Here is a 144,179-nt window from a genome sequence, read left to right on the forward strand (position 1 = left end):
CAAGTAACTCAAGACACATCTTCTGCTTTTCAAAATGCGAATATTGCCGGTTCAAATGCACTGCCGAATAGCACTGAGGAACATGTTTCAGACACCAGTGCATTGCTATTACAGTTAATGCAACAAATGAGACAAAGGCTACAAAAGTTAGAGACAACGCTTGAACAAAATCAGAAACAAATGGGACAAAATCTTGAAAAGTTAGACACAATGGAACAAAATCTTCAAAAGTTAAACAACAATGCAAACCAGCCACAGACTGCACACAGCACAGCCAGTGATTTTCATACAGAGCGCTACGTGGCGTTACCAACATAAAAACCTAAACAGCCTACTTACGCAGTAGTTTCGATCTTTCGCGGTCTTCTGTGGAGGGAAGGGTGCGCGTGATCGCTGTCCACCTCCATCATCGATACCTGAAGTGACCACTATTTTGCAAGAAGAACGGTATAAGATTTCCTTGAAAACCAAACAGGACCCGTATTTATCAATTCCCAGACGACTTGAAGCTGTTTCGATGTCTACACTGCATTAGGCATGGTAATGTGTTGTGTTGTTGCTGTTTCCGTATTTTGGTCCATCCCCTGTACATCAGAATAAAAAGATGATTGACAACAATGAGGGAATCAGTTGGTCTCACCTTCTGCTCTGTTCAATGTTGTCTCATTGCTCTGATACCTCAAATGGTACTTAGTTACAGACGACGCTTTAAGCCAAATACGCAAAATGTGTTTCGTTTTCATCGTTTGTATTGTTTCTATAAACCCCGTGTTTATTTTATTCAACAGGATATCTGAAAATAGTTACATTGATAAAGATATTGCGAAGGCTGTTACCATCCCCGAGCCCAGTACTGCACGTTGGTAGGAAGCGTGTGGAAGTATCCAGAAATGAATCGCACAGCTGTTCTCGCCGTAGCCATATTGTGTGCGCTGGTGAAGACAAAATGCCAATGTCGCACCCTGTTGTGCTCGGCAGTCAGTCACTTTGTTATTTCAATCGAGATATAAGGAATTGATTGTTAGGTATACAGATTTCGAATACATCGAAGTTGGAGATAAGAGTCTAAGGGGATGGTACAAAAGTGTGAAATTCGTCAATTAAACGATTTGTCTTGGTCTGGCGATAAATGGTTGTGATGGTGGTGGAGTAGGCGTTATAATGAAGCTGACACTGTTAGATTAGATTAGATTAGATTAGTACTTGTTCCATAGATCATGGTCTATACAAGATATTACATTAGACAAAATATTACATGACACTCGATATTTTTAATTTTTTTTGTGGGATTGGGAAATTACCCACTTACTATATCCAAAAATTCATCTAATGAATAGAAGGAGTTGCCACCAAGAAATTTTTTAAATTTCCTTTTAAATGCTATATGACTATCTGTCAGACTTTTGATGCTATTCGGTAAGTGACCAAAGACTTTTGTGGCAGCATAATTTACCCCCTTCTGAGCCAAAGTTAGATTTAACCTTGAATGGTGAAGATCATCCTTTCTCCTAGTGTTGTAGCCATGTACACAGCTATTACTTTTGAATTCCTTCGGATTGTTAATAACAAATTTCATAAGTATGTATATATTGTGAGGCTACAGTGAATATTTCTAGCTCTTTAAATAAGTGTCTACAGGATGATCTTGGATGAGCTCCAGCAATTATTCTCATTACACGCCTTTGTGCAATTAGCACTATTTTACTCAATGATGAGTTACCCCAGAATATGATGCCATACGAAAGCGGAGAATGAAAATAGGAGTGGTAAGCTAATTTACTCAGATGTATATCGCCAAAAATTGCAATGACCCTAATAGCATAAGTAATTGAACGCAAACGTTTCAGCAGATCCTCATTGTGTTTTTTCCAGTTCAACCCCTCATCAAAGCATACACCTAGAAATTTTGAATATTCTATTTTAGCTACCGATTTCTGATCGAAGTCTATATTTATTAATGGGGGTCATTCCATTTACTGTGTGGAACTTTATATACTGTGTTCTGTCAAAGTGTAATGAGAGCCCATTTGCAGAGAACCACTTAATGATTTTTTGAAAAACATCATTTACAATTTCACCAATTAATTCTTGTCTGTCAGTTGTGATAGCTATACTTGTATCATCGGAAAAAAGTACCAGCTTTCCATCTTCGTGAATATAGAATGGCAAGTCATTAATATATATTAAGAACAGCAGAGGACCCAAGACCGAACCTTGCGGCACCCCATTCTTGATTGTTCCCCAGTCTGAGAAATCACCAGTTTTTGCATATTATGTGAACTGTTTGTTTCAACTTTCTGCACTCTTCCAGTTAGGTATGATTTAAACCATTTGAGCGCTGTCCCATTCATACCACAGTACTTGAGCTTATCTAGAAGTATTCCATGATTTACACAATAAAAAGCCTTGGATAGATTACAAAAACTCCCAATGGGTGACTTCCAGTTACTCAGAACATTTAATATTTCATTTGTGAAAGTACATATAGCGTTGATGTTGGAGCTGTTTTGATTTCACTTGATTTCGTCTTTGGTGCTCGATGGTCATCCAGGCAAAAAGTTAGTTGGAATGGGATTTTGATACGGACGAAAATGCGGAATGCGGTGGGATATAGCTGTGGCCACGATGTGTCAGTGAGCGCATGAGCTGCATCATTCGCCAAATAAGGTAAGACTCAACCAGATCTAGGATAAGATCAGAGTGAGTTAAGTGGGAAGAAATATATAAACAGACTCTATTGTCTCATATAGCATTCCGCAAATAACATATGTGTTGACTGGGCACCAACAACGTTATCACACTTTGGCGAGGTGTGTGTACAAGGAAATTAATAAGGTGGTTTATAATTCAGTGATTGCTGTTTTTGGCTCTGTGTTGGTTGTACAGGAAAGTTTTGATCCTTATTTATAGAAAATATTAATTAACTGCCTCTGATACATTTTATTTGACAAGATACATTTTATTTGACAACTTTAATCAGTAACATTTCATTTCTCACAGTCACAAAAATATGGTGTTGTAAAAAGCAAAGTACAAATTAACAGATAAAAAGTTAATAACTTTTCTTGAGAAAAACATAAATCTTGTACCGCATAAATATTTTATAGTGGGAGATTGTATGTCATACGTACTAGGTGAGAAACTAGTCTACTAGATTAGAAGAAAATATTATCACATGTATATGAGGACAAGTGACATGCATTTTCTCTAGCTACTAACAGAGGTTGAACATATTATACACGTCCCTACTTTACATAATTAATTTTTGCTAAATATTGAATTTTTATGTTCATTTCTTTATGATTCTCTTCTTATTCAATTATGTATCAGTAGCACGCTTTGGAATCAGTCGAAGCTTATCTGGCACACTATTAGTAATAAGTTTATGCTGCCCGGTATTCAAATAGTATTCACCCCTGTCCATGTTAAGCTGTGAACCATTTCTAATTACCTCCTCGAATTACTGGGACTTCGAACAAAACAAGTTTTCTCTTATTGTTCAAGTGCAGACTGATGAGCTGTAGATGTCACTGTACTACATAGCATCGGTGTTGGGGTTGGCACTATGGTGACTGGCAGTGTCGGAGTTCAGTCTACATATTGTTCAAGAGCATTGCTTTTCGCGACAATACGATCGCATGATTGGGTCATTCAAACACACATACAACAGTGTAGCTCTACTTAGTGTGTATTGTAGCATAAATTGGTTATTTGATATGCAAAATGTGATTATGTCAGATAACTCAAAATAAACGAAACCTATAGTATCATTAAGTAATTGATCAAACACCTCTAAAGGAGCATGTAAATGCTATTAACTTTACGAATTAAATAGATGAATAAAAGCATTTCACGACTTGTAATTAAGAATTTTAATTGCTATACAATAAGTTGCTACACCATTATCTGGAAATCCTTTACGAAAGTAGACGTAATCATGGTTTTATAGATCTGCTTAACTCTTTGACGAAATGAACTCGTCTTCTACATTCATCAAATACCACATCTTGCATACGAATCTTCTTCCAAGTATGCAGATGCTACGTAATTTCCGTTTTTGTTTGTTTTTCTTTTTCTTTTGCCTGTGGAGAAACTATTTTCCTAAGATCTAAACAGCAGTTTCCTATACTGAAAAATCTGTGAATCCTAAAAGTCATTCCGACAAACTCGAAGTAACATTACGAAGGCTGTGGTGCCGTTGAGCCATGGCTGGCTCGTGTTATATTTTGCATTAAACATTGGTTGCTATTCTGTGATTTGTCTCCCACGCTTATAGCGGTTATGCTGTTATCCTCTCTCTCCGCAAGTGGTAGCAGCAGTGTGTATCGATATTCGCACCCTTTTGCTATCTTCGGCCTCGCGCTTATAGTTTCCGGCTGTGCCGTGTGCGGGCAGTGGGTCGGCTGGCGTGGAGCAGCGGTTAAGTCTCCGTGGCGCGTGTCTGGTCGGCGGCGCTGGCGGTGTCCACACGGGGTCGGAGTGTGAGGGGCTGTTCCCATTGCTACGAGGTGCGTGGCTCACCGATTCCGGACACGATAGTTGAGTTTTTACTTAATCTACTAGCCGGCCCCAACTGTTCACTTTATGTCGTTTGAATTTTGTCGTGGGCTGTTGGGACATTCCCGCGAACAACAACGTGTGTTTTCAAGTTGGTGAAATTCTAGCCGCCCTCCTGTGGAGTTTAACTTAATTTCATTATTTTGAACTGAAGTGAACCAGCGGAATCTTCTGCCTTGTGACCGTTAACGTTCCGGTTATCTGTCCTGGGCGTTGACGTGAATTCAGGCAGTGTATTTTCCTCATTGTGTTGTGGCTGTCCAGCACGGCGTGTAGTTTGACAGTTGAATGTGTAATTCGTTGTGGGCGCCGATACCTTCTGCGTTGTTCCATTGAACTCCCTGTTGTGTGCTGGTCGGGTGGAGCGGAAGTTATCCTATCGCTTGGGCCGTTGACTGTCAGTCGGTTGGGTTTCTGTCGGATTCAGAATTGTTGGACCGACTGCCTGTCTCACCTAAGCGAGCGTTAATGTTTGCATTCCAGGTCGACACTTGGAAACTTCTGACCGCCGTTTGATGTGCTGCCTTTTCTTATTTGTCCTTGTTTGTTTATGTATGGCATCTAGCCGATTTTAATTTAAAGTTGTTTTGCCCTTAAGGCGTGAGTTTGTTTGGGCCTACAGCCTGATTTAAAGAAATTTTAGGTTAAGGTCTTCTGCCTATTAAAATTCAAATTTCTGTTTTGAGCCTTAAGTTATCGGCCCTCAGCCGATTTTAAATTAAAGTTGTTTTGCCCTTAGGGCGTGAGATTGTTTGGGCCTTCAGCCTAATTTAGAGAAATATTTTAAGATGAGGCCTTCTGCCTTTTAAAAAATTCAAATTCTTGTTTTCGAGTCTTAAGTGATTGGCCTTCAGTCGGTTTTAAATTAAAGTTGTTTTGCCCTTGAGGCGTGAGATTGAATGGCGTATTTAGCCGGGAATTCAGTTCTAAAATTAATGTTTGGCTTGCTCTGTTTTTAATGTTTTCTTTACTCTTGTAATGCTGGTCAAATGAATAAAGTTGTATGTTCGAGTGCAACTGACAGCTACTCATTTTGGCCCATTTCCACAAATTGAACTATCTGTCCCGTCCTGCAGGTATAGCAGGGGATCTCAGCCGTTTCTTACCGCAAACTTGTATTTTGTGTTTCATGAACGTAGAAAATTATCTTGGCCTGATATTTCTGAAGATTTACTTTAATACAGTACTGCTGATTACAAGTTCGTTACTCATTTACGTTTCTTGTACATGTGCTGAAGAATAGCAATAATGGATGGTTACTAAAATTCTGTATGAAATCTATGAACAGGTGCAAGAGTAGTCCATATTTAAAAGCGAATCCTCCGTGTCATTATCTGCCAAAAGTGCTTGACTGATAAAAGTTCTAATATTAGCACTAGGCTAGCAAGTGAGAGACAAAATGCTAGAACGTAGAGAACGGTTTTGAGATCATTGATGTTGAATGATCTTGCTGTTGTGTCTTGAAATAGTGGCTTCCGGAGGTGGTTGATCGCGGATGGGTTATGCTCAAGAATGGTCTTAAAGTATATCTTTGGATCTGGAAGTATGCCAAATTGCGTCAAGCGCAAAGTGGCTATGTTGATGGCGTCAACAAAAGGAGATCGCCGTGGAACCACAAATGACGTGTAGATCGTGCGCAGAGGCTCTTCAATGACCTGAAATGAAGAAACTGATTGAGTCAACGAACAACAAAAAATTCAGCAAGTATGCAGCTGCACAAATTAGAGCTATCAGATGTAAAAGAAGAGTGAATAAAGAAGAATCCATGGCAGTTGTATAAACGTTTCAAATAGCCAGTTTTCCTATGTAGTGGTCATTTCTTTGTAGCCTTGTATCATACATACTGGGAGAACAAGCTAAGCTGTTGATCTCGATAGTTCTCACTGAATGACATATAGTCTCTTTTCGTAGTCGTATTAATTACAGGAATATGGGTATCTCTGGTATCCTGGCAGGCAAACTTCGAAAACCTGCCAGAGCACGTCTAACTTGACCTCTGGCGCTAGCGACAACCTACTACATCCTCCACATACCACTGCACCCGCCATGAAGTTCCATGGCGGAGCTACACCTGTCTTACTGGTGTACGTATTCGCTTCGCGATCGCCTCCTTCGTCTCCGGTTTTCTTTCTTCGGATTACTCGTTGGACTTATCTATAGTTGCGCCTCCAGTCGTCTCTTTCGTCATTGTTTGTCTTTCTATTCGCATTCGATGAGCCGTTGACGGTTATAGACTGTTCACTCCAGCATGGTCGGTTCTTTGTGTCGTTTCCGATATTCTACGAACTCTCGGTCACATAGTATCAATTTCGCTTCTTTTCAAATGGAACCATAGAAAATTCTAAAACTCACTAATTCCGTGGTGTTCCATTCTTGAAAACCCGATTGTTAGTTTCGGAGTCATTATAATACACACATCAAAAAAAGTTTTGCATCACCCCGGTTCCCATAACTCCTGAAGATAGACGTTGACTGTGGATATTGTATCACAGACACAGTCCCTTTGACTGTTCAGAGATGTCACTAAACCCGCCCAAAGATGTAAACAACCATGCATAAGTAGCGCCTCTTAGACGGACGGGGTCCGACAGCCGATCATTTCGAGTCATTCCACCAGGAAGGAGGTTCAAAATGGTTCAAATGGCCCTGAGCACTATCGGACTTAACTTCTGAGGTCATCAGTCCCCTAGAACTTAGAGCTACTTAAACCTAACTAACATAAGGACATCACACACATCCATGCCCGAGGAAGGATTCGAACCTGCGACTGTAGCGGTCGGGCACCTCCAGACTGTAGCGTTTAGAATCGCTCGGCCGCTCCAGCCGGCAGGAAGGAGGTACACAGCTAGTGTTCTCTGTAGTTCAACCATGCTTAGACGGTCAATACCGCGGTTCGACCGCGTCCGCATTGTTACTTTGTGCCAGGAAGGGCTCTCAAAAAGGGAACTGTCCAGTGTCGGTATCAACCAAAGCGATGTTGACTGAACATGGAGGAGATACAGAGAGACGCGAACTGTCGATGATATGCCTCGCTCAGGCCGCCCAAACGCTAGTACTGCAATGGATGACCGCTACCTACGGATTGTGGCTCGGAGGAACCCTGACAGCAACGCCACCATGTTGAATAATGCTTTTCGTGCAGCCACGGGACGTCGTGTTATGACTCAAACTGTGAGTAACAGGCTGCATTTTTTTTTTTTTTTTTTGTGGTTTTAGGGCGCACAACTTCAATGGTCATTAGCGCCCTGACTACTCTAAGAATGCACCGCGAGGCACAAGTTGACAACAACAACTAAAAGGGAAAACACGATAAAAGACAGACTGACAGGCATAGGATTAAAAAACAACATCATCAAATGTCCTTAGCGAGGTTTGTCAAATTGATAAAACGAAGAACACGAGCAGCTGCTCGTGGGTCATCCGCTAAAATGGCATCGAAAGTATTTGGCAGGTTAAGATCGAGGCGCAGTGTGTTAAGATCTGGACAGGACATTAAAATGTGTCTAACCGTCAGCAAGTGCCCACATGGGCAGAACGGCGCCGGCGCAGCCGTCAGCAGATGGCGATGGCTGAACCGGCAGTGTCCAATTCTTAACCGGGCTAAAACGACCTCCTCCCGCCGAGAAGGGCGTGAGGAGGACGTCCAAGCCACGGGAAGAGGTTTTAAGGCCCGAAGCTTGTTGTCGGTAAGTGCAGCCCAATCGGCATGCCACAGCGATAAGATGCGCCGACAAATGACCCTGCTAAAATCGGACGAAGGGACACAACAAGAAGCTGTCCGAGGCTGGAGGACCGCAGCCTTGGCCGCGGCATCTGCAGCTTCGTTCCCAGGGATACCGACATGGCCAGGAACCCACATAAAGCTAACTGGAGAACCGACGTCCACCAGCTGCTGAAGAGAGCGTTGGATCCGGTGTACGAAAGGGTGAACCGGGTACGGATCACTGAGGCTCTGGATGGCGCTCAGGGAATCTGAGCAGATGACATAAGCAGAATGTCGGTGGCGGCAGATGTAAAGAACAGCCTGGTAGAGGGCAAAGAGCTCAGCTGTGAAGACCGAACAATGGCCATGGAGCCGGTATTTGAAACTTTGTGCCCCGACAATAAAGGAACACCCGACCCCGTCATTGGTCTTAGAGCCATCTGTATAAATGAAAGTCATGTTGATGAACTTCGAACGAAGTTCCAAAAAACGGGAGTGGTAGACCGAACCGGGGGTGACCTCTTTTGGGAGCGAGCTGAGGTCAAGGTGAACGCGGACCTGAGCCTGGAGCCAAGGTGGGGTGCGGCTCTCGCCCACTCGAAAGGTTGCAGGGAGTGAAAAATTAAGGTGTTGAAGGAGTCGACGAAAGCGAACTCCAGGGGGTAGCAGGACAGAGACATACAACCCGTATTGACGGTCAAGAGAGTCGTCAAAAAAGGAACGATAAGACGGATGGTCGGGCATTGACAGTAGCCGACAGGCATACCGACAAAGCAGTATATCGCGCCGGTAGGTGAGTGGCAATTCGCCAGCGTCAGCATGAAGACTCTCTACGGGACTAGTATAAAATGCTCCGATCGCAAGTCGTAAACCCCGATGTTGTATGGAGTTGAGGCGGCGTAAGATGGATGGCCGTGCAGAGGAGTATACGAAGCTCCCATAATCCAGCTTGGAGCGGACGATCGACCGATATAGACGAAGTAGGACGGTTCGATCCGCTCCCCACGACATACCACTGAGAACACGGAGGACATTTAAAGAACGGGTACAACGGGCGGCCAAATATGACACATGTGGAGACCAGCTAAGTTTCCTGTCAAAGGTAAGGCCTAAAAATTTGGTTGTATCCACGATTGGGAGAGCAACGGGACCGAGTCGTAAGGACGGTGGGAGAAACTCTTTGTAGCGCCAGAAGCTAATACAGACCGTCTTCTCGGCAGAAAAACGGAAGCCATTGGCGACACTCCAGGAGTAAAGACGGTCAAGAGAACGCTGAAGACAGCGCTCCAGGACACGTGTACACTGCGCGCTGCAATAGATGGTAAAATCGTCCACGAAAAGGGAGCCTGATACATCAGCTGGGAGGCAATCCATTATTGGATTGATCGCGATGGCGAAGAGAGCGACGCTCAAAACTGAGCCCTGTGGCACCCCATTCTCCTGGCGAAAGGTGTCGGACAGGACAGAACCCACACGTACCCTGAACTGTCGATCCATTAAAAAGGAACGAATAAAAAGAGGGAGGCGACCGCGAAGGCCCCATGTATGCATGGTGCGGAGAATGCCCGCCCTCCAACAGGTGTCGTAAGCCTTCTCCAAATCAAAGAACACAGCCGCGGTCGGGCGCTTCCGCAAGAAGTTATTCATAATGAAGGTCGACAAGGTAACCAGATGGTCAACAGCAGAGCGGCGCCTACGAAATCCACATTGTACATTGGTAAGTAGGCGTCGAGACTCGAGCAGCCAAACCAATCGAGAGTTAACCATTCGCTCCATCACTTTACAGACACAGCTGGTAAGCGAGATAGGTCGATAACTGGAAGGCAAGTGCTTGTCCTTCCCCGGCTTAGGAATCGGGACAACAATAGACTCGCGCCAGCATGCGGGAACATGTCCCTCAATCCAGATGCGATTGTATGTACGAAGAAGAAAACCTTTACCCGCAGGAGAAAGGTTCTTCAGCATCTGAATATGAATAGAATCAGGCCCTGGAGCGGAGGACCGTGATCGGCCAAGTGCGTTTTCGAGTTCCCGCATGGTGAATGGGGCATTATAACTTTCACAATTCGAGGAGCGGAAGTTAGGTGGCCTAGCCTCCTCTGCCTGTTTGCGGGGGAGGAAGGCAGGGTGGTAATGAGCGGAGCTCGAAACCTCCGCGAAAAAGCGGCCGAAGGCATTGGAGACAGCCTCAGGGGCCACAAGGACGTCATTCGCGACCTTCAAGCCAGAAACTGGTGAGTGGACCTTAGTGCCAGATAGCCGGCGCAGGCTACCCCAGACAACAGAAGAAGGAGTAAAACTGTTGAAGGTGCTTGTGAAAGCAGCCCAGCTGGCTTTCTTGCTGTCTTTGATAATACGACGACACTGAGCACGTAATCGTTGATAATTGATACAATTCGCCACTGTAGGGTGGCGTTTAAATGTGCGTAAAGCACGTCGACGAGCACGTAAAGCGTCTCTACATGCTGCGGTCCACCAGGGGACCGGTACGCGACGTGGAGAAGAAGGAGGGTGAGGGATGGAATATTCAGCAGCAGCGAGAATGACTTCCGTGAGGTGTGCAACCTGACGATCGCAGCTTGTGAAGGTTTGATCCTGAAAGGTCGCCCTGGAAGAGAAGAGTCCCCAGTCTGCCTTGGAGATGGTCCAATTAGAGAAGCACGGAGAGGGGGTATGCTGCAGGAGATGGATAACACACGGGAAGTGGTCGCTCGAATATGTATCAGAAAGTGCATACCACTCAAACCGGCGTGCAAGTTGGGGAGTACATATGGAGAGGTCTAAATGGGAATAGGTGTGAGATGTGTCCGAAAGAAAAGTAGGGGCGCCAGTATTGAGGCAGACAAGATCGAGCTGGTTGAAAAGGTCTGCTAACAAGGAGCCCCTCGGGCAGGATGCTGGAGAGCCCCAAAGGGGATGGTGGGCATTGAAGTCTCCAGTTAACAAAAATGGTGCAGGTAGCTGAGCAATAAGTTGCATCACGTCTGCCCTGGTAACGGCAGATGACGATGGAGTGTAAACGGTACAAAAGGAAAACGTAAAAGTGGGGAGAGTAATGCGGATGGCAACTGCCTGCAGGCCGGTGTGCAACGTGATGGGATCGTAGTAAATATCATCCCGGACCAGCAACATAACCCCTCCATGAGCTGGGATACCTACCACAGGGGGTAGTCAAAACGCACAGAGGTGTAGTGTGCCAAGGCAATTTGATCGCATGGGCGTAGCTTCGTTTCCTGGAGGGCTACGACGAGCGGACGGTGCAAGCGGAGCAGCAACTTCAAGTCCTCTCGGTTGGAGCGAATGCTGCGAATATTCCAGTGAAGGCCGCTTAGGGCCTGGCTTCGAGCGAGCACTGCCGCCGCTATCAGTAGGCGGACAGTCATCGTCCATTGGGTCTATAGGGTCATCGGCCATCTCGGGAGGATGGCCGGGAGGGGGAGCTTCCTCCGCCGGTGAACGGCCAGATGTACGGCTACCAGCGGTGCGGCCAGGCGAAACGGATGACGGCCTGGGGCGGCAACCGCTGGGTGGCGCAGGAGAAGAAATGCGCCGTGGCGGAGAAGGAGAACTGTGCTTCCTATGCGCCTTTTTGGAAGGACGTTTGGTGGAAGTACCGGTCGAAGGCTGGGAGGTCGAGGTACGGAGGAAGTCTGCACGGGATGGTTCCTTCTTGAAGGCCAGTGCATCTGACTTCGGGGTCTTCGTCTTAGCAGAGGCTGAGGAAGGGGCTGGTGTCTGTGGGGTGATGGGAGGAAGAGGAGACGTCGACCGCGCGATCTTAGCACTGGCCGAACGGACGACCGTGGTGCTGAAGGTCAGATCGCATGTCTGGGTTGCTACCTCCCGGGTAGTCCGAGGAGAGGCGAGGACAGTACTGCATTTCCCCGCTGGGAGCAGCGTGGGCTTCCTACTAGCCAATAGCTTGCGAGCAGCCGAGGTGGACACTTTCTCTTTCACCCGAATTTCTTGGATACAGCGTTCTTCCTTATAGACAGGACAGTCGCGGGAGGATGCGGCATGGTCACCCTGACAGTTCACACAACGAGGAGACGGAGGTGGACAGTCACCCTCATGGGCATCCCTGCCACAAGTGACACATTTAGCCGCATTGGAACAAGACTGTCGAGTGTGATTGAAACGCTGACACTGGTAGCAGCGCGTAGGTGTCGGGACATAGGGGCGAACAGAAATAACCTCGTAGCCCGCCTTGATGCGCGATGGCAGCTTAACACTATCGAAGGTCAAGAAAAGTGTCCGGGTCGGTACAAGGTCATTGTTGACCTTTTTCATGACCCTATGGACAGCCGTCACGCCCTGCTCAGCGAGGAAAGATTGAAGCTCCTCGTCAGTCAATCCGTCGAGGGAGCTAGTATAGACTACACCACGAGACGAATTCAAAGTTCGGTGGGCCTCCACCCGGACAGGGAACGTGTACAGGAGGGTGGCCCGAAGCAGTTTTTGTGCCTGAAAGGCACTCTCAGTTTCTAGTAATAAGGTGCCGTTACGCAACCTGGTACAAGATTTGACAGATCCGGCTATGGCATCTACGCCCTTCTGAATAACGAAAGGGTTGACAGAGGAAAAATCCTTTCCGTCCTCAGATCGAGAAACTACGAGGAACTGTGGGGCAGGTGGTAGTACTTTTGTCACTGTTGGCTGGTCACGTTTCCGTTTTTGGGTCGAAGTCGAGAGAGATGGAGTAGAATCCATTGCGGAGGAATCCCCCATGATTGCCAGCGTCTCCGATGGCGCGCTCCTTCCTTGTGGGGACCCTCTCAGAGGGCACTCCCGCCTTAGGTGAATGTTTACACCTCAGGTCACACCTCCCGAGAAACAGACGGAGGGACCAATCGGCATGGTCAGAAGGTATCAGCTCAGGAAATCACCCCTCCCCGGGCCTGGCCTTTACCAGGGGGTACGCGCGTGCCTTACATGTCTACCCAGGGCGGGGACTTACGCGTTACCCCGTCACCGGCTACGCGTGCGAACGCGTGGGTCGGCCTTCAGGCACGCACAGGGAGGAAGGAAGAAGAGGAAAAAGAAGAGAGAGAGGGAGAAAGAGGACAGACTGTCTCAAACGCCGAGGCGGAGACCAGAGAAGGCAAGGAGAAGAAGGCAATGAGAAAGCAAGGAGAAGAAGGCAATGAGAAGGCAAGGAGAAGAAGGCAATGAGAAGGCAAGGAGAAGAAGGCAAGGAGAAGGCAAGGAGAAAAAGGCAATGAGAAGGCAAGGAGAAAAAGGCAATGAGAAGGCAAGGAGAAAAAGGCAATGAGAAGGCAAGGAGAAGTCAAGGGAAAGAGTAAGGAAGACAGTGAGGTGGAGAAGAGCAAAGAAAGGAACCAACAAAAGGAAGGAAGAAACGAGAAGTGAAAAACCAAAAAGACCACGATTATAGGTCGTGGAACCGTCCGTCTCCGGACGCAGGCGCTAACTACCCCCGTGAGGGGGATGGACTCCTTTTAGTCGCCTCTTACGACAGGCAGGAATACCTCGGGCCTATTCTAATCCCCGGACCCGCAGGGGGGACAGGCTGCATGATGCGCAACTTCACTCCCAACGTCCATGGTGAGGTCCATCTTTGCAACCACGACACCATGCAGCGCGGAACACATGCACCCAACAACATGCCGAGAGGCCGCTCAGGACTGGCATCACGTTCTCTTCAACGATGACTGTCGCATATGCCTTCAACCACACAATCGTCGGAGACGTGTTTGGAGGCAATCCGGTCAGGCCGTACGCCTGAGACACATTGTCCAGCGAGTACAGCAAGGTGGAGGTTCCCAGCTGGTGGTCATGGAAGGGGTCGTAACGGCTGTACGATACGTGAATGCCATCATCCGACCGATAGTGCAACCATATCGGCAGCATATTGGCGAGGCATTCGTCTTCATGGACGACAATTCGCGCCCCCACTGTGCACATCTTGTGAATGACTTCCTTCAGGAGAACGACATCTCCCGACTAGAGCGGCCAGCATGTTCTCCAGACATGAACTCTATCGAACACGCCTGGGATAGATTGAAAAGTGCTGTTTATGGAAGATGTCACCCACCAACCCCCCTGAGGGAGCTACGCCCAATCGTCGTTGAGGAGTGAGACAATCTGGACCAAGAGTGTCTTGATGAACTTGCGGATAGTATGCCACGACGAATACAGGCATACATCAATGCAAGAGGAGGTGCTATTGGGTATTAGAGGTACCGATGTGTGCAGAAATTTGGACTACCAACTCTCTAGGTCTCGCTGTATGGTGATACAACATGCAATGAGTGGTTTTCATGAGCAATAAAAAGGGCGGAAATGATGTTTATGTTGATCTGTTTTCCAATTTTCTGTACAGGTTCCGAAACTCTTGGAACCGAGGCGATGCAAAACTTTTTTTATGTGTGTATTTAGGACTCGGGTTTCATTGTACTGAATATTGAACCGATTAGTGTCTTTAAGCCGAAGTTAAGTCTGCATTAGGCAGTCACAGACGAGCTGTCACTCGGTCACATAAGTGTAGTTTACTTGCTGCTGTAGTGCAGTTGTCAGGTGTGTTCGTTTCGTGACCGTTTTCCGTTCTGGTTCGTTGGTGTTTACCTGTATCGTCACTATTTCTACAGTTTAAAGGAAATATGGAAACACATGCAAGATAGAATACCGTCAAACTGGAATTTTTAAAGGATAACGACAGGCCAAAAGCCTTAGAAATCCAGAATTCTGTAACCACCAGGCTCAAAGGAGAGACCAAGTAGACGATAACAAATCAATTCTAACGAATCTATGGTTTATTTTAAAATTTGTTCTAACGTCGTTTACGGATGTGTCGTTCGGTAGCGTTCGTGATGATGATAATGATGTTTTGCTTTGTGGGGCGCTCAACTGCGCGGTTGTCAGCGCCCGTACAAATTCCCAACCTTTGCTCAGTTCAATCCCGCCACGTTCATGAAGGATGATGAAATAAACGTGAGCGTTCAGGAAACTCTGGAATGACACTAATTTCTTATCAGTGCAGTAGAAGGCAATTTGACTAATGAGAGAGTCTATAATATAGGACTGTAAATTCCGAACGAAGTCATAAAACAAAAGTTCCAACCTTACGATAATATTTTTGATATTCGATACGAGGTACGGGTTCACTGTTGCCCGTTTCTTGTTCCAAATGGCGTAAGAGTAAAAACGGAAAGTAACGGGCCAGTTCCACCAGTGACAAACATATGGGGCTGTGTTCGCCTGCTTAGCTGGATGGTAACGTGCTCGGCTTCCATGCAAGCAGGCCCGGGTTCGATTCCCGGGCCCGTTGGAGATATTCTCCACTCGGGGAGTGGGTGTTGTGTTCTTCTCATCATCATTTCATCGTCGTCTCCGGCGCACGAGTCACCCAGTGTGGCGTACAATGAAATAAGACTTGCACTTGGCGGTTAAACTTCCCCAGATTGGGCCTCCCGGCCAACGATGCCATACGCTCATTTCATTTTATAGGGGGCTGTCAGGGCTATGCATCGTACATGGGGCAATTCCAAGCGTGTTTCGTGCGCAACCATACCTATCATATTAAGCAGGACTACCCGTAACGAATATGTCGTATGGAAATAAATGCTACCAAACGTCGATCTCTATTTTCAAATTTGGTTGCGGGCCGGAAGAGAGATTTTGCTGTATATAATAGCATCCCAACTGGACATTGATCCCGCTGATGCAATCAGCAATTTAGAACGCCAGAAAGAAGGAATTAATGTTTTAATCAAATACCCACCGTTGCCAGGAACATTTATTGTACAGAAACGATCCGACATTGACAAAACAGCTCCAGTAGTTAGTGCTCAAAATCAGTCTAGCAACGTAATTGAGGTCACCAGTGCAGTTAATATTACCCGTCTTGAAACACGAAATATTTAGCCACATGACATTCCACATATCTGTGCGAAGTTGTAGTGGACTGACAAGACAGCCAGTCCACAGTGACGGGTAACCGAAAGGCACGCGTTTACACACGCCGGCTGGCGTTAGGTCTGAAACAGGATACGTAATGGATGCTACAAAGAAAAGTACGTAGCTGCTGGAATACTTAACTTTAATCCATCATTTGTATACAGCATTCTTGATGATACAAGTGAGATTCTCTCTAGAAATGGTTAATGGCGCCTTGCTATGTCGTAGCCATGGACTTAGCTGAAGGCTATTCTAACTGTCTCTCGGCAAATGAGAGAAAGGCTTCGTCAGTGTAGTCGCTAGCAAGTCGTCCGTACAACTGGGCCGAGTGCTAGTACGTCTCTCTAGACCTGCCGTGTGGTGGCGCTCGATCTGCAATTACTGACAGTGGCGACACGCGGGTCCGACATGTACTAATGGACCGCGGCCGATTTAAAGCTACCACCTAGCAAGTGTGGTGTCTGGCGGTGACACCACAGAAGTAGATACAGTTACGGTACAAGTTCGTTTATCAGAGTATCTACAAATGGAAACATCATAAATTAACGATGAAGGACCGCATTTTGACACACAGAACAAACAAGCTGAAAGAAAAGTATCCAGTAGCAACACTGAAAATGCATAGAAACTTACAGTATAACGTACGAGATGCGTTCAGTACATAATGCAACACTTTTTTTCTGAAAGTAATTTGGTGCTATTCAGGATTCCAGTACACCGTATTATTCCCCACTCTTTTGGCAACAAAACTTTATTTTTCAACATTATCTCCGTTCAATGCGACGGCCTTACGCCACCTTACTAAGAGAGCCGGTACGCCCACAGAGTACCACTCCACTGGTCAACGTCGGAGCCAACTTCTTGATGCATCAGTAACGTCCTCATCACTCACATACTGCTTCTTCATTAGACTAAACAGATGGATGTCGGAAGGTACGAGATCCGAGCTGTAGGGCAGGTGAGGAAAAACCAGTGCAACGAAGTTTTGTGAGTTCCTCTCGGGTCCGCACACTTGCGTGAGGCCTTGTTGCAATGATAACAGCCGCCTGGCCCAAAGACATACCGTGCTTTTGTTCGTTGCCAGGTCCCTGTAAACATTCTGCAAGTTCCTATGAACGCGATTGGTTTTTCGGAAAAATAAATTCAATGGTAGCTCTCTGCCAATGAATTTCTTTTGCCGGAAAACCTGAGCATCGCTCTCTGTTTCACTTCCTCTATAGGCGCCATTTTGGAGGCTACGTAAAGCGCCGTCACCTATCGGAACTTCATGTAACTATCTGGGCTGAAGCAGAAACTAACCACGGTGTCGCACAACAAATTCCGCACTTTTTTCAGCAGAAATTGTCAAAAAAAAAGTGTTGCGTTACTTAATGAATGCCTCTCAACAAGATCAAGAGCTGATGACGATGACAGTGAAGTGGGGGACACAGTGCCGTCACTGAGTGTGAGGTCGTCCACTCCGAGGCAACACTCCAATGGAGAACTGCGGAAGGAAACACCGAAGGAGGAAATTGTTGTGGTTACTAAGAAAAAAAAATATCAAATGGCTCTAAGCACTATGGGACTTAACATCTGAGGTCATCAACCCCCTAGACTTAGAACTAGTTAAACCTAACTAACCTAAGGACATCACACAACATCCATGCCCGAAGCAGGATTCGAACCTGCGACCGTAGCAGCAGCGCGGTTCCGGACTGTAGCGCTTAGAACCGCTCCGCCACACGGCCAGCGGCTACTAAGAGTAAGAGTAAGTACAAAACAAGAGACGCTAATCCAATGCTCATATAACACCTAAACTGAAAAGAAAGGCCAGAAGCAGTTACCAAGATATCATATCGACGTAACAAGATAATGACAATGGCGGTGCAAACCTATAAAATCTGAACTGGCCTCTAGGGGCATGAGCTATTCTAAACTACACTGAAGAGCCAAAGAAACTGGTACACCTGCCTAATATCGTGTAGTGTCCCCGCGAGCACGCAGAAGTGCCACAACATGACGTGGCATGGACTCGGCTAATGTCTGAAGTAGTGCTGGAGGGAACTGACGTCATGAATCCTCCAGGGTTGTCCATAAATCCGAAAGAGTACTAGAGGATCTCTTCTGAACAGCACGTTGCAACGCATCTCAGATATTCTCAGTAACATTCATGTCCTGGGGAGTTTTGTGGCCAGCAGAAATGTTTAAACTCAGAAGAGTGTTTCTGGAGCCACTCTGTAGTAATTCTGGACGTGTCACCTGTCAGACTTGTCACCTCTCACAAGGGAACCTCCCCATCGCACCCCCCTCAGATTTAGTTATAAGTTGGCACAGGGATAGGCCTTAAAAAACTGAACACAGATCAATCGAGAAAACAGGAAGAAGTTGAGTGGAACTATGAAAAAAATAAACAAAATATACAAACTGAGTAGTCCACGTGCAAGATAGGCAACATATAGGACGATGATAGCTGATGAGCGCCGTGGTCTCGTGGTTAGAGTGAACAACTGCGGAACGAAAGGTCCTTGGTTCAAATGTTCTCAAGGGTGAAGATTTTAATTTTTTATTTTCAGATAATTATCAATGTTCAGCCACTGACACATAATCAACTTCGCTCTCCAAAATTCCCGGACATGTTCAGATTTGCTTGGACATACACAGAATTTGACGGTCTTGCACGGAAACATTTGAAAACGTAAAAAACATATCTTTTGACAGAGCACAGGGAAAACTGTGCGACTCTGAAACTGTTGCATTAATTTGATGCAGTTTATGTGACAAACTCTTATGCTTTCATCACTTTTTTGGAGTGATTATCACATCCACAAGAAAACCTAAATCGGGCAAGGTAGAAGAATCTTTTTACCCATTCGCCAAGTGTGCAAGTTAGGTGGGTCGACAACATATTCCTGTCATGTGACGCACATGCCGTCACCAGTGTCGTAAAGAATATATCAGACGTGTTTTCCTGTGGAGGAATCGGTTGACCTATTACTTGCGATCAAATGTTTTCGGTTCCTATTGGAGAGGCACGTCCTTTCGTCTACTAATCGCACGGTTTTGCGGTGCGGTCGCAAAAGACAGACACTAAACTTATTACAGTGAACAGAGACGTCAATGAATGAACGGACAGATCGTAACTTTGCGAAAATAAAGAAAGTAAAATTTTCACTCGAGGGAGGACTCGAACCAAGAACCTTTCGTTCCGCAGTTGCTCACTCTAACCACGAGACCACGGCGCTCATGAGCTATCAAGTTCCTATATGTTGGCTATCTTGGACATGGACTACTCAGTTTGTATATTTTGCTTATTTTTTCATAGTTCCACACAACTTCTTCCTGTTTTCTCGATTGATCTGTGTTCAGTTTTTCAAGGCCTATCCCTCTGCCAACTTATAACTAAATCTGAAGGGGGTGCGATGGGGAGGTTCCCTTGTCAGAGTCGTATCTACACGTATCAGGGGTCCCATATCATTCCAACTGCACATGCCCCACACCATTACAGAGCCTCCGCCAAACTGAACAGTCCCCTGCTGACACGCAGGGTCCATGGATTCATGAGGCTGTCTCCGTACACGCACACGTCCCTCCGCTCGATACAATTTGAAACGAGACTCGTCCGACCACGCAAAATGATTCCAGTCATCAGCATCCAGTGTCGGTGTTGATGGGCCCAGGCGAGGCGTAGATCTTTGTGTCGTGCAGTCATCAAGGGTACACGAGTGGGCCTTCGGCTCCAAAATGTAATATTAGTAATTTTCGCCTCACAAACATTAATATACGCTCAATAGTAAAAGCCTGATGGCCTAAAGTTATCGACCAATTGTAAAGTAAAAGAAATGAACCATCGCATAGCAGCGACAGAATCTATTGTTATTTATCTTTGCCGTTCTTGCGCGGTGCCTGTAAACCTCTATGTACATGTATCGATTGTATATTTTATGTGAAAATATTCAGTAAATATGCTAATTATTATTTTTCCAATCAGAAAACGTGTAGTTTCTTGTAACTGATTACGAACAGACAGCGTCAAGAGGACATTTTGACTGTATGTATAAAGTATATAACCACAATGGTCATCTACTGTAATTTAATATGAAAAGGTACGTAGCATTAAAAAAACGTGTGTTAAAGATAAGTGTGCTTATTTTAATAAATTAACCTCGATGGTTTCCATCTCCTAATTTACTTGAATGTTAATAATTTTGTGTCAGTTCATCACCAGAAATTACGATCACGCTGATGGGCCGAACGCAGCATGAGGCAGAAGGAACATTATCGTTTTCCTATTATTTCTGAATAATTTTTTTAAATTGTGTAGTGTTGCATTTCTTTTTAAAGTCCACAAATCTTCTGGTCCCTTAGTGTTGTTCCGGGTATGACTACATCGCGACTATAAAAATGTACAGAAATGATAATGTTTCTTCCGAACCATCTCAAATAAATCAGTCTGCTACTCTTATTCAGGTATTTAATGCTCAACGTATGTTATTAAAATAGTATAATGAATCCCTGATTCTGATGCCAAGAGGCCAACCAAAATATTCACTTTTTCGACATTTTTCAAAAAAATATAAAATAACAATTCTTTTTCTTTTCGCTCCCCCAAGAGCAACGTTACAAAAAGCCCATATCGATGATGTTTCGTTGAATGGTTCGCTCGTGACATTTGTTGATGGCCCTGCACTGACATCTGCAGCAATTTGCGGAAGGGTTTCACTCCTACCACCCTGAACGATTCACTTCAGTCGTCGTTGGTCCCGATCTTGCAGGATCTTTTTCCTGCAGCAGCGGCGCCGGAGATTTGATGTTTTACCGGATTTCTGATATTCTCGGTACACTCGTGAAATGATCGTACGGCAAAATCCCCACTTCATCGCAACCTCGGAGATGCTGTGCCCCATTGCTAGTGCTCCGACTATAACACCATGATCAAAATCACTTTAAACTTGACAACCTGCCACTGTAGCAGCAGTTACCGATCTGACAACTGCGCCAGACACATGTCGTTTGATATAGTCGTTTGCTGACCGCAGCACTGTATTCTGCCTGTTTGCATATCTCTGTATTTGAATACGCATGCCTATACCAGATCGTTTGGCGCTTCCGTGTAAGTACCAAGGTACTCAGCGACAAAAGAGTTACAAGAGCTGGTGTTCGGAAGACGGAAAGCTTCCATCAGAAATATTATAAAGTACCCCAACAGCCTGCAATGTTGGGTAGAACATGCGAAACAGGAACTGAAGACGTTGCTCAGACAATACAGTTACAACAGCGTGAGCGGAGAAGCCTACTGAAGAACTTCCTTTCCGTTGCCTCCGAGCACTTTACAAATTTAAAGAAGAAATAAATAATAATACACTCCTAAAAATTGAAATAAGAACACCGTGAATTCATTGTCCCAGGAAGGGGAAACTTTATTGACACATTCCTGGGGTCAGATACATCACATGATCACACTGACAGAACCACAGGCACATAGACACAGGCAACAGAGCATGCACAATGTCGGCACTAGTACAGTGTATATCCACCTTTCGCAGCAATGCAGGCTACTATTCTCCCATGGAGACGATCGTAGAGATGCTGGATGTAGTCCTGTGGAACGGCTTGCCATGCCATTTCCACCTGGCGCCTCAGTTGGACCAGCGTTCGTGCTGGACGTGCAGACCGCTTGAGACGACGCTTCATCCAGTCCCAAACATGCTCAATGGGGGACAGATCCGGAGATCTTGCTGGCCAGGGTAGTTGACTTACACCTTCTAGAGCACGTTGGGTGGCACGGGATACATGCGGACGGGCATTGTCCTGTTGGAACAGCAAGTTCCCTTGCCGGTCTAGGAATGGTAGAACGATGGGTTCGATGACGGTTTGGATGTACCGTGCACTATTCAGTGTCCCCTCGACGATCACCAGTGGTGTACGGCCAGTGTAGGAGATCGCTCCCCACACCATGATGCCGGGTGTTGGCCCTGTGTGCCTCGGTCGTATGCAGTCCTGATTGTGGCGCTCACCTGCACGCCGCCAAACACGCATACGACCATCATTGGCACCAAGGCAGAAGCGACTCTCATCGCTGAAGACGACTCGTCTCCATTCGTCCCTCCATTCACGCCTGTCGCGACACCACTGGAGGCGGGCTGCACGATGTTGGGGCGTGAGCGGAAGACGGCCTAACGGTGTGCGGGACCGTAGCCCAGCTTCATGGAGACGGTTGCGAATGGTCCTCGCCGATACCCCAGGAGCAACAGTGTCCCTAATTTGCTGGGAAGTGGCGGTGCGGTCCCCTACGGCACTGCGTAGGATCCTACGGTCTTGGCGTGCATCCGTCCGTCGCTGCGGTCCGGTCCCAGGTCGACGGGTACGTGGACCTTCCGCCGACCACTGGCGACAACATCAGTGTACTGTGGAGACCTCACGCCCCACGTGTTGAGCAATTCGGCGGTACGTCCACCCGGCCTCCCGCATGCCCACTATACGCCCTCGCTCAAAGTCCGTCAACTGCACATACGGTTCACGTCCACGCTGTCGCGGCATGCTACCAGTGTTAAAGACTGCGATGGAGCTCCGTATGCCACGGCAAACTGGCTGACACTGACGGCGGCGGTGCACAAATGCTGCGCAGCTAGCGCCATTCGACGGCCAACACCGCGGTTCCTGGTGTGTCCGCTGTGCCGTGCGTGTGATCATTGCTTGTACAGCCCTCTCGCAGTGTCCGGAGCAAGTATGGTGGGTCTGACACACCGGCGTCAATGTGTTCTTTTTTCCATTTCCAGGAGTGTAGTTTACGAATAAAACAAACTTAATCAAAAATCACATCCTTGGAGAGGGAGGAGTTAGAAGTTTGTAATGCGTGATCAAGACATAACAACGTCGTACAAGACGAAAATGCCTCCCTGATCACCAAGTTCGAACAACAAAAAGAGAAAAATACAAAAAAAAAATAGTTGAGGAATTTAAAATATGAGACGAGACAGTAGTCCAACAGGACCACAGTACCTAATAAAACAAGGAATACGCAAAATTTCCGTGAATTATATGTGGAAGCGGAAGCCGACAACTGCGAACCTTTGCTTCTGCAAGATGTCGGTGCTGGCGTAAGTGAAGCAGCAGACAGTGCTCTCACTGTCGCATCCTAAAAGGCTAACTTGCCTCATTCAGGAGCGCTTGGAGCATCTGACAACTCCATGTAAGCTTCCAGGAGCTCTAACAGTTTTGAGACCAAAGAAATATTCGCCAATAAACAAACTTTGGCGAATGCTAATTTCAAAGTTTTTCCCTGGCTATTCACTTCTGACCAAAGCAAGTAATGAAAAACTCTAGAGGTGAGCACAAGAAGTTTTCAGTACCTGCACGCAATTATCATTGATACGCTAAGTTATTTCCGCAACATAATAGCAATAACGGACATCTGTAAATTAGAAGCCTCCACATTTTCTATTGGCGTTTCAAGCTAAAAACAATGGTGACGTTTGGAATTGGGTAAAAATTCAGATAGGTCATACAACTCTCGTTGTACGGAGCAAAATCAAAATAATGATTGTAAACACATAAAACTGCAACTAGTCACTTTTTTAAAATAGTTATTTATTCATTCGATGAACCGGTTTTCGAACCTTTTCAGGCTCATTTTCAGATGGTTTTCCAGAAGTTTCGTAGCATTATGCTTGAAATAGCTACGTTTATTCTGGAAAGGCATCTGAAGATGAGCCCGCAAAGGCTCGAAAATCGGAATGGAATGAATAAATAACTACTTCAAGAAAGTTACTGGTTGCAGTTTTATGTACAGATTTGCAATTATTGAACTGCATGACATAAACTATCATAAATTCTGAACGATTTGCGTTAGGACGTTCAAACTGCATGGTTGGCCACGGGGTATGAAGGGAATTTGTATGGTCTGGTTTAGCGGCGAACCCCACTTTCATTACTTTCATTTGGATGGGTTCATCAACAAGCAAAATTGGTGCTTTTCGGGGATTGAGAATCCACATTTCGCTATCGAGAAGTGTCTTCATCCTCAACGGGTGACTGTGTGGTGTGCAGTGTGCAGTCACGGAATAATCGGTGCGATATTCCTTGATGGGGTTACGGTGACTACCGAATGGTACGTGAAGGCTTCGGCAGATGATTTCATCCCCATTATCCAAAGTGACACTTATTTCGACAAGATGTGGTTCATGCAAGACAGAGTTCGTCCCCATCGAAGCAGGAGAGTGTTTGAAGTTCTAGAGGAGCACTTTGGGGACCGCATTCTGGCTCTGCGGTACCCAGAGGCCGCTGGCATGGGCCTCGATTGGCCGCCGTGGTCTCCGGATCTATATTAAAGACAAGGTGTACATCAATAGTTCCAAAACCATTGCTGAGCCGAAAACAGCCATTCAGCATGTCACCCACAACATCGATTTTCCGACAATTCAGCGGGTCATGCAGATTTTCGCTATTTGTCTGCACCACGTCATCGCCAATGATGGCAGGCACATTGAACATATCGTAACCTACATCCGAACATCCATAGTGACGTTTACATGTTGAATAAAATGTATGTAAGCCGTAGTTTGTGACTAATTTGCGTTTTTCTCATATAGTTCAATTATTGTGACCCTGTATGTGTACCAAGTTTGGTTGAAATCGGTACAGCGGTTTAGGAGGAGATGTGGATCATACACACATACATACATTTTTATACTGAGTACCGATTCCTGTTTGACAAATCCATTCCATCTGGCATGCGACTCTCTTTCGACGCTCTGGTAGAAACAACAGCACAACTGTTACTGTAGTTAATCATCCTTTAAATTCGATGTCCATTCCCTTCGAGTTCATTTCTGGGTCCAACCACATGGAGCCACGTTTAATAGGTATAAGTTTTAAATCAAAGTTTACCCCATTTTACTGCTTTTCTAAAGAGACACTCTACCTGGAGCAATCAGTTACCTTGACGCGACCGTTCCGTGCAAGGATATGCACTTCCTCAAAACACAGCAATCAGTATCATGTTAAAAACTGATGAATACAAAGCTTTAAAAATGCCCGCCCGGTTGGCCCTGCGGCCTAACGCCCGGCTTTCCGGGCGGGAAGGAGCGCCTGGTCCCCGGCACGAGTCCGCCCGGCGGATTTGTGTCGAGGTCCGGTGAACCGGCCAGTCTGTCGATGGTTTTTAGGCGGTTTTCCATCTGCCTCGGCGAATGCGGGCTGGTTACCCTTATTCCCGCCTCAGTTAACAGTATGTCGGCGATTGCTGCGCAAACAAGTTCTCCACGTACGCGTACTCTACCACGCAAACATAGGGGTTACACTTGTCTGGTGTGAGACGTTCCCTGGGGTGTCCATTAGGAACCGAACCGCACAATAACCCTGTGTTCGGTGTGCGGTGGCGGAGGGGTGAAGTGGACTGCGGTAGTCGTCGTGGGGTTGAGGACCACTGCGGCTGCGGCGGGGACGGAGCCTCTGCGTCGTTTCTAGGTCCCCGGTTAACATACAATACAATACAAAGCTTTAAGTATTGTAGTCATTCGTAAACTATTAATGGGGCTTTGAACAGTGACACTCTGTTGAACTGGCGATTAAAACACCTATCTGCGGAATTTCTGGATTCTCGCGACGGTCGTGGGTCCCTGCGTGGAAGATTCGAGAGGGAATTCCTGTCCTCATCATTCTCATTTGTCAGTTGTCTACCTCCTCCCTCTGTCCCCAGTATAGTTTATGGTTAATAAGCCATGCTACAGTTGTGTCAAACTCCATGAGATACATAAAAGCGTACCAGTTTTGCCTCTGAACGAAGTCTCAGCAGTTACCATTACGGCTGGTTTCTTTGAGATTTTTGATTATGTATGAAATTGAATAAGAGGACTACACTGCAGTTTGGCTAAAATGGCTCTGAGAACTATGGGACTTAACATCTGTGGTCATCAGTCCCCTAGAACTTAGAACTACTTAAACCTAACTAACCTAAGGACAGCAGACACATCCATGCCCGAGGCAGGATTCGAACCTGCGACCGTAGCAGTCGCGCGGTTCCGGACTCAGCGCCTAGAACCGCTAGACCACCGCGGCCAGCCTACACTGCAGTTTGTTTGTACTCAGAATCAGAAAGTGAAACCGATGCTCTAGTGCTAGTGATAACTTCTAAAATATTCGTCTGTCTCTCAATCAACAGATGAAGTGAGGGCATTAGTGCAAGCGTCACGGTAACTGCAGGTTTGATACACATCTACCCAGACATTTTATTTTTCATAGTACATCAGTCATGGTAAAGAAACGGAAACAGGAAGTACCATAACATAAGTACACGCACGCACGTACGACGTACGCACGATGCACACACGCGACACGAGTGTTGTTCGAGATGTCGTTGAGAGAGATGTCTTTCCATGCGAAGGGCGTGACGGATCGCCGTCCGGCCTGGCCACTTCAGGCGACTGGGCTGACCCCGACGGCGCGGCGGCCCCATCCGGCCCCCCACCTGTGACGAACCGCCCATCCACTCTTGACTTTGACAAGAATGACTCTACCACAGTTGACTCGCGCTCTCGTCACCGAGTGTTCATTATTGTGAACAAGCTCGCGCACGGGGGCGCATATCCCGGTCGTGATGACGACGAGGCCTTCTGCAACATCCGGAAGGCTGCTGCGCTGCCAAGCACGGGGCAGGTAGAGTTGGTTGTGCCACCGAGAGCCTCGCCGGTCGCACTGCGAGAGTTCGAAGTCCCGGCGATGGCGGCCTCGGAGGGAGTCGCGCCGCAGGGCTCGACCCCCACCACCGGTTGCCCCACAGGCGCCCATGACACAAGAAGAGCCCGTGGCCACGCTAGCGATGCCCCGTCCTGCGCTGGGGGAAATTTAGCAGCTGACAGCTGAAGAGGCCATCGACCTGCCGGACGCCAATCTTGCTGAGGCTATTGCCGAAGCAGAGCGCCGCGACGCCGACTCCGACGATGCCCGAGCGCTCAGGAAGCGCCGGGTAACGACAAATGATGATTCAGACACTCACTTACAGCCATCTGACTCTGCGAGACCAAAAGAAGGCACCTAGGGCCTCCCACGCCGCCGCCACAGCGGCTGGGAAGACCGCAGCGGGCTTTTCCCACAGTACCGCCACGGCGAGACCTTCGAAGAAGCCACAGCGGCCCGCTCCTTCGACTGCTGCCGCCCAGCATCCTGACGAGGACGGCTTTGTTGCCCCAGAAAGGCGGCACACTGCCAGGACAAACGTGGCCGCTGCCGACCGGTAACACGTTTGCGGGTGCAAACGCAGACGAGACTGAGGGCGGCGAGGCATCCCTGGCGCTGCCCCAGAAGAAACCACCGCCCCCGCCAGCCTATCGTCGTCGAATGGGACGGCGTCTACAAAGAGTTTCAGCAGAAGCTCGATAGGGCGGCCACGTCCGCTACTGTCAAGACTGCCAGTCGTGACCTCTACAAGGTCACGGTAACGAATGACGAAGACTACCGCGCGGTGACGGACGCCATCTGCAAAGATGGCCTCTCGTGCTACACACACACAGATCTGAGCCGCTCAAAGTTTTCAAGGTGGTATTTTGCCAACTTCCACTCTAGTTTGGCGCGGACTACCTCCGAGAGGAACTTCAGGACATGGGTGAGCCGTAGTGACGCCGGCTTATGCGTTGCTTTAAAACTTGGCTGTTACTCTGTGTTTGCTTTCCCGAGGTTATTGCGATTATGCTGCTGTTCTTCCTCTTTCTACGTATGGCAGCAGCAGTGTGTATCGATATTTGCACCGTACATCATCTTTGGTCTGATGCTTATACGAGGGCAGTTCAATAAGTACTGCAACACATTTTTTTTCTGACACAGGGGTTGTTTTATTCAGGATTGAAATACACCAGGTTATTCCCCAATCTTTTAGCTACACAACACTATTTTTCAACGTAATCTCCATTCAATGCTACGGCCTTACGCCACCTTGAAATGAGGGCCTGTATGCCTGCACGGTATCATTCCACTGGTCGATGTCGGAGCCAACGTCGTACTGCATCAATAACTTCTTCATCATCCGCGTAGTGCCTCCCACGGATTGCGTCCTTCATTGGGCCAAACATATGGAAATCCGACGGTGCGAGATCGGGGCTGTAGGGTGCATGAGGAAGAACAGTCCACTGAAGTTTTGTGAGCTCCTCTCGGGTGCAAAGACTTGTGTGAGGTCTTGCGTTGTCATGAAGAAGGAGAAGTTCGTTCAGATTTTTGTGCCTACGAACACGCTGAAGTCGTTTCTTCAATTTCTGAAGAGTAGCACAATACACTTCAGAGTTGATCGTTTGACCATGGGGAAGGACATCGAACACAATAACCCCTTCAGCGTCCCAGAAGACTGTAACCATGACTTTACCGGCTGAGGGTATGGCTTTAAACTTTTTCTTGATAGGGGAGTGGGTGTGGCGCCACTCCATTGATTGCCGTTTTGTTTCAGGTTCGAAGTGATGAACCCATGTTTCATCGCCTGTAACAATCTTTGACAAGAAATTGTCACCCTCAGCCACATGACGAGCAAGCAATTCCGCACAGATGGTTCTCCTTTGCTCTTTATGGTGTTCGGTTAGACAGCGAGGGACCCAGCGGGAACAAACCTTTGAATATCCCAAATGGTGAACAATTGTGACAGCACTACCAACAGAGATGTCAAGTTGAGCACTGAGTTGTTTGATGGTGATCCGTCGATCATCTCGAACGAGTGTGTTCGCACGCTCCGCCATTGCAGGAGTCACAGCTGTGCACGGCCGGCCCGCACGCGGTAGATCAGACAGTCTTGCTTGACCTTGCGGCGATGATGACACACGCTTTGCCCAACGACTCACCGTGCTTTTGTCCACTGCCAGATCACCGTATACATTCTGCAAGCGCCTATGAATATCTGAGATGCCCTGGTTTTCCGCCAAAAGAAACTCGATCACTGCCCGTTGTTTGCAACGCACATCCGTTACAGACGCCATTTTAACAGCTCCGTACAGCGCTGCCACCTGTCGGAAGTCAATGAAACTATACGAGACGAAGCGGGAATGTTTGAAAATATTCCGCAAGAAATTTCCGGTTTTTTCAACCAAAATTGGCCGAGAAAAAAAATGTGTTGCATTACTTATTGAACTGCCCTCGTAGTTCCGGCTTGGCGGTGAGCAGCCAGTCGGACGGTTGGGGCGGATCAGCGAGCAAGCCTCCGCGCAGGGCAGTGGGCCGGGCCCGCTGGCGGCCTCTACGCAGTGTCGGAGCCACGTGGGGGCTGCTCCGAGTGCTACGAGGTTCGTGGCTCACCGACGCAGGACATGGAAGTCGAGTGGTGATTTTATTACTGAAGCCACGTCTGTTCACGCTGTCCCCTTGGTTGGTGGTTCGCTGTTGGCGGTATTCCTGGGAGCAACAGCGAGTGGTCGAGTTGGTGAAGATTTAGCCGCCGTGTGGTGGAGTTAACTGCATTTGTCGGTTTGAAATTCAAGTGCACCAGCGGAATTTTTTGCCTTGTGGCCGTTAGTGTTCCGGTTACCTGCCGTGGTCGCTGACGTAAATTCAGGCAGTGTCCTTCTGTCACCTGTTGTCGCCGTCCAACATGGTGTGTAGTTTTGGACAGCTTAATGTATTTTTAGTTGTGCGCGGCTATGTCTGAAACGTTTTGGCTTTGGTATTCTCGTATACTGGTCGGCGGTTAGCTAGTCGTCCTGTCGGTGCGTCTCTGACTGTCTCTTGGTTGTGTCGTCGGCGGATCGAGTGTAGTTGGGCTGGCTTCTTGTCTTACTTAAGCGAACGTTCAACGGCAGACCGAGCCCCTTGGAAACTTCTGAGCGCCGTTGCCTACACTGCCTTCTTATTAATTCTGTATTTTTAATGGCTCATAGCTGGTGGTTGGAATTTGTATGCTTCTAATTGTGTTTTTAAAAACAAAGGTCTTCAGCTGTTTTAAAAGTAAGTTTTTCTAAATTGGGCAAGTCTTACGTTGTCTGAAGATGAAGCTTGGGCCTTCTGCCTGTTGAAAATTTATTCTATTGTTTTTAAAAGCATCGGCCTTCAGCCACTTTAAGTTTCAAAGATATTACTTATCAAGTATTACCTTTTGGAAGATGAAGCTGTGGGCTTTCTGCCTGCTTAAATTTATTGTAGTGTACTATTTTTAAAAGCATCGGCATTCAGCCGCTTTTAATTTTAAAGATCCTACTTATTTAGCAGGTATTACATTCTTTCAGGATACAGCTGTGGACCTTCTGCCTGTTGAAAATTTATTGTAGTTGTGTTGTTCTTAAAATGGTGGGCCTTCAGCTGCTTTAAAATTTTGGATTCTTACTTATCAAGTCTTACATCACTTGGGCTTAAATACTATTTAAAGTTAAAAGCTTTGGGCCTTCTGCCTTGGAAAATTGGTTGCAGTTTTTTTTAACAAAGGCCTTAAGCCGTTTGAAGTAAGGTTTCTTATTAGTCATAAAGTTCTGCCTATTGAAAGGTTATAGTAGTTACGTTCTTTTAAATTTATGGGCCTTCAGCCGCTTATAAAAACTTAATGTATCTCACTAGTCAACTCTTACATCGCTTGGCCTGAAATACTATTTAAGGAGCCTAGAACCTTCTGTCTCACAGAAGAAAATATTTATAGCAGTTGTATTTAATTCTTGGGCCTTCAGCCGTTTTATAATTAAAGACATTTTCTGTCGATAGTCAAGCTTATAAGTTGCGCTGCAATGTTTGAACAACTTAATAAAGTGTTATGTTTGAAGTTTAGCTGACAGCCGCCCATTCTGACCCCCTTCCATAATTCCTACTACTTGTCCTGTCCTGCGGGTTTGGCAGGGCGTCTCAGTGGGCTCTGGCGTCAGGTCCAGCGGCCTGATGGTGTCCCCTCGGACGCACCGTGACGTGCCGCTGAACCAGGTTGTCCTCGTCGACAATCTGGAAAATCGGAAGATTTTCCAGGTACAGCGTGTCGGCCGTGTCAAGGTCGAAGTGGAGCCTCTTCCGGCCAAAGGCAAGAGGGCCCAGTGTTTCTCCTGCCAGCGGCTCGGTCATGTATCGCGCTACTGTTCCGCGCCGCCCCTTGGCGTCAAGAGCGCGGTGCAGCGCGAGAGCAAGTCGTACTGACTTGCCCGCGAAGAGAAGACGACGCGATGCAACTGCGGCGGGCCACACGTTGCTGGTTAGGCCGGTATTACACTATCACATTTCTTTGTCAAATATCTTTGTCAAAGATATTTGATGGTGTAATAGGGGACTTTGTCAAATGTCGTTCAATATTTGATCAAATCTAGGGCCTCGCTCTAGATTTGATCAAAGAAGTCGCTTGTCTTCTGTTAACTGAAATGTGACGTGTTACCACATGGAGCGCTAGCATCGCTGCAGCATTCTGTCGTCTGTAGTGTATCTATAAACATTGCGGGTAAATACAATTGGTGTGCTCCGACAACTACAAAATTAATAGAGATGTATGAAGCTGATGAGGTGCTTTACAATGTGAGGCACACTGAATACAAAAATAGATTAAGAAGATTGGAGACCTGACCTGACCTAACCTAACCTAACCATCTCCTGTTGCAAGGAATCGGAGTGTTACAGTGAACCTGTCTTCTGCAGATGTAGTAGTTCTTAAGTGCATATTGTGCTTTGCGATATGAGGATACACTTCATCAAGCACATACAGAAACGTATGCTCATCCATTCTAAAGTAACTGATGTACGACTTGACGTCCTCCACTGTAAACTCACGTAACAAGTTTTGTTGAATGATTTTATCGTGTCGTCGTAAAACCCACGGCTTCACTCAGGTATGTTTCCTTTCCCCCTCCCCCCCCCCCCCCGCTTCTCTTCCGCATGTGCACACAGTGCAATTGTGGTACACGCAACTGGCAACTGCTGCAGTTAATAAGTTGTCGTTGTCAGCCATCTTGAACTTTGACGAAAAATATGATGACAGTGTAATACCCCTTCTAGCGCTACGTCAAAGATGTTTGTCAAATATATATGACGGAATATTTGATCACAACTTTGATCAAATCTGTGACAAAGAAATTTGATAGTGTAATACCGGCCTTACAGAGGCTGTCTGGCCTTCAAGAGGGGCCGAAACCAGCAACGGAGCAAGGCTGCTCCTTCCCGTAAAGTGCACCCTTCCATCAGTTTTGCTGCCACCACCAAGGGCAGGAGGCCTGACCCCTCCACCCAGCGCTGTGAAAAGGACATAGAGAGGGGCAGCAGCCGACTGCGCCGTCCAAGGCTTTCCCCGCACCCATGACTGGCGCGCGGGATGCCCCCCCCCCCCCCCCGGCGACGCCTTCACGCGGAGAACGGGCCAGCCCCGCCGCGTGCAGGCGGCAACTCGTGCTGCGCCGCAGCTGCGATGCTCCACGACGGTCTCCTACAGAGCGGCTGCAACCAGCCGCCCCAGCGGCCCCCGCCGCCCCCACGGCTCCTCACGCAGCGGAGCTAAGATCGCTTCAGCGGTCGCTGAGCCAGCTGCTACAGCAAGTCCTGGTGCACGTCACCGCGGTCACGACAGCCCTCCGGAAAGGTGTTGGTACCCCACCCCGCCATGAACGATGAATAGCCGGCCGGTGTGGCCGAGCGGTTCTAAGCGCTTCAGTCTCGAACCGCGCGACCGCTACGGCCACAGATTCGAATCCTGCCTCGGTCATGAATGTGTGTGATGTCCTTAGGTTAGTTAGGTATAAGTAGTTCTAAGTTCTAGGGGACTGATGACCTCAGATGTTTAGTCCCATTGTGGTTCAAATGGCTCTGAGCACTGCAGTGGAAGTTCGAAAACATAGCAAAATAAATTTTTTTTACGTGCGAAATTTAATCATTTTTACACTTATTAATGGCTGCATTTGTTGCTATAGGCACACTTTTCTTCATACGTTAGAGAGATTATTCGAAGAATTGTGCACAGTATACATACCACACTCACAGGTGTATGAAACTCCAGAATTTATTTAATTTATAAAAAAAAACGAATAACTGTTATATTTTAAATTTCATTTAAAAAAAACACAAATTTTATAGTTAGTTACCTCAATTTTTACCACAGTTTGTAATAGATTTGGAAAATTCTAGAGTTTCATACACCTTTTAGTATGGTTTGTATGCTGTGTAAAATTCATCGAAGAATCTCTTTTACTTATGAAGAAATGTATACCTCTAGCAACAAATGCTGCCATTAGAAGTGAAAAAAATGATGAAATTTCACACGTAAAAAAAAATTACTTCGTTATGTTTTAGGACTTCCACTGCTATGAGTGTAAATTCTGAATCCTTCCTGGTCATGCTGACAAAGTTTTATGAATTTATATGTAAAAGTGTAGACAGTGGAAATTGAAATGTCCTGTGGTGCCTCTCCTGCTCCAAGTCGGTCCGTGTGACGTCGTATCCCCCTTAAACCTAACTAACCTAAGGACATCACACACATCCATGCCTGAGGCAAGATTCAAATCTGCTGCCGTAGCGGTCGCGCGGTTCCACACTGAAGCACCAAGAACCGCTCGGCCACACCGGCCGGCTAAGTCCCATAGTGCCATAGTGCTCAGAGCCATTTGAACCATTTTTGACAACGAATACATCCATGGCCTCACCGTTTGCGCGTTCATTGCAAACAGTCTGGTCACCCAGCAAGGGGAATTCAGGGAGTTCTTGCGCGACGAGGCAATTGATATTTGCCTTGTGAGCGAGACCTTCCTGAAGGCAGGCATACACGTCAGGGTGGCCAACTACTGGCGCTACCGCACCGACAGTTTGACCAGCGGCGGAGGGACGGCCGTTTACGTGAAGGCGTCTCTCAAGCACCGTGAAGTTTAGCTGCGGTGGAGGCCACTGGGGAGGCTGTCACCACTACGGCGGGGGTTGTCACACTCTCACATTCGTTGTGGCCTACTGGCCGCCGAGTGGGCTGATCCAGGAGGCTGCCTTCGACGCCCTGTCGGTGTTGCGCGGGAAGCTTTTCACTGCGGGCGATTTGAATGTCAAAAGCACGCAGTGGAACTCCCGCATCACCAACGCCAGCGGTCGCCACCTCCTTCACGCCACACAGCAGCGTGGAGCGTTAGTACTGGGGCCCTATCATCTTACGGTCTCCCCATAGCGGCTTAATTCCGCCGTTCTAAAAGGTGTCGGGCACTTCAAGTCAGCCACAGACAGATGCGCCCAGTCGTCCGACCACCTACCGGTGGTCTTCGAAATGGACGTCATAGGCGCTTCTATGCCGGAACTTCCGTCGCGTCGACGAGGCACGCTTCCGTGCTGAGATACTAGACCGTTTAGAGGGCGCGCCCGGTCCTGACGTGGAAGGGGCCGACGAGGCGCTGGCTTTTCTCACGCGGCACACACTCGACGCAGCAGAGGTGGCCACTACCAGCCGGCATGCGAAGGCCGCGAGAGACGTCGCGCCAACTTCCGCCGCACATCCTAGAGGGGATCACAAACAAGAATCGCCTCTTTCGTGAGTGGGAACTCACGTGGCTGGCCGAGACGAAGCGCCGCCCTTTCAGGGCGCGGCTCGAGATTCGGGCCGCCATAGAAGACCACAGAAACCGTGACTGGGCGGACCTTGTGGCCACCCTAACGACGACGGATGGCAGTGCCTGGCGGACTGCCAAGCGCTGCCTTCCTCGTCACCAACGAGTGCCGCCCCTCCAAGTTGGTGCTGACGTTGTCTGCGAGCCTGATGCTAAAGGCAGCATCCTCGGAGACACGTTCGCTGACAACTTCCAACCTGCTGCGTGCGTGGTCGATGTCGACCGTGTCCTCTTGGTGGGGGACTGCCTGCCAGTCTTCCTCGCTGCACGTAACGAGGAGGATGTGATCGAGCAGATAACGCCTAAGGTAGTAGACCTGCAGGTCCGTCGCCTAGATCCAAAGAAGGCGGCTGGCAGAGATGGTGTCACCAACTGCCTATTAAGGATGCTGCCGCCAGAGGTACACCAGTCTCTGGCGGACATCTTCAACACAATACTCCGCTCTGAGACCATCCCTTCCACGTGGAGATACCCATCCCTAAGAGCGGAAAGGGCCCCTGTTAGGCAACGAAGTACCGGCCAATCAGTTTGATCCAGTAGCTACGCCACGTGACGGACCAGCAGCTCATCCCCGCCCGCATCTCGTGGTCGTGCGGTAGCGTTCTCGCTTCCCACGCCCGAGTTCCCGGGTTCGATTCCCGGCGGGGTCAGGGATTTTCTCTGCCTCGTGATGGCTGGGTGTTGTGTGCTGTCCTTAGGTTAGATAGGTTTAAGCAGTTCTATGTTCTAGGGGACTGATGACCATAGATGTTAAGTCCCATAGTGCTCAGAGCCTGTCTTTGCTGTCCTGTCAGCTCATCCCCGAGGAGCAGTTCAGTTTCCGGAGCGGCCATTAGACCACCCTTTAACTGTTGCGCCTAGTGGAGCGGGCGATGCGACCGATGGATACGCTGGGGTACCTGGGGGTGGTGCTTCTCGACGTCTCCAATCCCTTCGACTGCGTGTGGCACGACGGCCTCATGCACAAACTCTTTGTACACTGGGTACCTACGTCACACGTGGTCCTGCTGCGCTCATATCTCTCGGGACGCACATTCCACGTCCGAGCAGATTAGGAGGCACTTCCACCAGCCGGCAGCTCCGTACGGGAGCGCCCCAGGGGTCGGTTCTCGGCCCACTGCTTTACTCCCTTTACGCAGCCGACGCCCCGCGGGTGGCGCGCGAGGAGTTAACATTTTACGCTGACGATACAGCTTTGCTCACCCGCTGAATGGTTGCGGCCGAGATGCACCGCCGCCTCCAACTCGGATGTGATGTCCTGGGCGCCTGGTCCACCAAATGCTGCCTCAAATTCAACACTGCGAAGAGCCAGGCCGTCGTCCTCAGCACGGTGCATCCGGACCTGCCGCCACTCACGATCATGGGGGAGGGGGGGGGGGCATCCCATGGTTGCGGACCGGCACATACCTCGGGGTGACGCTAGACAGGCACATGACCTGCCTGCCTTACGTCTGTGACGTCAGGGGTCGAGCACTCGGGCGTCTTCGTGCGCTGTACCCGCTGCTCACTTCTTCGTCCACCCTTCCACCACGCCACGGCCTCACCATGCACCTGGCACTGGTTCTGCCGGTGCTCGAAAATGCGGCGGTGGTGCGCGGTAATGCAGCCGCGACGCACAAAGCGCGTCCAAAACAGGGCGCTGCGACTTGCCCTGCACAAGCCGCCTCGCTGTCCAACGAGGCCACTCGACGAGAAAACAGGTATCCCGCTATTGCGGGACCGCTTCCGCCAAATCTCCAGAGTGTTCTACCACAGTGCAGAACACTCTGTCAGCCGCTTAATTCGTGGGCTGGGCCGTTAGGTCCACCACAGGCCGACGACATGTCGGCCCGACCTACTGATGGAGTAGTTTCCCCCGCAGTACCAATGACGTCACACAGAGCGTCTTTAAAGCCAGAGACGCTCACTGAGGCCAACTCGAACCGCTAGGCCCCACAGTCAACCAATTAGGTCCACGCAGGAACAACAGCTAAGCTGCTTACACTGCCTATACACCTGGCTAATGTAGCCAGTGTTATTCAGCGAGCGAGCGAGCCATAACGTAAGCAATATCCACGATCCCAAACACTCTTGTGTAAATAATGATACATGAAATTAATAATCCCACTTTGTTTCAGTTGTGTAAGACACTGAATGGCAATATAAGTCGGGACCTTCACTACATAACTATTATTAAACTTAGCCATCACGGCATACGGCAGTGCGGAGTGACCGCGTGGTTAGAGGCTCCACGTCACGAATCGCGCGGCCGCTTCCCCGGAGGTTCGAGTCCTCAATCGGGCATGCGTATGTATGTTGTCCTTAATGTAAGTTATTTCAAGTAGTGTGTAAGTCTAGGGACCGATGACCTCAGCAGCTTGGTCCCTTAGGAAATCACACACACGGCATACTAAGGAGTGCTTTATTGCTTGTTTCTTTGCTTATCTGTTGTACGTTCTGCAGAAATATGACGTAATATCGCATACGCGAGAGACAATGCAGGGTAGTGGCAGGTTCTAGAAAACTCTTGCGGAGGGATAATTCAGCTGAAACGGATTAGCTGAGCGGTCTGAGGCGCTGCAGTCATGGACTGTGCGGCTGGTCCCGGCGGAGGTTCGAGTCCTCCCTCGGGTATGGATGTGTGTGTTCGTCCTTAGGATAACTTAGGTTAAGTAGTGTGTAAGCTTAGGGACTGATGACCTTAGCAGTTAAGTCTCATAAGATTTCACACACATTTTTTGAAGTCACTGTTTTAGAAAATGCGATGGAAGAACTCGATTCGAAAACCGAATCAGTCAAATGCTATAGCACTAAAATAGTACGTCTTTTAAAATTTTATTGGAAAGTATAGTTCCGAACGAAACGTTGGTACAAGTAATTCTGTTAATAACTGTAATACTACGCCGGCTCCATGACAATACCTTAAATGCATGTAAATGAATCTACAGCGTTTCGAGGTCAACGAACAATGTGTCGAAATACACTCAAGCGCCAAAGAAACGTATAGGCAAGCGTATTCAAATACAGAGATATGTAAACAGGAAAAATACGGCGCTGTGGTCGGCAAAGCCTATATATGACAACAAGTGTCTGCTGCAATGATAGTTTATCAATATTTAACTGAGTTTGAACGTGATGTTACAGTCGGAGCAGGAGCGATGGAACACGGCATCTCGGAGGTAGCGATGAAGTGGGGATTTTCCCGTGCGACCATTTCACGAGTGTACCGTGAATATCAGGAATCAGGTAAAACATCAAATCTCCAACGCCGCTGCAGCCGGAAAAAGATCCTGCAATAACGGGACTAACGACATTTGAAGAGAATCGTTCAACGTCACAGAAGTGCAATCCTTCCGAAAACGACTGCAGATTTCAATACGGGGCCAGGTGGGTCAGCGTGCGAACCGTTGAACAAAACATCATCGATACAGGCTTTCGGAGCCGTAGGTCCATTCCTGTACCCTTGATGACTGTACGACACAAAGATTTACGCCTCGCCTGGGCCCGTCAAAACCGTCATTGGACTGTTGATGACTGGGAACATGTTGCCTGATCGGACGAGTCTCATTTTAAACTGTGTCGAGCGGATGAACTTGCAGAGGTTTGCAGACAACCTCATGAATCCATGGGCACTGCATGTCAGCAGGGAACAGTTCAAGCTATTGGAGGCTCCATAATGGTGTGGAGCGTGTGCAGTTGGAGTTATATGGGCCCCTGATACGTCTAGATACAACTAACAGGCGACACGTACGTAAGCATCCTGTCTGATCACCTGCATCCATTCACGTCCATTGTGCATTCCGACGGACTTGAGCAATTCCAGCAGGACAGTGCGACACCCCATATGTCCAGAACTGCTACAGAGTGGCTCCAGGAACACTCTTCTGAGGGCAAACACTTACGCTGGCCACCAAATTCCCCAGACATGAACGTTATTGAGCATATCTGGGATGCCTTGCAACGACCTCTTCAGAAGATATCACCACCCCCTCGTACCCTTACGGGTTTTGGACGGCCCTGCAGGATTCTTGGTGTCAGTTCCTTCCAGCACTACTTCAGGCATTAGTCGAGTCCGTGCCATGGTGTGTTGCGGCACTTCTGCGAGCTCGCGGGGCCCTACACCATATTAGGCAGCTGTACCACTTCCTTTGGCTCTTCAGCGGACTTCATAACAGTAAATAAGGGAGATTAAGCTAGTGAATACTATAAGGAAACTAGAAACTCTACTTCAACAGCTGAAAGATGAGAAAGATTCCACACAACAGGAAATTCGTGACTTATTAGAACACCTGGATATCAATAACACGCCACACGTTGCAAAGCTCGGATGTACAGTGCGATTCTTATTAATGTTTAAGAAACCCCGAAGCTACGGAGATGTCACTGAGAGAAATAATTTGAGACACGTGAGGTCGCAGATGTCTGGAAACACCCGAAAAGTGGATGTCAAATGTTGAACATGTGACGTCAAAGGATGACTTACCTTTGCGCACGTGTATCGGCCGAGCGTATCGGCCGGTCGCACCTTGTCATTCCAAACCAAGTCACGCACTGACATCACTGTGGCTTTGAGCGTAACTGCATGACATGGGCGCGTGGGGCTCAAGGTTCTAGTCTTGCGTCGCAGGCAGTACTTCTTCGCATTGTGTTAGATAACCGTGTTTTATTGTGGTAATATTCATTACTTTATTTACCAATCTCGGGGTCTCCGGTAGTTAATTTAAAAGCACAGTGTAACAAAAACGTACTACAGGGTGATTCAAAAAGAATACCACAACTTTAGGAATTTAAAACTCTGCAACGACAAAAGGCAGAGCTAAGCACTATCTGTCGGCGAATTAAGGGAGCTATAAAGTTTCATTTAGTTCTACATTTGTTCGCTTGAGGCGCTGTTGACTAGGCGTCAGCGTCAGTTGATGCTAAGATGGCGACCGCTCAACAGAAAGCTTTTTGTGTTATTGAGTACGGCAGAAGTGAATCGACGAGAATCCGCGGGAAACAACTCAGTATGAACGTGACTCGCCTAAGGTGAACGTTTTCTGTGCCATTTCAGCCAATAAAGTTTTTGGTCCCTTTTTCTTCGAAGGTGCTGCTGTAACTGGACTACAGTATCTGGAGATGTTAGAGAATTGGCTGTTCCCTCAGCTCGAACAAGAAGCACAACAATTCATATTTCAGCAGGATGGAGCGCCACCACATTGGCACTTATTTGTCCGTAACTACCTGAACGTCAACTACCCGAGGCGATGGATCGGCCGCCAGGCAGCCCGTGACAGAGCACTTCATCACTGGCCTCCAAGAAGCCCTGATCTTACCCCCTGCGATTTTTTCTGATGAGGGTATGTTAAGGATATGGTGTTTCGGCCACCTCTCCCAGCCACAATTGATGATTTGAAACGAGAAATAACAGCAGCTATCCAAACTGTTACGCCTGATATGCTACAGAGAGTGTGGAACGAGTTGGAGTATCGGGTTGATATTGCTCGAGTGTCTGGAGGGGGCCATATTGAACATCTCTGAACTTGTTTTTGAGTGAAAAAAAAACCTTTTTAAATACTCTTTGTAATGATGTATAACAGAAGGTTATATTGTGTTTCTTTCATTAAATACACATTTTTAAAGTTGTGGTATTCTTTTTGAATCACCCTGTATATTACGTCACAAGTAAATAAGTTTATCATTCCGAATTGCATTTCCACCAGTAAATGAAGTACGCGTCCTTTACTAAATAAACGTACTCCAACAAAATGTAAGGGATAAAAGGAAAGAAATACGAAATAAAGACAACTTCTGTCCGTTACAGTGGGGGCAATAGTAGACAACCGACCACATTTACAAAAGAGGTTCGAAAGCAGAGCAGCCTAATGGAGCGATGTCTGGTGCTGCCCCCTACGGGCGAGGGCACGATCGACAAGCCCAATCGCTGCGCGTGCGGCGAGATACGTCATCCGGTGACGCCACATGTTCAACATTTGTCATCCACTTTTCGCGTACTTCCCGATATTTACGATCCCATGTGTCTTGTATCAAATTACTTGTGTCTCAACGTTCTCTGCGTCACTTCGAGGTTCTTTTAAACGTTAAAAAAAAATCACCCCGTATGTCATAAGCACGAGTGCAGCCATTTTGCGAGCGGATCTAGGCGCTTCAGGCTGGAACCGCGCGACCGCTACGGTCGCAGGTTTGAATGCTGCCTCGGGCATGGATGTGTATGATGTCATTAGGTTAGTTAGGTTTAAGTAGTTCTAAGTTCTGGGGACTGATGACTTCAGATGTTAAGTCTCATAGTGCTCAGAGCCATTTGAACCATATGAGCAGGCATTTTGCCTGCCGCGGAACAGTGACCATAGGAATTTAAAACTGTATATCAGCCACAAGTCACACGTAATTTTTTTCGTTTTTTTTTACATATTTCAGTTGACTGACGCGAGCATCTTCACAAGTGTGGAAATACAGTGTGTTACATCACATTACAATAACAAAAATTCACAATTAGAAGTTACAACGCGATAACGTATATTACGTAGCTGAGAGCCCCAAGTTACAAATGACGGGCTCTGTATATCAACGCCGTCGTACATAAAATCGAGTAAGTTGGTTGCGTACAGTTAAACTCTCTGGTCAGGTACATTCTACGATTAAACAGCAAGACATGTCATTTCTTGTTGAGGGGGAGAGCACTATCGACATGCACTTTGGTTGAAACTATGCCATGAAACCTAACGTCAAACAATGTAAAACAAATTAACATTAATAACACTAAACTACGACAAACATTCGCCTGTTTTTCGGCTGTTCACACATACAAGTCTAAAAAACACACTTGGTTATTAAAATAATTTTTTAAAAACGTTGTGAAATTACAAATTAAAATTATAATTACCATTTTAACGGGCGTTAATACTCATACATCACGTATGAAACGCCCCGCTTAAGTCCTCAGGACAGAACAAGGTAGTAGGAATTGTGGAAAGGGACCAAAAGGGGGCTGTCAGCTACACTCAAACACATATAACTTTATTTAGTTGTCCAAACAATACAGCAAAAATTTTTGAACTTATCGGCTGAATATTCCTCACTATCTTATGCCTTAAGGGCACAACCACTTAAATTTAAAAACGGCTGAAAGCCATGGACTTAAAATTCAGACTCATAACAGTTTACAAGGCAGAATGCCTCACGTAAATAAGTTCTATAACTTGGCTGCAGGCCAAACAAACGTAACACTTGAAAAGCAAACAAGTTTAATTTAAAGACGGTTGAAAAAAATAGCTCTGAGCACTATGGGACTCAACTTCTGAGGTCATCAGTCCCCTAGAACTTAGAACTAGTTAAACCTAACTAACCTAAGGACATCACACACATCCATGCCCGAGGCAGGATTCAAACCTGCGACCGTAGCGGTCTCGCGGTTCCAGACTGCAGCGCCTAGAACCGCACGGCCACTTCGGCCAGTTAAAGACGGTTGAAGGCCCATGATTCAAGACTGCAGGTAAAACTAATTAACTCAAGGAAGAAGGCCGTAACTTCAATTAGGCTCAAGGCCCCACACAGTCTGATTCTTGAAAGACAAGAACTTTAATTTAAAAACGGCTGAAGGGCGATTACTTAAAACAACTAAAATAATTAGGCAGAAGGCCCAAAGCTATATCTTTAAACAATATTTTACACAGGCTGAAGCCAAAACAATCTAAGATTTAACAAACAAGAAATTTAAATTTTAAAGCGGCTGAAGGGTAATTATTGAAATCCCGACTAAAAACATACAATCCAAACCATCGGCTGTAAGCCATGAAAATAAACAATCAAACACCAATAAGAAAAGGCAGTACAGCCAGCGGCGTTCAGAAGTTTACGGGGGGCGGTCTGCACTTGAAATATTAACGTTCGCTTAGGGGTGACAGGTAGTCGGTCTAACTATATCCGATCCGCCGCCAACCAAACCAAGAGACAATCAACAGATCCACCAAGAAGACGACTTGCTTTCCACCCGACCAGTGCACAAGGAACTCCAAAGCCAAAATGTAAAAGGCGTAGCCGCCCACAACCAAGTAGGCATAAGCTGTCAAAACTACACACACGTGTTGGACAGCGACAACATGGTGAGGAGAGGACACTGCCTGAATTTTACGTCAGCGGGCAGGGCAGGTAACCGGAACGCTAACGGCCACAAGGCAGAAAATTCCTCTGGTGCACTTTGACTTCAAATAACCAACATACAGCTAAACTCCACCGGATGGTGACCAAACTTTCGCCAACTCGAACACTCGCTGTTGCTCACGGGAACACCCCCAACAGCCAACCATGAAAACCAACGGCACAATGTGAACAGACTGGCTCCGGTAATTAAATCACCACTCAACTTTGATGTCCTGGGTTGGTGAGCCACTAACCTCATAGTAATCGGAACAGCTCCCACACACTCCGAAACTGCGTAGAGACCGCCAGCGGGCCCGGCCCACTGCGCCGCGCGGACATTTCCTGGCTGATCCACACCAACCGACCGACTGCCTCACATGAGCACGGAGACAGCACTAAAGTAACTGAGCACTCGACATCACAAGCTACACACAGGTTCACAAAGACTTGCACGAAGGACTAGACAATAGTAACGTCAGAGACTGTGCAATAACAAGGACGAATCGCGAGTCGGCACACGCAGGCAACCCATAAGCGATCGCCGACCAACATACACGTCGTCCGACAAGGCGACCGACCGACGACCAATCAAAGTGGTCCGCACTCAAGTGATATGTATCGGCAACCGTCGGGCGAGTCATGGCTGTCCGGACCTCACTGCAGCCGCGCCCCGACTGAACTTCTGCCGCGTCCTAAGTCAAACACTGCCAGGTCCGAACTGCACTGCTAGCGCCTCCCAACTCACTGGCAGATCCGAACTAACTCCGAACACACGACAACCGGGGAGTAATAGCAGTCAGCAAAGATAACACGCCAGGGCCTAAATGGACAAGCGCCGCTGCTGCCGCTCACGGGCAGGCAAGGCGGCAACTCAGTGACACCAGTAATTGAAATTAACATAACGAGGTGGTAGTACAGTAAAAACAGGATGTCAAGTGAGATATGGCACGAACACGAGCCACGCACGGCTCGTTGTATATAACAGGTTATTAATGAAATCAAAACTAATCTGTATTAATGTAGATTAAACATACAATTCACACATGGTGACATCATTCCTCTTACGTCTACAACTATTAGACTACAATATATGGAAGGGTACATATTTGCAACATAGATATTTTTATACAATGTATGTATTTAGTAATATACGTACTTGCGTGTACTCTGAAGGCAGCAAATTTCGAACTGCATAGAAATTCCGTATTTAAACCAAATGGCAAATAGGGAGACCATTCATGTTGGATCTCCTAAAGTCTTTCTGTTAATTTATCTGATTGTATGGTGGTGTTACACCTTGTGTTTCAGCAGCGGAGTATGTGCTTGCGTTGGTTGAGTGAAACAAGTAAAAATAAAGAAAAAGTTCCTTGCTCCTTTTGGCGGCTCTACAGATTTAATATACAGGCTGGTTATAACTAAAATTAAACTTGCAAACCACTGTAGAAATAACACCACTGCTCACAATGACTTCAAATTGCGACGGAATATTGTCGGAGAATGGGGAAAACGTAAAATGAAACAATCATAAATATTCGGCACGCAGTTAGTAAACTGCAAATAATAAGCTATAATGGACTATTTACATAAAACCATTAACAGTAGAAGTTTGTGTTTCATTTCATGTGGTTTTCTCATCATATCTGCCTTACAGGCGATGTACATACTAGCTTTAGATTGTACCTTACAAAATTTAATACTGTAGTATTAATTTTTAACTTGAGAATTATCAAATTATTGGTTAATCAGCTACTTCTGTACAGTAGATTTTTGATAAAAAGTACCAAAAGTTTTTATGCGATTTTTTGTTTTCGTGTTTCAAAGTAGGATGACTAGGGGACACCTTTTCCCCTTTTCCTATTGGTCCAAAATTACACACAGCTGATTTCTTCGTACAATTGAACCAAACTACAGGGTAGTAAAAAGTAAAAATCAAAACTGAAAAACAAGAACCCACCTAGTATACACGTACTAGAACCAGCTAGCTTTCTTTCATGAGAATGTTTTGTTGCTGAATCCTCCTCCGGATTATCCAACAAAATTCTACTTACAATGTTTCTCCCTGCGAAAAATAGAATCCAGACATATTTTTCGTCCGCTTAGTATCGACCCTTAGGGACCGCGGAGACAATATAGTGGGAGGATTACAGCGCGCACCCGAGGCATTGAAACAGTCCGTTTTTTCGCACTCTATGCGCAGTTCTAACAGAAGAGACCAAATAATGATATACGATGCAAAGTAATCCTGTGCCATGCGTTTCACAGTGGTTTGTGGAGTACACGTTTGGATGTAAATGTGGAAGTACGAAGGGCATTCAAGAAGTTATGCAATACATTTTTTCCTCGGCCTGTTTCGGTTGGGAAAATGCGAAATTTGTTTTGGGACATTGGGATATTCCCACTTCAGCCCCGGTAGTTTCATGAAGTTCCGATAGGTGGCAGTGCTATACGTAGACTTAAAAATGGCGTCTGTAACGGAGGTGCGCCGGCCGCTGTGGCCGAGCGGTTCTAGGCACCTACATCTAAATCTACATACATACTCCGCAATCCACCATACGGTGCGTGGCGGAGGATATCTCGTACCACAACTAGCATCTTCTCTCCCTGTTCCACTCCCAAACAGAACGAGGGGAAAACGCCTACATGCCTCTGAACGAGCCCTAATCTCTCTTATCTTTGTGGTCTTTCCGCGAAATATATGTTGGCGGCAGTAAAATTGTACTGCAGTCAGCCTCAAATGCTGGTTCTCTAAATGTCCTCAGTAGCGATTCACGAAAAGACGCTTCCTTTCCTCTAGAGACTCCCACCCGAGTTCCTGAAGCATTTCCGTAACACTCGCGTGATGATCAAACCTATCAGTAACAAATCTAGCATCCCGCCTCTGAATTGCTTCTATGTCCTCCCTCAATCCGACCTGATAGGGATCCCAAACGCTCGAGCAGTACTCAAGAATAGGTCGTATTAGTGTTTTATAAGCGACCTTTACAGATGAACCACATCTTCCCAAAACTCTACCAATGAACCGAAGACGACTATCCGCCTTCCCCACAACTGCCATTACATGCTTGTCCCACTTCATATCGCTCTGCAATGTTACGCCCAAATATTTAATCGACGTAACTGTGTCAAGCGCTACACTACTAATGAAGTATTCAAACATTATGGGATTTTTTTCCTATTCATCTGCATTAATTTACATTTATCTATATTTAGAGTTAACTGCCATTCTTTACACCAATCACAAATCCTGTCCAAGTCATCTTGTATCCTCCTACAGTCACTCAACGACGAGACCTTCCTGTACACCACAGCATTATCAGCAAACAGCCGCACATTACTATCCACCCTATTCAAAAGATCATTTATGTAGATAGAAAACAACAACGGACCTACCACACTTCCCTGGGGCACTCCAGATGATACCCTCACCTCCGATGAACACTCACCATCGAGGACAACGTACTGGGTTCTATTACTTAAGAAGTCTTTGTGCCACTCACATATTTGGGAACCAATACCATATGCTCGTACCTTAGTTCGGAGTCTGCAGTTGGGCACCGAGTCAAACGCTTTCCGGAAGTCCAGGAATATGGCATTCGTCTGTCGCTCGGGACTTTACGGTGGGCAAGAGATTCGCGATAAATGCAACCTAAGTAAGGACCCAATGCAGTAGCGTACTCTCTGTAAAACCGAATTGGAATCCCATCAGGACCTGGCGATTTATTTATTTTCAACCCATTCAGCTGCTTCACAACCCCAGGGATGTCTACCACTATGTCCTCCACACGGGAATCTACATCTACATCTACATCTACATGATTACTCTGCAATTCACATTTAAGTGCTTGGCAGATGGTTCATCGAACCACAATCATACTATCTCCCTACCATTCCACTCCCGAACAGCGCGTGGGAAAAACGAACACCTAGATCTTTTTGTTCGAGCTCTGATTTCTCTTATTTTATTTTGATGATCATTCCTACCTATGTAGGTTGGGCTCAACAAAATATTTTCGCATTCGGAAGAGAAAGTTGGTGACTGAAATTTCGTAAATAGATTTCGCCGCGACGAAAAACGTCTTTGCATTAATGACTTCCATCCCTACTCGCGTATCATATCTGCCACACTCTCTCCGCTACTACGCGATAATACAAAACGAGCTGCCCTTTTTTGCACCTTTTCGATATCCTCGGTCAATCCCACCTGGTAAGGATCCCACACCGCGCAGCAATATTCTAACAGAGGACGAACGAGTGTAGTGTAAGCCGTCTCTTTAGTGGACTTGTTGCATCTTCTAAGTGTCCTGCCAATGAAACGCAACCTTTGGCTCGCCTTCCCCACAATATTATCTATGTGGTCTTTCCAACTGAAGTTGTTCGTCATGTCAACACCCAGGTACTTTGTTGAATTGACAGCCTTGAGAATTGTACTATTTATCGAGTAATCGAATTCCAACGGATTTCTTTTGGAACTCATGTGGATCACCTCACACTTTTCGTTATTTAGCGTCAACTGCCACCTGCCACACTATACAGCAATCTTTTCTAAATCGCTTTGCAACTGATACTGGTCTTCGGATGACCTTACTAGACGGTAAATTACAGCATCATCTGCGAACAACCCAAGAAAACTGCTCAGATTGTCACCCAGGTCATTTATATAGATCAGGAACAGCAGAGGTCCCAGGACGCTTCCCTGGGGAACACCTGATATCACTTCAGTTTTACTCGATGATTTGCCGTCTATTACTACGAACTGCGACCTTCCTGACAGGAAATCACAAATCCAGTTGCACAACTGAGACGATACCCCATAGGCCCGCAGCTTGATCAGAAGTCGCTTGTGAGGAACGGTGTCAAAAGCTTTCCGGAAATCTAGAAATACGGAATCAACTTGAGATCCCCTGTCGATAGCGACCATTACTTCGTCCGAATAAAGAGCTAGCTGCGTTGCACAAGAACGATGTTTTCTGAAACCATGCTGATTACGTATCAATAGATCGTTCCCTTCGAGGTGATTCATAATGTTTGAATACAGTATATGCTCCAAAACCCTACTGCAAACCGACGTCAATGATATAGGTCTGTAGTGAGATGGATTACTCCTACTCCCCTTCTTAAGCACTGGTGCGACCTGCGCAATGTTCCAATCTGTAGATACAGAACTATCGGGGAGCGAGCGGTTGTATATGATTGCTAAGTAAGCTGCTATTGTATCAGCGTAATCTGAAAGGAACTTGTACGAGACTCGAACGGCGGTATGTTTGTACGATCCTCCAGCGTGAAAGATTTCTCAAATGCTAAATTTAAAATTTCAGCTTTCGTTTTGCTGCCTTCCGTTGCCAGGCGCTTCAGTGCGGAACCGCGTCTGCTACAGTCGCAAGTTCGGATCCTGCCTCGGGCATGGATGTGAGTAATGTCCTTCGGTTAGTTAGGTTTAAGTAGTTCTAAGATCTAGGGGACTGATGACCTCAGATGTTAAGTCCAATAGTGCTCAGAGCCATTTGAACCAATCTGAAACCACGACCTCTATACAGACAGGTCTCTTTCAAGGACGTTAAGGGATTGGTATATGGTTCCTGGTTCACGCTAGATGAAAACCCGGCGAGAATCACTGTTCACACTATACATGGACTCGTCTGTGAACATAACCTGAGACCACTGTTCCAATGACCCTGTACTGTGTTCTTGAGACCAGGCTTTACGGGCTCTCCTCTGACCAGGGGTCAGTGGAATGCACCTTGCAAGTCTCTGGGCGAATAAACCATGTCTGTCCAGTCGTATGTAGACTGTGTGTCTGGAGACAACTGATCCAGTGGCTGCGGTAAAGTCCCGAGCAAGGCTCCCTGCAGTACTCCATGGCTGTCTGCGGGCACTGATGGTGAGATATCAGTCTTCTTGTGGTGCTGTACACTGTGGACGTCCCGTACTGTAGCGCCTGGACACGTTTCCTGTCTGCTGGAATCGTTGCCATAATCTTGAGATCACACTTTGTGGCACACAGAGGGTCTGTGCGACGACCTGCTGTGTTTCACCAGCCTCGAATTGCCGTACTGTTCTACCACTCATAACGTCATCAATATGTGTTCTTTGGCCATTTTCAACACAAGTCACGATTAGCACCTCTGAAAACGTCTGCACACTTACTCGCTGCACCGTACTCTGATATGCACCAACACACCCCTGCTGCCAGCGCCATAGAGCGACGACCACATGTCAAATGCACCACATGGTCATACCCCGAGATGATTTAAATCCGCAAACCGTCCACCAGAGCGTTGTTCCACCATGTATCAGCATTATCCTTAATTTATGAGGATGAGTGTACATAGTGCAGCAAGTTAGTTCTGCATTAATGAATGCATTTTGTTCTAAATGGCCCAGCATAATGTCAGATGTTAAAGGTAACAAAAGTGAGCCCATAGTAACCAGATCACATTGTCAATATAATACCATTTTATATTTAAAGTAACTTGATGGCAATGTAGAAGATGGGATATGACTTCTACAGTGGTGGATGAATTGGACTTCTGGCGAGTCAGGATGGGGTGCCATTTCCACCATCTGGATGTGGATGCACTGGTAGTGGTGATATGGAGCTGGCCAGTGCACTGTCACTAAAACATTCCTGCTTAAGATAGCCCTTTTTTCGTGACAGTTACAGAGATGGAATCGTATCTACAGAGGAGGTAGTTGCCATCTGTGGCACAGTGGGCCACAGGCGCTACAGCGTGCTGGTGTCAGCAGTGGTCCACCAGGCACGTGGTGTGCGCTAGTGGTGAGGGTGTGCTGGTGGCAGCGCAGCTGCAGGGAGCTGATCTGAGGCCTAGCGCCATCGACAGCATGTGACAGTGAACAACCCTTCCCACTGGGCTGCTCGCACAGTGGTAGCATGCAACAAACACCAGGTAAGGTGACGCTAATCTGAGGCTTCTGGCATGACTGAAGACAATGCTGTGCATCTACTCTAGGCATTGGACAGGAACAACATGTGCCCACAACGGGTAGTGGTGTAGCTGGGCAGTTGGGTGGCCCAGGCTCAAGCTGACAGCTCACCAGGGAGTTGGTCATCATTAGATGGTAGGCACCCAGTGGATAACTTGATAGTGGGATGACGAGGAGTTGACCAGAGGTAGAGGCCTTAGTTCACACAGAGGCCTGCAATTAATGGAAATGAAGTGTTGCGATGGTGGTGGGCTGCTTTATCTTGAACTGCAAGTGGTCTTCTTTTCATAGTTATCGGCTGGCACTGACTGTGTCACTGTATATACTCTACACACCTGGACACTACAGACCAGGGTCTAATTTGGGTAGAGTATATGGCACTTGGTACGCTAGTGTTTCTCCACTCCCCAAACCGTAAAGGTTGGAGCAGCTGAGGGTTGCTACTGGACAACGATGGTCTTATTTGCTTCGGAAGCCCTCCCAGACTTGTACAAAGTCACAACTTTGGCTTTTAGAGCTGCTGGCTGGATTATTCCACATTGTCATCATCCTGAAAGAGTGTTCTTGCGTCCTGAACACACTCTCTTGCACCATAGTGCCTGGTCATCAGGCTGCCGAGCGCTTCTCTCCCTTTGACATAGTTCTACTGAACGACGCAGAAACAGTTCATCACTCCCAGCGAAGCTGTGCTGCAGGACTGGTCTCACCTTCGAAAAATCCGGTCTCCAGATTGTGACCTGTTGACATTCCTGGGCAGAAGAATCTTAACACATGTTTCAAGGGTTGACATAAAAAATACAATGTTATCTACTTCTCCTCATTCTAATTCTAATACAGTGGACGCCAGATGGTTCACTGGCTGCTCTCTGACTCACTTACTTGAGAACAGCATTCTTTAACTTACTTTGGCACTACAAATTATTAAGACTATCAATTTTCACAGGATATTAGAGTTAATAACACCATATTACTCTCATTAACGTCGACAACGTTACTATCTTGTGCATTAATTAAACTCAAACTACTGTTCTTTCTCTTTGTTTTCTGCTTCTGCACAAGTACTAATCTTTTCTAATCTCTTAAGACTTTACAAAAACCTAGTATAGCTTACGGGCAGATGACCAAACTGGTTCCTCTTTCTATCCCACCAGTCGTCAAATGCTTCCTGCCTCTTCTATGCACACTCTGGAGAAAATAAACCAAGCGAAGCTAAGTACTTTTCCTTTTCAACCCCAATTTGCTCTGCTATATCTGCCTGGTCTTCCTAAAACTGAGCTACTTCAAATGACAAAATTCTCATTGTTTCATCCAGGATGGTCTCCTGCGGTATGGACCACAACATGGTTGACTGCTTATCATTTACGCAAAATACAACCAACAACAAAGGAAAAAAACAGAACAACAAGAGGAGCCTTAAAAATACCACCGATGTAAAACCTCATATTGTAACGTAATATTTTCGCCTGAATGGCTGCTCATGCTTTCTACTTCACATATTACATTGTGCCTTGCACACAACAAAATATTTTCTCCACTCCAAACGGCACTTGTCATAACACTGTCTGAGTCTACTTTCTCCACATACAAGTACAATTAAACTTTCCAGTGAAATGCGCCTGTCGACGTAGAGTATGGAACAGCCACTTCTGATTCGGAAATGTAGACGCATGTGTCTACCATTTTTAATTCGAAGCCGCATTTATATAAGTCTGTGGAATGGCAGTTATGCTAGGCATCGACGTAAGTGGGTCATGGCGGTAGCGTCCCACGTCGGCAGCTCTGGGCGTTGGACAGCACCAATGTTTGGGCGCGAACGGGGCAGCAGACAGCGATGCAGTACCTGAGGAGCTACGTGGCCCAAATCCGTGGCCTTGCAGAGAGGTGGCCATCAGCAGTGGGTGACTCGACGGTGTTATGGCACCAAGTTGAGTGCATACATTCTTTAGCTCAGCCAGAGGTCTGCAGTTAATGGCAGTTAAGTCTGGCGACGGCAGTTCGCTTCTCGTTCTCGAACTGCGAGCGGTCTTCTTCTTGTACGAGGGCAGTTCAATAACTAATGCAACACATTTTTTTTCTGAAACAGGGGTTGTTTTATTCAGGATTGAAATACACCAGGTTATTCCCCAATCTTTTAGCTACACAACACTATTTTTCAACGTAATCTCCATTCAATGCTACGGCCTTACGCCACCTTGAAATGAGGGCCTGTATGCCTGCACGGTACCATTCCACTGGTCGATGTCGGAGCCAACGTCGTACTGCATCAATAACTTCTTCATCATCCGCGTAGTGCCTCCCACGGATTGCGTCCTTCATTGGGCCAAACATATGGAAATCCGACGGTGCGAGATCGGGGCTGTAGGGTGCATGAGGAAGAACAGTCTACTGAAGTTTTGTGAGCTCCTCTCGGGTGCGAAGACTTGTGTGAGGTCTTGCGTTGTCATGAAGAAGGAGAAGTTCGTTCAGATTTTTGTGCCTACGAACACGCTGAAGTCGTTTCTTCAATTTCTGAAGAGTAGCACAATACACTTCAGAGTTGATCGTTTGACCATGGGGAAGGACATCGAACAGAATAACCCCTTCAGCGTCCCAGAAGACTGTAACCATGACTTTACCGGCTGAGGGTATGGCTTTAAACTTTTTCTTGGTAGGGGAGTGGGTGTGGCGCCACTCCATTGATTGCCGTTTTGTTTCAGGTTCGAAGTGATGAACCCATGTTTCATCGCCTGTAACAATCTTTGACAAGAAATTGTCACCCTCAGCCACATGACGAGCAAGCAATTCCGCACAGATGGTTCTCCTTTGCTCTTTATGGTGTTCGGTTAGACAACGAGGGACCCAGCGGGAACAAACCTTTGAATATCCCAACTGGTGAACAATTGTGACAGCACTACCAACAGAGATGTCAAGTTGAGCACTGAGTTGTTTGATGGTGATCCGTCGATCATCTCGAACGAGTGTGTTCGCACGCTCCGCCATTGCAGGAGTCACAGCTGTGCACGGCCGGCCCGCACGCGGGAGATCAGACACTCTTGCTTGACCTTGCGGCGATGATGACACACGCTTTGCCCAACGACTCACCGTGCTTTTGTCCACTGCCAGATCACCGTAGACATTCTGCAAGCGCCTATGAATATCTGAGATGCCCTGGTTTTCCGCCGAAAGAAACTCGATCACTGCCCGTTGTTTGCAACGCACATCCGTTACAGACGCCATTTTAACAGCTCCGTACAGCGCTGCCACCTGTCGGAAGTCAATGAAACTATACGAGACGAAGCGGGAATGTTTGAAAATATTCCGCAAGAAATTTCCGGTTTTTTCAACCAAAATTGGCCGAGAAAAAAAATGTGTTGCATTACTTATTGAACTGCCCTCGTAGTTAGTCTGGCGTTGACCGCGCCACTGCGCTTACTGAACTCGCCTGGGTACTGAAGAGCTCAACCTGAGAATGAGCGTTTGATGTTGGTGGTATACGCGTGAGCCACCTGACTGCCGTTTCCCCTGCAGCGTCGCTCCGACCTCACAAAGCTGCCGCTGGACAACAACGGCTTCATTTTGCCCAGGTTTCCGCATCTAGTCATCTGCGACAGAAGCCCTGCCAGAGGTGTAGCACGCCATCGCTTCGGCTCTCAGGGGCGACGGCCGGTGCCTCCCACGCTGACAGCGTCCAAGTTCCTCATGGCCAGCCCGACGAGCCGCTCTCCCCCTATTGGACCATTGAGCTGATCGTCACTGCAACTCTTCATCAGCCCTGGTGAAGCCACGGTAAAACGGCCAGCATAATTCGACAAATCCACATGCAGATGGAGAAATTTTACCCCCAATGATTTCCATAGTATCTGTTACTGCAGTGTCAGAAAACAGAGTTGAGATCGAAGTTCAGCAGTACGTCAGTTACTCATAACTTTACCGTGCACGACATTTAAAAAAAAAATTGAATCCTTCACGAAAGAGTTTCTGACGAGACCCTTCATTCACCCAATACATGACTAGCTAAAAATTAAGCTGATGAATTAATCACACTGCGGGAGTACCTGAATCGACTCGAGATTGCGATTTTGTTTATATCGATGACACGTGATGGACAGCAAAAGAACGCGTTAAAGAACATGGCGGCCACCCACGTTTAATACAAAAGGTAAAATCAGCGATAACGCAGTAGAGTTTTGGAGCATATATTCTGTTCGAACATTATGAATTACCTCGAAGAAAACCGTTTATTGACATACAGTCAAAACGGATTTAGGAAACATCGTTCTTTTGAAACACAACTAGCTCTTTACGCACATGAACGGAGAAGGGATTTTAAATTCATTCCATATCTCTTGATTTCCAGAAGGCTTTTGACATTGTACCGCACAAACGCTTGTAGTGAAATTACTTGCTTACGGAACATCGTGACTGGATTCGTGATTTCCTGTCAGAGAGGTCACACTTCGTAGTAACTGACGGAAAGTCATCGAGCAGAACAGAAGTGATTTCTGGCGTTCCCCAAGATAGGCCCTTTGCTGTTCCTTATTTATGTAAACGACTTAGGAGACAATCTGAGCAGCCACCTTACGTTGTTTGCAGATGATGCTGTCGTTTATCGACTAGTAAAGCCATCATAAGATCAAAACAAAATTGCAAAACGATTTAGAAAATATATCTGTAAGGTTCAATAATTTGCAACTGATCCCAAATAAAGGAAAAGTGTGAGATCATCCACATGAGAGCTGAAAGGAATTCGTTAAACTTCGGTTACGCGATAAATACGTCAAATCTAAAGGCCGTAAATTCAACTAAATACTTAGAAATTACAATTACGAACAACTTGAATTGAAAGGAACACATAGAAAATGTTGTGGGGAAGGCTAACCAAAGATTGCCTTTTATTGGCAGGACATTTAGAAAATGTAACAGATCTACAAAAGACACTGCCTACACTACTCTTGTCCGTCCTCTTTTGGAACACTGCTGTGCGGTTTGGGATCCTTACCAGATAGGACTGACGGAGTACATCGAGAAAGTTCAAAGAATAGCAGTACGTTGTGTATTATCGCAAAATAGGGGAGAGAGTGTCACTGAAACGATACAGAATTTGGGGTGGTCTTCGTTCCGGCCGAATCTTCTCATGAAATTTCAATCACCAACTTTCTCCCCCGAATGCCAAAATATTTGGTTGACGCCGACCTATATTGGGAGAATCAATCACCATAATAAAATAAGCGAAATTAGAGCTGGCTCGGAAAGATATAGGTGTTCGTTTTTTCCGCGCGCTGTACGGTATTGGACTAATAGAGAATTATCGTGAAGGTGGTTCGATCAACCCTCTGACAGGCACTTAAATGTGATGTGCTGAGTATCCATGTAGGTATACACTATGTGATCAAAAGTATCCGGACACCCCCAAAAACATACGTTTTCCATATTAGGCGCATTGTGCTGCCACCTACTGAATCTTCTCATGAAATTTCAATCACCAACTTTCTCCTCCGAATGCCAAAATATTTGGTTGACGCCGACCTATATTGGGAGAATCAATCACCATAATAAAATAAGCGAAATTAGAGCTGGCTCGGAAAGATATAGGTGTTCGTTTTTTCCACGCGCTGTACGGTATTGGACTAATAGAGAATTATCGTGAAGGTGGTTCGATCAACCCTCTGACAGGCACTTAAATGTGATGTGCTGAGTATCCATGTAGGTATACACTATGTGATCAAAAGTATCCGGACACCCCCAAAAACATACGTTTTCCATATTAGGTGCATTGTGCTGCCACCTACTGCCAGGTACTCCATATCAGCGACCTCAGTAGTCATTAGACATTGTGAGAGAGCAGAATGGGGCGTTCCGCCGAACTCACGGACTTCGAACGTGGTCAGGTGATTGGGTGTCACTTGTGTCATTCGTCTGTACACGAAATTTCCATACTCCTAAACATATCTAGTTCCACTGTTTCCGATGTGACAGCGAAGTGGAAACGTGAAGGACACGAACAGCACAAAAGCGTACAGACCGACCTCGTCTGTTGACTGTCAAAGACCGCCGACAGTTGATGAGGGTCGTAATGTTCAACAGGCACACATCTATCCAGACCATCACACAGGAATTCCAGACTGCATCAGCATTCACTGCAAGTACTGTGACAGTTAGGCGGGAGGTGAGAAAACTTGGATTTCGCGGTCGAGCGGCTGCTCATAAGCCAGCCATCACGCCGGGAAATGCCAAACGACGTTTCGCTTGGTGTAAGGAGCGTAAACATTGGACGATTGAATAATGTGAAAACGTTGTGTAGAGTGACGGATCACGGTACACAATGTGGCGATCTGATGGCGGGGTGTGGGTATGGCGAATCCCCTATGAACGTCATCTGCCTGTTGTGCAGTGCCAACAGTAAAATTCGGAGGCGGTGGTGTTATGGTGTGGTCGTGTTTCTCATGGAGGGGGCTTGCACCTCTTGTTGTTTCGCGTGACACCATCACAGCACAGGTCTACATTGATGTTTTAAGCACCTTCTTGCTTCACACTGTTGAAGAGCAATTCCGGGATGGCGATTGCATCTTTCAACACGATCGAGCACCTGTTCATAATGCACGGCCTGTGGCGGAGTGGTTACACGTCAATAACATCCCTGTAATGGACTGGCTTGCACAGAGTCCTGACCTGAATCCTATAGAACACCTTTGGGATATTTTGGAACGCCGACTTCGTGCTAAGCCTCACCGAGCGACATCGATACCTCTCCTTAGTGCAGCACTCCGTGAGGAAGGGTCTGCCATTCCCCAAGAAACCTTCCAGTAACTGAACGTATGCCTGCGAGAGTGGAAGGTGTCATCAAGGCTAAGGTTGGGCCAACACCTTACTGAATTCCAGCATTACCGATGGAGGGCGCCACGAACTTGTAGCTCATTTTCAGCCATGTGTCCGGATACTTTTGATCACACAGTGTAGATGTAGAAACGGAGCAGCAAAAAGAATGTGACGACCTTACGGATTTCAAGGACATACAGGTGTTAGAGATATTAACATTTAGCGAAGAGAAGTCCGTGAAGCAGTCAAAATAGCGAAGAATGAGTACAATCTCAATAGAGGTGGCGGCCACAGGCATCCGTCTTCTTGGCTACCCACGCTCACAGAAGTTAACATTCAGTCACATAGAGAGTGGCCCATACAGAGATATCAGGAAAAAAAAAAAAAAAAAACAGACGCGTCACAACAGCAATAATATTTTGGATTCTTCCGTACTGCCCCCTCTCTATGACATCTGCTTACACTATTTACCGAATGATTACGGTCCATCAATAGCAGACGTAAGGTTTTTACCAGCAATGTCCACGTCTCCGCCAAAGAACGGGAAAGAAGCCTATTATGAGCGAAGGCGACACTGCGCATCCACAATGCTGAATCATCCTGTGACTCTAGAACAATTGCAAAGGAGATTCCTGCAGGGGAATAGAAACGACTCAGCTTTTATCATCAGTGGAAACGGCAGCGGAAGCTTGCAGACTTTTACGTTTACATAAGGTATTGAGCTATATACTTTCAAATTGGCACCACTCTCGTCTGCTCAAGGCAACCTTTGCTCGCTCATTAATCTCTTGTCCTTCGTAAATAATTGGTAGTTCGCCTCAGATGTCTACGTTTTCAGTCGTTCCAACCATTGACTGAGCAATAATTAATTATCTTATTGAGAAATTACAATGAAATGAACACCCTTAGCTGCTTACAGGCGTTGACATACGTCCACGGGGACAGATGAAAATGTGTGCCCCGACCAGGACAGGAACCCGGGATCTCCTGCGTACATGGCAGACGCTCTATCCATCTGAGCCACCGACGACACAGGAGATAGAGCGACTGCAGGGATTTATCTGTGGCACGCCTCCCGCGAAACCCACATTCTCAACGTATTGTCCCGCACTACATTCGTAGTGCCCATGCCCGTTATACTCATTACTCGCGGCGCGTTGCCGATTCCCGTAAGAGTTTGGGCTCTGTTTGTGGATTCGCACAGAAGAAGAAGATGGTCAAGTGGCCTGTGAGCCTTAACTATATATATATATATATATATATATATATATATATATATATATATATATACTAAAATGGTATCTGTTCTTTCGGACATGTCTTAGTATATATATCTTCTTCAGTACTAATAATATTCAAAACATTGTCATGTGCTACGTCCATATGTTTTTTGAACAAAATCTATTCATTTCCGTCTATGCATGTCACAAGTCAGACGACTTCCAGCACATATTCCAAATTATGTCCGATGTTGATGCTAAGTGTTGTATCCACGGACCCAACCAACCAACCAACCAACTCGCGCACGCGCGCCCTGACCGTGACATCGCTGGCCACAGTTCCTGTCGCGGCCGTCGCCGTCTCAGGGCGTTACCGCCGACGGAAGAGGTCGCGCCATGGCTGAGCTCGGGTCCGCAGCGCCCTCTGCCTCTTGCGTATAAGGAAGAGCGCTGGCCCCGAGACGGACAGTCTATTGTCGATTGTCTGTTGCTAGCCTTTCGTGGAGTTCATAGCGGAGCCTTTGCAGTGTGATATCTGCTATTGTATTCGACTAGGCTCAGTACACGGATTAGTCTTGGATATTACTTCGACCTGTATTGCTGCTGCACGTTTCGTCAGAAATAAAGATAAGTTATCTCTTCATTCTAGCTGGCGCAATTCTTGTCATTAATTATTTTTCGGCCAAACAGACATAGCTACATCCTGGTCACTACCGACGCTTTATACAATTTGTGGTGGCTGCCCCAAAAGTACCGCCGAGAACCTCGGGTTTGGGAACCGTCACAAAACTAAGCTTTTAATGTTGTGCATACAGTGTGTCACTCCCCGTGTCCATATCTGTGCTTCTTCTCAATAAATTACTATTCGCGCAAAGCTAGTGCGGTTCTTCGACACGTAATTAATTTGCAAACACAAATTGTAGAAGATCACTGTTTACGTTGGACTGACAGATTGCAGTTCGCTTCCAGTTACTTCGTATGAGTAGTATCCGAGAATATAAATTATTTCACGTAAGTGAACTGAAAACTGGTTGTAAATACAAACGATTCGGCGCGTTCTGCCACTCTCCACTTGCCTTGTTCTCACCAGCCCGCTACGTCGCCCGACCAGTGTGGTGTGTGAAGGGAGAACGAATTTTTTTAATGAGATTAAAATATACCACCTGCATTCATGATGAATGAATGAATGTGTTATGGAGAAGTAATATTTTCCGGAAGTAATGGGCTACTTTACATCTGGATTTTCTGATTTTGTAGGCCAAGGGACCTAACGCAATGGGCCCGTATTCCACACAGCACATTGTTACATGAATTGGAAGCAAGCTCGTGGACAGCCAAGAAAAATTACATATTTTTAAAAAGTTCCATACAGGGAGTTTCACAACGTTTTGACGATTTCAGATTCGAATAACGCGCGCTATAAAAACAAGATACAGCGATGGTGGCACGATCTGTTAGTAGTGCGGAGTGTCAAGTTTCTTCCGATATAAAGGTCAGTAATCATGTTGTACTGGTTGAAATAACATCGCGCGTCCGCGATGAAGTGCTATTTCCGCTACGGCGAATTCGTCGTGTCTGCGTAATGTGCCTTTCTAAGCATCTCAAGATTCAACCTCGATATGCAATTTCTTCTCGTGGAACAATGTTGAACTGGGTAAGAAACGTTTGTGCTACTGCCAGGCATTCGAATCGAAAGTCAGCCGACCCTGGAAAAATTCGAATAATGTTACATCTTGTGTAAAATGTTGAACTTAATTTAGCGATTAGTTTGTCTGTTATTCAAACTGGGAATCGTCAAAACTCTGTGAAGCACCCTGTCTAACAAGGGATTAGTCCAATAAGCACTCCATAGTCAGGCCACGAGTGGCCTACCGGGACCATCCGACCGCCGTGTCATCCTCAGAGTAGGATGCAGATAGGAGGGGCGTGGGATCAGCACACCGCTCTCCCGGTCGTAAGATGGTATTCTTGACCGAAGTCGCTACTGTTCGGTCGAGTAGCTCTTCAGTTGGCATCACGAGGCTGAGTGCACCCCGAAAAATGGCAACAGCGCATGGCGGCCTGGATGGTCACGCATCCAAGTGCCGACCTCGCCCGACAGCGCTTATCTTCGGTTCTCTCACAGGGACCTGTGTATCCACTGCGGCAAGGCCGTTGCCCATAGTCCAATAAGACGTGTCGAAAACTACCCTGAAATTTTTTTCACAGAAAGAAGACAACGAAAGAAATGAACTGCCAACATTTTAGCTGCTAACAGGCGCTGCAAATATTTTCTAAAAAATGTTGAAGTTACAAATTTTTGCCGCACAAAAAATAGTTATAACAGTGGTTTGTACAGCCCCACCCGCCTAGCACGGGCTCGGCGAATCACTCACGCAGCGCCACGTAGCGGAATTATCCGGAGTTCACAGACACCAAGTTTAAGCACTAAAGCTTGGTTTACAATGGAGCGAATGGAAGCGAACACATGCGAATTAGCATTTGCAGAAAATTCACTACCATTCGCTTGAATGGGGGTAGAATCGTTTATACTAGAGGGAACGGAAGAGAAGACGAGTAGTAAACATTACCTATGAACGCTATGTTATTAGTTTTTAGTCTTTGGAGCCAATATCCGGTATACAGGATACAACTCTATCTTATTAGATAGCGAAACTTTGCTATTGAGTGAGGACTATTTTGCATGGCGAGCGCACTGTTCTTTTTCGAGTATGTAAAATGGCGCAGGGAAGAAAGAATTTAAATGTCTCGATTTGTATGGAAGCGTGACATGCGTAGAGATTGTACACTTTTCACGGAATTGCATCTCCATCTCTACTTAGCACTGGCCTAAAATTTTCCCTATATGCTGGCTGTCATTTTTCTATGGCTTCTCATTACCATTGAGGTGAAATTTATAAACATAACACTAATTACCGACGTTGAGCATCATCTCAAGAGGCGACACAGCTAGTGTTTCCACTACGTGTGTAAGGTGTGATGGTCATATTCTTTTTTGTTTCTTTTTTTTCTAAAACAAAAACGGCCTCGTGGCAAAGCGTGTTCTTCGTGATCCAGAGAGCGCGGGATCAAATCCCGTTCAGACCAAAACTTTTTCGCTAAGACTTTTAACCGGGCATTCACTTCTCAGATGTTGGAGTGGCCACGCAAGACATGTGGTTCGGATTCCACGTTAAACTGCAGGTCCCCATTTTCTGGCCAGCCGTTGTGGCCGAGCGGTTCTAGACACTTCAGTCTGCCTTGGGCATGGATGTGTGTGATGTCTTTAGGTTGGTTACGTTTAACTAGCTCTACGTTCTAGGGGACTGATGATCTCAGATGTTAAGCCCCATAGTGCTCAGAGCCATTTGAACCATTTGAACCCATTTCCTGATTAGGTACCTGGGGAAGGTTAAGGACAGGTAAGTGTCTGCAGTGGCGGCCAGTTGAAAAACCTGCAAGAGGCCAACAGCGTACGTCAGACAGAATTCTCTTCTGTTCGTGCTTGTCAGCTTGTTTGCTCCTGTGAAAACCTGGCTTAAACTACACAAATATTTTTTTGAATAACTTCATATCGATAGTTCAGTTCTTGCTCATGTAATTCTGATAAGAATGGCTAGCAGAGAAAATAAAATCATGGCAGTGCTTGATGTCACAGGCGACTTCCATCAATGAGAGCTTGTAATTTGATGAATTGAAATGTGTCTTGCAGTACTGCATTTTATAACACTTCCTGTAGGCCATTCCTTATACACTCCTGGAAATTGAAATAAGAACACCGTGAATTCATTGTCCCAGGAAGGGGAAACTTTATTGACACATTCCTGGGGTCAGATACATCACATGATCACACTGACAGAACCACAGGCACATAGACACAGGCAACAGAGCATGCACAATGTCGGCACTAGTACAGTGTATATCCACCTTTCGCAGCAATGCAGGCTGCTATTCTCCCATGGAGACGATCGTAGAGATGCTGGATGTAGTCCTGTGGAACGGCTTGCCATGCCATTTCCACCTGGCGCCTCAGTTGGACCAGCGTTCGTGCTGGACGTGCAGACCGCGTGAGACGACGCTTCATCCAGTCCCAAACATGCTCAATGGGGGACAGATCCGGAGATCTTGCTGGCCAGGGTAGTTGACTTACACCTTCTAGAGCACGTTGGGTGGCACGGGATACATGCGGACGTGCATTGTCCTGTTGGAACAGCAAGTTCCCTTGCCGGTCTAGGAATGGTAGAACGATGGGTTCGATGACTGTCTGGATGTACCGTGCACTATTCAGTGTCCCCTCGACGATCACCAGTGGTGTACGGCCAGTGTAGGAGATCGCTCCCCACACCATGATGCCGGGTGTTGGCCCTGTGTGCCTCGGTCGTATGCAGTCCTGATTGTGGCGCTCACCTGCACGGCGCCAAACACGCATACGACCATCATTGGCACCAAGGCAGAAGCGACTCTCATCGCTGAAGACGACACGTCTCCATTCGTCCCTCCATTCACGCCTGTCGCGACACCACTGGAGGCGGGCTGCACGATGTTGAGGCGTGAGCGGAAGACGGCCTAACGGTGTGCGGGACCGTAGCCCAGCTTCATGGAGACGGTTGCGAATGGTCCTCGCCGATACCCCAGGAGCAACAGTGTCCCTAATTTGCTGGGAAGTGGCGGTGCGGTCCCCTACGGCACTGCGTAGGATCCTACGGTCTTGGCGTGCATCCGTGCGTCGCTGCGGTCCGGTCCCAGGTCGACGGGCACGTGCACCTTCCGCCGACCACTGGCGACAACATCGATGTACTGTGGAGACCTCACGCCCCACGTGTTGAGCAATTCGGTGGTACGTCCACCCGGCCTTCTGCATGCCCACTATACGCCCTCGCTCAAAGTCCGTCAACTGCACATACGGTTCACGTCCACGCTGTCGCGGCATGCTACCAGTGTTAAAGACTGCGATGGAGCTCCGTATGCCACGGCAAACTGGCTGACACTGACGGCGGCGGTGCACAAATGCTGCGCAGCTAGCGCCATTCGACGGCCAACACCGCGGTTCCTGGTGTGTCCGCTGTGCCGTGCGTGTGATCATTGCTTGTACAGCCCTCTCGCAGTGTCCGGAGCAAGTATGGTGGGTCTGACACACCGGTGTCAATGTGTTCTTTTTTCCATTTCCAGGAGTGTAATAATGTATGAATGTTGGACATTTGACCATCAGTGAAACAGTTCTTCGCTTGTTCCGTGTACCCGTCACAAAAATGCCATGTGTCTACTGAATGACAAAAGCAAACATTTTCCATGCACCAGGCACACCGGACGAAGGAAAAACTGATGCAGTTAGTTAGGCACTTCGCAGTAAGCTGTAGTTTTATTCAGACAAAACTGAGATGGAGTCAGAAATGGTCCCGGCAGTTGTTCTGCATATTACGCTGCATACCGAGCATACTTGTTCAAATTTGTAAGGCGTGACGAAGAAAACTGGTAACGCACAAATGACTGGAGCTTAAGGATACTGTTCCGCTGATAAATCTGAAATAAGGGAGAGGTATCGGAAATTATGTTGTCTGATAATTTCCCGACATGGACAACGGCCTTGCCGCAGTGGATACACCGGTTCCCGCGAGATCACCGAAGTTAAGCGCTGTCGGGCGTGGTCAGCACTTGGTTGGGTGACCATCCAGGCCGCCATGCGCTGCTGTCATTTTTCGGGGTGCACTCAGCCTCGTGATGCCAATTGAGGAGCTACTCGACCGATTAGTAGCGGCTTCGGTCAAGAATACCATCTTACGACCGGGAGAGCGGTGTGCTGACCCCACGCCCCTCCTATCCGCATCCTCTACTGAGGATGACACGGCGGTCGGATGGTCCCGGTAGGTCACTCGTGGCCTGAAGACGGAGTGCTATAGTGAGTGATAATTCCTTGAAAAATGATTTCCACTATGGAAAAAATTCTTTATCGAGAGGTTGAATCGCACTAGTAGTTTCACACAGAATCCACATTACATCTACAGATTTTTCGTCATCCCCCACAAAAACAAAGAGGTCGTTATGTCCAGACTATGAATCCCACAAAAGCAATGAATTAATTTCTGCAGCTGGTAGAAATATGTTTCAAATGAAATGTTGAAAACTGTTCTTTCCCATTTTTCCAGATTTTGATACGTCGTTACAAGATTTTCGCAACTAAACAGTCTATTTCTTATTTTTGGTCCTAATCTGCCTTGCGATTCGTGAAGACAGATATACAGCTGTGGAAACAGTAAACCCCTGATACTTATCACTGGCGTTATCGTATATGAATGTGTCATTGCATTCATTGACTGGGCAACGACTCCGTCTTTTTTTTTTTTTCACTCCGAAATGATAAAGTGCGGTGTGCACGCAGTCCTTTCACGAAACCTGACTGATCAGTGTTATAAACCGCATTTTCGGGGAGAACAGCAAGTTTCGTCTTTACGTCAGCTATGAATTTCTCTATAGTACTGTCTACTACTGGCAGCTGCTCTACACTTTTACGTGATGTAAACTTGGTAATTTTGCGACTTTCAATTCTGTACGATTTCTTGAACCTCCGTATACAGATCGACGAAGCCTGGAAATTAGCAATGTTGATGTCAGATGTAACTCGGAGGGCCCAGTCTCGTAGATCTCCATCGGTAACGGTGCATACCCTGTCACGAACAGTTCTAAATCTTTCGTACAGTTTTTCATTCAGATGGTTTCGGGTTTCCGTTTGGCGCATTTTCTTACTTCATGCATATCATTCTTCTATTTTTACAGTTCACACACCGGTTTTACGAAACGAAAACGCCTTTGCACACTGCGTAATTTCAAGCGTTTTTTCCCTCCTTCGTTCAATCAATATTTCACTGTCTTTTTCTTTGTCGTTGATAGCTGTTGCAGAACATGTTTTCTTAGACTAGGAAGGTAATCATCTTCAGAACTGTCATTAGCGCAACTGACGCCGTCGGAACCTCAATTCATGGAATCATCACAGTTATTTCCTATTTCTTCTAACGTATCCACAATTTCAAACGAAACGTCGATATCATTCGAATGAATGTCAAGGCAATCAACTAACAAATGACACATATATACCCTCTCAGGAGAAGTAGGTGATTTCGGCTGGGAACTACGTTCTTCATATTTCATCAGTGCTAAATTGAGAACGTTAATTGCATACCACATTACTGTGAAACTGGGAGAAAGTAAAGGTACTATTAGCAGGCATGCTTTACGAAAGCACAATAAATATAAATTCAGCTTTATCTGTATTGTCAATACTTACCGATACTGCAAAAAGCAACTGATAATTTGTGATCTATGTTACTTGAGTGGCTAATTCGAGAGAATATTAACCGTGTGCTGAAGTGTCAGAGAAACTGTCAACGAACAGTAACCTGAAACGTCCTTTACAAATTACGATCGGGTTGTGTAGTGTTTCCTGTTTACAAATGTACCACCGACCTCGTCTCTGTTTGTGTGTGTGTGTGTGTGTGTGTGTGTGTGTGTGTGTGTGTGTGTGTGCCTAGTTACGCACGCGCAGTTGCTACAGCGCCAGCAGGAGTGTACATTTCTACCGCCGTCTGGCGCGCTACGAATTTGGTTATTTTCAGCTATTTCTTTAACCCTTGCAATCCCTCTTCGCAGCTAAAATTTTGACAGGGCCTTTCTTTCGTTGTCTTCTCCCTGTGTAAAAGATTTCAGGGTAGGTTTCGACATGTCTTATTGAATCACTCTCATGTAAGTGCGCGTCTACTGTGCACACTTTTAATGGCGTGGCTATAGAAGGTTATCATGTAACAGTTGCAAGACAACCAAGTGTTCATGGATGCTTGGCTTCGCTACTTGTCTTGTTCTGAAACTAATGGCGTCGACAACTGAAGAGGCATTACCTTCTTCAGTTGCTGTGTCCCCCCCCCCCCCAGGCTTATACTCTTATGTCACATATTCCATAAGACACCGATCAGTTATTTCAAAGGTCACCCTCCCTGGGCACATTCGTTCTGGCAATATTCGGCTATCCAAATGTTGAGCGCCAAAACCTTCATTGTTTCCTAATTCGTGCATCAACGGTTCATCTTCAGTTGCAGCATTTATGTAAACCTCTACTGCACTGTATCGGAAACCAAGTCTTTTATGACCCTTAGTAAACAGTTATGGACTCTGAAAGTCCCCAGTATTCACAGAACAGTTGATGCTAGGCCAACAAATACTCTGTACTGAGCCTTGTGTCAACTTGAGGAATGGCGTCAGTCGCACCTCAGCATTAACTTTCGCGAACTTGTAGAGCCGGCCGCTGTGACCGAGCTGTTCTAGAAGCTTCAGTCTGGAACCGCGCGACTGCTACGGTCGCAGGTTCGAATCCTGCTTCGGGCATGGATGTGCGTGATGTCCTTATGTTAGTTAGGTTTAAGTAGTTCTAAGTTCTAGGGGACTGATGACTTCAGATGTTAAGTCCCATAGTGCTCAGAGCCATTTGAACCATTCGAACTTGTACACAAAAAACTGGCTGTGAACCTACGATTCACAATTTACAAAATTATTGCGGCTTTCGTGGCCACTTGTTGGAGCTGTTTTCCTGACGTTAGTCAGCCCTGCAACAATGACTGACTCCTTGACAAAGGCAGCCACTGGTGCTTCGGAACTGTCAGAAAAATCGTTACACAAACGTCAGATGAACATTCCGAAACCAAAGTCAATAGATAATACACTCCTGGAAATGGAAAAAAGAACACATTGACACCGGTGTGTCAGACCCACCATACTTGCTCCGGACACTGCGAGAGGGCTGTACAAGCAATGATCACACGCACGGCACAGCGGACACACCAGGAACCGCGGTGTTGGCCGTCGAATGGCGCTAGCTGCGCAGCATTTGTGCACCGCCGCCGTCAGTGTCAGCCAGTTTGCCGTGGCATACGGAGCTCCATCGCAGTCTTTAACACTGGTAGCATGCCGCGACAGCGTGGACGTGAACCGTATGTGCAGTTGACGGACTTTGAGCGAGGGCGTATAGTGGGCATGCGGGAGGCCGGGTGGACGTACCGCCGAATTGCTCAACACGTGGGGCGTGAGGTCTCCACAGTACATCGATGTTGTCGCCAGTGGTCGGCGGAAGGTGCACGTGCCCGTCGACCTGGGACCGGACCGCAGCGACGCACGGATGCACGCCAAGACCGTAGGATCCTACGCAGTACCGTAGGGGACCGCACCGCCACTTCCCAGCAAATTAGGGACACTGTTGCTCCTGGGGTATCGGCGAGGACCATTCGCAACCGTCTCCATGAAGCTGGGCTACGGTCCCGCACACCGTTAGGCCGTCTTCCGCTCACGCCCCAACATCGTGCAGCCCGCCTCCAGTGGTGTCGCGACAGGCGTGAATGGAGGGACGAATGGAGACGTGTCGTCTTCAGCGATGAGAGTCGCTTCTGCCTTGGTGCCAATGATGGTCGTATGCGTGTTTGGCGCCGTGCAGGTGAGCGCCACAATCAGGACTGCATACGACCGAGGCACACAGGGCCAACACCCGGCATCATGGTGTGGGGAGCGATCTCCTACACTGGCCGTACACCACTGGTGATCGTCGAGGGGACACTGAATAGTGCACGGTACATCCAAACCGTCATCGAACCCATCGTTCTACCATTCCTAGACCGGCAAGGGAACTTGCTGTTCCAACAGGACAATGCACGTCCGCATGTATCCCGTGCCACCCAACGTGCTCTAGAAGGTGTAAGTCAACTACCCTGGCCAGCAGGATCCTCGGATCTGTCCCCCATTGAGCATGTTTGGGACTGGATGAAGCGTCGTCTCACGCGGTCTGCACGTCCAGCACGAACGCTGGTCCAACTGAGACGCCAGGTGGAAATGGCATGGCAAGCCGTTCCACAGGACTACATCCAGCATCTCTAGGATCGTCTCCATGGGAGAATAGCAGCCTGCATTGCTGCGAAAGGTGGATATACACTGTACTAGTGCCGACATTGTGCATGCTCTGTTGCCTGTGTCTATGTGCCTGTGGTTCTGTCAGTGTGATCATGTGATGTATCTGACCCCAGGAATGTGTCAATAAAGTTTCCCCTTCCTGGGATAATGAATTCACGGTGTTCTTATTTCAATTTCCAGGAGTGTATGTCAACTATAACTTAACCAGGATTAACCAAAACAGTGCCTTAAACACTTAATGTCACGAAGGTAATGGTAAACAGAGCATTTTTTGGAAGTCTGCAACAAGGATGCACGTACGAGTACAAACAAAATTTTTTTGACAAGATCGCCCATCATTACCTCTACGCACAGACTGCCATCATCAGGGCTATCATAAGACAAAAAAAGGAAGAAACTTGGGATACTCATTATTTCACAAATTACTACGAAAAAGAAGTGCTCACAAATCATTAAAGACAAATACAGTAGACGCTTATCAAAAATACAGTTGTATCAAAAACTTAAGAAATCAGTACCACGTATGACGTAAAACAGTACTTGACCATACCGAGTATAAGCGCATAAGTTACAAAGTAAAAGGTGAGAAAGTTAACTGTTTCTCCGGCAACAGGTGGCACTCACACAATGAAATCGCACGCTGCTTCAGTGGAAGTACAACAGGTTCAAACATGAGTCAAACACAAATTAAATTATATTAATTGTGTTTCCATATTTCAGTGTACAATAAATGACACATCCACATGGATTAATTCATTTAGATGCATGTAGAGTTCGTAAAAATTTAATAAAAGGGAAGTTCCATGCGGATTAGAAAACATGAAATAGTTTTATAACAAACTCTACAAAACTTAAAAATAAAGTCAGGGGAAATGGAGGGAAACAATGAAACTAACCAACACCCTGACTTACTGTCGACCTCGTGTGTGGTGGGAGCATTCAGCTTCGCAGAGCAGACACAGCTCAAATAAAGTCGCACAAAAATAAGACGTTTTAAAATACCTTAGTCACAAGACAAATGTAAGCAGAAACATATCAAAAACAAGATAAAGGGAAAACTAGTGCACAGAATATCAAAATGCCATATTACAGAAAATAATGTTACGGAGTAAGATGAGAGAATTGCACAGGTAACGGTTTTCTAATCATGTAGCGTAATAATATTGAACACAAAGATGAAAGGAAAAGGCGTGGAAAGTTAACAACGGGCAAAATGAAGTTTATGTCTATGACAATACAATGGTCCGCATTGTGAGAGTCATTACAAAGGTATAATTTAAAAATAATGTTCCATATGGATAGGAATCATTTTTGCGCCATTCTATAGAAATCAAATTCTCGTGATATGCAGTACGTAAACTGAAGTGCAAGGATTCTTATAAATTTTGCGAAGGCAAGTCTGACAGGAATTTTGTAACCAAGTATAGGGAACATGCTAACGAGTCAAATAAGAAAACATTGGGAACTCATTTAAATTCCAGAAAGCATAACATTGAACCCATTACAGAACGCCTTAAAATCGTTTGTAATGGACCTAAATATCATATGCTCAGTAGTTTAGAGGAGCTTCAGACATATTCTCAAACAAAAAGACAGTCGGAGTAGGTAATAAGCGAAGAGACTGATTTTAGTAAGAACGGTGGTTCTTTGATATTTTCTGACTTGTTTTGACAACTGACTAGTCTATGAAACCCAAAACCCCTCCACCGTTATATTTTCTCAAGAGTTCCATAAAAAGTCGGCAACGACTATACCTCAGTGTTTCGCCTACAGCTTTATCATTGACATTGTATTTTACCATTTTAATATTTTGAATGGTATTTCATTTTTATCATGCATGTGATGTGCAGTAAGCCTACCTTTTATTTTCTGAAAAACATATTTTTAATTATCTTCTTCTGTCCACCATCGAGTGAGTTCTGTCCGCTCTGTGAAGTCGTGCACGCAACTTATGGTCGTCGGCAATTTTAGGTACTCTACCTTCACCTCTAATTAATGTTGGTGATTCATGTAGTTTTATCATAAAGCTATCTCATATCGTCTAATCCTTACACAATATCGTGTTTCTTAAAGTATTATGACATCTGTATACATCCATATGACTTACTCCATTCCGATGCGTCACTGTCCAAATTAAAACCAAGTGCGACAACTGAGACATGGAGATAACATACACTCCTGCAAATTGAAATAAGAACACCGTGAATTCATTGTCCCAGGAAGGGGAAACTTTATTGACACATTCCTGGGGTCAGATACATCACATGATCACACTGACAGAACCACAGGCACATAGACACAGGCAACAGAGCATGCACAATGTCGGCACTAGTACAGTCTATATCTACCTTTCGCAGCAATGCAGGCTGCTATTCTCCCATGGAGACGATCCTAGAGATGCTGGATGTAGTCCTGTGGAACGGCTTGCCATGCCATTTCCACCTGGCGCCTCAGTTGGACCAGCGTTCGTGCTGGACGTGCAGACCGCGTGAGACGACGCTTCATCCAGTCCCAAACATGCTCAATGGGGGACAGATCCGGAGATCTTGCTGGCCAGGGTAGTTGACTTACTCCTTCTAGAGCACGTTGGGTGGCACGGGATACATGCGGACGTGCATTGTCCTGTTGGAACAGCAAGTTCCCTTGGCGGTCTAGGAATGGTAGAACGATGGGTTCGATGACGGTTTGGATGTACCGTGCACTATTCAGTGTCCCCTCGACGATCACCAGTGGTGTACGGCCAGTGTAGGAGATCGCTCCCCACACCATGATGCCGGGTGTTGGCCCTGTGTGCCTCGGTCGTATGCAGTCCTGATTGTGGCGCTCACCTGCACGGCGCCAAACACGCATACGACCATCATTGGCACCAAGGCAGAAACGACTGTCATCGCTGAAGACGACACGTCTCCATTCGTCCCTCCATTCACGCCTGTCGCGACACCACTGGAGGCGGGCTGCACGATGTTGGGGCGTGAGCGGAAGACGGCCTAACGGTGTGCGGGACCGTAGCCCAGCTTCATGGAGACGGTTGCGAATGGTCCTCGCCGATACCCCAGGAGCAACAGTGTCCCTAATTTGCTGGGAAGTGGCGGTGCGGTCCCCTACGGCACTGCGTAGGATCCTACGGTCTTGGCGTGCATCCGTGCGTCGCTGCGGTCCGGTCCCAGGTCGACGGGCACGTACACCTTCCGCCGACCACTGGCGACAACATCGATGTACTGTGGAGACCTCACGCCCCACGTGTTGAGCAATTCGGCGGTACGTCCACCCGGCCTCCCGCATGCCCACTATACGCCCTCGCTCAAAGTCCGTCAACTGCACATACGGTTCACGTCCACGCTGTCGCGGCATGCTACCAGTGTTAAAGACTGCGATGGAGCTCCGTATGCCACGGCAAACTGGCTGACACTGACGGCGGCGGTGCACAAATGCTGCGCAGCTAGCGCCATTCGACGGCCAACACCGCGGTTCGTGGTGTGTCTGCTGTGCCGTGCGTGTGATCATTGCTTGTACAGCCCTCTCGCAGTGTCCGGAGCAAGTATGGTGGGTCTGACACACCGGTGTCAATGTGTTCTTTTTTCCATTTCCAGGTGTGTAGTTTATTTCAGTGCGATGGTGAAACAATTCTCGTTGACATAAACGCATGATGAGCTACATCTGTGAAATCTCAATTTGGTATAAATTGGAGGCTTGTTCAAAAGTATCTGAGCAAGCTGAAATTAGCATCATGTTCAAAAGTACCCATACCATCTGAATATTGCACCAAGTGCACAAGTACCCCAGATAAAGCTGACTTATTCTGTCACACAGTCGCAAAATAGGTAACAAAATAAAAATGCTTCAAATGGCTCTGAGCGCTGTGGGACTTAACATCTTAGGTCATTAGTCCCCTAGAACTTAGAACTACTTAAATCTAACTAACCTAAGGGCATCACACACACCCATGCCCGAGGCAGGATTCGAACCTGCGACCGTAGCGGTCGCGCGGTTCCAGAATGAACCGCCTAGAACTGCTCGGCTACCCCAGCTGGCAAAAATAGGTAACATATTGATGAAATAGCGTACTGATAACTAATGATGTACATTCATACAGGTAAGAAAAAAGGAGTTGTTATGCTTTCAACTACCCATTTTCAAATTTTCCTGAACACTTTAGTGACCTCATGACCAGGTATTACCTATATCTTGCAGTATAAATTGTTTGTTATCTACTGCTGATAGTGCTAACATATGCTATCTCACAACGACAAATACAAGACACTTCATCTCCTGTACACTGTAATTTTAGAGCAAAACTGTAATAAATTGCCCCATACTTCATCATGTGGCAGACAAAACTTAACAAATTGTCCCATACATTTTCAAGTTACAGCAAGATTGTAACAAACTGCCCTATACATTGTTAAATTATAGCAAAACTGTATCAGATTTCCCCTGTTATAATAAAATTATAATGAACTGACCCATAAATCGATATGTTATAGTTAAATTATAACAAATTGCCCACGTTGTAGCAAAAACATAACACAGTGTCCGATGTCGCAATGTCACAGTTACCCTAGCGTGGAGACACTATAACGTTTGGATGACACTGAAAGTGGCTAGTGGAAACATAACAACCGTTGTTTCTTATCTATACGAATGTGTATTACTATGTTCAGTATGCTATTTCACAAAAGTGTGAAGTACATTTCTACTGTATGAAAGCATAAATTACCATAATCAATAGAAGATGGTAAACAGTTTGTACTGCAAGATGAAGTTAATACAACAGCATGGTAGTCACTATAACGTTTGACTAGCTTTCGTACCAGTTTTAGCCAAACAAACAGTTTAGATATAGGAATAGCATTGTTTACTTTCGTACAATGATAAATTTATTCTCGTTGTTATAAATACATGATGAGCTACATATCCCAGAATTTTTCTTGTTATCAGTGCTTATGATGTTCTGTTTCAACATGCACAACTGACAGATTATTTTATCTCCTTTGTGCATTGACTATGTTACATTATGTAATAGATTTCAGAGTAAGGACTGAGCTGGCTGTGGATAATCAATCATCTGCAGACAGCACACAATGAATATTCGTCACATTTCTTCTGCGTGAGACAATTTCATGCTTGAAAAAACTGTTGATGAAGAATGCCATTTCTCTCCTTATTCCACCTACCATATCAGCAGACCTTACAAACTACCCTTGAACATGCTGCAAAATTCAGATCACTCATATGGTGCAAAATTTATGCCTTTCAGATACTTTTGAATGCGGCAATAATGTATGGATAATTTTGAAAATTCACAAAATTCAGATCATTAAGATACTTTCGAACATGGCATCAACTTACACAAAATTCAAGCAGTGTGGATACTTTTGAACATGATGCTAATTATAAGACATTCAGGTAATCTGTGTTTTTTTGAACATAACACCAATTTTCGTAAAACTCACATAGTTCAGATACTTTTGAGTATAGCTCAGATTTCAGGGTGCTCAAGTACCTTAGAACATGGCACAAAATTCTGATCTTTATTATACTTTTGGACATGGTGGCTACAGATTGGTTGGCTGTTTCATCTTAATGGCTTGAAAATACTGTGGTGTGAACCTCTGTTTCATTTTAGCGACTGGCAAAGTACTGGGTTGTAATTGGTGGTTTCAGTTAATGGCTGGTAAAATACTATGCTCCTTTGTTGGATTTTTTAAAGTTTCTCACTAGTGCCATTTTCTATACTTTAAATTTCACACCCATACCACATAAATTTTTTTTATGTGGGTTGGATAAGAAGTTGTGGAACACTTTTACAATTCATACCAGGATTTATTGACAGATGTCCACCAAAGTACATGCTCTCAGTGTGACTGCCATACATCTCGATAATATTTGCCCACACAGAAGGAAGACATTGACCACAGTCAGTAAATCCATCTCTGTTGATGTTTGCGAGGACCCCCCTATGGCACGGATGATGTCATGTCTTGCGTTCTAGCACATGCCATGCAGAGTTTCCTTCATATTGGCTAACTGATAATAATTACATGGTCTCATATCAGATGAATATGGTGGATGTTCCAGTATCCCCCACCCTCATATATATATAGGAACTCCTGCACAGGGATCGCCATGTGGTACTAACCATTGTCATGATGCATGATGTGATGCAATCCAGTGGCGATCTACACGTAGCAGGGAAGCAAGGAGCTCAACTGTCATGTTATCCATGGGGGTCATCCCAAAAGGGCTGATCCTGAATGACATCAGTGCCATCCTGATACACTTTCACCCATTTTGCCACCGTATGATATGGCACTGCTGCATCACCAAATGCCTCATGCAGCCCCTGAAAACACTGTTGTACACTCTGACCATATGTCACTATATTCTCGATCCTTGTATGTCACTACTTTTTGTGAGACCCTAGTACTTCCCACCAGAACCAGCTTGGATTGTACCATCGTCACCCTTGCCTCCATTAACCCACAGGTACAGAAAAAGCTGCCCTCACTGGGGTCTAGTGCTGGGACATCTAGATCTGAACCCAGGCCTAAGGGGTGCTTTCGAACCACCATTGTCATTACACTATGATAGCACCTGTCTGTCTCTCTGTTGTGAGTACAAATTGAACCATCTTTCTGCGCTGATTCCCCGCAACTCATGGGCATGTACACACCACTTCACTGCCATGTCAGCAGTGGTAGGTCAGCTGGCCACGCCGAGCGAGTTCTATGCCATTTACAGCGCTCTGTAGGGATCACTGTTCTTTTATAAGGTGGCTACTAATGTTTTGTGCAGTGAGGTTATTAATTCTTCTGACATATGTTTCCTGAAATGGCAATCACAACACAATCAGATAAATTACAATTCAGGAGACTTATCGACATCCTTCCCTCCCACACACCACTCACAAATGCTACATGGGTGGAAATGCTCGTGACAGCAGAAATAGTCTCCATCACACACAGTTGGATGTGATAGATTTAATAACAATATCAGATATCAAAGTGGATAGAAATGGAGCCGCTTTGATATCGCTTTGCATATTGCCCCAGAATTCATCCCTTTAAACAGCAGGGTATCTAGGACGTCATAGGGATTCCTCAGTTGTCTACAGTATAAACACACCTCAGAACTGGAACAAGTGCTAAGCAGTAGTGGTGTTTTGGGTGAACATACGGCATCTGCGTCGTCTTTGGAAGATGGGACGTATTCTATATTCCTTTGATCTTACTGTATGTCTCCGCAATAAAGATTCACCTTGAGTGATGGTATTGATTTGTTAGGTGCTTTGTTTGCATCATCGTCAGTTTTACTGCGGCTGTCCCCATAGTTTGCGGAGCTGTGAGTTTACTTGAATTGATCCCATGTGAGATGCATTAAACTAATTTCAACCCAGAGCGTGTCGTTTGTTCTTGATTTGTTCCAGGTTGTCCGAAAGAAGGAGTATATACACTCCTGGAAATTGAAATAAGAACACCGTGAATTCATTGTCCCAGGAAGGGGAAACTTTATTGACACATTCCTGGGGTCAGATACATCACATGATCACACTGACAGAACCACAGGCACATAGACACAGGCAACAGAGCATGCACAATGTCGGCACTAGTACAGTGTATGTCCACCTTTCGCAGCAATGCAGGCTGCTATTCTCCCATGGAGACGATCGTAGAGATGCTGGATGTAGTCCTGTGGAACGGCTTGCCATGCCATTTCCACCTGGCGCCTCAGTTGGACCAGCGTTCGTGCTGGACGTGCAGACCGCGTGAGACGACGCTTCATCCAGTCCCAAACATGCTCAATGGGGGACAGATCCGGAGATCTTGCTGGCCAGGGTAGTTGACTTACACCTTCTAGAGCCGTTGGGTGGCACGGGATACATGCGGACGTGCATTGTCCTGTTGGAGCAGCAAGTTCCCTTGCCGGTCTAGGAATGGTAGAACAATGGTTTCGATGACGGTTTGGATGTACCGTGCACTATTCAGTGTCCCCTCGACGATCACCAGTGGTGTACGGCCAGTGTAGGAGATCGCTCCCCACACCATGATGCCGGGTGTTGGCCCTGTGTGCCTCTGTCGTATGCAGTCCTGATTGTGGTGCTCACCTGCACGGCGCCAAACACGCATACGACCATCATTGGCACCAAGGCAGAAGCGACTCTCATCGCTGAAGACGACACGTCTCCATTCGTCCCTCCATTCACGCCTGTCGCGACACCACTGGAGGCGGGCTGCACGATGTTGGGGCGTGAGCGGAAGACGGCCTAACGGTGTGCGGGACCGTAGCCCAGCTTCATGGAGACGGTTGCGAATGGTCCTCGCCGATACCCCAGGAGCAACAGTGTCCCTAATTTGCTGGGAAGTGGCGGTGCGGTCCCCTACGGCACTGCGTAGGATCCTACGGTCTTGGCGTGCATCCGTGCGTCGCTGCGGTCCGGTCCCAGGTCGACGGGCACGTGCACCTTCCGCCGACCACTGGCGACAACATCGATGTACTGTGGAGACCTCACGCCCCACGTGTCGAGCAATTCGGCGGTACGTCCACCCGGCCTCCCGCATGCCCACTATACGCCCTCGCTCGAAGTCCGTCAACTGCACATACGTGCACGCTGTCGCGGCATGCTACCAGTGTTAAAGACTGCGATGGAGCTCCGTATGCCACGGCAAACTGGCTGACACTGACGGCGGCGGTGCACAAATGCTGCGCAGCTAGCGCCATTCGACGGCCAACACCGCGGTTCCTGGTATGTCCGCTGTGCCGTGCGTGTGATCATTGCTTGTACAGCCCTCTCGCAGTGTCCGGAGCAAGTATGGTGGGTCTGACACACCGGTGTCAATGTGTTCTTTTTTCCATTTCCAGGAGTGTATATCATTAGCAAATGCCATATTACCATCCCTTTCAACACGAAATGAATAACATGATTTTTGTATCACTTGCAAAGCGCATTTAATACTGTGATATGTTCACATGAAGATCTCAACTGTCAAGCCAACACACTTATAAAATCCGGCGTAGCTTACCACTACAAAAGTAGGATACCATTTGAACGTACCTGAATGCTGAGTCGTGTCTCCTTTCCCAATGAAATTATATCTAGTGCGAAGTCATTCATAACAACTGCAATACCGTCTCGCGCCACCGTCATGATATTGTGCGCCCTCGATTCAGGAGGCTCTTCAATAAACTTCTTCGCAAGGCTCTTTCTTTTGCCGTCTGCGTCATCAAAAACTTGACTGAGGAAGTAGGGTAACTGTGCGGGAAAAAATTCACAATTAAAATTTTACAAGTTTCATTTTATATGTCATACAGTCAAGGAAAATCAACATACTTTCGATTCACACCCGGATTCATGGAGATATTACGGCTGGTTTCAAGGAAATGGACTAACAGATGCAACGAGGCGAGGAGAGTGGCACTTATCATCCTGTCCATGACGAGAGTAACGGAGGAAGTCGACCGTGCCGTTTCAAAACGAATCATTCGGCTTTGAGAGATCTGACAAAAAACAATAGCAACTATACAATGGGGTGGAGGTACACACACCTTAATATCGTGTCGGATCTCCTTCTTGCTGGTGTACTGCAGCAGCTCCAAGTCACATGGACTCAGTACTTTCCACTACGTACGCACAGCCCATACCATCGTGAAGCTACCACCATCCTGCACAGTGCCTACATCTACATCTACATCTACATCCATACTCCGCAAGCCACCTGACGGTGTGTGGCGGAGGGTACCTTCAGTACCTCTATCGGTTCTCCCTTCTATTCCAGTCTCGTATTGTTCGTGGAAAGAAGGATTGTCGGTATGCCTCCGTGTGGGCTCTAACCTCTCTGATTTTATCCTCGTGGTCTCTTCGCGAGATATACGTAGGAGGGAGCAATATACTGCTTGACTCTTCGGTGAAGGTATGTTCTCGAAACTTTGACAAAAGCCCGTACCGAGCTACTGAGCGTCTCTCCTGCAGAGTCTTCCACTGGAGTTTATCTATCATCTCCGTAACGCTTTCGCGATTACTAAATGATCCTGTAACGAAGCGCGCTGCTCGCCGTTGGATCTTCTCTATGTCTTGTATCAACCCTATCTGGTACGGATCCCACACTGCTGAGCAGTATTCAAGCAGTGGGCGAACAAGCGTACTGTAACCTACTTCCTTTGTTTTCGGATTGCATTTCCTTAGGATTCTTCCAATGAATCTCAGTCTGGCATCTGCTTTACCGACAATCAACATTATATGATCATTCCATTTTAAATCACTCCTAATGCGTACACTCAGATAATTTATGGTATTAACTGCTTCCAGCTGCTGACCTGCTATTTTGTAGCTAAATGATAAAGGATCTATCTTTCTGTGTATTCGCAGCACATTACACTTGTCTACATTGAGATTCAATTGCCATTCCCTGCACCATGCGTCAATTCGCTGCAGATCCTCCTGCATTTCAGTACAATTTTCCATTGTTACAACCTCTCGATACACCACAGCATCATCTGCAAAAAGCCTCAGTGAACTTCCGATGTCATCGACAAGGTCATTTATGTATATTGTGAATAACAACGGTCCTATGACACTCCCCTGCGGCACACCTGAAATCACTCTTGCTTCGGAAGACTTCTCTCCATTGAGAATAACATGCTGCGTCCTGTTATCTAGGAACTCCTCAATCCAATCACACAATTGGTCTGATAGTCCATATGCTCTTTGTTCATTAAACGACTGTGGGGAACTGTATCGAACGCCTTGCGGAAGTCGAGAAACGCGGCATCTACCTGTGAACCCGTGTCTATGGCCCTGTGAGTCTCGTGGACGAATAGCGCGAGCTGGGTTTCACATGACCGTCTTTTTCGAAACCCATGCCCTGTTGACAACTTCGGTTCACGGCTTTGTGGAATCTCCAGCTCTGTGGAATCTCCAGACTCGAACCCTACCATCGACGCTTACCAACTGGAACAGGGACTCATCTGATCGGACCACGGTTTTCCAATCGTCTGCAGTCCAAACGATGGTCACGAGAGCCCAGGAGAGGCGCTGCACGCGGTGTTGTGCTGTCAGCGAAGGCGCACGCGCCAATCGTCTCTGCTCCCACGACCCACCGAGCCAGATTTTCCCGCACTGCCCTAACGGGTACGTTCGTCGTACGTCCCACATTGATTTCTGCGGTTATTTCGCGCAGTTTTTCTTGTCTGTTAGCACCGGAAACCCTGTGCAAACGCTGCTGCTCTCGGTCGTTAAGTGAAGACCGTCAGCCACTGCGTTGTCCCTTCTGAGAGTTAATGCCCCAAATTTGATACACTAGTGGCCATTAAAATTGCTACACCACGAAGACGACGTGCTACAGACGCGAAATTTAACCGACAGGAACAAGATGCTGTGATACGCAAATGATTAGCTTTTCAGAACATTCACACAAGGTCGGCGCCGGTGGCGACACCTACAACGTCCTGACACGAGGAAAGTTTCCAACCGATTTCTCATACACAAACAGCAGTCGACCGGCGTTGCCTGGTGAAACGTTGTTCTAATGCCTCGAGTAAGGAGGAGAAATGCGTACCACCACGTTTCCGACTGTGATAAAGGTCGTACGGTTTATCGTATCGCGACATTGCTGCTCGCGTTGGTCGAGATCCAATGACTGTTAGCAAAATGTGGAATCGATGGGTTCAGGAGGGGAACACGCAACGCCGTCCTGGATCCCAACGGCCTCGTATCACTAGCAGTCGAGATGACAGGCCTCTTATCCGCATGGCTGTAACGGATCGTGCAGCCACGTCTCGATCACCGAGTCAACATATGGGGACGTTTGCAAGACAACAACCATCTGCACGTACAGTTCGACGTCGTTTGCAGCAGCGTGGACTATCAGCTCGTAGACCATGGCTGCGGCTACCCTTGACGCTGCATCACAGACAGGAGCGCCTGCGATGGTGTACTCAACGACGGACCTGGGTGCACGAATGGCAAAACGTCATTTTTTCGTATGAATCCAGGTTCTGTTTACAGCATCATGATGGTCGCATCCGTGTTTGGCGATATCGCGGTGAACGCACATTGCAAGCGTGTATTCGTCATCGCCATACTGGCGTATCATCCGGCGTGATGGTATGGGGTGCCACTGGTTACACGTCTCGGTCACCTCTTGTTCTCATTGACGGCACTTTGAACAGTGGACGTTACATTTCAGATGTGTTACGGCCCGTGACTCTACCCTTCATTCGATCCCTCCGAAACCCTACCTTTCAGCAGGACAATGCACGGTAGCATGTTGCAGCTCCTTACGGGCCTTTCTGGATACAGAAAATGTTCGACTGCTGCCTTGGCCAACAAATTCTCCAGATCTCTCACCAATTGGAAACGTCTGGTCAATGGTGGCCGAGCAACTGGCTCGCCACAATGCGCCAGTCACTACTCTTGATGAACTGGTATTGTGTTGAAGCTGCATGGGCAGCTGTACCTGTACACGCCATCCAAGCTCTGTTTGACTAAACCCAGGCGTATCAAGGCCATTATTACGGCCAGAGGTGGTTGTTCTGTTTACTGATTTCTCAGGATCTATGCACCCAAATTGCGTGAAAATGTAATCACATGTCAGTTCTAGTATAATATATTTGTCCAATGAATACCTGTTTATCATCTGCATTTCTTCTTGGTGTAGCAATTTTAATGGCCAGTAGTGTATATTCAACACACACTTCACATTATGGATCTCGGAATACTGAATTCCCTAACGATTTACGATGTGGAATGTCCTATGTGTCTAATCCAGCCACCACTGTACATTTCTTCATCCCTGTTGTGTGGGCGTGATCATGTTGGAAGCCTTCTTACGTGAATCACCTGAGCACAAATCATAGCTTTGCCTAACGCACTGTCCTTTTATCGCTCGTCTACGCGGTACTACAGCCATTTGTATATGTTTGTATCACTATCTCATGACTTTTTGTCACCTAAAGATTTTCTCGATGGCTAGACACGGATTTGAACTCAAGTTTTCCGGATGCGGGTTGAGTCCCCCCTTCCCTTAAACGCCTAGCCCTTAATATAATTATGCAGACTGAACCTGAACCATTCTGACCAAATGTCTCGTGTTTACTCCATATTTTGGTACAAGTGACCAGGTCTCCAGCGGTTCGTTACATCATGATAACGTAATTATGATTTATTCGGTTTGTTACACCGTTACTTTAGTCTCTGTGAAAATACACTCCTGGAAATGGAAAAAAGAACACATTGACACCGGTCTGTCAGACCCACCATACTTGCTCCGGACACTGCGAGAGGGCTGTACAAGCAATGATCACACGCACGGCACAGCGGACACACCAGGAACCGCGGTGTTGGCCGTCGAATGGCGCTAGCTGCGCAGCATTTGTGCACCGCCGCCGTCAGTGTCAGCCAGTTTGCCGTGGCATACGGAGCTCCATCGCAGTCTTTAACACTGGTAGCATGCCTCGACAGCGTGGACGTGAACCGTATGTGCAGTTGACGGACTTTGAGCGAGGGCGTATAGTGGGCATGCGGGAGGCCGGGTGGACGTACCGCCGAATTGCTCAACACGTGGGGCGTGAGGTCTCCACAGTACATCGATGTTGTCGCCAGTGGTCGGCGGAAGGTGCACGTGCCCGTCGACCTGGGACCGGACCGCAGCGACGCACGGATGCACGCCAAGACCGTAGGATCCTACGCAGTGCCGTAGGGGACCGCACCGCCACTTCCCAGCAAATTACGGACACTGTTGCTCCTGGGGTATCGGCGAGGACCATTCGCAACCGTCTCCATGAAGCTGGGCTACGGTCCCGCACACCGTTAGGCCGTCTTCCGCTCACGCCCCAACATCGTGCAGCCCGCCTCCAGTGGTGTCGCGACAGGCGTGAATGGAGGGACGAATGGAGACGTGTCGTCTTCAGCGATGAGAGTCGCTTCTGCCTTGGTGCCAATGATGGTCGTATGCGTGTTTGGCGCCGTGCAGGTGAGCGCCACAATCAGGACTGCATACGACCGAGGCACACAGGGCCAACACCCGGCATCATGGTGTGGGGAGCAATCTCCTACACTGGCCGTACACCACTGGTGATCGTCGAGGGGACACTGAATAGTGCACGGTACATCCAAACCGTCATCTAACCCATCGTTCTACCATTCCTAGACCGGCAAGGGAACTTGCTGTTCCAACAGGACAATGCACGTCCGCATGTATCCCGTGCCACCCAACGTGCTCTAGAAGGTGTAAGTCAACTACCCTGGCCAGCAAGATCTCCGGATCTGTCCCCCATTGAGCATGTTTGGGACTGGATGAAGCGTCGTCTCACGCGGTCTGCACGTCCAGCACGAACGCTGGTCCAACTGAGGCGCCAGGTGGAAATGGCATGGCAAGCCGTTCCACAGGAATACATCCAGCATCTCTACGATCGTCTCCATGGGAGAATAGCAGCCTGCATTGCTGCGAAAGGTGGATATACACTGTACTAGTGCCGACATTGTGCATGCTCTGTTGCCTGTGTCTATGTGCCTGTGGTTCTGTCAGTGTGATCATGTGATGTATCTGACCCCAGGAATGTGTCAATAAAGTTTCCCCTTCCTGGGACAATGAATTCACGGTGTTCTTATTTCAATTTCCAGGAGTGTAGTTTTAGAATAGTGAAGAGGCCTGTAACATTCAATCACCAAATTCGGATTTTCGTGTGCTCCTGTATATGGGTGACAAGGTACATTGATGGAGCTGCCCTCCACGCGGGTATGGCTGTTCCATAGCATTCAGTGAACCCACACCAGAGATTCGTATTGGCCAATCTTCATCAGTAAACCCACCCACACTACTGTGTATCACTGTCAGCCTACAATTAACAGTGCCCAAAATACGAACCAGAGTAAGAACCGAACAGCACTCAACACAAGCTTCATGGCAAAGAGTAAACTGGGCATCCTGCTGTCAATAAATAAAGTGAGTGAATGACAAACGTTTATTTCCAATTAAGGCATCGACATTTGCGAAAATGTGCAAATACTTCCAGAGTAGTACATACACACTATATAATCGTCATTGTATTAATGAAGTACTTTCTGTTTATTTCGGCATAAGGCTGTCTTAGGAAGAAGCTGAGCAATTAAGAAGACATAGTTGCTATCGTAACTGCTAAATTATAAGGCTGATGTGATTCTTCAGTTTCTCACAGTGTATTTGTTGATCAAACAGTCTGCGGGTTTACTGCCAGTGCATGATGTCCAATAGGAGCGTTGGACACTACAGTACACCTGTGGATTATTCAGTCAAATTATAAGGATGTTTACTGATTGTTTTCTTAGCTTAAGCATATGTAAGGTTTATCTCGCAAAAAAATGACTGTAACTGATTATATAAATAAATGATTGAAAATACCCCACTGACAGTTCATATTTAAAACAGATAATCTGGCTTTTAGAGCGACATTCCCGGCTAAATAGAACACTGCATCCGGCCCCCCTGAGCAAGTATTCAGACAGTGTCCTCGATACTCCGTGCTGAAGTTCCTTGAGATTATGTCCACAAATGTGGGTAGGGCTAACATACTGTTACTTTTTGAAGTGCTGGTTCTGATAGGATAGCTACAATTAATAGATGTTAAATCGAGATGTGATCACTGTCTGTTTACTGTAAATAAAAACAGTGAACTTTTCGCTAATTCGCCTCTGATATTTCTGCACGTAACTAGCTCGGAAATGGAAAAAGTTCACGCTGCTAGCCAACACAGTGATCTGGGCTGGATTTTGTCTGAGTGCCCACGGGCTCACTTGGCGCTGTAGAAAACCCGTCAGGCAACACAGTACTGGTTCATATCTATTCGTATTTCATAGGGAGACTTTTAATTTGTAAAACTAGAATCCCACTACTTTATAATAATGCCACAGTTGTGGTTCATCGCTGGGACACCTTCCCTGAAGTTTTCTGTGGATTTTGAACTACACTACTGGCCATTAAAATTGCTACACCAAGAAAACATGCAGATGATAAACGGGTATTCATTGGACAAACATATCATACTAGAACTGACATGTGATTACATTTTCACGCAATTTGAGTGCATAGATCCTGAGAAATCAGTACACAGAACAACCACCTCTGGCCGTAATAATGGCCTTGATGCGCCTAGGTTTAGTTAAACAGAGCTTCGATGGCGTGTACAGGTACAGCTGCCCATGTAGCTTCAACACGATGCCACAGTTCATCAAGAGTAGTGACTGTCGTATTGCGACGAACCAGTTGCTCGGCCACCATTGACCAGACGTTTTCAATTGCTGAGGGATCGGGAGAATGGGCTAGCCAGGGCAGCAGTCGAACATTTTCTGTATCCAGGAAGACCCATACAGGACCTGGAACATGTGGTCGTGCATTATCCTGCTGAAATGTAGGGTTTCGCAGGGATCGAATGAAGGGTAAATGTAACGTCCACTGTTCAAAGTGCTGTCATTGCGAACAAGAGGTGACCGAGACGTGCAATCAATGGCACCCAATACCATCACGCCGGGAGATACGCCAGTATGGCGATGACGAATACACGCTTCCAATGTGCGTTCATCGCGATGTCACCAAACACGGATGAGACCATCATAATGCTGTAAACAGAACCTGGATTCATCCGAAAAAAAATGACGTTTTGCTATTCGTGCACCCAGGTTCGTCGTTGAGAACACCATCGCAGGCGCTCCTGTCTGTGATGCAACGTCAAGGGTAACCGCAGCCACAGTCTCCGAGCTGATAGTCCTTGCTGCTGCAAACGTCGTCGAACTGTTCGTGCAGATGGTTGTTGTCTTGCAAATGTCCCCATCTGTTGACTCAGGGACCGAGACGTGGCTGCACGATCCGTTACAGCCATGGGGATAAGATGCTTGTTATCTCGACTGCTAGTGGTACGAAGCCATTGGCATCCAGCACGGTTTTCCGTATCACCCTCCTGAACCTACCGATTCCATAATCTGCTAACAGTCATTGGATCTCGACCAACGCGCGCAGCAATGTCGCGATACGATAAACCGCAATCGCGATAGGCTACAATCCGATCTTTATCAAAGTCGGAAATGTGATGGTACGCATTTCTCCTCCTTACACGAGGCATCACAACAACGTTTCACCATGCACCGCCGGTCAACTGCTGTTTGTGTATGGGAAATCGGTTGGAAACTTTCCTCATGTCAGCACGTTGTAGGTGTCACCATGTCGCCACCGGTGCCAACCTTGTGTGAATGCTCTGAAAAGCTAATCATTTGCGTATCACAGCATCTTCTTCCTGCCGGTTAAATTTCGCGTCTGTAGCACATCATCTTCGTGGTGTAGCAATTGTAATGGCCAATAGTGTAGTAAGGTGGGTAGAGTCCCAAACAGGTGTGGAACGAGACCAGTCTTCCAGCCACAAAGAAAAATTGAAGAAATGTTGCAACTGGTTAAGGATAATCTCAGGCTGAGAGTGACGGGACTTTGCAACATTCCTTGTGAGTTAAGGAAAAGTTTGGTGGGCAGTCTATAGAGACTGCGTCGACCATCAGCGTCATCACAAATACAGGCCTTTGCTATAAATCAGCGGTGGCCGTGCACAGCCTGTTAAATAAGCAAAAGACTTTGTTTGAACCTACGAGCATACCTGCTCACACATTGACATATTGGGAATCTGTGGTCAGGGAAGCAGTTGAAATTAGAGTTTCTGAAAACATCTTCAATGGAGAAACCGGTTATGCATGGAGCATGCACCTGATAAAGAAAATCTGTGGACATAGGGGGTGCCACCACAGTACGCGCCATTTCCATGCTGTCGTCATGACGTAATACAGCCAATCAGATGCCGTCCTGTGTACACAAAAGTGGGACGCCCTGTCGATAATGGTGGAGGAGATCCGTGCAACCTTGGAATTTTATCCGAATTTCACGTAGCAACTACAACGAGAACTTTTTATGCAGACAGACAACTAAGTATGTCAATCTAATTTTTCTAAATGATAGATAAACCTTTATGACTACCAATCTTACTACTACTGATACTGTTACTATTACTACCAATATGAATACATATACAGAAATAAATTTACTCTCTTTCTAAGGACAATGACACAGAACATTACTCAGAAGCATTACAAAAATATTGACAACAGTAGTTATTGAAGCGAAAAAGACTGTTCATACTCATATACTTGAATCAGTTTTGACTTACAGTGTGTTGCGGTACTGTGGTCATTCCGTAATTATTCTGCAGTATGATTACTATCTATTATTACTGCTCAGCACTTTGGCATACACAATTCTTCTAATTTGTCTGACATTTTGTATGCCTACTGAAACTCGAGTTTCACATTATTTATCTCCACGGGGAAGAAGATACAAATTTAATAAGGTACATAAATTTCGCAATTGAAGAGTTAGATGGTAATAAGCACGGAAAATACATTTCATTGCATGACTTGTCCAAGGAGAAGCCGTCCTTCGGGCACCTGAAATGGCTGGAAATTGTTGAACAAATGAATCATTTGAGAAAGAGTTCTTTTCAAAGTACTGGTCGAATTGCATACACGAGGTTCCCTGTAAGAAAGTGTTTAACCCACAGTAATTCTACAGCAGAGACGGCAGTGTTCGAAAATATTTGGAAAAGTATTTGAAGAAAACCAGATACTGGGATGAACCTATTCAACACAGAAATGTGTTGCGAATAGTTATAAAGGAACTTAATAATTTTTTCTTATTGATAAATGTATAGATAATTATTCGACTCTCATACCAAAGATTCATTTGAAAATTATTTAACACTGACGGACAAAAGAAGATTTACGCTCTTCGTTTATTAGTTTTAGTAATCTTTCGTTGTTCTCACGACCTGGTGAGAAGACGTACAAGGAGAGTGCTGTGTAAATTCAAGTGAAATTGTGCTAAATAACGAATATTTTACGTTAACATGGATCCAGCACCTGTAACTTTGGAAGGTTATTATTATTTTAATTTTGTATGGAGAATTTAGATGGAGGCGACGATCTTCACGACGGCGCTGCTCAACAACAGAGGTACGTGAATGTGTTCGTCTCTTTCCCTTCGTGGTCGCCGAGGTCAGTTGCAATATTTAGGTAGTATTTGCTGCGACATTCAGAAGCTGCAGTCTTTCTTTTCATTCAGCTACGAAGTCCGATTATTTTCTTTCTCAGATTGTAACATCAACGACTCTGTACTACTGTACATATAAGTAATTATTTTCCTCTGATTTTACGATAAACTTGTGTAATTGATGTTCTGATTTCATTTCTTTTTGTTTCATCCATTATGTTAAGAAAACTGTAAATAAGTTTTAATGTGAATATTAATGTTTATGTCAAATTTCAAGTAATATTGTAATAGAATTGAAATGTAACAAATGTTGAAACTGTTGTGAGATGTTTAAAATTGTAACTGTGCGTCCTTACGTAGGCAATGCGTTTACCCGGTCTGTCAAGGCGCGGTAAAAGGTGGACGGCAGACGAGCGTGGGAAAATGCGCGCGGGCACTGCACGGCACAACGGGCAGAGTAGTAGCTGGAGTTTGACACTGGTTTGAGCAACACCTTCTGGAGCGAGGAGGCTCTCCTGGAAGACATAGCTTCACTGAGCCTCGAGTATGCCGTTCCAACGCCACACAGCGTGGCAAAATTCCATGGGCACTAAATGGAAAAGTATTGCGACGCTAAAAAGAATTAAAGTGCCGACACGCCAAGAGCCATAGCTGCGGTGGTATGTGTGCTCTGTGCCTCGCGATCTAGCCACCCGCCAACCACCGCATCGATACAAACAGGTGGACACTTTTAGTACTGTATTCGTATGGATCAGAGACTGAACTGTGTTTCTGTGGTGCAATAATAACCTAAATTTTACCAGAACTTTCCCATCATTTTATTATCCTCACAACTAACCTAGACAGGGTCCTTTCCAAACGTTGTGCAATCCGAGTGTCCCGAAATGAAAATTAAAAATTCTGTTAATAATAATTATTTGCAGAACCAGCTATATTAGAATGGTGTTTAAAGAATTTTTTTGTTTCCAGAATGAGATTTTCACTCTGCAGCGGAGTGTGCGCTGATATGAAACTTCCTGGCAGATTAAAACTGTGTGCCCGACCGAGACTCGAACTCGGGACCTTTGCCTTTCGCGGGCAAGTGCTCTACCAACTGAGCTACCGAAGCACGACTCACGCCCGGTACTCACAGCTTTACTTCTGCCAGTACCTCGTCTCCTACCTTCCAAACTTTACAGAAGCTCTCCTGCGAACCTTGCAGAACTAGCACTCCTGAAAGAAAGGATATTGCGGAAACATGGCTTAGCCACAGCCTGGGGGATGTTTCCAGAATGAGATTTTCACTCTGCAGCGGAGTGTGCGCTGATATGAAACTTCCTGGCAGATTAAAACTGTGTGCCCGACCGAGACTCGAACTCGGGACCTTTGCCTTTCGCGGGCAAGTGCTCTACCAACTGAGCTACCGAAGCACGACTCACGCCCGGTACTCACAGCTTTACTTCTGCCAGTACCTCGTCTCCTACCTTCCAAACTTTACAGAAGCTCTCCTGCGAACCTTGCAGAACTAGCACTCCTGAAAGAAAGGATATTGCGGAGACATGGCTTAGCCACAGCCTGGGGGAAGTTTCATATCAGCACACACTCCGCTGCAGAGTGAAAATCTCATTCTGGAAACATCCCCCAGGCTGTGGCTAAGCCATGTCTCCGCAATATCCTTTCTTTCAGGAGTGCTAGTTCTGCAAGGTTCGCAGGAGAGCTTCTGTAAAGTTTGGAAGGTAGGAGACGAGGTACTGGCAGAAGTGAAGCTGTGAGTACCGGGCGTGAGTCGTGCTTCGGTAGCTCAGTTGGTAGAGCACTTGCCCGCGAAAGGCAAAGGTCCCGAGTTCGAGTCTCGGTCAGGCACACAGTTTTAATCTGCCAGGAAGTTTCAAATTTTTTGTTAATTAATCAGTAAATGAATAGCGAAGGTCTAACGAAGTCGAAAGATAACTTTAGTATTGATATAGTAATGAAGTTTATTATTTCGAGACAGATTCAAAGGCATTTAAATGAGCAGTAAATAAGATAAAAAAGTAGTAACTTATATACTTGAAATCTCGAATGAATAATAAATTCAGTAATAATTTTTTTTAAATACAGCGATCATAACAGTTCTGGGTCCCCCCACCCCCCCGGCCCCCACCACCACCCCTCATTCATTTGAATTCTGAAGTGTTCTAAATTGGTTTGACCAGAAAAAGTTAAAGTCAATATAAAAGTCAAAATTTATCAGTGTTTTATCTTTATCAAAATGGACATTTTGTGTGTGGCATGAAAGTACAATTTCTCGGGTAACCTATGCCCGATTTTAATCAGATTAATAGACAGTATAAAGTTTTGTAGTAAACATTATAGTGTAGTGTTATGTATTCATGATTTTCCATATCAGTACTGAACGTGAAACTATCAGTTCAATAGATTTTCTGGTTCTAAAATTCTGCTATATTATGCAGTGTTACAGCTTGTTGTTTTGCATGAATATATACCAACTTGTACAGCCTAATTAGGCTGGCGACCGTATTATTGCCACGTTGGTAGCATCTTCTGGTTTGCTTTTGATCCATCCTGACGTGTGATTGCATTTCGAACTTGCTTGACGGATCATTGTTATTACAGAGTGAATGTAAGTCTGATTTGCCACCATTCAGGTACACACGGTCGATACCTATGCGAAAATCCTTTCTCATAAGGTGAATCCCGCTCACTTACCATAACACAGGCTTTAACGGGTACTGTGTCAGGGATTACAAGCTGAGTAAATGCATTTAACCACAATACTTTTTACGCAGGCCACGGGGAATGATACTACTTAGAACGTACGTGCCTCTACCCCGATCGTACGTTCGCATACAACTGAGTGTGTACCAACGTAACTATACTTGTGACCCATTTCCTTTACAGTATTAATTCTTATTTCGAACCACTCACTCGCGAATGCAGGTGACCTCTTATTTTGTGTAGTCAGCCGGGGAGTATTCCTTAATAACGTTACTTTTAATATTCAGTGGCTTAGTTTCCACAATTGACCTTTGCCTGTGTCGCAACGGCGCTTCACGATAAATATTTATTACGCGACAGTCATACTAACTCTCATATCAAAATTACGACACCGGCTAAGTTTCGAAGAATTTTACATGGAGGTTACATAGTAAAAGCGAAATTACCTCTGGACATAAAAGAAAAGTTAGTTCATTTTCCAGACGCAAATTAAGGACACTTGATGTTGATATTAGTTTCCGTCGATGTAATTCATGAAGACCTGAAATTGAATAATAACAGTATTAATGATGGTGCAGTTTGTGCCACTCCTTCACGCTCAGTCCTATAGACGCGGCAGAACCTCTGCTACAAAATGGTCAGCCTGTTGACCAGGGTCCGCCTAATTCCAACAAAGAAGAAGAGTCTATAATAAGTACCACAGCAGATACTACAATAATGAAGTAGGTCAATTGCAATCCAACAATAATAATAATAATCAGTAGGGTTCCCTCATGAGAAACCCCAGTCAGTTAAGCACAAAAAGTACCTATCAGCAAGGTGGTCTAGTGCTAAACCATGCTGTTGGCACAAAGTGGCGAGCATATAGGCCAACGATAAATGTTACTGAGGTGAGGGAAAATTCCTGCCCAACTACGACCAATCCAACGAACTAGATTTGGTCACATTTCGCCTCCAGTGACAGTCGTGGGATGCAGTGGGAAACGGGAACGTAATGAAGATACGGACATTAGAGAGGTGTGAGGTACTGACTACAATAAATGGCGTGATCAATGTGAAGCTATAGTAATGTTTACCGTTGAAGTTATTATAGGAAAATTCACGACTACAGTTGTTCTCGACACAGGTGCTACTGTGAGCATGATGTCAGTGTATTTGTTTAGTAGGATTAATAACGTTACGAGGATATATACTCACCCAGGACAAAATTGTAAGATAATTGGAGTGGTCAGTGTCAAATCGTGGGACGTCAAATTGCAGATGCTGTCTGAGATAGTGATAGTAAGTGGAGTCATAGTTTGCCTGTTCCTAATTGTAAATGGATTAATTGTAGAACGTATTTTGGCATGGTATTTATGAGGGAGAAAGACACAAAACTAGACTTCAGCTGGGGCAAATGTTATCTGAATATGGATGGTGAAAATGTTAGTCTACGTTTGGTAAAAACGAAAGTCGAATATGGTAAATACTGCAAAGCGTAAGAGTTAACTTTATTAACACAAATGCTGGACAAATCAGCAGCCAACCTCCACATTGCAGTTCGATAGACAATACTGAAGATCATATTAATGATAAGGTTATAGAATCTTCAAATATCAACTCCCAACAGCAGGCTACACTAAGATAGTTACTACTGAAATAGTTACACATCTGTAAAGTGACGCATCACATTTAATTGTCAACATCACATGAAAGTCTTCCCATGCAAAGTTTACTGCCAAAACACATATTCCATCCCATATATAAAACGAGAATCAGTTGGGAAATAAATATGACAGATGTTGAAGTGGAAAATTGCTGAACCATCACTGTCACACTTATCAACACCTAAATCTGGAGGTAATGTCCACCTGGTACCAGATGCATACGCTATTAATCAAACCATTGTCCCATTTCATTCCAGACTGGGAAGTCTAGATAACAGCTACATAAGTTTCGTAGTGTTAAGTTCCTTACAAGTACTGATCTGATAGCTTTGCACTTGCAGGTGACCCTTTCAGAAGAATATAGGAAATATAAAACATTCATAATTGAAAGAAGTGTGTTACTATTTAGATTGAATGTAAGTTCAAGCATCTTTATCACTGCATTACACACTGCATTAGTGCCTCACCCATTGGACAAAGTAACATTATATTGATGCCTTATAAATAGCTACCCCTGCTTGAGAATAACGTATTGAGTTATTAGGGAGGACATTACAGAAGTTTTCAACTTAAAGAATCACTATCACTGTCTCAAAATCAAATTAAAATTTGTAGGCCACGTGATTTTTTCAACAGGTCACCACATGATCCACACTATATTAGTGTAATAAAGAACTTAGCAAATCCAAGAACTAGAAACAATTTAAGGCATTTCTAAGATTATGTTTATTTTTAGGGTTCTCTACCTCAGTCGGTAAAGATTGAACCCTGATGTGATCAGTTCGTCGTTTGCCTGTCTGTCTGTCAGACTGATTAGGCACCTTTTTTCTTAGAAACGGGTAGACATACCAAGTTTAAATATGTGTCACATACTAAGTCAATAGTTCCTTGGCGATGTAATAAATATAAATGTTTCTAAGTTAATCCAGTTAGAAGATATGGCCATTTATGTCACATAATTTGATACTCCCACACTCACACAACAATCCTGTAGGGTATGGTACTTCCAGTTGACCTAGAATCATGAAATTTGGCAAGCGGTAAGCTTTCATAGTAAAGGTAAAGGAAGATACCGATAATTGTTAATTTGCAATTATATAGCCGGAAGAAACTTTTTGTCATTTATTGTGCGACTGTCCATCTGCCTGTCTGTCTGCTCGTCTGTTAAGAACCATTTTTCTCAGGAACAGATAACATATCTTGTTGAAATGTATGTCACGTACTAAGGTCTATGGTCCCCTTACAAAATAGAAAATGGAAGCTTCTAAGTGAATGCATTATAAAGATACGGCCGTTTATACCACATATTTTGATACTCAGCAGACTCGCTCATCAACACCTGTAGATTACTTTCCTTCCCATAGTTACGAAATTTGGCAAGAAGTGAAGTGGTAAAGAAAGAATCAAAAAAGAGGTAATCTTTAATTATATCACACGAAATAAATTTATTGCCATTTTTTATCCAGCTGTCTGTGTGTCCCTCTGTCTGTTAAGATTCTTCTCACGAAATGGTAAATTTATCAAACTGAAATTTATGTCGCAGACTTATGTCTATGGTCCCTTGATGGTGTATAAATTTTATTAAGAAGTCGATGTAATCAAGAGATATGGCCATTTATGTCACAAATTTTGACACTCGCAAACCCCCTCCTTAAAACCTATAGGATAGTTCCCATTGATATTTCTTTTTTTTTTTTTTTTTTTTTTTAGTCATCATCTTCCGACCCGTCATGAGTTCCTCTCCTGTGCCAACCTCTTCATCTCAGAGTAGCGCTTGCAACCTACGTCCTCAAGTATTTGCTCGATGTATTCCAATCTCTGTCTTCCCCTACAGTTTTTGCTCTCTACAGCTCCCTCTAGTGCCATGGAAGTCACTTCCTTGTGTCTTAACAGATGTCATATCATTCTGTCCCTTCTCCCTGTCAGTATTTTCCACATATTCCTTTCCTGTCTGATTCTGTGCAGAACTTCCTCATTTCTTACCTTATCAGTCCACCTAATTTTCGACATTCGTCTTGAGCACCACATCTCAAATGCTTCGATTCTCTTCTGTTCCGGTTTTCCGAAAGTCCATGTTTTTCATTGATCTACAATCACGAAATTTGGCAAGAAGCAAGGTTTCGCAGTACAAGTAAAAGAAAACATCCGAAAAGTGATAATTTGTAATTAAATCACACGAAAAAATTTCTTTTGTCATTTGTTATCCGACTTCACGCTGTAAGTTAAAACATTCTCGAAAGTCTTGGAATTCCCAGGATCAATATCTTGCCTGTATTAATGTCAATAATATGTTAAATTTGTCCATATTCTCGATTCTCAGGATGGATTAACTATCTATATATATTGTACTGAAATCTCAGAGCATGAGTCCTACTCAGACCTGTCCAGTCCTTTTAAACGTATTGTGCCTGATCAACTTTTAAACAGTAAAACATTATTAGGAAAGAAGTTAGTCAAAGAAATCTCAGGAGAACTGTGATACAATCAAACACACTCTGGTGAATTCCAATATCTGACATCACCCTGACATGTAAAAAGACTTTTGTATTGTCGTTGTCGACTCTCCCTCACCATTGGAGGCATGTTTCTTCAATTTAGTGAAGAAAATCATAAATGTGGTCTTTATATAATAAGTTCTGTAGCGGTACACTTTTAGAATGTGAAGCAGCTTATTCTGCCACAGAATTAGAAATCTTGGCCATAGTCTTGTCCTTTAAAAAGTTTAGGTTATTTCTGTGCTCACCGAGCTTTAAATTTTCTCATGACATGTAAGCTATTCCATGCATGCCTGGCCCATTGGTCATTATTCTTACAAGAATATGTGGAAAGAACAATTTAAGTGCATGTGATTTAGATTATAGATCGTTATTAATGAAAGACATCAGTTACAGACAATATTTGTTATATATGTGTAGGAATATGGCCACTTTACAGAATGTTGACCATCACTGCAGTAAAGTCTATTTATATCACAGAATCCACTGAAAAACTAACCCACCACTACAAAATCCGTAATGATGTACTGTTCTATAGGGGAAATGTGCAGTTCGACACTTGGTGTGTTTGCATTCCTACCACATGAGAAGATACATTGATGTGGTAACACATATGCTGAAGAGAGTTAAATCCTTACTGCTGTTCTACCAACATGAAAGGGTGCATTCAAAAACATGTATGATAGTGCTCGCCCTCCACCTTCAGAGAGGGGAAGAGTCAAACATTTAGTAGCATTCTATGGTATCTTTCCAAAATATGTGGGATTATATACCACACCATATCCATTGTCAAAAGAATTCTAAGTGACTATACACCAACACTTGTAAACCTGCTTTGCATTCAGACAACACGTCACATTTTACTAGCAGAAGAAGGTAAGCATTTTCATAAGAACTCCAAATCAGACAAATGCTAATGTTATGTCAGTTTCACCCAGTACGTATCCCTGTAGAGGGAATTATTTGTGAGATTAACAAAGTCCTGCTCACTTACTCAGCCAACAAAAGAACATGTTCAGTAGAATACAGTGGATTATTTGGGTAAATAGTAAAAATCTGCCAGCCAATATTACGTAATACAAGCCAGCTGAACTTGAATGTAAGGTACAAGAAAGGAGTGAGTGCACAGACGCCCTTCCTTACATAATGCAAGAAAACGTTAGTCATGCTTGCAGAACAAGCACACTTTGTTGTAAGTTTGAGAGGCATCTTCTCAGTCATGGTTCATGCGTATAATGCTGATTTAGGGAAGTGTGTGCAATATCTATTTTTGTATAGATACAAATCATAAAATGAACCACATATATGCAAAAGAACATAATGTGATCTGGGAGTGCATATTCAGTTGTGTTTTATAAAAAACTAACGTTATGTTATCGTAAAGGAAGTTCTATAGACCAGTAGGATGGAAGTCATATTTGTAATAAACGTTGAGGAGGGAGAAAACTGGCAGCTGGAGTGAGAAGCAGAAAGATGAACTGAGACATAATAGCTGTTTAGCAGAGGCATGGATTGTATTACGCGGAGGAAAAAATATTTTGTGACAGTAAATGGACGGTGGAGTGTTGAGAAGAGCGCTGAAGGAATGAGAGGAGTTGGTGTTATTTCGGAATTTTAGCAAACAGTGTAAAATCGTTCTAATGGCCACACGAGAAAGATTGTGTGTGTATTGTTCGGCGATATAGGTACAGGACACGTTACGTCTTCTTTCGTTATCACTTCATTATTACAAATCAGAAACGCCCAGAGATTTATGCCCCGATTATCTCTACTTTCCTGCGTACATTTTCACGTAAGAGTCTTGTTAAACTGATCGTTCTTCTGTCACAGAACAGTAACGTCGTCAGTCGCTTCACTGCCCTGATGTCGAGGCCCCATCACTTAAATACGACGATGAGCCGTCATATAAACCCTTGCTGGCCATAATTATTCAAAGATTTCAGCATACTACACTCCTGGAAATGGAAAAAAGAACACATTGACACCGATGTGTCAGACCCACCATACTTGCTCCGGACACTGCGAGAGGGCTGTACAAGCAATGATCACACGCACGGCACAGCGGACACACCAGGAACCGCGGTGTTGGCCGTCGAATGGCGCTAGCTGCGCAGCATTTGTGCACCGCCGCCGTCAGTGTCAGCCAGTTTGCCGTGGCATACGGAGCTCCATCGCAATCTTTAACACTGGTAGCATGCCGCGACAGCGTGGACGTGAACCGTATGTGCAGTTGACGGACTTTGAGCGAGGGCGTATAGTGGGCATGCGGGAGGCCGGGTGGACGTACCGCCGAATTGCTCAACACGTGGGGCGTGAGGTCTCCACAGTACATCGATGTTGTCGCCAGTGGTCGGCGGAAGGTGCACGTGCCCGTCGACCTGGGACCGGACCGCAGCGACGCACGGATGCACGCCAAGACCGTAGGATCCTACGCAGTGCCGTAGGGGACCGCACCGCCACTTCCCAGCAAATTAGGGACACTGTTGCTCCTGGGGTATCGGCGAGGACCATTCGCAACCGTCTCCATGAAGCTGGGCTGCGGTCCCGCATACCGTTAGGCCGTCTTCCGCTCACGCCCCAACATCGTGCAGCCGCCTCCAGTGGTGTCGCGACAGGCGTGAATGGAGGGACGAATGGAGACGTGTCGTCTTCAGCGATGAGAGTCGCTTCTGCCTTGGTGCCAATGATGGTCGTATGCGTGTTTGGCGCCGTGCAGGTGAGCGCCACAATCAGGACTGCATACGACCGAGGCACACAGGGCCAACACCCGGCATCATGGTGTGGGGAGCGATCTCCTACACTGGCCGTACACCACTGGTGGTCGTCGAGGGGACACTGAATAGTGCACGGTACATCCAAACCGTCATTGAACCCATCGTTCTACCATTCCTAGACCGGCAAGGGAACTTGCTGTTCCAACAGGACAATGCACGTCCGCATGTATCCCGTGCCACCCAACGTGCTCTAGAAGGTGTAAGTCAACTACCCTGGCCAGCAAGATCTCCGGATCTGTCCCCCATTGAGCATGTTTGGGACTGGAAGAAGCGTCGTCTCACGCGGTCTGCACGTCCAGCACGAACGCTGGTCCAACTGAGGCACCAGGTGGAAATGGCATGGGAAGCTGTTCCACAGGACTACATCCAGCATCTCTACGTTCGTCTCCATGGGAGAATAGCAGCCTGCATTGCTGCGAAAGGTGGATATACACTGTACTAGTGCCGACATTGTGCATGCTCTGTTGCCTGTGTCTATGTGCCTGTGGTTCTGTCAGTGTGATCATGTGATGTATCTGACCCCAGGAATGTGTCAATAAAGTTTCCCCTTCCTGGGACAATGAATTCACGGTGTTCTTATTTCAATTTCCAGGAGTGTATTTAGATAGACTAGTTTTTTTTGTTCATCGCTGCTGAAGCTTTCTCTTTCTCGTCGCGGTATTACAGTTACGCAGAAGTGTTTTTGCAATCACAGCGTTTTTATATAGCATCCTCCTGAGAAATTATTTTTTAACAAAACGAGAACGCTTTGTTGTGCAGCGACGTCGGCATGCCGGTGCAGGTACGAAATCGATGGAACATTAAATTTTAAAGTATTCGACGGAGAAGAGTACTGGATGGAAATGAAAGCCGGTAAGAGATGGGTGAAAGAAGACGGAAGCAAAAATTTATGAATCGAGAAGCTTATGTGTTCCGACAGAAATAAATAATGCGGATAGTAAGATTAAAACTATGTGGAATATCGTCAAACGGGAGACGGGGCAGCATGACAATGCACAGCATACCATAGCAATAAAGCTAAATGATGATGTTGTGAGTGATAATTCGCAAGTTGAAAGTATTTTTAACAATCACTTTCTGAATGTAGCACCAAAAATAGGGTTAAAGGGTTCAGTTGAAGAAGCAAAAAAATATGTTAAAAATGTCATTCCCCAGGACTTTAGGCCTTTAGAATTAGCACCAACATTCCCCACTAAAATTAAGGGAATTACAAATATACTGAAAAACAAGAGCTCATGTGGTGGTGATGGAGTCTCTAACAGAATTTAGAAGTGTTGTTCTAATTTAATAAGTGGAGTCCTTAGCGATATATGTAATGCTTCGCTGACACAGGGAATTTTTCCAGACAGATTGAAATACTCAATTGTCAAACCTCTTCATAAGAAAGGGGACAAGAGTCACTTAAATAATTATAGAGCAATCTCATTGCTGAGTTCATTTTCTATAAAACATTCGAAAAAAATGATGTATTCAAGAGTAGTCTCACATTTAAGTGAAAATAATTTACTCAGCATGTCGCAGTTCGGATTGCGGAAGGATTACTCGACTGAGAATGCTATCTACACATCTACCCATCAAATACTACAAGCCCTAAATATCAAATTATCGCCAGTTGCTAGTTTTTGTGATCTCAATAAGGCATTTGACTGTGTGGATCATGTCATGCTCGTAGAAGAACTCAGGTTTTATGCAACTGAAGGCTATACACACAGCTGGTTTGAATCATACTTAATGAACAGAAAGCAAAAAGTTGTGCTGAATAGCACAAATACTGTTGGGAGAGTGGTAAATTCTAATGAATGGGGAGTTATCACAAAGGGAGTCCCACAGGGTTCAATTTTAGGTCCTCTGCTGTTCCTTATTCATGTGAATGACCTTCCACTTAACGTTCAGCAAGCTGAACTATTACTTTTTGCAGATTACATGAGTGGTATAACAAATCCCATTCCAAAAAAAAGCAGCTGAAGATATTGTTAAGGATGTCTTTCAAAGAACTATTAAGTGGTTCTCAGAAAATGGACTCTCCCTTAATTTTGAAAAACTCACTATATCCAGTTCTGTTCACCGAATAGAGTCATATCGACAATTCATGTAGTATATGAACAGGGCTCAGTTGACAGGGCAGATTTCTCCAAATTTTTGGGTGTTCACATTGATGACATCTAGAACTGGAAGAAGCATATTACTGAGCTTCTCAAACAACTAAGTTCAGCTTCTTTTGCTCTTCGTATATCTGCTAGTCTTGGTAATAAACAGATCGGCCTCCTAACGTACTTTGCATATTCCCATTCAATAATGTCTTATGGAATAGTTTTCTGGGATAGCTCACCACTTAGACATACAGTATTGATTGCTCAAAAGAGAGCAGTGAGAATAATTAGTGGTGTTCATCCAAGGACGTCATGTTGGCACCTTTTCAAGCAGTTAAATATTTTAATTGCACCATCAGAGTACATATATTCGCTAATGAAATTCGTTACAAATAACCCATCTCAATTCGCGAAGAACAGTGATGTTCATACGTACAACACTAGAGGGAAAAATGATCTTTCCTATCCGTTATTGAAGCTGTCAGTTGCTCAAAAAGGAGTACATTATTCAGCAACAAAAATCTTTGATCATTTGCCCAACAACAAAATGTCTGGCAGGCAGCAGATCAAGTTTTAAAGATAGTTTAAAATCATTTCTTTTGGACAACTCCTTCTACTCCACGGACGAGTTTCTGTCTCAGAAATGGTAAAAAAATGTACCTCTAATTGTAATTGCATGTGTAGAACTAAAAATTTCAGTAATATTAATATTAGCACTATTCAGGTGTATATATATATATATATATATATATATATATATATATATATATATATTGTAATCTGACTAGTTCCACATCATGTCGATAAAATAATCGGGAAAATGATCTGCGGAACATGACGTAACTAAAACTAAACTAAAACTAAAACAGAAATTGAGGCATAAACTGACGGTATCAGCGACAGAAATACACGTAATTGTTATACAGCTGTACGAACTTTCTGAGAATTAACAGATGTACGAATTCAGTATAAATACAGTTTTACACACGCAGACAACTTCTGAAAACTTTAAGATAATAATGCAATATCTCCAATCACTTTCATACAGTTGGAAACGTTTGTATGGCAACGTTGTCTTTTTGTTGCTGCACTGGTGTTTAAAAACAAGTTACATCCGCTACACGAATATTATAATATTTTACTACCTGTTTCATTTCAAATTTATCTTGAAATTTCGTGTGAGGTTTGAATGAGTGTATTTGTGTATATGAAGCAAAACAATTACGCTGAAAATTGTTTAAGAGATCCTATCTGAATGTGCACTGTTAGATTGGTAATAACTTTCAAGAACGTCTTTCAGAGCATCCATATTTTCGACAGACCGTTAAAGATTTACGAAGACAAATCAGAAAGTCTTTACCTGTATTTTTTAAGCCAAAATAACGACTGTAAATGCGACGCCACTGTGTCGAGTCCCAGATGTGGGCCATCTTGGATCGACTCGGCCTTATCTACCGTTAGCTCCTCGGCACGGCACTGTTGTTAGTTGTTGAAGACAGTGTTTGTGTTTCACACGCCCATGGTATACGAGCAACGGACGTTGATTTGTTTTCTATGCAGCAAGGGACGAACGCCCATCGAAATCCACAGGGACATGTAGCCCACATATGGGGAAAGCGTCTCACTTTGAGAAGTGTGAAGAAGAAGAAGAAGAAGAAGAAGAAGAAGAAGAAGAGGGGGGGGGGAGGAGGAGGAGGTGATGTGGTGTTGTGGGTTCGCAAAAGCCTGTGAAGGTTTGCGTGACTTTGAGCATTCTGGGAGGCTGCTTTCGTAACTGATTGACGTCATTTCCCGCTTGGATGCAATGGTGAAAGCGGGTCAGCCTGCTCATCTGAAGGACATTTTCTGGGAGCTTGGCATTCCGTACGGGAATGTTCTACGATACCGTTCACAGGACCTCATGGTATCGGAGGGGTGCACGTCGGTGGGTGCCTAAGAATTTGGACGACATGATGAAAGGTAACTGAATAACTCCTTAACCGAATCATCTGCAACGGTACGCCGAGGAGGGCGACAGTTTCCAGGTCCCGCTTTATTACTGGAGACGAAACGTGGATACTGCATTTCAAGATGGAATCGAAGTAGTGGAGTGAACCTTTAGCAAAAAAAAAATTCTGGGATCGTTACGGAGCTCTTCTGCTGGATTTCATGCCACTTGGTGCAACCATCAATGCCGACAGTTATTGTTCCACACTGTCACGTCTGGGACCGGACCGCAGCGACGCACGGATGCACGCCAAGACCGTAGGATCCTACGCAGTGCCGCAGGGGACCGCACCGCCACTTCCCAGCAAATTAGGGACACTGTTGCTCATGGGGTATCGGCGAGGACCATTCGCAACCGTCTCCATGAAGCTGGGCTACGGTCCCGCACACCGTTAGGCCGTCTTCCGCTCACGCCCCAACATCGTGCAGCCGCCTCCAGTGGTGTCGCGACAGGCGTGAATGGAGGGACGAATGGAGACGTGTCGTCTTCAGCGATGAGAGTCGCTTCTGCCTTGGTGCCAATGATGGTCGTATGCGTGTTTGGCGCCGTGCAGGTGAGCGCCACAATCAGGACTGCATACGACCGAGGCACACAGGGCCAACACCCGGCATCATGGTGTGGGGAGCGATGTCCTACACTCGCCGTACACCACTGGTGATCGTCGAGGGGACACTGAATAGTGCACGGTACATCCAAACCGTCATCGAACCCATCGTTCTACCATTCCTAGACCGGCAAGGGAACTTGCTGTTCCAACAGGACAATGCACGTCCGCATGTATCCCGTGCCACCCAACGTGCTCTAGAAGGTGTAAGTCAACTACCCTGGCCAGCAAGATCTCCGGATCTGTTTCCCATTGAGCATGGTTGGGACTGGATGAAGCGTCGTCTCACGCGGTCTGCACGTCCAGCATGAACGCTGGTCCAACTGAGGCGCCAGGTGGAAATGGCATGGCAAGCCGTTCCACAGGACTACATCCAGCATCTCTACGATCGTCTCCATGGGAGAATAGCAGCCTGCATTGCTGCGAAAGGTGGATATACACTGTACTAGTGCCGACATTGTGCATGCTCTGTTGCCTGTGCCTGTGCCTGTGGTTCTGTCAGTGTGATCATGTGATGTATCTGACCCCAGGAATGTGTCAATAAAGTTTCCCCTTCCTGGGACAATGAATTCACGGTGTTCTTATTTCAATTTCCAGGAGTGTATAAATCACCTTGTGGGAAACATCGGAAGTTCACTGAGGCTTTTTGCGGATGATTCTGTGGTAATGTGTGAGGTTGTAACAATGGAAAATTGTACTGAAATGCAGGAGGACCTGCAGCGAATTGACGCATGGTGCAGGGAATGGCAATTGAATCTCAATGTAGACAAGTGTAATGTGCTGCGAATACATAGAAAGAACGATCCCTTATCATTTAGCTACAATATAGCAGGTCAGCAATTGGAAGCAGTTAATTCCATAAATTATCTGGGAGTGCGCATTAGGAGTGATTTAAAATGGAATGATTATATAAAGTTGATCGTCGGTAAAGCAGATGCCAGACTGAGATTCATTGGAAGAATCCTAAGGAAATGCATTCCGAAAACAAAGGAAGTAGGTTACAATACACTTGTTCGCCGACTGCTCGAATACTGCTCACCGGTGTGGGATCCGTACCAGATAGGGTTGATAGAAGAAATAGAGAAGATCCAACGGAGAGCAGCGCGCTTCGTTACAGGATCATTTAGTAATCGCGAAAGCGATACGGAGATGATAGATAAACTCCAGTGGAAGACTCTACAGGAGAGACGCTCAGTAGCTCGATACGGGCTTTTGTTGAAGTTTCGAGAATATACCTTCACTGAGGAGTCAAGCAGTACACTACTGGCCATTAAAATTGCTACACCAAGAAGAAATGCAGATGGTGACTGGTTATTCATTGGACAAATATATTATACTAGAACTGACATGTGATTACATTTTCACGCAATTTGGGTGCATAGATCCTGAGAAATCAGTATCCAGGACAACCAACTCTGGCCGTAATAACGGCCTCGATACGCCTGGGAACTGAGTCAAACAGAGCATGGATGGCGTGTACAGGTACAGCTGCCCATGCATCTTCAACACGATACCACAGTTCATCAAGAGTAGTGACGGGCGTATTGTGACGAGCCAGCTGCTCGGCCACCATTGACCAGACGTTTTCAATTGGTGAGAGATCTGGAGAATGTGCTGGCCAGGGCAGCAGTCGAACATTTTCTGTATCCAGAAAGGCCCGTAAGGACCTGCAACATGCGGTGGTGCATTATCCTGCTGAAATGTAGGGTTTCGCAGGGATCGAATGAAGGGTAGAGCCACGAATCGTAACACATCTGAAATGTAATGTCCACTGTTCAAAGTGCCGTCAGTGCGAACAAGAGGTGACCGAAACGTGTAACCAATGGCACCCCATACCATCACGCCGGGTGATACGCCAGTATGACGATGACGAATACACGCTTCGAATGTGCGTTCACCGCGATGTCGGCAAACACGGATGCGAGCATCATGATGCTGTAAACAGAACCTGGATTCATCCGAAAAAATGACGTTTTGCCATTCGTGCACCCAGTTGCGTCGTTGAGTACACAATCGCAGGCGTTACTGTCTGTGATGCAGCGTCAAGGGTAACCGCAGCCACGGTCTCCGAGCTGATTGCGCATGCTGCTGCAAACGTGTTCGTGCAGATGGTTGCTGTCTTGCAAACGTCCCCATCTGTTGACTCAGGGATCGAGACGTGGCTGCACGATCCGTTACAGCCATGCGGATAAGACGCCTGTCATTTCGACTGGTAGTTATACGTGGCCGTTGGGATCCAGGACGGCGTTCCGTATTACCCTCGTATACCTCGGGAGGTATAAGTAGGGGGAAGCAATATATTCGATACCTCATCCAGAAACGCACCCTCTCGAAACCTGACGAGCAAGCTACACCGCGATGCAGAGCGCCTCTCTTGCAGAGTCTGCCACTTGAGTTTGTTAAACATCTCCGTAACGCTATCACGGTTACCAAATAACCCTGTGACGAAACGCGCCGCTCTTCTTTGGAGATAGAGAAGATCCAAAGAAGAGCGGCGCGTTTCGTGACAGGGTTATTTGGTAACCGTGATAGCGTTACGGAGATGTTTAACAAACTCAAGCGGCAGACTCTGCAAGCGGCAGACTCTGCAAGAGAGGCGCTCTGCATCGCGGTGTAGCTTGATCGCCAGGTTTCGAGAGGGTGCGTTTCTGGATGAGGTATCGAATATATTGCTTCCCCCTACTTATACCTCCCGAGGAGATCACGAATGTAAAATTAGAGAGATTAGAGCGCGCACAGAGGCTTTCAGACAGTCGTTCTTCCCGCTAACCATACGCGACTGGAACAGGAAAGGGAGGTAATGACAGTGGCACGTAAAGTGCCCTCCGCCACACACCGTTGGGTGGCTTGCGGAGTATAAATGTAGATGTAGATGTAGAACCCACCGCGTCCATATTCTGCTAACAGTCATTGGATCTCGACCAACGCGAGCAACAATGTCGCGATACGATAAACCACAATCGCGATAGGCTACAATCCGACCTTTATGAAAGTCGGAAACGTGATGGTACGCATTTCTCCTCCTTACACGAAGCATCACAACAACGTTTCACCAGGCAACGCCGGTGAACTACTGTTTGTGTATGAGAAATCGGTTGGAAACTTTCAACACGTTGCAGGTGTCGCCACCGGCGCCAGCCTTGTGTGAATGCTCTGAAAAGCTAATCGTTTGCATATCACAGCATCTTCTTCCTGACGGTTAAATTTCGCGTCTGTAGCACGTCATCTTCGTGGTGTAGCAATTTAATGGCCAGTGGTGTATATTGGTCCCTCCTACGTATATCTCGCGGAGAGACCATAAGGATAAAATCAGAGAGATTAGAGCCCACACAGAGGCATACCGACAATCTTTCTTTCCACGAAAAATACGAGACTGGAATAGAAGGGAGAACCTTTAATATTTTTTGTGGGATCTGAAATGTAAAAACGTCTCTCACAGCGGCCTGATTTAGCTTCACTCATCAGGATAGTAAAGAACATGCGTATATTAAGGGAATTTTCATTCACAAAGCAGGATTAACAAATTCACACAGTTCAATACTGTTTTATCCTGATTAAATTGAGCTTAACTTAAATTCCGTAAGGCAGTGAAGCCATTTCGAAGTCTCGGTACGACGAAAATTGTCAGTCGATCTCCTGAAAACATTTGTAATAATTATTAACTTTCGGTGATCACATGGGGAAGACCGGAGATCTGCTGGTAAGACCGTGTTAGCCTATTTATTGAATGTAATAAGCTGGATATCTTGAGCATACAAAACGGCAGATTCGTCCAGTGTAAATCAGACGTTCCCCACTGATCCCGTGCAACACAGCGTAGTAAGCAGACACTGTCAATAATAATCAGTTAAATAATACGCGAACACACTTACTTTAGTTTAGTTCATGTATTAAATTCCTTCTCATACAGAATCTCATCAAGATGGCGACTAGCTCAAAAATACATACATATACATCTCCCTTCTTTCACGGCTAATCCACACGATCTCCTTCATTCTTTTCATAAGAGAAAACATAGCTAGCAGAGAAGCTATTCGACGGAGTAAAGGGACGCTTCAAGGAATAATAGGGCTTGAAACTGCTTAGTACTGATAATCATCGTATGTTAAAGTTTAGGAATCGGTAAGATAAGAAGAGATATTTCGAGATATGTACTGACAAGGGAATGGTCAAACTTGTCATGTCGAAACCTGTGTTGCTTTTTTTACCACTGTGAGTTAACATTGCAAGAAGTCTGTATGCAGAATTTTAGCTGCTGACATGACCTGGAAGTCTGTAAACAATTTTATGAAGTAAGACATTATTGTCGCATGGTTTCCACGCTTATAACTGCCTCTTGTACAACCCTGACCTCTCTCGCTACGTTATACCAACGCCATCTAGGGACAAGATGGCGTTAGCTACGCGCCGCTCTCTTGCCACAGCGGTGAGAGAGCTGATTCCCCCAGTGAAAGCGATCGTATGATAGTAAAACATTCGTTGCAAATATGGCTGATATGTTATCTACGACATTCTTTCCAAATAGCTATGAAATAGACACAAATAAATATACGGTTTAGAACACGTCCAAATTTTATTTCTTGTAATTACCGCAAAAATGCGAAACATTGATACAATGTTCATAACATAGGTTTTTTGTGCACCAAGAACATACAAGCAAAGACAAGATATGACAGCCCTGCGAATCACAGACGTTATTAGATGTCCGTAGACAAAACTGGGCGGGTGTTAGGAATGAATCAGGCCTAATATCAGCATATTTCGAGGAGTGCCACGCATATTTAATTAAATTCTGAAATCGTGGGGAGGAAAATTGATAATGTACTGCTGATTGCAGCTTGAGAATTTTGTCACGGTGATAGACAGGAAATTGCAGTGATCAGCACACAATAATTTTCTCTGTTAGTTTTCTGTAAAATGCCTTCCACTGGCGGAAAAATTCTCTGTCTAAAGGTTGAATTACGTTGGTCGTGCCTGGTGGAATCTGAAGCATCTCCACTTCTTTGTCAGGGTGGGCTCGAAATACAGCTTTTAATGAATCAGACCTTTTATGACCTGACCAAGAATCTAGAAAGAGAAGAGATTTGTTCCCGCAGAACGGAAGAAAAGCATGATGCATGAAAAGTGTAACGTTTTCGTTTCCCATTTTTACAGACTTCGATGCGTCTACTACAAGACTGTTTGCGTAGAACATTGTTCTTTTGACACGTGGTCCAAAACGTCCAGTTGGTTCTTGAAGACACATATATTTTAGGCAGCAATGAACCAACCAAACTAATTATGGGCATTATAGTGTATGAATGGGTGAGTGCAGTCGTGGACTGCGCAATCGCCTCAATATGTTTTTCTCCTTGGAATGGCAGTGTTCTCTTCACACGCATTTCTTTTTGAAAACCTGAATGATCTGCATTGTACATGTATGATTCACTAAAACTAGCGATCTTATTTTTTGCATTCGTAAGAAAAGTTTCTATCATTTCGATTTGTATCACTTCATTTTCCGACCTATTTCTCGATACAAATTTTGTTATTTTTCTTGGCACAATTTTATGTGATCTTTTGAAGCGACTAATCCAACTTTGAGAAGCTGTAAATTCTTTAGCGCCTATCGCGTTGGCAATCTCTACGCCCAATCACGCAAAGTTGTATTGCTCACACCAAATGACTGTTGTCTGGCATCGGTAAATAACTCAAAAAGTCGCGCATTTATCTCCGTCGCAATTTCCAGTCGACTATTACGTCGTCGAGCGACTTGCTTTTTCCATCTATACAATTCACGTTCAGAACGGACAAAGCATTACTTATTTTGAACAATACTGACACGTAGGCGTTTCTTACCACTTTCGTTCAACCAATACGTCACCGCTTTTTCTTTGTCTGATAAGGTAATTGTAGTTGCTGGTGTTACTTCCGGAGATAATTGATGATGGTACGTGGCACTATCACTCGAAGAGTCTTCGTGAGTGCAACTTTCGTCGGTGTCTTCGCTGTCTGTAGATTCACAGTTTGCAATATCGAGTGTTCCATTTGTTTCTAGCCACATGTCAGCGCCATTTACATGCTCGTCTAGAAGTTTAACAACCATGTCGCACAACACATAGTCTTCACGCATGTTTTCTGTTGATTGCTTCATTTGACGTCTGTGGTATATCTCCATGGCAAGCAGCAAAACATTTAAAGGGTTCGCCATCACCTGTGAGGGGAGATTGAATGTTCACCGTAAAGTGGCTTGCGGAGTATACACTCCTGGAAATTGAAATAAGAACACCGTGAATTCATTGTCCCAGGAAGGGGAAACTTTATTGACACATTCCTGGGGTCAGATACATCACATGATCACACTGACATAAGCACAGGCACATAGACACAGGCAACAGAGCATGCACAATGTCGGCACTAGTACAGTGTATATCCACCTTTCGCAGCAATGCAGGCTGCTATTCTCCCATGGAGACGATCGTAGAGATGCTGGATGTAGTCCTGTGGAACGGCTTGCCATGCCATTTCCACCTGGCGCCTCAGTTGGACCAGCGTTTGTGCTGGACGTGCAGACCGCGTGAGACGACGCTTCATCCAGTCCCAAACATACTCAATGGGGGACAGATCCGGAGATCTTGCTGGCCAGGCTAGTTGACTTACACCTTCTAGAGCACGTTGGGTGGCACGGGATACATGCAGACGTGCATTGTCCTGTTGGAACAGCAAGTTCCCTTGCCGGTCTAGGAATGGTAGAATGATGGGTTCGATGACGGTTTGGATGTACCGTGCACTATTCAGTGTCCCCTCGACGATCACCAGTGGTGTACGGCCAGTGTAGGAGATCGCTCCTCACACCATGGTGCCGGGTGTTGGCCCTGTGTGCCTCGGTCGTATGCATTCCTGATTGCGGCGCTCACCTGCACGGCGCCAAACACGCATACGACCATCATTGGCACCAAGGCAGAAGCGACTCTCATCGCTGAAGACGACACGTCTCCATTCGTCCCTCCATTCACGCCTGTCGCGACACCACTGGAGGCGGGCTGCACGATGTTGGGGCGTGAGCAGAAGACTGCCTAACGGTGTGCGGGACCGTAGCCCAGCTTCATGGAGACGGTTGCGAATGGTCCTCGCCGATACCCCAGGAGCAACAGTGTCCCTAATTTGCTGGGAAGTGGCGGTGCGGTCCCCTACGGCACTGCGTAGGATCCTACGGTCTTGGCGTGCATCCGTGCGTCGCTGCGGTCCGGTCCCAGGTCGACGGGCACGTGCACCTTCCGCCGACCACTGGCGACAACATCGATGTACTGTGGAGACCTCACGCCCCACGTGTTGAGCAATTCGGCGGTACGTCCACCCGGCCTCCCGCATGCCCACTATACGCCCTCGCTCAAAGTCCGTCAACTGCACATACGGTTCACGTCCACGCTGTCGCGGCATGCTACCAGTGTTAAAGACTGCGATGGAGCTCCGTATGCCACGGCAAACTGGCTGACACTGACGGCGGCGGTGCACAAATGCTGCGCAGCTAGCGCGATTCGACGGCCAACACCGCGGTTCCTGGTGTGTCCGCTGTGCCGTGCGTGTGATCATTGCTTGTACAGCCCTCTCGCAGTGTCCGGAGCAAGTATGGTGGGTCTGACAGACCGGTGTCAATGTGTTCTTTTTTCCATTTCCAGGAGTGTAGATGAACATGTACAGAACATCTTACATATCTCTAACCAGTTTCAGGACGGTATGTTTCGAAATACGTACCAGAAATTAAAAGGACGTGCATGCCACAGAAACGAATATTCGTTTCCCCTTTCCACCAAAACCTTGCAGCGATATTCCTCTTTAGTGAACGCCGCGATAAGACGGCCGCACTTCCCGACCATGCGCACGACGCTCGCGACTCGCCATTTCCAGGGGTGGCCAGCCGTCACTGCATGCTGTGATTTTTTTTTTTAGGGACTACCAGTTCATGTCAGCAGCTACAATTTTGCAAACGGACTTTTTTCACAGTTAAATAACAGTGGTAAAAAAAATCAATACATGTTTCGGCATGACAAGTCTGACCATTCCCTTGTGAGTTGTATAATTTATAAAATTTCTGAAAATATCGCGGAGAGACCGCTGCAAGAGACATTACAAACCGATAGAGGTACTCGAGGTGCCCTCCGCCACGCACCGTCGGGTGGCTTGCGGAGTACGGATGTAAGGTGATGCCTTTGGCACTGTGAAAAGATGCCGGACGTGTACTGACCCTGTGGTAGATGAGCAGCCCGGAGCGGTCGAGGTCGTCGAGCGTCCTGATGGCGGGCGTGAGGCGGGGCTGGCGCACGACGTCCACGACGGCGCTCTGGTAGAGCGTGACGAGCACCAGGCTGAGCAGCGCGACGCCGCTCAGGTGGAAGCGTGCCGCGGCGCCGGCGGCGGCTCGCTCCTCCAGCTCGCGCGGCCAGTCCATCGACAGCAGCGCCACCAGCATGTCGGACAGGCTGCGCCGCAGCGACGGGCCGCGCCGCCGGCCCTGCGCCCTGCCGGCCACCGCCCGGTACACATGGGGGATCCGCTCTTGAACTAACTCATAGAGTTGAATCTTTCAAAGGAGTGAACAATCAGTGATTCAGAAAAAAAGAACGGTAGCTCCAAACGTTTCCCACGGCAGAGAGAGAGAGAGAGAGAGAGAGAGAGAGAGCGAGAGAGACGGAGCATATCAGCGGCGCCTCTGCTGGTCAGAGCACAGTGCACGCCACACAACACAACCAGCGCCAGCCTCTGCCCTGCTTCTACCTTGGCTGCCTGCATTGTGCAGTGCCCCATTGGATTTTGTGTTTCACATATGCCGTGCCGTCTCTGTGCGTCCTCTGCCGCGTGCAGTGTCTGGCGCAGCTTAACTTAGCATCGCAATCTGTTGGCGATCGTTTCAGTCGCACGTCCTGCCCTCTGGGCAGTTGATGCGAGCAACAGGACAGAGAGCCACCTAGCGGATAACATAGGAACTACTTGCAAAAACCTGCTCGCAAGGGAACGGACGATTTGTCTCGGAGCGGGTGAGTGGTGGCCGTTCACCGCTCCCCCCAACCTCGGAACTCGCCCGCTCAACGCTCACCCCACCATTCTCGACTCTAGCCAGAGCGTTGAGCAAAGCAACTCAGGTGTCACTCTGGTCTCTGCGGTCTCAGCTCACGCAGTAATACAGCTTGCGGCTCGACCTGCTCGACTCAGCGCCTCTGCATCGGAGTTCGTCCCTACTGGATATTGTTCTTCGTAGTAATACCGCTATGTATATTACATTATTGTGTTATGTATACATCATTTGTTTTTATTTTATTTTTATTTGTTTAAACTGATCAGATTAGGTTCCTGACGACTCCTCTTACTATAGGATTTTCATTATGGACACTCGAATTTACGCTTTAATTACGAGCGAACCGATAAACGTATCGCAAAATGTGATACACCAATATTTTCCTTGTTTTATTCTGCGTAAGGCTATATGCAGCACTTTTGTTTTACAGTCAAATTCATATTTTTTTTTCTTATTCTGGTACGGATTTTGAGATTTTAGGCGTCTTCGGAAGGAAACGTTCACTTTAAAAATATATGGCTTGCGATGTATTTGTATGAGGTTAATGAAATTTTAATACATTATAGCCAAATATATTGTTAATGTAAATCTCAAGTTACAACATTTTCCGATCACCCAAAAAAACCATGATAGTGCAAAATAAATCAATAATCAAAAACTTTGTCATATCGTGGAAATTTCAATAAACAATACAAAATTCTTACTCATTATCTGTGTTACTTCAAAATAGGATCAAATCAGATCAAAATACAGGTATAGTACTGGAATAAACCAAGTTTAAAGGGCAATGTGCCTTCCATTTATTTTCTATTGTAAATGAGTGGTGAGTCATGAAAAAGAGCTAATTCATTTCAGGGAGTGAACAGTTCTGATCCAATCTCTGAAAAGAACAGTTTTGCCCATCTCTACCGCCCGGACCGTCAGCGAGGCGGGGAGGCTCGAGCAGTGCTGTCGGCTGGAAGCGCCCGAGGGGCAGGCTCACGAGGGCACTGTGCCTACCCGTCCATTTGGCCGTCAGGTCACTTTCCTGACTCGTGGCGTGAGGCAGTGCTAATTCCTGTTTTAAAACCCGCGAAAGACCGCACGAGCCCAAGTAGCTACCATAGTGTTACCCTCACTTGTCGCACGGGAAAGACCTCAGAGCGGATGGTCAACCGCCGCCTTGTCTGGATGTTAGAATCCAGGCAACTCCTTAGTCGAAACTTCCTGGCAGATTAAAACTGTGTGCCCGACCGAGACACGAACTCGGGACCTTTGCCTTTCGTGGGCAAGTGCTCTACCATCTGAGCTACCGAAGCACGACTCACGCCCCGTCCTCACAGCTTTACTTCTGCCAGTATCTCGTCTCCTACCTTTCAAACTTTACAGAAGCTCTCCTGGCACAAGTAAAGCTGTGAGGACGGGGCGTGAGTAGTGCTTGGGTAGCTCAGTTGGTAGAGCACTTGCCCGCGAAAGGCAAAGGTCCCGCGTTCGAGTCTCGGTCGGGCACACAGTTTTAATCTGCCTGGAAGTTTCATATCAGCGCACGCTCCGCCGCAGAGCGAAAATCTCATTCTCGAAACGTCCCCCAGGCTGTCGCTAAGCCATGTCTCCGCAGTATCCTTTCTTTCAGGAGTGCTAGTTCTGCAAGTTTCGCAGGAGAGCTCCTGTAAAGTTTGGAAGGTAGGAGACGAGATACTGGCAGAAGTAAAGCTGTGAGGACGGGGCGTGAGTAGTGCTTGGGTAGCTCAGATGGTAGAGCACTTGCCCGCGAAATGCAAAGGTCCCGCGTTCGAGTCTCGGTCGGGCACACAGTTTTAATCTGCCAGGAAGTTTCATATCAGCGCACACTCCGCTGCAGAGTGAAAATCTCATTCTGGAAACTCCTTAGTCGCTCTCAGTGTGGGTTCAGGAGCTTTCTTTCAACCTTCGATAACCTTGCCCTCCTGGAGGGGGCTATACAACAAGCTTTCCTACGCCGTAATCACCTCCTAGGTGTATTTTTTGACATCGAGAAGGCCTACGATACCACTTGGAGGCGTCTCATCCTGGAGCAGCTTCACGAATGTGGTTTTCGTGGCTGTCTTCATCTTTTTATTCAGTCTTTCCTCTCACCACGGTATTTTAGATACCGAATTGGTGACGTCCTGTCTGACCACTTTGAACAGGAGGACGGTGTCCCTCAGGGTAGCGTTTTAAGTGTGACTGATTTTTCCATCGCTATTAATAGCATTACCTCCATAGTGAAAAGTCCTGTCCAGTGTTCCTTGTTTGTGGATGATTTCTCTTTGTTTTGCTCTTCTTCAAGCCTTGCAACGACAATACGTCAGTTTCAACTTACCCTTAGACGTTTGGATGACTGGGCGCAGAAGAGTGGTTTTAAGTTTTCCACAGAGAAGTCCCTGTGTGTTCTTTTTCACCGTTCTCGCTCGATTTTAACCTTTCCTGAGTTGAGGATAAGGGACACTGACTGTCCTCACTTTTAAAGACACGGTGAGATTTCTGGGGCTCATTTTTTATTCGAAGCTTACGTGGTTACATCTTAAAGACGGTCACTTAAGGCTTTAAGTATTTTAAAGTGTCTTTGCCACAGTACATGGGGAGCCGACAGGACTTGTCTACTCCAATTTTACTGGGCGTTTGTGCGATCTCGGCTCGATTATGGGTGCACGGTGTATGGGTCTGCGAGGCCTTCTTACTTAAAGATGTTGGACGTTGTGCACCATGAAGAGCTTCGGTTGGCCACTGGGGCATTCAGAACTAGCCCCATACCAAGCCTCTGTGCGGAGGCTGGTGAACCGCCACTTCATATGCGGCGGCGGCTACTTACGGTGCATCAGGCGCATAAAACTTTGTCCAAATCATACACACCTGCATACCATACCGTTGCTCAGCTTTCTCCGGCACAGCTATTTCATAACCGGCAACGAGCGACGTGGCCCTATGGGATTCGCGCACAGGATTGCCTCTTTGCGATGGATATGACTGGTCTTCATGTTTTCCGTCGCGGTTGGAGCAGATTTCCACCTTGGCTCCTCTGGAGACCCAGACCTATAGTAGATTTGACTAATTTTAAGAAAGATAGTACACCAGATTTTACATTCCAATCTCAGTTTTTTAACATTTTAGATGCACATCACGGTTTTACCGTCGTTTACACTGATGCATACAAAAAAAAATGGTTCAAATGGCTCTGAGCACTATGGGACTTAACTTCTGAGGTCATCAGTCCCCTAGAACTTAGAACTGCTTAAACCTAACTAACCTAAGGACATCACACACATCCATGCCCGAGGCAGGATTCGAACCTGCGACCGTAGCGGTCCCGCGGTTCCAGACTGTAGCGCCTAGAACCGCTCGGGCACCCCGGCCGGCTGGCTCCAGACAGGAGAATTTCATTGGCTGTTCTGTAGTCTTCCCTGATCATGTTACCCGGATTCGCCTCCCTAATGAATATACCGTATTCGCAGCGGAGCTGCACACGATCCTAAAGGCACTAGAGAAGATGAATCGTGTTCGGGGCAATCGATTTCTCCTCTGCTCCGATTCTCTTAGTGCCTTCCAATCATTGCAGAATCTGTACCCAACCGAGGAGATGGTCCAGCTGATATATGACCAACTGTACTTGCTCCAACGGCGGGGTAATGAGGTGTCCTTCTGCTGGGTGCCTGGTCATGTAGGGATATGGGGCAATGAACAGGCCGATCGGGCTGCCAAGGAGGCCTGCAGAGAGCAGGATGTGGTCCAGGGTCCTATTCCCTTGCAGTCTGTCATTTCTGCACTCCACAAGAAGTGCATGGACTTGTGGGAGGAAGAATGGCTGGCGGTGACTGCCAATAAACTGCAGTTAGTGAAGTCAACAACTCGGCCGTGGCGTACCTCCTACCGGTTGCTCAGGCGGGAAGAAGTGACCCTCACGCGCCTTCGGATTGGGCGCTGTCCTCTCACACGTAGCTTTCTATTACGGCGGGAGGATCCCCCGATTTGTGATGCTTGTGGCGTGCACATCGCTGTCCGGCACATTTTAACAGACTGCATTTTATACCGTGATGCAAGGGCAGAAGCACAAGTTGATGGGGATCTGCCCTGTGTTTTAGCCAATGATGAGAGGTGTCTGTCTAGGGTTTTAAAGTTTTGTAATGTGTCTGGACTCTGGCCTAAACTTTTAGGCTGGAGGTTTTAGCGTATCGCACAGTGGCTGGCGCCTCCCTTTTTCCTTGCGGCCAGCCAGCCACTACCATTTGCCATATTGTTTTTTTCCCTCTACCACTTTCTTCCTGGGTTGTCCATGTTTTACTGCTGGCGGCATGCTTCGTTCCACGCTTCGGTGTGGGTAGGCACATAGTTTTCCAAGCTTGTTTCCTGTGTTTTACTTTCTGTTTTATCTTATTGTTCTGAGACTTTTCTTGATACCCGTCTCAATCTGTTACTGAGCGGGCCCTTAAAACCCTCTCCATCATCCATCCATCCATCATCATCGTCATCGATTTTGTCCAAATTTGTGGTATATGCAGGTCTCGTTCAGAAATCAAACTGACAGGAATGTTAGCCATAGATGGCGACGCGGTTAGAAAAAATACACTGAAGAGCCAAAAAGACTGGTACGCCTGACTAATATCGTGTAGGGAATCCGTGAGCAGGCGTCAAGTGCCGCCAGACAACGTGGCATGGACTCCACAAAAGCCTGAAGTAGTGCTGGAGGGAATTGACGCCACGAATCCTGCAGGGCTGTCCACAGAAACGTAAGAGTATGACGGAGTTGAGATCTCTTCCGAACAGGACGTTGCAAGGCATGCCAGATATGCTCAATGATGTTCGTGTCTGGGGATTTCAGTGGCCAGCGAAACTCGGAAGTGTGTTCCTGGAGCCACTTTACAGCAATTCTTGGCGTGTGAGGTGTCGCATTGTTCTGCTGGAATTTACCAAGTCCGTCGGAATGCAAAATACACATGAATGATGCAGGTGATCATACAGGATGCTTACGTACTTGTGACCTGTCAGACTCGTATCTAGACGTATCAGGGGTCCCATATCACCCCAACTGCACATGTCCCCCACCGTTACAGAACCTCCACCAGCTTGAACATGCAGGGTCCATGGATTCATGAGGTTGTCTCCATTCCCGTAAACGTCCATCAGAACGATACAATTTAAACGAGACTCGTCCGATCAGGCAACATGTTTCCAGTCATCAACTGTCCAACGTCGGTGTTGACGGGCCCAGTAGAGGCGTAAGGTTTTGTGTCATGCAGTCATCAAGGGTACACGAGTGGAACTTTGGCTCTGAAAGCCCATATCGATAGTGTTTCATTAAATGGTTAGAATGTTGACACTTGTTGTTGGCGCAGCATTGAAATCTGCAGCAATTTCTGTCACGGAGAACGATTCTCTTCAGTCATCGTTGGTCCCGTTCTTGCAGGATTTTTCTTTGGTCACAGAGATTTGATGCTTCACCTGAGATTTGATGCTTCGCCAGATTCCTGATATTTACGGTACACTCCTGGAATGGTCCTACGGGAAAATCCACGTTTCATCGCTACCTTGGAGATGCTGTGTCCCATCGCTCGTGCGCCGTCTATAACACCACGTTCAAACTCAGTTAAATCTTGATAACCTGCCATTGTGGCAGCAGTAACCGATCTAACAACTGGTCCAGACACTTGTCTTACACAGGCGTTGCCGACCGCAGCGCCGTTTTCTGCTTGTTTACATATCTCTGTATTTGAATACGCATGCCTATACCAGTTTCTTTGGCGCTTCAATGTAGCACGTTCTGGCGCAGGCGGGAGAGGCATGACACATTTATATCAGTATATACGGGGCAGTTAAACGAAAACCAAACGCCCTCCACAACAGGGCCACGGAGTAAAGACCACATACTTTAAGGCATTTCTTCGAATGGGACGTGGGATGATCAATTCCTGTTTCATAGAAACAGCTGGAAGATCAACAGATGCAACCATTCTTGCAGGTTCTCGTCCTACTGAAACCGACGTCACGCACGTCTTTCTTCAGGTCGCCAACGAAGTGAAAATCACTCAGTGAATGATCAGGGCTGTATGGATGACGTAGCAGTGTTTCCCAACCCAACTGCTTGGTCATAACCTTCGTACAGTTGGCACTGTTGGGGGACAGTATCGTTCAACAGGATGATTCTGTCCAACTGCATTTCTGGTCGTTTTGACTTTATGGCGTATCGCATTTTCTGCAACGAGTCTCCATAGTGTTGTGCATTGATCATGGTTCCACACCCAAGGAACTTCAGGAGCATAGGGCCCCTGCAGTCGAGTCATACAATGAAGGCTTTCACGACAGGATGTTTCAGCTGCCGAGAATTCTTCCGGGTTGTATCGCCGTCGTCCATGGAACTCTTCAATCCCTGACGTTTCGTCCAAAGCTACGTTGGACATTTTCGGAGGTGCTCCTGGTTGTGCTTAGTTTCGCCGACTGATGAGTCGGACGTCGAAGAATCGCCTAAATACCGTGGAAACTGGGCGTGGTCTGGATTTCACATGATAGCAGAGATAAACCTTGTCGATCATAGTACGTCAAAGATAAAAACTTCACATTGATTCTGTAGCTCAACTGACCATATATCGCTGAGTTTCATAGCTTCTTCTTTTCTGTTAATATTTTCCTCATGTTTATACATTTCGATGGCTTCTCTATATACTACTCAAAAGCCTGCTTTAGGTGTTTTAAATCGGCATCCAGGTATTCGGGCGCACATATCCTGTTAGCTCTGTCCACTAGACTTTTTAATTACACCTCTTTTCTGTTGTGAATGATTATTGGTATCGTTATGCAAGTATCTGTCGGTCTGTGTAACCTTCCGAAAGAGTTTATGTTTCAAGCTGCCATCAGTCTGTCTCATAACGAAGACATCCAAGAAGGATATTCCATTGTGTTTCTTCAGTTCCATGGTAAACTGGATTTTAGGGTTGATACTATTTAAATAACACAAGAATTCCTCTGAAGCTTTTTTGCTATGTGACCAAACCACAAATGTATCATCCACGTATCGATACCATCGACATGGTTTCTTATTCGCCTTTTCCAGAGCTAATTGTTCGAAAATTTTTCCATGTAAAAATTGGCGATCGTAGCACTCAATGGGTTACCCATGCTCACACCATCAACCTGCTCACAAAACTCATCCTCCCACTGGAACTGACTAGAGGTGAGACAGTGTCTGAAAGGAGCAGTCAGATCTGCTGGGAAAACATCCGCTATGTAAGCCATAACTTGCTTAAGCGGAATCATCGTAAATAAAGACACTATGTCAAAAGTGACAAGAATATCGTCAGGAGCCAAAGTTAGTCCCTTCAGTTTCTCAATGAAATGACATGAGTCTATTACATAAGAATCAATTCGGCCAATATGTGGTTGTAAACAAGATGCCAGATATCTTGCTACTTGGTACGTTGGGGAATTAATAGCACTGACAATGGGTCTCAGAGGAAGGTTAATCTTATAAACTTTGGGTAGGCCATAAAGTCTGGGGCACATACCTTCACTCCTCAACAAACCTTTCTTCTCCTCCTTTTGAACTGAGGTAGATGACTTTACCAGCGTATTTTTTTTTCCTCAATATGCCAGCTGCAGGGTCTTTCTTAAGTTTATTATATTGTCCTGACGTTAAAAGATCCAAGATCTTACTTCTATAATCCTCTTTATTCAGAACAACAGTAGCATTGCCTTTGTCAGAAGGAAGAACCACTATCTCTTCGTCTGCATTTAAATTTCTGAGAGCTCTTCCCTCACCTTTCGTTACGTTACTTTCCAAAGGTTTACTGCGCCACAGGACCCTAGTGGTTTCGATTTGAACTGCATTTGCAGTTTCTTTGGGGAGGGCTCCTATCCCTGCTTCTACGTTCGCAATTATCTCCTCAACTGGTACTTTCGTAGGTGTAATAGCAAAGTTTGCAAGGACCGAAATTTCATCTTGAGACAATACTCTCTGTGATTTATTAATAACAGTAATTGACACGACAACGTTACTAGTACTTAGCACATTAGGTTGTAATTTATCAAACTTTTTCTTTTGCCTACTAGTAGTCACTTCCATTATAGATTCCATCGACCTAAACGTCAGGTAATCTATTTTATTCCACAGATCTACCAATACATTGCTAGCAATGAGTAAATGTAGTTGCAGTAACTTCCGGTCAACAGAATCCATCTCTCGTCTTGTAAAATGTATCCTTTCGCGGAGTAACGATGCTTCTTTAAATAATAAATCCGTTGTACCCGGGCTGTCCGAAACATTCTCTTCAGTTTCAAGAATTTCGGGATGGACGACAAGTTTCTGCAACGCAATAGAAAGGTTATAATACAAAGTAAATGTGCTTTCTTCTTACGTGAAACTTCCAGACATCTGACTGATTTTGAAACATCCTCTCCGTAGAGTCGTCTAATCATACAATGAAGGCTTTCACGACCGGATGTTTCAGCTGCCGAGAATTCTTCCGAGTTGTATGGCCTTGGTCCATGGAACTCTTCTATCCCTGACATTTCGTCCAAAGCTACGTTGGACATCTTCGGAGGTGATCCTGGTTGTGCTGAGTCTTGCCGACTGACAAGTCGGACGTCGAAGAACAGCCTAATTCCAGTTTACCATAGAAATGGAAAAAGGCAATGCAATATCCTTCTTGGATATCTTAGTTATGAGACAGACTGGTGGCAGTTTGAAACATAAAGTCTTTCGGAAGGTTACGCAGGCCGACAAATACTTGCAATAGGATTGGAAACATCATCCACAACAGAAATGAGGTGTAATTAAAAGTCTAGTGGACAGAGCTAAAAGGACTTGTGCGCCGGAATATCTGGACGCCGATTTGAACATCTGAACCAGGCTTTTGAGAAGAAGGGGTACTCTAGTAAGGAAATAAATAGAGTTTTGCGACCGAATAACAGGAGGCCTAAGGACAACGACAGGCCACACCGATGGAAGAATATGGTTTCTCTACCCTTCATCAAATAAGTAACGGATCAAATCGGCAAGATTTTAAGGAAACATAACGTTCGACCGATTTTCAGAGCAACTTAGAAAATAGGCCAAGTACTTCGTTCCGTTAAGGATAAACGTCCCCCTCTGTCTGCAGGTGGTGTATACAAGATTCAGTGTAAATGTGGTAGGGTATACATTGGAACTACAAAGAGAAGTGTGAATACACGGTTGAAGTAACATAAAAAAGTCTTTGCCGACTAGGGAAAACAGACAAGTCAGCCGTGACGGAACATGCTCTGCAGTCGGGTGATCACGTAGTGAAATTTTCGGAAACTGAAGTTTTATGTACTATGACGAAGTGTTATCCACGGCTATATAGAGAAGCCATCGAAATATATAAACATGGGGAAAATTTTAACAGAAAAGAAGAAGCTATGAAAGTCAGCGATATGTGGTCAGTTACGCTACAGAACCGATGAGAAGTTTTTACCTTTGATGTTTATCTCTGCTGTCACATGAAATGCAGACCACGCCCACTTTCCACAGCATTTAGTCCATTCTTCGACGTCCGACTCGTCAGTCGACAAGACTCAGCACAACCACGAGCATCTCCGAAGATGTCCAACGTAGCTTTGGACGAAACGTCAGGGATAGAAGAGTTCCACGGACCACGGCCATACAACCCGGAAGAATTCTCGGCACCTGCAGTCGATGTTGGACAATAACTCCCACCCCCCTACTACCAATTGGATGGATGCTACGCCTCAGCGATTTGGTTGGGAAACACTGGAAATCCTCCATACAGCCTGGAGCATTCACTCCACGATATTCACATCATTTGTGACCTGCGGAAAGAAACACGTGGATGTCAGTTTAGCTGGATGAGGAAGCGCAAGATGGTTATGGATCTGTCAGTGGCTGACTGTGTCAGTGGTGGCAGTCGCCATAGTAACAACATAGGGGTAGTCAGAGTAAGTGTCCACAACAATGAACCAGATGGAGATCAGAAAGTGGCCAACATAGTCCATCTGAATGTTGTCCCATGGGCGACGGGGGCTGAGCCATGGGATGAAAGACTGGGCATGAGTAGCTTGGTTCTGGGCACAAGATGAAGAACTGTGCACTGTGGCCTCCATGTCATAGTTCACTGGTGGCCAGTAGGCATGTTGTCCTGCAAAGGCTTTCATTCTTGACCTACCCCAGCCCCACAGTGGAGAAGGTGCAAAACCCGAGGGCACTGGAAGGACAGGATGACACAATGAGTATTTGCCTCTCTGTCAGTCAGGAGGATATTGGTGATGATGGGCAAAGAGTGTGTGAGGCGATCCCAGACCTGGAGTTCTGGGTTAGCGGACTTCGAAAAATAAATGGGCGATATATGAAGCACAAAGTGTATGACATGACATAAGACGGCGATGTGGCAGGTGTCTGCAGCAGTGTGAGAAGCAGTAATGGGAAAACCATCCAAGGCATGCCAACATCACACGTCCATGTGGAAACAAGAGACTTCCTGTTACTTAAATGCTGGGTCGGATCCTGAGGGTAGATAAGAAAGTGCATGCACCTTTGCACGTTGTGCTGTGGGCTTCTAGATTAATGGTATAATTGTGGGGGACCGAGGAAAAGTATCTAACACTGAAGCTGTTGTGCTGTCCACTGTAAAGGCCAAAAGTGGGGCCCAAATACCTCTACCAGTCATTTGTGGTTCGTAATGAGGGTAAACTTGGTCAAAAAACATAAACATGGAACTTCTTGATGTCAAATATGATTTCCAAGGCTTATTTTCGATCTGAGAACAGTTCTTTTGAATAGGTGTCAGCGTCTTCGACACATAGGTAATCAGTTGCTCTGTACTATAATCATTCCTATGCGCCAGCTCCGCACCATTGCCATAGGGAGAAGCAACAGCGAACAGAACCAGTGGACATGTCAGAAAAAAGGGCGTGAGGCAGGATGCTGAGCACAGCTGTTCTGTTCTTCCAATGCAATAATCACGTGATGTACAAGTAGGTCTCGATAACACACAGACATCATGGTACATGCGACAGGCCCTATGGATGTATTCTCTTCAGAGGTGCTTGTGGAACCACACCACAGAGTCATATGTGGTGAGTGCAGTGGCTCTTTGTGCACAACAGGCAGTTTAACAGTATCCCAAATTCGGTAGGTCTGTGTATCACTCCACCCTGTAGTGTTAAATGTGCCTCGTGAAGCCATATCATCAACTTTGATCTGAGCCAGATAACTGAAGAGAAATTCAGAACGTTGTTGTGGACCATGAGGTTTCACTTGCTGCACCATCTGCATCTTGTACGGGTACCAGTATAATATAGACCACAAAACCTTTCATACTGTTGACCATGAGATGGTTAATATAAGTCGGAACTGAGCAGAAGTCGGGGAAAGACAGAGCCACCACCTTCTGCATCCCGTGTAGAAACAGAACGACCTTAGTTAGTGCAACAGGGCCGTGTTTTGACCATTCGACGGAAATGGACGCAATGTGATACGTCCCCAAACTACATACAAGTACTACAGATCCGTGTCCATTCAAATCAATCAGGCCAACATGCTATCATCCTTATTCTCTACCCCCAACATAGACTATTTCATCCCATATATAAGTCACCTAGACACCGATGCTGAAGCAATTACGCAAAGCTGTGGTGGCGCTCCAGCGTGGAGAAAGAGATTTCACAATGCTCCCCCAGAATACCGCAGCGTGCAACCATCCACGCATTCCGAACCTTTTGCCAAATCCATCACCTCAAACTGCTACTGCTACTGCCGCCTATTAAACATGCAGGCACCGCAGACGCCACTTTAAACTTTGATCACCTATACTCTAGGCCAGGGGTGGGCAGGAATTCTGCACGTGTGCGATGCACATGCACGTGTGCAGTTAACAGGTGTTCTGCGTGCACACAGGGGCAAGCTGGCCACCCGCTTCTCACCCCTCCCCACCATACCGTCTCTCCGCTTCTTCCCCTGTAATGCGTTTTGTTTCCTGGCCTGCTTTATTAAATGAAGGAATAAGGTTAGCAGGAGTGTTTGAAAGTAATCATGGTTTGAAAGAGTACCTATTACCTACGATACGTTTTATTTAATTATCACAGGTGGAGTTTACAATACGTTTAATGTCTGGAACAAAATTTCTACATAGAGACAAACGCAAACAGTTACGTAAATTTTCATTACTGATGTTTGCTCTTAACCGAGACTTATTAATTTTCATAACAGAAAAAAATCTCTCACAAAAGTATGTCGAGCCCAACATTGACTATCTTCATGGCTTCACGATGGAGACGAGGAAACTCTAGCTGTGGAAAGTCGTGATAAAGATCTGTTACAGGTCTTGCCAAAAGGAACTTGTCTCTCAGACGAGAATTACACTGTAGATCTATTAATTCCATTTGCAAACTGAGATGAATATCATCTACAGAAACCAGATTCTCTCGAGAACTATTCAAAACCTTGGGATAAGTAAGATATATCCCCAAATCGCTTGAGAAATTCCTCTTTCATTGCACTAAGAACGGAAACGTACTGAAATTTATTATAATGGCGCTCAATATTAAACTTCCGCTCACCAGCGAGAATACTGTTACATATTATACATTTCCAATTTTCACGTTTTTCCACAGAGAACAAATGATTCTCCCATTCCTATTTAAAAGATAGCAAATCTCCAATTCTCCGTTTCCTTGATTCACTCTGCATTTTCCGGTTATTGAAATACAACGTTCACTACGTGGTGGTCGCTTCGCTTCAACGTCCGCAGCTTAGCCTGGTACTACACTGCCGCAACCTGCAGGCTGTCGGCACTGTCCCGTTCGACGATTGCACGCGAGCAGCACACGTGCAGCGCTGTGTGCTCATGAGCCGCGTGCAACGTTTGCCCGCCCCTGCTCTAGGCGAAAGATCGATCCCACAGACTATACTAAGTCACAAGAGACGCTCCCTCTGGTCTTGGTTCAGACACTGTTTTCTAACACGCCTTTGTACAATGTCAGACATTTCCTTTTTTCCTGCCACGACTTCGAGACCTGGGCCAGATTCTAAACTGACATTAAGAAGTTCTTATCCACGGCCTCTCGCAGGAAACTAGATCTTGCACCGTGTAAATCATATTCTTACTGCGTATAGAATAACACTGGATCATTTTAAATAAAAGACATTTACAACATAAGCAAACTGTAACAGTGTTACGGCGTTGGCGTAGGTCACCAAACTACAGCTCGAAGTTCATTCAGGAGCTGTACATCTGGACTCGTCTCTCGCACTGACCAAACAGCTGATGACTCTCGCTGTCTTACGGTAAAATTAGGCAGTGGAAGACCCTCCTCACACTGTCATTGACCAACCAGCCCTGCAGCACCGTTAGCGAACTAATCTGCAACCGACCAGAAAAGACCGCTACACTCCACTTCTCGTGGATGAATTGAGATTTCCGAGTCCTAACCCGTCCAAGTGCACGAGATTTCTCGAGATGCGACCATGTCGAGGAGCTTAGCACTCCTTATCGATGTGTAGTAACAGATTTCATAGTGCAGTAATGTAATAGCAGACAGTTACAGGGTGTTTCAAAAACGACCGGTATATTTGAAACGGCAATAAAAACTAAACGAGCAGCGATAGAAATACACCGTTTGTTGCAATATGCTTGGGACAACAGTACATTTTCAGGCAGACAAACTTTCGAAATTACAGTAGTTACAATTTTCAACAACAGATGGCGCTGCAAGTGATGTGAAAGATATAGAAGACAACGCAGTCTGTGGGTGCGCCATTCTGTACGTCGTCTTTCTGCTGTAAGCGTGTGCTGTTCACAACATGCAAGTGTGCTGTAGACAACACGGTTTATTCCTTAGAACAGATGATTTTTCTGGTGTTGGAATTCCACCGCCTAGAACACAGTGTTGTTGCAACAAGACGGAGTTTTCAACGGAGGTTTAATGTAACCAAAGGACCGAAAAGCGATACAATAAAGGATCTGTTTGAAAAATTTCAACGGACTGGGAACGTGACGGATGAACGTGCTGGAAAGGTAGGGCGACCGCGTACGGCAACCACGGAGGGCAACGCGCAGCTAGTGCAGCAGGTGATCCGACAGCGGCCTCGGGTTTCCGTTCGCCGTGTTGCAGCTGCGGTCCAAATGACGCCAACGTCCACGTATCGTCTCATGCGCCAGAGTTTACACCTCTATCCATACAAAATTCAAACGCGGCAACCCCTCAGCGCCGCTACCATTGCTGCACGAGAGACATTCGCTGACGATATAGTGCACAGGATTGATGACGGCGATATGCATGTGGGCAGCATTTGGTTTACTGACGAAGCTTATTTTTACCTGGACGGCTTCGTCAATAAACAGAAATGGCGCATATGGGGAACCGAAAAGCCCCATGTTGCAGTCCCATCGTCCCTGCATCCTCAAAAAGTACTGGTCTGGGCCGCCATTTCTTCCAAAGGAATCATTGGCCCATTTTTCAGATCCGAAACGATTACTGCATCACGCTATCTGGACATTCTTCGTGAATTTGTGGCGGTACAAACTGCCTTAGACGACACTGCGAACACCTCGTGGTTTATGCAAGATGGTGCCCGGCCACAACGCACGGCCGACGTCTTTAATTTCCTGAATGAATATTTCGATGATCGTGTGATTGCTTTGGGCTATCCGAAACATACAGGAGGCGGCGTGGATTGGCCTCCCTATTCGTCAGACATGAACCCCTGTGACTTCTTTCTGTGGGGACACTTGAAAGACCAGGTGTACCGCCAGAATCCAGAAACAATTGAACAGCTGAAGCAGTGCATCTCATCTGCATGTGAAGCCATTCCGCCAGACACGTTGTCAAAGGTTTCGGGTAATTTTATTCAGAGACTACGCCATATTATTGCTACGCATGGTGGATATGTGGAAAATATCGTACTATAGAGTTTCCCAGACCACAGCGCCATCTGTTGTTGAAAATTGTAACTACTGTAATTTCGAAAGTTTGTCTGCCTGAAAATGTACTGTTGTCCCAAGCATATTGCAACAAACGGTGTATTTCTATCGCTGCTCGTTTAGTTTTTATTGCCGTTTCAAATATACCGGTCATTTTTGAAACACCCTGTAAGAAGAACAAGAAAGGAATGATTTTTATAGGCGATGGAGCTCCAGATGGATGGAGTTCGACGCATTTTTACGTAAATCAAACAAGCTATCAACTATAAAGTACTGTTACAGAGTCTAGAATCGGTACCTGGAAGGTATTAGTAAGAGAGAACGTATACACACGCACTCCTAAGGCTACAACGTTCTGCACTTAAAACGAGTCTATAATGTTAGATCACATGCGTTCTGACTTATCAGACGTATGGATTGTAGCGTTGTTAATATTCCTTTGTGAGAAATATATTTCAGGTGTGTTACATACATCCTCCTTCCCGGTTTCTCTACGAAAAACTATGTTATCGAACCGTAAAACACTTGCTTTGCGTGATACGAGCACAATATAGCTTTCCGGAGATGTATACTCGTAGTGTCCACTGTTCACGTCCGAACACAGTTCAGAAATTATACCCTGCCTGCATCAGACCTGTATAAAATAATCGTTTTCCTACAAGGAAACAAACGCATAATAGCAGCGTCCGACATTTGAAAATTACAACTCACTCAATCACAAACTCTGTAAACAACACATCTATCGGGGATTGCAACGCCTTATAGGCTCCTATCGCTAACTTACAGGGCTATTACAAATGATTGAAGCGATTTTATAAATTCACTGTAGCTCCATTCATTGACATATGGTCAAGACACACTACAGATACGTAGAAAAACTCATAAAGTTTTGTTCGGCTGAAGCCGCACTTCAGGTTTCTGCCGCCAGAGCGCTAGAGAGCGCAGTGAGACAAAATGGCGACAGGAGCCGAGAAAGCGTAAGTCGTGCTTGAAATGCACTCACATCAGTCAGTCATAACAGTGCAACGACGAAGTTCAACTCCATTCGGCGATGGTATGCGCAGTTTAAAGCTTCTGGATGCCTCTGTAAGGGGAAATCAACGGGTCGGCCTGCAGTGAGGGAAGAAACGTTTGAACGCGTGTGGGCAAGTTTCACGCGTAGCCCGCGGAAAATTGGCTCACGCCACAACTGGAGACCGACAGCGCCGACTTCATCTTTCAACAGGATGGTGCTCCACCGCACTTCCATCATGATGTTCGGCATTTCTTGAACAGGAGATTGGAAAACCGATGGATCGGTCGTGGTGGAGATCATGGTCAGCAATTCATGTCATGGCCTCCACGCTCTCCCGAATTAACCCCATGCGATTTCTTTCTGTGGGGTTATGTGAAAGATTCAGTGTTTAAACCTCCTCTACCAAAAAACATGCCAGAACTGCGAGCTCGCATCAACGATGCTTTCGAACTCATTCATGGGGTCATGCTGCGCCGAGTGTGGGAGGAACTTGATTATCGGCTTGATGTCTGCCGAATCACTAAAGGAGCACATATCGAACATTTGTGAATGCCTAAAAAAACTTTTTGAGTTTTTGTATGTGTGTGCAAAGCATTGTGAAAATTTCTCAAAAAATAAAGTTATTGTAGAGCTGTGAAATCGCTTCAATCATTTGTAATAACCCTGTAGTTATGACGTTGAAGTCTCGATTTTACACCCAAGATGCGACAGGGGGGATCGCATAGATCAAAGTTCGTTTAGAGGAGTTTCATCACAGATGAGATGGGAGTCTTTTGATGACCGACAGCTTTAAAGTTAACGATCGCAAGTAGACAATGCCTTAAACCGCATACGGAATACGTGGCTGTATACTGGTAGAACGCAGGCTACGTCACGTGACTGATGCATCTGGACAGAACACTGGAAAAAAAATTGACCTGCAGCAACTTTTCCTTCTCTAGGATGAATCAGTCAACCATTAAAACGTACCTTGTTACAGCTCTATCTCAATCGATCAACCCATCCACTCTCGGTTATCCTTTAGCGCAGATACGAGTAAGTAAGCAGTACAAGTAAGTGTAGAGGTGAATAGTTCTCTGTCCTTCTGAAAAGCACCACATACAGTAGTCAACTCGTGTGTCTCACTGGTACCTCAATAGACATACAGTATAATACTACCTCAACAGACAAAAAATTGACTGCCTCCCTGATTCCCTTTGTTTCGATGTCAACGTTTTCCCGGATACCTCCTGTCGCCGCATACTTGCTCCCATGTACAAATTGTTCGGGGCGAACCAGAAGATACGCAAATACTTCCTCAATATCCCTGCATTTCGGTATATATTTGGTCAATTTATACCTATTCCCTCGTCATTCATCGCAGTTACATCGATTTTAGGTCGATCTATCCATCTGATCATGACATAACATCTCGTTCTGTATTCAAAAATTGATTGTAAATGTAGCACAGCTGCCAACACTTGAGCCGGCCGAAGTGGCCGTGCGGTTAAAGGCGCTGCAGTCTGGAACCGCAAGACCGCTACGGTCGCAGGTTCGAATCCTGCCTCGGGCATGGATGTTTGTGATGTCCTTAGGTTAGTTAGGTTTACTTAGTTCTAAGTTCTAGGGGACTAATGACCTCAGAAGTTGAGTCCCATAGTGCTCAGAGCCATTTGAACCATAAAAAAAAAAAGAAAGAAAGCTGCCAACACCCAGCCCAAATGCACTGATCGGGAGGTGTAATATACCACTGTATTCGACTGTATCCAGTCACCTCCATATTCGGAGAGAGTTTGCTCTGTTTTCTGTATTTCTGTGCTCAGTTTTTAACAATAGATAAGCAGCTGGCATGTGGTGCTGAGCACAAACTAATTATAGATCTTGATAGAGGTGGCTTGCGGTACCCACAGAAAATTCCATTGCTGTTAGTAACGTATTCTTTCTCTTCCATGCGAAAACTATTATAAGATGAACACTGTGTTTCCTTTCTCAGGCTTCAAAACCAACGCCAAACAGCATGTAAATTATTTCTTGACTGTGTCATGTCCAGTGATGATTTTGCAGTAGAAGTCTGTGAGAAACATTCAGCACAGGAATTGTGTAAATCTGTTGTTTGGATAGGTGTTAATATTTTGCTTAATAACTATTGTAAAATGGAAAATGACAAGGTGCATAGGTCATTAAACAAAATGAAACTGAAAACTGTGGTGGAAGGACATATTTTGAACAAAGAAAGTAAAAAGAAATGTTCGTAATTTTCATTGGTAGTTATCCACTTTTCTTAATTTCACTAAGTAAGCTTTTGGTACTAACCATAGTAAATGTAAGCTCTCCCTACACCTATCTATTTCTTCAGCTCTGATATTACAAAACTTTCACCAGTTTCAATGAAGAGAGAATATACGAGGGCTGTTCAGAAAGTAAGCTCCGATTGATCGCGAAATGGGAACCACAGTGAAAATTAGAAATGTTTTATTTTTAACAGTTAGCTACACCATCCAGCTACTTCTCTACGTAGTTGCCGTTCTGACTAAGACATTTGTCGTAGCGTTGTACCAACTTTCCAATACCCTCATCATAAAAGACAGCCGCCAGTGCTTTCCGCCAATTCTCTACGCTGGCCTACAGCTCGTTTTCTGTGCCAAAATGTTGTATTCATAGCCAGCGGTTCATGTGAGCAGAAATGAAACGCAGGGGGAGTCAATTACGGGCTGTATTGTGGGTAGTCAAACATTTCCAATTGAAAACGATGCAGGAGCATCTTCATTGCCCCTTCAGAATGCGGCTGAGAATATTTCCTTGTAGAAGAAACTGCACGACAGTTATGTAATGTTGGCTGTATAGCTTCAGGCGAAATTTCTCACCAGGTCCTCGTACTTGGCGGGAGACACTATTCTCTAGCCAACTTTACGCAATCACTGTGAGCTCAGAAATGAGAGGAGTGACGTGATGCTATCTAGGGTCATACTAGAGACACTGCCCAACACATCTGTGCAAAGCTTTATCGGATTATCATAGTCGTTTCCATTTCGCGATCAATCGGAGCTTACTTTCTGAACAGCCCTCGTACTTTGTGTCTAGTATGTTACTGTATTGAGTATTACTTAGTGGAGTGTAGGATGGTGAGTAAGCTGTTAGGTGTTAAGAGGAAGGACTGATAAGTGTATCTCGTCATAACTGTTTGTCATGTTTCTCCTATTACATATTCTCAACGTATTTTGAAAATATTGCTGGCACTTGTAACTCCCATACCTGTGACTCATGTTTCTGATGTAAGCTATTATCATTTTACTATAAAACTAAAACTCTGCATCAACAGGCCACAGAGACAAAACAGTACCGACCGACCGCCGTGTCATCCACAGGCCCCAGGTGTCACTGGATGGGGATACGGAGGGGCATGTGGGCAGCACACCGCTCTCCCAGCCGCATGTCTGTCTACGAGACTGGAGCCGCTACTTCTCAGTCAAGTAGCTCCTCAGTTTGCCTCACAAGGGCTGAGTGCACCCCGCTTGCCGACAGCGCTCGGCAGCCCGGATGGTCACCCATTTAGGTACTGTGCAAATGTGAAATACTTAGTGTGGGTGCAGGATGGTGTGTGTGGGCAGGCAAGTGGTAAGAGATGGGGGAGATAAGTGTCGTCAGTCATAACTGCTTCCCTTGCTCCTCCAATCTTTTTTAATGTGTTTTGAAAATATTTGCCCGCATCTCGTGGTCGTGCGGTAGCGTTCTCGCTTCCCACGCCCGGGTTCCCGGGTTCGATTCCCGGCGGGGTCAGGGATTTTCTCTGCCTCGTGATGGCTGGGTGTTGTGTGCTGTCCTTAGGTTAGTTAGGTTTAAGTAGTTCTAAGTTCTAGGGGACTTATGACCACAGCAGTTGAGTCCCAGAGTGCTCAGAGCCATTTTTTTGAAAATATTTGTTTTCTCATATCCAAGAAGTCATTTAAGAGTTTTCTATTTTCTATTGTTCTCTGAGTGCTACTACGCCGTAACTTGCGAAGCAGAGCTGCAATCTGAGACGCGTGGGGAATGAAGTTGAAATACTAGTTCAGTTTGCCTAAGACTACTTGTAGTTTCTTTAGCTATTTGGGAGCCGACAAATCTTCGATGGCTCGCAAATGAGCCTGGTCAAGATGAATTGTCCTCACAGTAGCCCAGTGTCCCATATCACAGATATTCTATTCCCGTTTGGAATAAAGAGCTCTTGCCTTTGCGACACTTGAGGCCTGCCGATAACAGTACTTGAAAAAGTCAGTCGAGATTGACTAAATGTTCTTCTGCAGAACGTCCAGACACTACAATATCATACAGGTAATTTCAGCAAGAAATGATCTTGGCAGTCACTTGTTCTAAAAATCGTTGAAAAATCGCCGGTGCTGAATCGCTATCGAAGGGCAGGCGTTGAAATTCAAATAACCCGAGATAAGTGTTAATAACCAAAGATTTCTTTGACTAGTCGTCCAAAGGCAACTGGAGGTAAGCATACGCCAAATCTGCCTTGAACAAATAACAACCCTTGCCTAATCTGTCCATCAGTTCCTCCGGTCGCGGTCTATCACTGTGTGACGGTTCACAGTAGACTTAAAATCAACACGCAGTCGAAGCCGTCCTGAAGGTTTGCAAAGGATGACCACTGCCTTGCAATGAGTAGCTTAATGAACCCCTCAGCTAACCATTGCCGTAATTGTTCAGCGACCTGTTCCCTAATTGCAATGGACACTTGCCTAGCTCGACAGAGCTTTGGTTGTGCATTGTGATTGAGTGACACATGAGGTAAAAAATTATTCGCACAACCGAGGCTTCGCTAAAAAGTTTACTAAATTTGTCACACAGAGCTTGAAGCTTGTCAGTAGGCACATCTGTTGAAATTTGCAACACTGACTTGTGGACTGGCAATCCAGAAATGTCAAAATAATCGAAGCCGAAAATATTCTGCGAAGATTTGGCAGAAAGCACTGTGAATACAACTGTCTTTGTCACACCTTGTAAAGTAACTGGCATACTGAAAAATCCTAAAACTGGAATTTCCTGTTCATTATAAACTGACAATACATGCGTAGCTGCGCTCGGTATTGGTGAACCAAATCGTTCGTAAATAAGATTGTTCAGAAGTGTAACAAACACCAGTGTCCATCTTTCTTAGCTACTGTCAAAGTAACGAACATCTCGTCTCGACTGCGTTCCACGCCTAAGAGAGAACTCTTACTTCCTCCCTGTTGCAGTGAGCCACCACAATGAGTGGCCGGTGAAGTGGGCAAAGACTTAGCAGTGGACTTGCGTGTGCGCCGGTTTGACTTGTTTGGCACACGGAAATCACTCGAATGGTGTTTGCTAAGTTTTATGCAAGCGTGACCTATCACCACATGTAACTCAGCCATCGAGTCGCACTGTTACGTGGCTGGCTGTGGCGTGACAGTGTTAGTGATTTGGACTGGTTTAGTGGCATGTTGCTTGCCAGTTTGCTGTCCAGGTAGCTTTTTCATGCACACTGGCTGAAGTTGATCTTTTCTGTTGCAAAAATAACAAATAGCATCGCAACTTTGGCACGGGGCACGGTTATGGTGACAAAAGCACTTTGGGCAAGACTTAGCTATGTTTCTCTGTCTACCGACGTTTTGACCGTGGGGCAATAATTGTCTCTGCGAGGCCTACCAGAAAGACAGGCCGCGGCGCGTACGTCACGAAGGTAGGCGTGTGCTCGCTCGCTCGTTCAACTCAGCACACAAACTACGTTTCTACAACTCGTAACTAGGTGTGTACGTACAAAAGAAAATTGCAGTTATGGTGTCTTACTGTGGGAGGTTCCTGTGGCATCTAGTAGTCAGGCCTACTAGATGAGTGGTCTGCCAAGCGAATGCAATTATTATTCCTACATCAGATATATTTTCATGATTTATCATACCCACTGCAACTATGCTTGAAGTATGAACCCTAGGGTGCCTATCAGTTAAGCTATAATTTATTCTCGTCCCTACTCCTTAACGCAACGGAATCGATAACGCATCTGACTAATAGCTTGCGCACATTTCTGATGGACTCACTCCACCCTGGCAAGACCACATTTCCTTTCTGTGGTATATACAGGGTCATTACAAATGATTGAAGCGATTTCACAGCTCTACAATAACTTTATTATTTGAGATATTTTCGCAATGCTTTGCACACACATACAAAAACTCAAAAAGTTTTTTTAGGCATTCACAAATGTTCGATATGTGCCCTTTTAGTGATTCGGCAGACATCAAGCCGATAATCAAGTTCCTCCCACACTCGGCGCAGCATGTCCCCATCAATGAGTTCTAAAGCATCATTGATGCGAGCTCGCAGTTCTGGCACGTTTCTTGGTAGAGGAGGTTTAAACACTGAATCTTTCACATAACCCCACAGAAAGAAATCGCATGGGGTTAAGTCGGGAGAGTGTGGAGGCCATGACATGAATTGCTGATCGTGATCTCCACCACGACCGATCCATCGGTTTTCCAATCTCCTGTTTAAGAAATGCCGAACATCATGATGGAAGTGCGGTGGAGCACCATCCTATTGAAAGATGGAGTCGGCGCTGTCGGTCTCCAGTTGCGGCATGAGCCAATTTTCCAGCATGTCCAGATACACGTGTCCTGTAACGTTTTTTTCGCAGAAGAAAAAGGGGCCGTAAACTTTAAACCGTGAGATTGCACAAAACACGTTAACTTTTGGTGAATTGCGAATTTGCTGCACGAATGCGTGAGGATTCTCTACCGCACAGATTCGCACATTGTGTCTGTTCACTTCACCATTAAGAAAAAATGTTGCTTCATCACTGAAAACAAGTTTCGCACTGAACGCATGCTCTTCCACGAGCTGTTGCAACCGCGCCGAAAATTCAAAGCGTTTGACTTTGTCATCGGGTGTCAGGGCTTGTAGCAATTGTAAACGGTAAGGCTTCTGCTTTAGCCTTTTTCGTAAGATTTTCCAAACCATCGGCTGTGGTACGTTTAGCTCCCTGCTTGCTTTATTCGTCGACTTCCGCGGGCTACGCCTGAAACTTGCCCGCACGCGTTCAACCGTTTCTTCGCTCACTGCAGGCCGACCCGTTGATTTCCCCTTACAGAGGCATCCAGAAGCTTTAAACTGCGCATACCATCGCCGAATGGAGTTAGCAGTTGGTGGATCATTGTTGACCTTCGTCCTGAAGTATCGTTGCACTGTTATGACTGACTGATGTGAGTGCATTTCAAGCACGACATACGCTTTCTCGGCTCCTGTCGCCCTTTTGTCTCACTGCGCTCTCGAGCGCTCTGGCGGCAGAAACCTGAAGTGTGGCTTCAGCCGAACAAAACTTTATGCGTTTTTCTACGTATCTGTAGTGTGTCTTGACCATATGTCAATGAATGGAGCTACAGTGAATTTATGAAATCGCTTCAATCATTTGTAATAGCCCTGTATTTTAATCAAAGCTCGGACATCCCCGCAAGAAAATGGAGGTTATGGTAAAATACCTCAACAAAATGGCTACCCACGATTCAATAATCAAGACCACTATTTGTTTCATATGTCTCCTCTTTTATTACAATAAATGCTTTCACGCTAATGTTGCAAATTTTCTTGCATTATACTGAAACACAATAGTTAAGCAAGGAATTCTCCACCCAGTGGGAATGACATAACAGAAGCATTTTACTGTTATATGGTCTCGTAATGTGTCTGTTTATTGCTACTGTGCACTTTCTGGATTCGTAACGAATCTTTCGCTACTTCATTCTCTCTCACACTCTCTTAACCTCATTCATTAGGAACATAACGAATTTATTGACTTTCGTGTTGTACTAGGAAAAATCATGCTTGGCCCACCGTGTTTGAAACTAATTCGCTACTGTCTCATGCAAATCACACAGATTAAGTACACAAAATAAATCACATTGGCAGTATAAAACACATCTCAAAAATAAAATGTTTGGTTATCTACTCGTTCTGCTTTCCCCCATCAAACAATAGTCAACCCAGATTCACACGTCACTGACCCACGTAATAATTTTCCTACCACAAACTCTGGAGGATTTATGCACATGTCCCTATGAAATGCAACGCACATAGTGTTGCCAGGTAGATGGCTGACTCACCTTAATTCACTCTCAGAGTATCTGAATATCAAGCTGGCATAACATGAATGTATCTTATAATGGAAGTTTTGATATCTTACTTATCTCACACACGGATCCTCAACTGAATGCTAGGACAAGCACTTCTAATTTTTTTTATTGTCTCATAGTCAGGTAGAGACTCGCAATGTACTCACCACGTGGAAGTGCTTGTCTCTAATTCAAGTTCTGCACACTGAAATATTAATTATTTTCAACTTATATTTACAAACGCATTTCATCTTAATACTACCACACGCTAGTATTTAGTCTTATAATTACAACACGAGGTTTCTTTGTCAGTTTCGAAGAATCATACGTTCTCCATGATTTTTTTACCTGCCTATCTTTTTCCGAACAATTACATGTGCCTCCCACCGAAAGTTTCTGAAAAGAGAAATTACTAGTTTATGTACTCTTAAATATTCCACATGCATACCATTTTCATTTAAATTTGTTTTTCTGGAGCACACATACAGCACATCTTCACACCTCAGGAACCAGCGACAGAGTGCCGAAACATGGCCGTTCATCTGGTCATCCCACGCTTCCGCAGAAGTGGGGGAGGAACTTGCCACCGTGTAGGTCAGCCACAGTCCAGGCCCTCTAGTGGTCTGGTACACTTCCTCTCTTTGGGTCGGCCAAAGGTGACCAGAGAACCGTCTCAAAGATGATTATACGTAGGATCTACCTTCACTATCTGTGGTCAGCAGACGACCAGCCATTCATTCAATTCACAAGCATTACCAAACTAGATTCAGGGATCTACACTCCTGGAAATTGAAATAAGAACACCGTGAATTCATTGTCCCAGGAAGGGGAAACTTTATTGACACATTCCTGGGGTCAGATACATCACATGATCACACTGACAGAACCAGAGGCACATAGACACAGGCAACAGAGCATGCACAATGTCGGCACTAGTACAGTGTATATCCACCTTTCGCAGCAATGCAGGCTGCTATTCTCCCATGGAGACGATCGTAGAGATGCTGGATGTAGTCCTGTGGAACGGCTTGCCATGCCATTTCCACCTGGCGCCTCAGTTGGACCAGCGTTCGTGCTGGACGTGCAGACCGCGTGAGACGACGCTTCATCCAGTCCCAAACATGCTCAATGGGGGACAGATCCGGAGATCTTGCTGGCCAGGGTAGTTGACTTACACCTTCTAGAGCACGTTGGGTGGCACGGGATACATGCGGACGTGCATTGTCCTGTTGGAACAGCAAGTTCCGTTGCCGGTCTAGGAATGGTAGAACGGTGGGTTCGATGACGGTTTGGATGTACCGTGCACTATTCAGTGTCCCCTCGACGATCACCAGTGGTGTACGGCCAGTGTAGGAGATCGCTCCCCACACCATGATGCCGGGTGTTGGCCCTGTGTGCCTCGGTCGTATGCAGTCCTGATTGTGGCGCTCACCTGCACGGCGCCAAACACGCATACGACCATCATTGGCACCAAGGCAGAAGCGACTCTCATCGCTGAAGACGACACGTCTCCATTCGTCCCTCCATTCACGCCTGTCGCGACACCACTGGAGGCGGGCTGCACGATGTTGGGGCGTGAGCGGAAGACGGCCTAACGGTGTGCGGGACCTTAGCCCAGCTACATGGAGACGGTTTCGAATGGTCCTCGCCGATACCCCAGGATCAACAGTGTCCCTAATTTGCTGGGAAGTGGCGGTGCGGTCCGCTACGGCACTGCGTAGGATCCTACGGTCTTGGCGTGCATCCGTGCGTCGCTGCGGTCCGGTCCCAGGTCGACGGGCACGTGCACCTTCCGCCGACCACTGGCGACAGCATCGATGTACTGTGGAGACCTCACGCCCCACGTGTTGAGCAATTCGGCGGTACGTCCACCCGGCCTCCCGCATGCCCACTATACGCCCTCGCTCAAAGTCCGTCAACTGCACATACGGTTCACGTCCACGCTGTCACGGCATGCTACCAGTGTTAAAGACTGCGATGGAGCTCCGTATGTCACGGCAAACTGGCTGACACTGACGGCGGCGGTGCACAAATGCTGTGCAGCTAGCGCAATTCGATGGCCAACACTGCGGTTCCTGGTGTGTCCGCTGTGCCGTGCGTGTGATCATTGCTTGTACAGCCCTCTCGCAGTGTCCGGAGCAAGTATGGTGGGTCTGACACACCGGTGTCAATGTGTTCTTTTTTCCATTTCCAGGAGTGTATTTTAAGGAAGTGCACATCTGAATAATTAAGAATACAAATTGTCCTTCTTTCCTACATTGGTATCCGGCTTCGGTGTATTAAATACACTCCTGGAAATGGAAAAAAGAACACATTGACACCGGTGTGTCAGACCCACCATACTTGCTCCGGACACTGCGAGAGGGCTGTACAAGCAATGATCACACGCACGGCACAGCGGACACACCAGAAACCGCGGTGTAGGCCGTCGAATGGCGCTAGCTGCGCAGCATTTGTGCACCGCCGCCGTCAGTGTCAGCCAGTTTGCCGTGGCATACGGAGCTCCATCGCAGTCTTTAACACTGGTAGCATGCCGCGACAGCGTGGACGTGAACCGTATGTGCTGTTGACGGACTTTGAGCGAGGGCGTATTGTGGGCATGCGGGAGGCCGGGTGGACGTACCGCCGAATTGCTCAACACGTGGGGCGTGAGGTCTCCACAGTATATCGATGTTGTCGCCAGTGGTCGGCGGAAGGTGCACGTGCCCGTCGACCTGGGACCGGACCGCAGCGACGCACGGATGCACGCCAAGACCGTAGGATCCTACGCAGTGCCGTAGGGGACCGCACCGCCACTTCCCAGCAAATTAGGGACACTGTTGATCCTGGGGTATCGGCGAGGACCATTCGCAACCGTCCCCATGAAGCTGGGCTACGGTCCCGAACACCGTTAGGCCGTCTTCCGCTCACGCCCCAACATCGTGCAGCCCGCCTCCAGTGGTGTCGCGACAGGCGTGAATGGAGGGACGAATGGAGACGTGTCGTCTTCAGCGATGAGAGTCGCTTCTGCCTTGGTGCCAATGATGGTCGTATGCGTGTTTGGCGCCGTGCAGGTGAGCGCCACAATCAGGACTGCATACGACCGAGGCACACAGGGCCAACACCCGGCATCATTGTGTGGGGAGCGATCTCCTACACTGGCCGTACACCACTGGTGATCGTCGAGGGGACACTGAATAGTGCACGGTACATCCAAACCGTCATCGAACCCATCGTTCTACCATTCCTAGACCGGCAAGGGAACTTGCTGTTCCAACAGGACAATGCACGTCCGTATGTATCCCGTGCCACCCAACGTGCTCTAGAAGGTGTAAGTCAACTACCCTGGCCAGCAAGATCTCCGGATGTGTCCCCCATTGAGCATGTTTGGGACTGGATGAAGCGTCGTCTCACGCGGTCTGCACGTCCAGCACGAACGCTGGTCCAACTGAGGCGCCAGGTGGAAATGGCATGGCAAGCCGTTCCACAGGACTACATCCAGCATCTCTACGATCGTCTCCATGGGAGAATAGCAGCCTGCATTGCTGCGAAAGGTGGGTATACACTGTACTAGTGCCGACGTTGTTCATGCTCTGTTGCCTGTGTCTATGTGCCTGTGGTTCTGTCAGTGTGATCATGTGATGTATCTGACCCCAGGAATGTGTCAATAAAGTTTCCCCTTCCTGGGACAATGAATTCACGGTGTTCTTATTTCAATTTCCAGGAGTGTATAATGGTGTTATTATACAAAAAACGCTGATCTGACAAGAACAGTGAAGTATGTTGTTTTACATCTTTTCTATGTCGGGCTGTGCTGTACCCTTTCAACTGTTACTAATCCTACAATGATCGGAAGTCCATAGGGCTACTTATAATTTGTTACGGCTGTACTGGGGTACAGTAAAATTAAAAAGGCGTTCCGTTTGCATGGACCAAGAAATTTCGGTTGTCTTTTGATCAATTGAAATGAACGCTACTTAGTAACACGTGCCTCATACATTCTGAACCGGTAAACGAGTGGTGTTAGCGGTTGATGCTACATCTACTCGCCTTGGCGCCTTCCTGTCGCATCATGTTGGATTAACGGATCGTCCAATAGCATATGCCTCCAAACTTCTGACTAAGACTCAGACAAATTACAATTAGACTGAAAAAGAAGCATTGCCGATCATTTATGGTGTAATCAAGTTTCATCATTACCTCTACTTAAGGAAATTCTACTTCATCACAGATCACAAGCCACTCAATACACTCTCCCACCCAGCCAAGCCTGTTCCATCACACATGGCACACAAATTGCAACGATAGGCTATACTGCTGTAGAACTACAACTATGAAATCTTGTACCGCCCTACGCTCATCATTCTAACGCAGAAGCTTTGTCAAAGTTACTGGCGGACGACGATGATGAGTTCGACTCCTCCAAAGCAACGTGTTGTCAGATAGATGCTCTGGACACTTCCACAGTTCATAATTTTCCCAAAGACTTTCGTTGCGTAGCACAAGAGACAGCTGCAGATGCAGATTTACGCATTGTTCTGAATGACACGTACACAGAGTGGTTAAGGAGTATGAAAGACGTCGTTCGGCCGCAAGTACATCGACACTTCGCTCACTGTCAAGCCTTGTCAGTACAGCGTGGTGCTATACTGTTACACAATGATAACGACCAGCCCTGGGTCATCATACCGTGCATCAGCAGGCTGTTTTGTTAATGTTGTCGCATCAGGGACGCTGGGGTATTGTTCGGACAATTCATCTTGCCATTGTTATTTGCCAGGGATGGACGCCCAGACTGCAGACATGATGCCCCGCTACTCCGCTTGCTGGAACACACGATGGCTTGTGGTAGCGGATGCCTTCAGTCGTTTTTCCTTCGTGGTTCCATCGGCCAGTACTGCGAGGACACTTACTTCAATTTTTTGCATCGTGGGTCTGCCGGAATTCTTGTAGTTTGTTGTTGTTGTGGTCTTCAGTCCAGAGACTGGTTTGATACAGTTCTCCATTCTACCCTATCCTGTGCAAGCTTCTTCATCTCCCAGTACCTACTGCAACCTACATCCTTCTGAATCTGCTTAGTGTATTCATCTCTTGGTCTCCCCCTACGATTTTTACCCTCCAAGCTGCCCTCCAATACTAAATTGGTGATCCCTTGATGCCTCAGAACATGTCCTACCAACCGATCCCTTCTTCCAGTCAAGTTGTGCCACAAACTTCTCTTCTCCCCAATCCTATTCAATAATTCCTCATTAGTTATGTGATCTACCCATCTAATCTTCAACATTCTTCTGTAGCACCACATTTCGAAAGCTTCTATTCTCTTCTTGTCCAAACTATTTACCGTCCATGTTTCACTTCCATACATGGCTACACTCCCTACAAATACTTTCAGAAATGACTTCCTGACACTTAAATCTATACTCGATGTTAACAAATTTCTCTTCTTCAGAAACGCTTTCGTTGCCATTGCCAGTCTACATTTTATATCCTCTCTACTTCGACCATCATCAATTATTTTGCTACCCAAATAGCAAAACTCCTTTACTGCTTTAAGTGTCTCATTTCCTAATCTAATTCCCTCAGCCTCACCCGACTTAATTCCACTACATTCCATTATCTTCGATTTGCTTTTGTTGATGTTCATCTTATATCCTCCCTTCAAGATACCATCCATTCCGTTCAACTGCTCTTCCAAGTCCTTTGCTGTCTCTGACAGAATTACAATGTCATCGGCAAACCTCAAAGTTTTTATTTCTTCTCCATGGATTTTAATACCTACTCCGAAATTTTCTTTTGTTTCCTTTACTGGTTGCTCAATATACAGAACTCCTAGTGTCTGATAATGCACCACACTTCACCTCACAGGAATCTGAACAATATTTCATGGCCAACGGTATTGAACATGTGACCACAGCGCCGGTCCAACAGCAATCAAATGGTGGAGCTGAACCTTGAGCCGAACATTCAAATTGCAGATGAGTAAATTCAATGGAACTCACTCATGGGAGAAGGCTTACCAACTGTTCCTGTCCTCCTACAATGTGATGCCTCGAGATGGGCCTTCCACAGCCAGACTCCTGCATGGCACCTGGCATCAAGTCTTGCTTCCTCTGGTGCACCCAACGAGTACAGGTTAGTACAAAGATTCTCATTTTCAGAATCAGGACGAACATTCTTCAGGACCGTCTGGCAACCTCATGAATCCATGGACCTTGCACGTCAGCAGGGGTCCGTTCAAGCTGGTGGAGGCTCTTTATTGGTGTTGGACGTGTGCTGTTGGAATGGTATAGGACCGCTGATATGTATAGATACGGCTCTGACAAGTGACACATATGTTAGCATCCTGTCTGATCACTTGCATCCATTGCCGGCCGGAGTGGCCGAGCGGTTCTAGGCGCTTCAGTCTGGAACCGCGCGACCGCTACAGTCGCAGGTTCGAATCCTGCCTCGGGGAATGGATGTGTGTGATGTCCTTAGGTTAGTTAGGTTTAAGTAGTTCTAAGTTCTGGGGGACTGACGACCTCAGATGTTAAATCCCATAGAGTCATTTGAACCATTTTGAACCTGCATCCATTCATGTCCATTGTGGATTCCGACGGACTTGGGCAACACCAGCAGGACAATGCGACACCCCACACGTCGAGAATCGCTACAGAGTGGCTCCAGGAACACTCTTCTGAGTTTAAACACTTCTCAACGGACGCTAACATTATCGAGCATATCTGGGATGCCTTGCCACGTGCTGTTCAGAAGAGATCTCCATTTCCTCGCATGCTTAGGGATTTACGGACAGCCCTGCAGGATTCATGGTGTTAATTCCCTCCAGCACTACTTCCGAAATAAGCCGAGTCCATGCTACGTCGTGTTTCGGCACTTCTGAGTTCTCGCGGAGTCCCTACACTATGTTAGGAAGGTGTACCAGTTTCGGTGTATATCTGTATGTGTCTCTTTCATGAATGCAAGTGTTTACAGATTTAGACCTTGTTCTTTTAATATTTGTAAGAGTAATTCGCGCCCATCTGCGTCATAGGCTTTTTGAAATCAACAAATACGCAGACAAAAGTTTTGCTACAGGCTAAGGATTAGCTTTAGGTTCAATGTTTGCTCTGGGCACGAACTGCCTGTTCTGAATCTGTCTGATATTTTCTAATTTTTGGTTCAAGATTTTTTTTTTCTGCGGAAAAGACATTGAGATCGAATTTTGTATCCATATGATATTAATGTGGTTTCCACGTAGCTATTTACATCTGTTCTGTTTCCCTTCTTGTGCATCGCAATTTTTTCAAGCTACTGGAATTTGTTCTGTTTGCCGAATGTCTTGCATGATTTTAGTGATTTCTTTCATGATGTTTTAGCCTGCTCTTTAGTAATTTCTGCTATGACTCCATATTTTCCCGATGCCTTCTTGTGTTTTCAGTCTTGATCCGTCAGGCTGTTTCTTCTTCATCTGGCTGTAACATCTGGCCAGTATCTATGATTCTGGAGCGCGGAGTGGTCGCGCGGTTTGAGGCGCCATGTCATGGATTGCGACGCCGCTCCCGCCGGAGGTTCGAGTCCTCCCTCGGGCATGTGTGTGTGTGTGTGTGTGTGTGTGTGTGTGTGTGTGTGTGTGTTGTTCTTAGCATAAGTTAGTTTAAGTAGTGTGTAAGTCTAGGGACCGATGACCTCGGCGGTTTGGTCCCTTAGGAATTCACACACACTTCAACAACAACTGAGATTCTGTTTATTTATCTATTCGTTAATTTTGAAATTAGCTTCATATTTAAAGAGCATGTCATAGGGAAAATGACGACTTCTGTCCAGTTTCCGCATCAGCCATTCTGCGAACTGAACCTGAAGATCTGAATCGTCCTCCACGCGTGTTCCTCTGTCTCGATATCAGGACTACCCCAGTGCATTCCGCTCGAGTTAACACCATCAGCTTTCACGTCCCCTGTCCGGAAGAAACGTCAGTCATAACTCGTGAATTAATGAAGCTATGCTCAAGTGGAAGACACCATTGTTTTTCTAGTGCAATTTCTTATTTGTTTGATACGTCACTTTAACCCCTTTCCATTTCAACATTAAGAGTTGCAACCGCGATGACGGTTTCCAAAATTGCCGCCCATGAGGGTAACTTGGCCTCAAAAGTTTTGGTCCTCTCCCAGCTCATGCTACATGACATTATACATGGTTCCAAATCTACACTCCTGGAAATTGAAATAAGAACACCGTGAATTCATTGTCCCAGGAAGGGGAAACTCTATTGACACATTCCTGGGGTCAGATACATCACATGATCACACTGACAGAACCACAGGCACATAGACACAGGCAACAGAGCATGCACAATGTCGGCACTAGTACAGTGTATATCCACCTTTCGCAGCAATGCAGGCTGCTATTCTCTCGTGGAGACGATCGTAGAGATGCTGGATGTAGTCCTGTGGAACGGCTTCCATGCCATTTCCACCTGGCGCCTCAGTTGGACCAGCGTTCGTGCTGGACGTGCAGACCGCGTGAGACGACGCTTCATCCAGTCCCAAACATGCTCAATGGGGGACAGATCCGGAGATCTTGCTGGCCAGGGTAGTTGACTTACACCTTCTAGAGCACGTTGGGTGGCACGGGATACATGCGGACGTGCATTGTCCTGTTGGAACAGCAAGTTCCCTTGCCGGTCTAGGAATGGTAGAACGATGGTTTCGATGACGGTTTGGATGTACCGTGCACTATTCAGTGTCCCCTCGACGATCACCAGTGGTGTACGGCCAGTGTAGGAGATCGCTCCCCACACCATGATGCCGGGTGTTGGCCCTGTGTGCCTCGGTCGTATGCAGTCCTGATTGTGGCGCTCACCTGCACGGCGCCAAACACGCATACGACCATCATTGGCACCAAGGCAGAAGCGACTCTCATCGCTGAAGACGACACGTCTCCATTCGTCCCTCCATTCACGCCTGTCGCGACACCACTGGAGGCGGGCTGCACGATGTTGGGGCGTGAGCGGAAGACGGCCTAACGGTGTGCGGGACCGTAGCCCAGCTTCATGGAGACGGTTGCGAATGGTCCTCGCCGATACCCCAGGAGCAACAGTGTCCCTAATTTGCTGGGAAGTGGCGGTGCGGTCCCCTACGGCACTGCATAGGATCCTACGGTCTTGGCGTGCATCCGTGCATCGCTGCGGTCCGGTCCCAGGTCGACGGGCACGTGCACCTTCCGCCGACCACTGGCGACAACATCGATGTACTGTGGAGACCTCACGCCCCACGGGTTGAGCAATTCGGCGGTACGTCCACCCGGCCTGCCGCATGCCCACTATACGCCCTCGCTCAAAGTCCGTCAACTGCACATACGGTTCACGTCCACGCTGTGGCGGCATGCTACCAGTGTTAAAGACTGCGATGGAGCTCCGTATGCCACGGCAAACTGGCTGACACTGACGGCGGCGGTGCACAAATGCTGCGCAGCTAGCGCCATTCTACGGCCAACACCGTGGTTCCTGGTGTGTCCGCTGTGCCGTGCGTGTGATCATTGCTTGTACAGCCCTCTCGCAGTGTCCGGAGCAAGTATGGTGGGTCTGATACACCGGTGTCAATGTGTTCTTTTTTCCATTTCCAGGAATGTAGATTTCCAAGTTCCATTGAGATGCGAATCCGTCGAGAATCACTTTCCGCACCAAATGGGAACTCAATTGCAACAGAACGTTGACCCACTGTTCGACCGTCTAGGTGGCATGTTGGCGGCTCCACTCTAGACGTTCGCTTCTGTGAAGACGTGTGAGAGGTACACTTGCAGCAGGTCTCCGACAGTAAAGGCCACTCTGCTGTGGCTGCTGCGAGGTCAGTTGCCAGCTGCCATGCAGTACTAAAGCGGTATCGACGGTCTTACAGCCAGATAACGGTCCTCTCTCAAGTCACACGTAGTCGGCCCTGCCCTGGTCTTAGGGATACAGATTCGGTCTCTATAAAAGTGTCACAACATCCAGTTAAATCTTGACACTTCATCCGCAGAATTTCATGAAGAGGTTTTTGAGTGGTCACCATAATCCCTGCCCGCACGATTAGGCGACCTCCTCGAAATCGTCGTCTTGCCACAATGGTTGGCTCCCGAAATACACTCCTGGAAATTGAAATAAGAACACCGTGAATTCATTGCCGCAGGAAGGGGAAACTTTATTGACACATTCCTGGGGTC

The 144,179-nt window shown here is 46.2% G+C and overlaps 1 protein-coding gene and 1 pseudogene across 1 annotated transcript; one reads left to right on the forward strand and one right to left on the reverse strand.

Annotated features, from left to right (window-relative positions):
* Positions 1 to 5,864: 5,864 nt before the first annotated feature.
* LOC126092898 (uncharacterized) lies at positions 5,865 to 77,342 on the reverse strand. The gene is made up of 3 exons (XM_049908628.1): positions 77,283 to 77,342; positions 76,696 to 76,893; positions 5,865 to 6,212 (listed from the first exon to the last, which is right to left on the reverse strand). Exons 1-3 carry the CDS (start codon positions 77,340 to 77,342, stop codon positions 5,865 to 5,867), a joined length of 606 nt encoding a protein of 201 aa, XP_049764585.1.
* Positions 63,279 to 63,396, forward strand: LOC126093771 (5S ribosomal RNA; annotated as a pseudogene).
* Positions 77,343 to 144,179: the final 66,837 nt, after the last annotated feature.

Source organism: Schistocerca cancellata, chromosome 7 (assembly GCF_023864275.1).
Source record: "Schistocerca cancellata isolate TAMUIC-IGC-003103 chromosome 7, iqSchCanc2.1, whole genome shotgun sequence".
NCBI classification, from domain to species: Eukaryota; Metazoa; Arthropoda; class Insecta; order Orthoptera; family Acrididae; genus Schistocerca; species Schistocerca cancellata.

Excerpts from the sequence above, each read along its gene's own strand:
- LOC126092898 (XM_049908628.1), bottom strand. The coding sequence starts at position 77,342 with ATGGATGTAGATGTAGATGTAGATGTAGGCACTGTGCAGGATGGTGGT. Across the intron at positions 76,894-77,282 it reads ATGGTGGTAGCTTCACGATG|TTACCCTACTTCCTCAGTCA; the intron begins GTATGGGCTGTG and ends TTTCCCGCACAG. Across the intron at positions 6,213-76,695 it reads AGACACGACTCAGCATTCAG|GTCATTGAAGAGCCTCTGCG; the intron begins GTACGTTCAAAT and ends TCTTCATTTCAG.